This window comes from Achroia grisella, unplaced genomic scaffold (assembly GCF_030625045.1).
Source record: "Achroia grisella isolate CSIRO2021 unplaced genomic scaffold, CSIRO_AGI_Agris_v1 utg628, whole genome shotgun sequence".
NCBI lineage: Eukaryota > Metazoa > Arthropoda > Insecta > Lepidoptera > Pyralidae > Achroia > Achroia grisella.
The window spans coordinates 1017639-1161817 of record NW_026712968.1 but is presented as its reverse complement, the minus strand read 5'-3'; the positions used below and the strand labels follow the sequence as shown (position 1 = coordinate 1161817).

Below are 144179 nucleotides of genomic sequence, written 5' to 3'. Positions count from 1 at the left end.
TGTTTAAAATGCTTTATTTATATTATTAAACGTCGAGAGAGGTAAATACCTTTGTTTGCCATAAAATTATTCGTGTTAAGACCCAGTTAATAATATAAACTTACAAGGATTATTTAAAAGAGCAACACACAAGTTTCTTGCTCGTTCTTCTTGTGATGAGACAGCTTTCCGAATGTGCGGTAGATTACAAAAAATATATGACTATTCAAAAGTGCTTAAATTAGGTTTTTTTGAATAAAGGATTTTCTATTCTGTTCTATTCTATAAATTATTGTCCTAAGATATAATTATTAGTTAAATTATTTTAAATTACTCACCAGGGTTAACAACTCCCCACCCGGTGGCTATAGCTTTAGTTTGACCCCCGAATCCGCTCTGTCGCCACAAGCAGGCGGGCCGTATGGCTGACTCGAACTCCACGGCCGAGTTTAGCTCCAGCAACGCGATATCGTTGTATCTCGCTGGCGGACGGTAGTCGGGGTGTTTGTGGATTCTCTTTATAGAAACCTGATGTAATATAAACAATCGATATAATTATACATACTAATTATACATACTAATCTGTTATTCTGATGTATAAGCTATATTACTGTAAAGTTTCATCAAAATCTGTTTAGTAGTTTTTGCGTGAAAGAGTAACATTATACTATTATTGTTATCTTATTTTCACAGCTATTGGTTTTTTACACTTTGTGGCGTATACCATACATATGGGCAGAAACTTGTAAACTTACTGGCTACTCGCCCCGGCTTCGCTCGGGTGTACATATCTATTAAAAAAAATCATAGTGATGGACAGACAGCGACAGCGACTTTTTTTTATCAATTTAATTAACACAATATAAACTTACAGCTAATTGCCAACACGTTTATATTTTAAAACTATTTTTACTACTTAAAATTATACGATGATAAATATATTCTTATTTTATTTATTATGGAAGCCAAGGTTTCTGTATATACGTCAGCATCTTGGACCTTACCTAAAAATAAATTTAATAATTGCAATGCTCTCATAGTGAGAATTGCTAGCGTGGCTTGTGTACCGACGCGGTTGCAAACAGTCTGACACGACGACGGGTGACAATTCTCACGTAATTCGGTGGGATTGTAGTAGCTCGTATGGGATGAAGAGAAACCACTAATTTAGTAGTATCCGTGGATTCATTTATTTGTTTTTTTTTTTTTTCGGACTACTCAAATGCTGTTGCCCGTAGCTGGCCTTTACAGCTTCACCGGACGTTATGGGGCGAGTGCAGATGGCACTCCAAACCCGCGGAAGGACTTTTTGTGATGAGACAGCTTTCCGAACGAGTGGTAGATAAAAAACAAATTGTTATGACTATTCAAAAGTGCTTAAATTAAGTTTAATTTGATTTGAATAAATGATTTTCTATTCTTTCTATTCTATGGAGCGGCTGAAGGCCAACTCCTTCCTGACGGATACGACTTTAGTCTGAGGCCACCACTAGGGGTTCGAACCTCGGCTCAGGCCGTCGTAATTTCGATCCCCGTTTGAATTGGACGGGGGATCGATCGGAGGTCCTATCCGTTCTACAACTGTGGAATTATCTATTTGTTTGCGCAGCAGCAAACAGTAATGGACAGCGAGTACTAGTTTCCTCATAAGTAGTAATGAATCTATATCATCTTGTGATGATACAGCTTTTCTACGACCATTCAAAAGTACTTAAATTTAAGTTTATTTGAATAATGCATTTTCTTAATTTTTTAAGGTTAAGAAAAAGTTATGATGAGTTTGTTCCTCTTTGTAATACGTACATCCACTGGGTTGGCTCCATCACTGACACTAGGGTCTATGTTCTGGTCTCCAAGCCTAACGATGACAGGCTCAGGGTCCTTCGCTCCAGGGTCTCGGGTGCAGTGGCCGGCTGTCAGCACGAACCGAGGACTGATGAGGCTTCCACCACAGTTGAAGTTATAGCCGCCGTCGAAGTTTGTGAAACCTATTGCTGCCTAAACATTTAAATTAATGAAGACATTTTGATTTTGTCATTTCATTGCACTGGTAAATAATACGAATATATAAAATTCCATGTCGTTTAGTGTTCAATATTCTCTTATATAAATATATTATTATACTAGCGTGGGAATTAACTTTATTTTTCTAAAATAAAAGTAGCATAATTTACTCCTTATACATCAGCTACCTGCCAAGAAAAGTCCCGTCAAAATCGGTCCAGCCATTTCCGAGATTATCCGGAACAAACAGACCGACAGTCAGACAGACAAAAATTGTAAAAAATGTTATTTTGGTGTATGTACCGTATTTATATTGATATGCATGTAGTAAAAAACGGTTATATTACAAACAGACAGTCCAATTTTATTTATATGTATATCTATAGATAACTTACCATATGCGGAAACTCTCCTTGATCAGCGCTCTGACCACCAACAATGAGTTCCACTCCTGAATACTCACACTTTGGTGAAGATATAGACATCGTCTCTGGATTCGGCAGTAACGGTATAAAATCGACCTTCTCTGTCACACCTCGGCTGTACTGCTCACACTCTAGAAACATGAGTTTTTTTTATACCACGAAGGTAACGAAGCTACGTTAAATTAAGATAACAAGACTGGAATTTAATATTCGGGAATAGGTATTATTATTAATATAAAAGTCTTATACATATTTAAAGTGATTCGGGGTCAAATCACCAATTCTCTGCTTCTCAATACATTTATGAAAATATCATGTATGCCAGAAGGAATATAGACAGTTTTAAAAGAGTTAGTGATTGCACTAATAAAAGCTTACGTAACAATAACAAACTGATTTTACCTAAATGTCGTTTGGCTAAAGTTAGTAATTCGTTTTATGGCAATTGCGTAAGGTTTTACAATAAAATACCAGAGTCTGTTATAAATCTGCCAGAAAAAAGATTTAAATGTCAAATAAAACAGTTCCTTTGCAAAAAAGCTTACTATAAAATTGAAGAATTCGTTAACGATAATAATGCTTTTATAGAAAAACTTTAAATCCATAGCACTGACAATATTATCTGATTACATTAATAATGAGTGCGTAGCGACTTCTATGTTGATTATCGCATGCCTCTTACTTGTTATACTGTAATTATTTATATAAAAAAAAATCTATTAAAAAGAGCAACACACAAGTTTCTTGCTCATTCTTCTTGTGATGAATCTGCATTCCGAATGAGTGGTAGAATCAAAATATGACTATTCAAAAGTGCTTGTAATGAGTTTATTTGAATAAAGATTATTTCTATTTCTATTTCTATTTCTTGGTTTGATAAGTTTTAGGGTACCAGATAATTACCTGGGGCGGCGACGAAGGCCCCAGTTAGTAGCGGTACCTCGCGGCAGAACTAATTTATTAAACAAGGCGCCCACTACACTCGCACTGGCCACTCTCAATAAAATAGCAGAAACAACTGACTTGTTTGTGTGTAGTCTGTGTGAATTCACAAAAACAACATTGTATGTTATATGTCACCTGAACGAACATGTATAATATAGAATTAGATACACTATTGTATTGGGCTTAGGCCTGTAATAATAGTTATGTAAGTAAATAAATAAATATACATATATAAAAATAAATCGGTTACCGTAGCCTATACTAAGCGGTAGCTACCGTATTATCAGACAGTTACTCCTAAAAGTATTAAAATTCAAAATAAAATATTAGGTTGTTCGGAAAGTAATTTAGTTTTTTCCTAACTTAGGATTTAATTGTATTTTTTGCACTCAACTTCACACTTAAGCCGTATAATTTTTATATGCTTTGAGAGCTCATATAGCAAGGCTTGTGTGTGAAAAATTACAATTAATTCTACGCAGTAGTTTTTGGTTGGTGTCCTTTTAAATATGGAGAGGAATATGCAGTATTTTCGACATATCCTACTGTTTTACTACAGACAGGGCAAAAATGCTGTTCAAGTCAGAAAGAAATTGGCCGATATGTGTGGAGAAGGTGTGTTGTGTGGAAGGTGTGTCGTAATGTAATGACATAATTTTATATTAAATTGAATATGATTTAATTTGAATATTTGCATACCTCTAAGGGGTGCTGCATGTCATGTAGGTACTTTTATTAGTTACTAAGATCCGAAACTACCATGTAGCAAGCAAATAAATAAATTATGTATATATATATTATTATTTATTTATTTTTTCTCAGCTTTTGCTGGTTTTCTCCACACTTACGGGCCGAAACCAAGTAAGTGCAGAGTGTGTGTATGTGTGTGTGCGCGTGTATGTATGTGTGAGTGTGTGTGTACTTATTGTGTGCCTGGTGTGACTGGTGTTATATCATTTTCATCGATTTCTAGAAATTTTCGGACTGTACGACAAGTATTTAAGATGGCAGCTTTTTGAAAGGTGATGTAAAGTGTTTTTTGTACATCTAATTGTTTCAGGCTATGATGTAAGTGTTTGGGTATGATACCTGTAGATGAGAGGACTATGGGTATTATATAAACTTTTTCCTGTTTCCAAATTCTTGTTACTTCTTCCTTTAGCTCTGCATATTTGTTTATTTTTTCAGCAATTGTCTTCTGGAGATTGTGGGTATTAGGAACTGCAATATCTATGAGGTAGGTTTTTTTATTTACTTTATCTTGTAGTATTATGTCTGGTCTGTTGTAATGAATAGTCTTATCAGTAAGTATAGCACGATCGTAATATAGTTTATGAGATGTATTTTCTAACAGGGTTTCTGGTGTATATTTGTAGTACGGGGTTTTTGTATCTTGTATTAATTTGTATTTATGTGCTAAATTTTGATGAATCATAATAATAATAATTATTATTATTATTATTATTATTATTATTAGTAACAGTACGCTAGTGCCAAAACTGGTTCGCTAAATTTCGATCCGGCAATTTTGATGTCGAAGATGCACCACCCTCGGGAAGGCCGGCTAAAGCTGATAAAGGCACTGGTTGATGTGAACCGGCGAATAACAACACTTATAACATCCCAGGCCTTTCAAGTAGTCATAAATTATTCAATTTGATAAATGTAACCTCAATCCGATCTCACGTGTAATGTTATTTTTAATTGTTTAATCAACTGTCAAAAAAATTAGTTTCAAGCTTTGAAATACGAAGTAGTTAAGTAAGCTAGTAAGACGATGTTTCCATACAAGCTAAAAAGGGTTGTGAGGGGAGTTCATCTCCCTTTAAATCCAAACAACCCTTTACAACAAACAGACCGACAGAGTTACTTTCGCATTTATTAGTAAGGAAGTAAGGATTATACATGGTGTTAGCGATTTTATTACTCACTTCGTTCGCTCACTCTCCTTGTGTCTGTACCGGCGCCCCAAATTGGTGGACCGCTGAAAAAGATATATCATTAGAAGATTGAACTTACGCATTCCATTAACTTTTTTTTCGGACTACTCTAATGCTGTTGGTCGCAGCCTTTACAGCTTCACCGAACTATAGGGGGCGAGTATAGATGGCACTCCAAACCAAAGGAAGGACTTATGGAGCGGCTGAAGGCCAACTCCCGCCTGACGGATACGACTTTAGTCTGAGGGCACCACTAGGTTCAAACCTCGGCTCAGGCCGTCGTAACATCGATCCCCGTTGAATTGGACGGGGGATCGATCGGAGGGGCGACCGGGGGCGCCGGTGTGGAGCGCCCGGGCGCGAACAGGCGCCCGGTTGAATGCGCGATATGAGGTGTATGAGGTCGTCGTCTTCGCCGGCGAGGACGGTGTCGTGTGTGTGTTCCATTAGCATGCAGTCTTTCATTCAATGCCTTTGTGAATACAGTTCATTCATTCATAATTTAACCGCTCCTATTGTCAGTGGAGCTTGATGGAAAATCGTTTTTCCATCTAGCTCTTTAGTTGTTGATACGACACGACTCCAACGTCCAACGTTCCTTAACCTGCTTGATATAGCTGAGTCTTGGTTTTCCCCTTCTTCTCCATCCATCTATTTTTCCTTCGATAATATTATCAAGTGCCCCAACATTTCCCCGCTTATTCTCAACAATATTTATGATATGTTGTGCGGACTAGTCTATTCCGGTTATGAACATCATCATCTGCTTCTTCCTTATCCCATTTATTTGTGGTCGGCATAATATGGTTTTCGCTTCCATTCATCCCTGTTCGCAGTCATCGCGTTATTTACTCCCAGTCTTACCATATCATCTTTCACACAGTCCATCCATCTCTTTGTCGGCCTTCCTCTGCCCTTATAACCATCCACATTCATATGTAACACCTTTCTAAAAATATTATCCTCATTCCTACGCATTACATGTCCATACCATGATAGACGATTACTCTTCAACCTCTCTGACACCGGCGCCACTTTCATACTTCCTCTAATGTATTCATTCTTTATCTTATCCATTCTTGTCACACCACACACTCCGGTTATGAACAATGATTAGACTATTTGCTTTTGCAGTAGCATATACTGCTGGTTACTCTAATCTCTCAAATTGGAATTTAAAAATGAATCTGTATTATTGTAAACATGTACAACATTTGTTTAAAAAGAATACGAGCCGAGTTTCTTGTCAGTTCTTCTCATCTCGCAATCACTCCGAACTAGCGGTAGATTTGACATATCATAAGAGTCTGTAATAGACCTACATGAAAAAAAATATTTTGAATTTGAATTTGATCTGTTTTTTTCTTTAATCCTTTGCAGTACTTCTTCATTTGTTATTTTATCTTTCCAACTTCAAAGTCTAGTTACATAGGTAAAATTAACTTACTCGCTGTTTGGCGGTGTTGCCGCTTGCAAGATATTGGAGTTATCTTTACAACATATGACTGGACTCCCGAAGGCGCTGTACTTGCAAAATGTGGGGCTTATACCGTTCTTCCTGGAAACAAAACACATCTTGAATTATTTACGAGAAAACAATCCTGATAAACTTCATCTACAATCACTTAAAATCCGTTGCGTTGTTTAAAAGATCTAAGCGGCCGGCCCGGGGAAGAGATTTCATTTTATACTATGTAAATATACATTATTCATATTATTAACCGGGTCTTAACACGACAAATTTTATGGCAAATAAAGGTATTTACCTCTCTCGACCTCTCTCGACGTTTCTAGTCTTAAGATCCGGTTAACAATATAAATAATGTATATTAAACACGAAAGTTTAATAATCTTATATATAAAATTCTCGTGTCATAGTTTTCGTTCCCATACTCCTCCGAAACGGCTTGACCGATTCTCATGAAATTTTGTGAGCGTATTGAGTAGGTCTGAGAATCGGCCAACATCTATTTTTCATCCCCCTAAATGTTAGGGGTAGTCCACCCCTAAATTTTTTTTTATATTTTAAGGCAAAACAACGTTTGCCGGGACAGCTAGTAAATATATAAATATATTTGATTAATTAATTTGTCTAGAAAATTACTCTTATTTCAGCTATGTTCTTATTTAACTTGATTGGGGGCGTTTAAGATTTACGTAAGCACTATGGGGGGTGCGGGGGGGAGGGGTCTTTGATGTGCCTATTTTGGATGACATGGGGGTAGGGGAGTCTAGATGATGATTACGTCATCGATAGTATTTACTTTTTTACACAAATGGCAACCCTCACATTGTCTTTGGTAAAAAAACAATACATTAATTGAAAAATGTTTACGTAAGCATGGGGGAAAGGGGTAAGAGCTTTATTTACTTTTACTGACAAGGGGGATGGGGGGGGGGGGGCTTATTTTGGATGAGGGTAAGGTAGTGTAGATGATCATTACGTCATCGTTAGTTATTTACTTTTTTAAGCAAATGGCAACCCTCATTTTGTCTTTGCTAAAAAACAATACATTAATTGAAAAATGTTTACGTGCTTACAGGGGGAGGTGTAAGATAGCTTTGCTTACTTTTGCTGACAAGGGGGATGGGGGGTAAATGACTGTAATAAATCTGCTTACGTAATACTTGAACGGCCCCATTGTCCAGTAATTCTCGTTTCAATCTATATATATTTAAAACTAAATTGTGACATGGAACATTGAACAACTCACTGAAAGTCTTCTTTGGCTGATCTGCATCTGTCTGTGGGAGTGCATATTCCTTGAGTGTTGGTGTATCTGTCTACGCAGGAGTCGCCCTCTGTTGGTCAAATATAAATTAATTATTTACCAGAGGTACAGTTCGTACCAGGGTTAGCCGATATATATCAATTGATTTTTATCTTGGCAAATATCAATTGATTTTTTTCTATCTTCTGAACTAAAAATTTTGGACATTAATGGTTACACTAAATTCCTTTAACATTTTTAAGTAGGGGAAATTTTTATGAAGGTAAAAAAGTAGGGGATGAAAGTTTATCTGGAAATTTGAAAGCTATACCGATTTTACTTTAACTTTTCCGGATTGGATTGTTGAATATTGTTACTTTATTTATTCAAGGCCACTAGAAGACGTGTAACGATGATAGTACCTACGTACTAAGTAAGTAGTATATAGGGATTGATTATTATAATAAAAAAACAGTACACACTAAAATGTCGGCGTAGACAAACGACCACACGGACGTAGCTAGTGTAGCTATACGTCAGAATAACATATAGACCAAAATGCGGGTAAAACCGCGAGCGCAGGTAATCTATACATATAAATAAAATTGGAGTGTCTGTTTGTAATATGGAACTAACCGTTTTTTATATAGATACGGTACATATACCAAAATTATATTTTTTACAATTTTTGTCTGCCTGTCTGTCGGTCTGTTTGTTCCGGCTAATCTCTGAAATGGCTGGACCGATTATGACGGGACTTTTTTTGGCAGATAGCTGATGTAATAAGGAATAACTTAGGCTACTTTTATTTTAGAAATATTCTTTTATTTTAGAGAAATAAAGTTAAATTCCACGCGGACGAAGTCGCGGGAACACCTAGTCATTAATATAAATAAATTGATGAAGCAATAATTTATGATGCACACAATACTACTCAACCACAATATCAATTATATTATAATTATTGACAGGTTTTTCCTCGTTTTAACATTTTACGCAGTTTTGAGTTTTTGTTTAATATATATAAATATTTAATTATGCAGTCTCATCTATAAATACACCTGACTAAATTAGAATTTGTTACTTTATTTTTAATAAAAACAAAACTTTGGAAACTTACACTCTATCCTGAGGAGATAAAAACCATCGCTCCTAAGAATATCCTTCAATTCTTGTCCCTGACGCGTCTAGATGGCGAACTAGCGAGGTTAGATTATATTAAATATATTTTTAAATTATTTATATATTATTATATATATTTATATATATATTTATATTTGGTCATACAGTTATAAACAATATAATGAGATGTAATTAGGAAATAGTGGGTAACCCTTATCATTGAAGGGTAAGAAAAATAGATAATGCTGATTCTCAAACCTACCCGATATGCAGACAAAATTTCATAAAAATAGGTAAAGCAGTTTCGGAGGAATTTGGTAACAAACAAAGAGTTAGGTGATGGCCTCTGTGGTCTAGGAGTTTAGCACACCACTTTACGTCAGATGGTCGCGGGTTCGATTCCTCGCACGGTACAAACACTTGTACTCATGACTATGATTGTTTGTATCGGCCTGGGTGTTTTCTATATATATAATGTATATATTTACAAAAAAAATAAGTATTTATATCAGTTGTCTAGTACCCATAACACAAGCTCTGCTTACCGTGGGACTAGATGGCGCTGTGTTAATTGTCCAGGGTTATTTATTTATTTATATCAGTTGTCTAGTACCCATAACACAAGCTCTGCTTACCGTGGGACTAGATGGCGCTGTGTTAATTGTCCAGGGTTATTTATTTATTTATATCAGTTGTCTAGTACCCATAACACAAGCTCTGCTTACCGTGGAACTAGATGGCGCTGTGTTAATTGTCCAGGGTTATTTATTTATTTATATCAGTTGTCTAGTACCCATAACACAAGCTCTGCTTACCGTGGGACTAGATGGCGCTGTGTTAATTGTCCAGGGTTATTTATTTATTTATATCAGTTGTCTAGTACCCATAACACAAGCTCTGCTTACCGTGGGACTAGATGACGCTGTGTTAATTGTACAGGAAAAAAAGCAGCACATCTCTAGAATGATATATTAGATTTTTTTAGTTTAGAATCTAATTTGCTCAACTAAAGTTTTATGTGTTTGGACTACACTTCTTCTTAGTCGGTACTCTTGTCAGAGAGGTCGTGGTCAACGTTTTGAATCACGATGAGTGAGGTTTTTGTTAATACGGCGCCATTCGACTGTAGCTTTCCGAGTACATTCGTAAACTGAGCACTTAGTTGCCTTGATCTGGTCTGTCCATCTCATTGGTGATCTACCACGTGGCCTGGTGCCTTGGACTACACACTACATTATTATCTTCGAGTCAAAAGTTTATCGATGACGTCATAACAAATAGATAACATGTAATTTGCTTTCTTACGCTTCTTAGTTGAATACTATAATAATTTATTATTTCTTATCCAACGGCCTCGCTGGTCTAGTGATTTAGCTTTACTTCCGATAGTCAGGGTGCTGACTACGTATCTGTTTTAAAATTATTCATAATGCAATGGTGCACCCCTCTATGCACTGGCTTACGCTGGCGGGGCACCAGTGGATGATAAGATAAGGATGCCGTCAGGTCATCATGTGATAAATTCACCAGGTTTTTATCATGATGGTTTCTAGGGAGAACCGCGTGGAGGTTAACCTAACATGGTACATTGCTAGCAATGGCGGGGGTAATCGTTATTTAGGAATATAAGTCAATTATCAAATATACATCGTCAACTGAGTGTTCTTTTATGTGCAAAATTTTATATTGGTTATGCTTCTGTAAATAATTACACAATTCTGTATTTCAGATAGCATATTACATTATTATATTATACAATTTTAAGAAATTATTATATCTATATTATTATTTAGTCTTATATGTCAATATTATTACTGTCATTACTATTATATTAATATAATCCCTTAACTCATTTTACATTAAAATAAATTCTTTTACCGTATAAAAACATCTCTCATTAACCAGTTGTTATTTAGTATATAATAGTTTGATCAATATTTCTATGTACATATTGTCTCTTTGAGTAATTTTATTACATTCTTCAATTTTTTTAAATAATTCTGTTTCTTTAATATACATATATAAAGAAGAAACGTTAAGATCTTCAAAATACTGTCTACATGAGTCAATGGGACCCAGACCGCAAATGACATTTTTTTTGAACAGCGTATAAATACCCCATAGTACATCACCATCACCTGATACCATCTTGTCCTAAGCTAAGAGGTTTTTTATGTATGATAATGTAATGGTGCACCCGCCTGCGCTAACGGTTTACGCTGGCGGGGCACCAGTGGATGATAAGATGAGCATGACGTCAGGTCAATTAGCACATTGTGAGAAATTCACCAGGATTTTATCACGATGGTTTCCAGGGAGAACCGCGTGGTTAGGAGCGAGGGGTCGTGGCTGGCAGTGCTCACCTTCTGCGAAGAAGTTACTTCGCAGAAGGAGGCGGCGGAGAGGGACCGGGAGTACGATCCTTCCGCCCCAATGATCCGCCGCCGGAGGACCAGGCGCAGACGTCGGGACGAGCCCAACTCCGTCCCGAGTCTACCCCCCACGGGGGCCGGGGTGCATGCCTTGAGGGAGGCACCACCCCACAACCAGGCCCCTGGAGGCGCACGCGTGTACCCACGCACCTCGACGAGAAGGTAGGGTGCAAGCTATAGCACCCTAACCAGAGAGAGGGGGCCTGTCCTACAACATCTACAGGACAGGCCAAGCCGCCGAAGTCTGGGTTGAGTGCCAAGTGCGAACCCCGGACGGCACCTCGAGGTATACCGTGTGGTTTTTTTAGTGGGTATGACGGCGGGGGGGTGACGGTTTTGTTGAAGATTTTTCCACACGATAAAAAAAAAAGGGAGAACCGCGTGGAGGTCAACCTGACATGGTACATTTCTAGCAATAGGTCGTGAGTCCACATTACTAACTTTCCCCTTGCCCCTGTTACTAGCCATTATTAAATGCTAGTGATACCTTTATGTATCGAATAGTAGTAGTATCAATTTATTTATACTGTCCCGGTAAACGTTGTTTTGCTTAAAATAAAATAAAAAATTAGGGGTGGACTATCCCTAACATTTAGGGGGATGAAAAATAGATGTTGACCGATTCTCAGACCTACTCAATACGCTCACAAAATGTCATGAGAATCGGTCAAGCCGTTTCGGAGGAATATGGGAACGAAAACTGTGACACGAGAATTTTATATATAAGATAATTTTATGTACAAAATAAAGAATCTTCTTTTATCAATATCAATCATAATTATTTATATAAAAAAAATCTATTAAAAAGAGCAACACACAAGTTTCTTGCTCATTCATCTTGTGATGAATCTGCATTCCGAATGAGTGGTAGAATCAAAATATTACTATTCAAAAGTGCTTGTAATGGGTTTATTTTCATTTGACAGCCTCGGTGGTCTAGTGGTTTAGCACACCGCTTTACTATCCGATGGTCGTGGGTTCGATTCGTAACAACATTTGTATTCATGAGTATGTCGGTTTGTATCGGTCTGGGTGTTTTCTATGTATAATATGTATTTATTTACAAAAAAAAAATGTATCCATGTATTTGTATCAGTTGTCTAGTACCCATAACACAAGCTCTGCTTACCGCGGTGCTAGATGGCGCTGTGTTAATTGTCCTGAAATATTATTATTATTATTATTTAAAAAAAAAGAACACAGAATACTAATTTTAATTTGTCATTCTGAGCTATATCATTGGAGGGAAAATACAAAATCCTTTACATGAGTACAAAATATTTGTTTTATTTTCAAAAGAACAAAATGATAGTACAATCACACTACACTACGTTACACACGTTTTTTTTTGTATCTGTATAGTATTTTATCTGTATACCTATATCTATATATGTATTGTACTATGTTGACTGACGAATGTATTTGTGTATATACTTTTAATTTTTGTTATTAATATTACCGTGTTTGTGTGTGTGTGCTTTTATCTATACATATAAATAAAATTGGAGTGTCTGTTTGTAATATTGAAATAACCGTTTTTTACTGCATGGATATGAATATGAATACGGTACATACATCAAAAAAACACTTTTAAAAATTTTTGTCTGTCTGTCTGTCGGTCTGTTTGTTCCGGCTAATCTCTGAAATGGCTGAACCGATTTTGACGGGACTTTTTTTGGTAGGTAGCTGATGTAATAGGGAGTAACTTAGTCTACTTTTATTTTAGAAAAATAAAGTTAAATTCCACGTGGACGAAGTTGCGGGAACAGCTATCGTAAAGAATTTTTTTAACTATCTATCTTTGTATCTAGGTAACTGTGTTCCCATAAGGCGAATTGTCTATGCTTATTATTATTAAAATGATAACATGAAATCATAACTGCATTGTAGGCACATGACGCAGCTCAAAACCGCAAATATAATAAAAAAAAGGCATCAATGCAACATATGTATTCAGTTTTCCTCGTCTAAACAAACATAAAAAGGTATTTCTAAATTGTTATTTTGATTGTATAGGTTTTATTCAAATAATGAACGTGGATGGATGGAATCAGAGAGGATACGCAGGATACACTTAGATTGTGGAATGAACTACCTGCCGAGGTTTTCTCACGAGACTACAGCATGGGGTTTTTCAAGAAGGGTATATTAAGGTTTCTTAAGGGTCGGCAACGCGCACGTAACACTCCTGGTGTTTCAGGCGTCCATAGGCTACGGTAACCGTTTACCATCAGATGGGCCTGCTTGTTTGCCACCTAAGTGGTATAAAAAAAAGAGGATGACCAAAAAAAAGATTGACTGTGTGAAAGATATGTATAAAAGGAGAGTATGCTTAGATACAACGGCTGATAGAGATCAGTAGAAGAGAGTGATATACTGCGCCGATTACAAATAATGGGATAAAGGCAAGGCAATGATGATGATGATGGATTTATTTAATTTATAACTAATTTTAAAAGAATTGAATAGAAAATCCTTTAGTTAAATAAACTTAATTCAAGCGCTTTTAGTCACAGTAATTTTTCTTAATCTACCGATCATTCGGAAAGCTAGAAAGATAAGACATCACAAACGAACGAGCCAGAAATTTGAGCGTTGCTATTAAAAATCATACACATATAGAAAGCTACTATTTCATAGACAAACATGGGCAGTATTTATACATACAGTTAGGAAAAAAATGGGATATTACAATGTTTATTTTTTATTGAGTTCCCGATATTTCGGCAGTGTTTCAACCGCCATGATCACGGGTAAACTGAAGAGCAGCGGGTAGATGGAAAATAAAATGTTTTATGGTCAGACATATAGAAAATAGAAATAATCTTTATTCAAATAAACTCATTACAAGCACTTTTGAATAGTCATATTTTGATTCTACCACTCATTCGGAACGCAGACTCATCACAAGAAGAATGAGCATGAAACTTGTGTGTTGCTCTTTTTAATAGATGTTTTTTTATATAAATAATTATAGTATAACAAGTAAGAGGCATGCGATAATTAACATAGAAATCGCTACGCACTCATTATTAGTGTAATCAGATGTCATATGCTATGGATTTAAAGATTTTCTATAAAAACATTATTGTCGTTAACGAATTCTTCAATTTTATGGTTTTTTGCAAAGGAACTGTTTTATTTGACATTTAAATAATTTTTCAGGCAGATTTATAACAGACTCTGGTATTTTATTGTAAAACCTTACGCAATTGCCATAAAACGAATTACTGACTTTAGCCAAACGACATTTAGGTAAAATCAGTTTGTTATTGTTACGTAAGCCTTTATTAGTGCAATCACTAACTCTTTTGAAACTGTCTATATTCTTCCTGGCGTACATGATATTCATAAATGTATTGAGAAGCAACGGTGAGGATATTTGATTCCTTAAAGCACTCTCGTAAGGACTCCCTGGAACCCATACTATAAATGGAGCGAATGGCCTTATATTCGTCGAAATATTCGTCTACCTTCAACAGTGAACTCAATAAAAATAAATAAAACAATTTTATCTTCGGTTTCAGTCGCAAGAAATTTATAGTTTACTAGCCGTGCCCGCGACTTCGTCCGCGTGGAATTTAACTTTATATTTATAGATTATTCTGACGTATAAGCTATATTACTGTAGCTTCACCAAAATCCGTTCAGTAGTTTTTGCGTGAAAGAGTAACAAACATCCATCCATACTCACAATCTTTCGCGTTTATAATATTATTAAGATAAGTTACTACTATGGTGGCAAACAGGCATACGGCCCATCTGATGGTAAACGGTTACCGTAGCCTATGGACGCCTGAGACACCAGGGGTGTCACGTGCGCGTTGCACCATTCCATTATCATCCACAAAAAATCTATTACACGTCATTTCTAATCAAACCTTGGCAAAGAAGCAGAAAGAAGAACTCAACATGTTTTTTTTTTCTCATTTCAGGGTGATTCCGGATCTCCCTTACAAATAGCTTCGAAAGACAACCAATGCATCTTTCATATTATTGACATCACGTCGTTTGGTAAGCAGTGTGCTAAGAGCAGATTGCCAGCCGTCTAAACCAGAATATCAACCCTTACATATATACATATATGAATACCCTTTCAACGTGGTAAGATCCAGTGATTTTTTAGAATTAACATAGTATATAGTTATTTGGGAAATAATAACACACTGCCTGTGTTATACATAGGCTGCATGTTACAAATATCTTTATTTTGCCTGAAAAGTGGTTTACATGATTATAAAAATAATAATTTATGTATCACACTTTTCACCAGAAACTGGCATGCAAAAATTAACAGTGTCTATTTATTATTATAAGAGTATACATATTTCTAAGTTTCATTTTTATTTTCATCATTATTAAATTAATTTTAAATTTCTGGGCAAAGTACTATGATTACCTACTTCATGAATTAAAGTACTCATCAACAGAGTAAAAACACTTATTGATCAGCTATCTTTTTAACTCTCTCCTGAACATATTTATCGGTAGTATTTTTATATCATCACGCAACTTATTGTAATTTTTTATTGACATACAATAGCCATTTCTGCTATACAAGTTTGTAGTATTGTATGGGAGAATGAGATTATTTGGATTCCTTACGTTAAAATTACAGTATTCACCTTTTTTTCTTAATGGAGTGATTGGTTTTAGGGTACAATGGGACTGACATGTACTTAGATGGTACAAAAGTCCCTAAATTTAAAAAGAAATTAAAAAAAAAACCTTTTTTTCTAAATAATTTGATGTGCATTCTTACAAATATGCACACTTCGTAGATATATTGACATGGAACAGTTAATACATTTAAATCTTTGTACAGTGATCTGCAAGATATACGTAGGTATGTCAACATTACATATTGCTCTGATGCATTGTTTCTGAGCTATAAGGACCCGTTTAGCATGATATGAGCTGCCTCAAATCAAAATGCCATATCTCAAAATGCAACTTACGTAGCCGTGATATGCCTGTAAGCTTGTTTTTTTATTACTAATCCTTGTTCCTTGTTATTAAAGATATATCCAGATTTATTTATTTATATAGAGAAATAACCAAATCTCTACAGATTACGCAATTGTCTATTATCGGTTGACAGTCTCGGTGGTCTAGTGGTTTAGCACACCGCCTTACTTCCGATGGTCGCGGATTCGATTCCTCGCACGGCACAAACATTTTTATTCATGAGTATGATTGTTTGTATATGTCTGGGTGTTTTCTATATATAATATGTATGTATTTACGAAAAAAATTTATGTATTTGTATCAGTTATCTAATACCCATAACACGAGCTTAGCTAATGAGATGGAGCTGTGTAAGTCTGAGATGTTATTATACTAGCTGTGCCCGTGACTTCGTCCGCGTGGAATGGTCATTGCATATAGCATTATATTTGCCCCCGTAAGGGTATCATTTTTAAACTTTGAATGTCATATTTATTTATATTTAAGCAACAGCCCTTTTTTGCATTACAAAGTAGGCTATTCCTTTCTCAGGGTCTAGACTGTCTGTTCAGATTTCATTTAAATCGGTTCAGTATTTATGACGTGAAAGCGAAACAAACAGACAGACTTCTATCGCATTTTTAATATTAGTAAGGATTGTATGTAGTCTAGTAACTATTGCTTGCCTTGGTACTAGATGGCGCTGTGTGTTGTCCTGAGAGGTTATTATGTTATATTACTAGTTTTTTTTCAATACTAACCATTGCTCTGCGCGGCCACCCGGCTGACAAACAGGAAAATGATTACAGATGTAATCATTTCTTCATACAAACAGCGCTCGTCTCAGGCAACTGATCGGCTGCAACACAACATTATATCTTTTTATTTATTTGCATACAGATGCGACTTTGTCCGCGTGAGAGAGGCGTTAGGTAGCAAATATAATGTATATAATAACCTTGACCAAATCCATTGTTCCAGCTTATAGAATAACGAATTACCATATCAACTTTCATCCCCTATTTTATTTTACTCCCTAAGGGTAACGCTTTTACAAACTTTGAATATCATATTTATTTATATTTAATCAACAACTTAAACAATAAGTCACAAGCTTCTAGCTTTAAAAATGACAATTCTTCCATATCTCCTCTTTCAACCCTGTTTTCGTTTATTAAATTAAAAAGTAGCCTAAGTGTCTAAACTATCTGTGTACCAAATTTCATTCAAATCGGTTCAGTAGATTTGGCGTGAAAGCGAGCCAGACGGACAAACATTTATAATATTATTTATTATAGTATATTAGTGAGTATTTAAAATATAACGGCAAGAAAAAATATTAATACAATAAAATATTTTTGATTTTTTATACAATTCCTACAGCGCTATAATCCCTTGGTAAGCAAAGCTTGTGGTATGGCTGCGTACTACAACAGTTAATGTAAATATATACATAATATACATAGACACCCAGACCGATACAAACAATCATACTCATGAATACAAATGTTTGTGCCGTGCGAGGAATCGAACTCGCGATCATCCAGTCTAAGGTGGTGTGCTAATCCAGTAGACTACCGAGGCCGTCAATATAACGAATTATTTGCAAATATATATATAACGTTAATTTCAGTAATAAAATTAATTTGTTCAATAGGTCGACGTTCATAACAACTAAAACTCAACGAAAGAGAACTCTTACAGAGTTAAGTTCTCATTCCTTGTACATCTTTATTTAATACTACGCCTGTAATCGCGACTTCGTCCGCGTGGAATAACTATGATAGATTTATTTTTCTAAAATAAAAGTAGCCTAAGTCACTCCTTATTACATCAGCTACCTGCCAATAAAAGTCCCGTCAAAATCGTTAGCCATTTCAGAGATTAGCCGGAACATACAGACAGACAAAAATTGTAAAAAATGTTATTTTGGTGTATATGTACCGTATTTACATTCCTTTTGCATGTAGTAAAAAACGGTTATTTCAATATTACAAACACACACTCAATACTATTTATATGTATAGATAAAGTATATGTTTGTGATTTTGTGTACAATAAAGAATATTTATTTAATAAAAAAACATAAGTGAGTAACCACAGAAATAAACTTTCTACAGAGTAATTAACAAAACTGAATCTATTGATTAACCTGTAATGGTATAATCAAAAGAAATGATTGCACAGTTTCACATATAAATAGATTTGTTGTAAGTGAGGCAAGATTGCAGCTTCGAAGTGTATCTTAAAAAAAAATTACCACAGATTCCAACAAAAAATCTTTTGTTTTTCTGAGTCACACAACTCTAAAGTCTATCTACAAACTTACAACAGATACAAAAAAATTATGTGTCAAACAAAAATCCCATCATTGCGTAAATAAACAAAACAGAAAAAAAACAAACCCGTTTTATTTGCTGTCCATTAACACATTTCGTGGAATAAAAAAAAAGAACTGTCATAGATGATTTCTACGCGCCAAAATTAAGAATGCGAATTAATTATACATATACATTCCTGTGTAAATTAAGAAAATATTAATGATAGAAAACGGTAAATTTACCTGCTCGCGTCCGATCCGCGATGTATAATATCACTAACTAGCTCCACTGACAGGGGAACCTGTTGTTTGGCGCGCAAAGAATATTAAACGAGACTGTGCATATCAAATTAGTTACTGCCTACGGGCATTACACTCCGTTTTCAAATCAAATCATTTATTTACAGAGTACAGTATTTATAGAATAGAATAGAATAGAAAATTTATTCAAATAAACTTAATTTAAGCACTTTTGAATAGTCATAACAATTTGTTTTTTATCTACCACTCGTTCGACTACCAGCCTACACTCCATTTTCAATTCAAATGAAATAATTTATTTGCAGAATACAGTGTTTACATATATAATATCATCATTACATAGTATAAAACAAAGTCGCTGTCGCTGTCTGTCCGTCCCTATGTATGCTTAAATCTTTAAAATTATGCAACGGATTTTGAAGCGGTATTTTTAATAGATAGATGTACATGTACACCCGTGCGAAGTCGGGGCGAATAGCTAGTTAAATATAATGTCCAGTGTATTCAGCCTGCAAATTTTTATATTTTACTAGCTGACCCGCTAACGTTATTATACAATATAAATTAAAATCGCTAAAAAATATAGGTAGGTGATAGAAGGGTGGAAATTTAGGGTTGTATGTATTTTTTAATGCCACATTATAAAATAATAAAAATAAAAAAAAAATTAAAATAACGGGATGACTGGAAGAGAAAAACATTTTACGCCGACCTACCTAATATATGGGATAAGGAAGAACCAGATGATAATGAATTTAAAAAAATGTTAGGAGTGAAGAATCCCTATCACTTAGGGGTATGAAAAAGTGACCAATTCTTAGATCTACTCAGAATATGCGTTTAATATTTCATAAAAATCGCTCAAACCGTTTCGGAAAAGTATGGTAACTAACATTATGACACGAGAATTTTATATATAAGAAGATATTTCTTGACTATTGCACACACTTATTAATATTAAACATAAGAGTTTTTTTTTAATTTCCATTGTTACAGCGACTTTATTTTCCTAGGCATTATATGGTAAGATTTCGAAATGGCTGTTCTGCGTTGAATTCTATTGCAAATTATGGATCTTTGGAATGTATAAATGACTATTAAAATATACTCGTTCTTACATCTTGAGCGATACCAACATTTGCGATGCGATGTGGTCACTGATCATTTATAGAATTAGTAATGGATTCAATAATTAGTATATCTATCTGCATAATAATAGTAATTGTATTTATTTTTTCTTTTTTTTTTTAAAGTTTTAATAATAAAGTAATAAATTTATATATAAAATTCACATTTTTCGTACGTAGCAGTTAATCTACTACGTACAAATATTAGTAACAATACACTACTACCATTTATAATATTTTTTTATACATATAATATTGAAATTCCGCTCTTTTTTATTTATATGTATGCGTTACGCTCCTCTCCATAAAGGGGCCGGTCTTTGCTTTGCTTATTTTAGATGACATGGGGGTGGGGGTGTCTAGATGATGAGTACGTCATCGGTAGTTATTTACTTTTCTACACGAATGGCAACCCTCACATTGTCTGCTAAAAACAATATACTAATTGAAAAATGTTTACGTAATCGTTAGGGGGTAAGAACTTTGCTTATTTTTGCTGACAAGGGGTTGTGGTGATTTAAGAGGAAGGTTTATATGTATAATATATTTCACCCGTGCGAAGCCGGGGCGAGTAGCTAGTCAACTATAAAAAACACATTTCATTTCAACAGACGGACAGGCGAACAACACTTCCGGATATATAATGATACTATGTATTGTGTGGATTAGTTTTTGATATTCGCATATAAGGAAAATCTTTCCATCTAGATATTATGTAGGAAAACCCTATGAATGTTTATCTAAATAATTTTACTGAGAACGCTAAATATGGCTAAACTATAAAATAAACACTAAATGCAAAAAATGGATGTGTTCTATTTTAGAACTATTTCAATTAGATTACATATTATGTCGGAGAGCAGGGGGAAAGGGGGTTGTTTTTCAAGGGTATATTAAGCTTTATTAGGGTCGGCAACGCGCACGTCACACCCCTGGTGTTTCAGGCGTCCATCATCATCATCATCATCGCAGCCCGGAAGACGTCCACTGCTGGACATAGGCCTCCCCCAAAGATCTCCACGACGATCGGTGCTGTGCTGCTCACATCCAATGCCTTCCAGCGATCTTGACCAGATCGTCGGTCCACCTTGCTGCGTCAGGCGTCCATAGGCTGTGGTAATTATTTACCATCAGATAGGACGTATACTTGTTTGCCACTATCCTAGTATAAATGCCCTGGTTCACCTTCATGAAAGAGGACTGGCCGAAAGGTGTGGTATATCGGCGCTACCGTGGCAGATTACCGTCTTCAGTGCCGTGATCACACAGGCAATATCATTGTATTAGTTTTAAATATTATATTATATGTATGTTAGTCCATAAGGTATTTATAATATGGGCTTAGTTGCCTGAAATAAATGAATAAATATAATAAAAAAAATTACCCCATTCCTAGCAATGTACCATGTCAGTTTGACCTCTACGCGGTTCCTCTGGAAACCATAAATTCCTTGTGAATTTATCGCGATGTGCTACCTGACCTGACATCATGCTCATCTTATCATCCTCCACTGGTGCCCCGCCAGCGTACCGTTAGCGCAGGCGGGTGCACCATTACATGAATCTTATTACCTTTATTATTTATATTATAAACTGGTTCTTAACATGAAAAAATACGCTAAATAAAGATATTTATCTCTCTCAACATTTCGATTAGGTTGCACTAACCGTGGTCACGCGTGCACCTTTGCATTACCGTCCATAAAAAAGCAAGGTAGTTGTTTTTGTTTGTTCTTAGTAATGTGGAGTACTGTCCCCATTTCTAGCTTACTAAACAAGCTGCTTGGAGACTGAAATAGGTTAGACTGAGGTACCCACGCGGACAAGTTTTTACAAAATCATTTATTCATTTAGTACATTTTAGTCGCTTATGAACGTCAAGTTTATTACTATATTTTCCTACCGTCCAGTTCAGTATATAGATTCATTTGAAGAACTGGTAAGAAACTCAATTGATTACTTTTTTTTAAAAGCCAGTTTATTTACAATGTTTATTTATATAGGTGTCTATGTCTAACATTAAATGAAAATCCCGTGCATGAACAACTATTGCCATGCACGCTCGTCATTCAAGTAATCGCTACTAAGTAAATATGATATTTTTTATCCAACTGTCCAGTTCAGTGTACAGTGAACTGGCAAGAAACTCAACTGAATTTATTTTTATAATAATAAAGACATTTATTCAGCATTACAGTATTCTTAGATGCTATCTATCTTATATACTATACAACTTAAAAGCTAAAACATACTAGTAACGCTGAATGTGACTCCCAAGATTATAAGATTTTATATATAAGATTTCTAGTAAATTGCAATGACTAAAGTTGGCACGTGTAGAAAGTACGCTACATTTTTTTTTCGATCGCGGATCCCAAAGTAATGATGTGATGTGATTAAAGTTGTAGATTAATATATATTAGAAGAAGATTGTAAATATAAAATCCATTTTCCTTATGTTCTAAATATATGCTTCGAAGGTATAAAAAGTTATGAATAAAATGTAATTTTAGCTAACGTTTTCATACCGGTTTGTCTTTAGTAAAGTCCAGTTGAAAAATCACGTTTTACAGTCAATTAGCTAAGCATCTTTGAAATGATCACAACTGGAATGGCAATGGTTATTGCAATTATATTATGTTTTAATGTAACTCGAATGGCAAACAAGTTGGTGGACTAATGGCATATTGTAAACGTACGGTTTTTTTATGTATGACTAACTGTGCTCGGAACTTCACCGCGTGGAATTTAACAATAAAGTTAGAGAATTTTTCTATAATAAAGGTAGCCTAAGTTACTCCTTATTACATCAGCTACCCGACAATAATTCCTGTCAAAATCGGTCCAGCCATTTCAGAGATTACCCGGAGCAAAAACACAGACACAAAAATTTTAGAAAATGTTATTTTGGTGTATGTACCGTATTTATATTCATATGCATGTAGTAAAGATGGCCGTTGGGGCGGTAAAGTCCTCGAGTGGCGACCACGGACCGGAAGACGCAGCGTGGGAAGGCCTCCAGCAAGGTGGACCGACGATCTGGTCAAGATCGCTGGAAGGCATTGGCTGCGAGCAGCGCAGGACCGATCGTCGTGGAGATCCTTGGGGGAGGCCTATGTCCAGCAGTGGACGTCTTCCGGGCTGCGATGATGATGAGGATGATGCATGTAGTAAAAACGGTTATTTCAATATTACAAACGGACACTCCAATTTTATTTATATGTATAGATAATGGAATGGTGCACCCGCCTGCGCTAACGGTTTACGCTGGCGGGGCACCAGTGGAGGATGTTAAGATGACCACGAGGTCAGGTACTAATAGTCATATAAACTTTCGAATATAACTTTGATTTTTAATCTACCACTCATTCGGAATGCAGATTCATAACAATAAGAAAGAGAAAGGAAATAGCGTGTTGCTCTTTTAAATAAATAAAATAAAAATAAAAAATTCTTTATATTTATATATATTACAGTGGACCCGCGGTAATCCGGCCCCTGTCTAATCCGGCCCCCTTGTAATCCGACATTGTCTATTAAAATATTACTTTGACAATATACTTCAGACTGCATATACATACATACATACATATATAACATAGAATCTTATCATTGGATCTATAATTTATATTACAACTATATAAAATAATATTACGACACTGATTGTCGGACTACCGGGGGTCCACTGTATATATCTGAATATATATTATATTAATATTTCACTTTTATTTATTATAATAACTCTTATTTATTACAACTAAGAAGCGAACATATCAAATTACTGCGAGTATAATGTTGGGAACGGATAAGTGTCTAAATTCCATGTCAGGTTGACCTCCACGCGGTTCCCCCTGGAAACCATCGTGATAAATTCTTGGTGAATATGTCACGAAGTGCTAACTGACCTGAACTCATGCTCATCTTATCATCTTCCACTGGTGCCCCGCCAGTGTAAACCGTTAGTGCTGGCAGGTACACCAATCCATTATCACCCATAAAAAATATATATTTAATATATCTATGTTTTTGAAACACTGATAGCAATATCATTAACAAAAAGAAATTCTGGTAGTATTGTAAAAACAAAAAAATATGATTCCGGCCAGGATCGAACTGGCGGCCTTCTGCGTGTAAAGCAGATGTGATAACCACTACACCACGGAACCAGATAACAATAATTGCCAAATTATGTATTACTATATTAACAGTAACGTATTCTAATAAAAACAATTAATATTTTAGTTTCAGCCATTGTATAATAAATAATACAACTTAATCATGACTTTAATAAAATTAAAGTAGTTAATTTGTGATTATCGTCGAATAATGTGTTCCATTCTAAATAGATTCATACTTTATTTCGATAGATGGCAGCACCAGTATCGAAATAAAATGAAGTTTACGAATTTTATTATTATTTATTAATGTGTTATTATAATTTTATTAATGTGATAATAAATTTTAAACATAAAATGATATATTTATTATGTGGTATTGTAAAAAATATCTTAAATATGAATATTTTCTTGTGTGTATAACATATGAAAATATTCTCCAATGTAATTATTACAAACTTCTACAATTAATTGAATAATTACGTAACTATTAATATACATATAAAATTGTACACAAACAAAAGATATAGCTCTTATTTAAAAAAAATACCATAAGTGATAATGAACTACAATATTACAAATAGCGCCATCTTTTGTCTAGTAGTAATATATAAAGTTTTATTAGTTCTCATTAGTTTAATAGATGGCGCTGTCGGTAAAAATTTAAAATTATGTTACATTGATACATTATAAAATAAATTTATATATTGATTATTTTAATATGTTTATTTTTTTATGTGCTTTATTATTCTTACCGCTATCGAGTTATTTTGAAATAAGGCTTTTTTCAACCCCACTTTCATTTTTTTCATCAACATCCCGTTAACTTATATAAAAATTTATTTCTGAATAATATTCATAAATAAATTTTTATATATTTATTCATGTATTTGTGGAGTTATTTTTATATATTACGTTAAAACTGGTCACACGATGGTTTAATTTAATATTTTACTGAACTATGTTATATAAAGTAGTTTATAATCAATTATAATATATATGTATAGGTATTCTTAACACGTTATACGTAAATTAAAATGAAATAAATACATTCTAAACACGAATTGATACGTTGGGAGTAGGTAATTAATAACTATATTTGGGGTTGGAGATTTAAGTGTACGCGAAAGGTCGCGGTTAGGGTTGCTACCCTTAATGTTAACGGCAAAATCCATGATTAATAAATAATAATAATAACAAGCCTGGACAATGTCACAGTGCCGGTGGTAAGGAAATTGTCAATAATGTGGACTGATGATGTCATTGCTGCAAGACAAAACAATGTTATTGCTATTTCAAGGGTATATTAAGATTTCTTAAGGGTGCACGCACCACCAATGGGTGCCTGTAACACCTCTGGTGTTTCAGGCATCCATTGGCTACGGTAACCGTCAGATGGGCCGTATGCTTGCTTGCCACCATCCTAGTATAAAAAAAATTACCCCATTCCTATCAAAGTACCATGTCAGGTTGACATTCACGCGGTTCCCCCTGGAAACCATCGTGATAAATTCTTGGTGAATTTTTCTCGATTTGCTAACTGACTTGACCTCATGTTCATCTTATCATCCTCCACTGGTGCCCCGCCAGCGTATACCGTTATCGCAGGCGGGTGCACCACCCCATTATCATAAAAAAAAATGTCATAGTGCCATCTAGCGACAACTTAAGCAAAACTACAAATAAATAAATAAATATCAGCCTATGTGTTTATTCTTGCTAATTTCTAAAACGGCTGGACTGATTATGGACTTTCTCTCGCAGATAGCTAATGTTACAAGGAGTAACTTTTGACAGGACTTTTATTGACAAGCAGCTGATGTAAGAACGAGTAACTTAGGCTACTTTTAATTTAGAAATTTCAGTTAATAAATATAAAAAAAATACTCTTTTACTAATAGAATATATATTTATATTTATTCAAATAATAATATAATGACTTAGGAATGGTATTTTTATTATTCTCCTTCTCATTCGGAACGCTGACTTATCACAAGAAGCGTTTTTCTTCTAAAGTCCTACACGCAGTGCTCGTTAGCAAGAGACTCTTTCAAATAAATGTATTTTTTTAATGCATAAATAACTAATTACATAATTTATACATATAAATAAAATTGTAGTGTCTGTTTGTAATATTGAAATAACCGTTTTTTACTACATGCATATGAATATAAATACAAAACATACACCAAAAAATAACTTTTTAAAATTTTTGTCTGTCTGTCTGTCGTTCTGTTTGTTCCGGCTAATCTCTAAAATGGCTGGACGGATTTTGACGGGACTTTTATTGACAGGTAGCTGATGTAATAGGGAGTAACTTAGGCTATTTTTATTTTAGAAACATTATTTTATTTAAAAAAAATTAAATATAATTCCACGCGGACGAAGTCGCGGGTACAGCTAGTAACAAGTAAGAGGCATGCGATAATCAACATATGTAGAAGTCGCTACGCACTCATTATTAGTGCAATCAGATAATATTGTCAGTGCTATGGATTTTGTTTTTCTACTAAAACATTATTATCTATTACAAACTGGTTAAATTTATAATAAGCTTAAAATGTATTTTATTTGTAAAAATGTGGCAACCCCAACAATAGCACGCGATGGCATAATGGCAATGAACTAACAAACTGTACGATGTTATATTGGGAACAAAGAACGTGTTACTTGACATATGATTGATGAGTTGTATAGTCATAGATGTATTAATAGATAGAAATAATATTAATAGACAATCATAGCGGTCATACAAATTGACATACATATTTATATATATTAATATCACTAACTGCACACGCGACTTCGTCCGCGTGGAATTCAACTTCATTTCTCTAAAATAAAAGTAGCCTAAGTTACTCGTTATTACATCAGCTACCTGCCAATAAAAATCCCGTCAAAATCCGTCCAGCCATTTCAGAGATTAGCCGGAACAAACAGACGGACAGAGAAAAATTGCAGAAAATGTTATTTTGGTGTATGTACCGTATTTATATTCATATGCATGTAGTAAGAAACGGTTATTTCAATATTACAAACAGACATACCAATTTTATTTATACGTATAGATGTATAGATTGATAATTGTAATTTCATGTATGAATCATAGAAACAAAGTAGTTTGGTCTGTATATTGTGAGTGTTGATTTATTTATGTATATGTGTAGGTGCGGGCGGACCCTCTGTGACTAATGACAGCTTAATAAAGGGTCCCAAATATAGCACCACCAAGTGGATCAGTCAGCAACTAAGTATTTTTAATCTTCTTATATTTATATATATATATAAAATTCTCGTGTCACAGTTTTCGTTCCCATACTCCTCCGAAACGGCTTGATTTGATGATTCTCAAATTGAAAATTCATGATTCTCATGAAATTTTGTGAGCGTATTGAGTAGGTCTGAGAATCTGCCAACATCTATTTTTCATCCCCCTAAATGTTAGGGGTAGTCCACCCCTAAATTTTTATTTTTATTTTTTAGACAAAATTTTTAGTTTCTATGTTTTTATGATACAACATACAAAAATACATACAATCCTAAATTTTCACCCTTCCAGCTTCAACCTCTTTTTTTTAATAGCGATTTTAATTTATATGGCATAACAACGTTTGCCGGGACAGCTAGTATATATATATATATATATGTAGCTGGCCCGCAAAACATCGCCTGCATAATACTTACTTGACATTTATCACTATATTTCGCCCAATTTACATAATATCTTTTTAAATTATAGCCTATAAGTCATTCTGATGTGTAAGCTACTAACTACAACTACTAACAGACCCGGCCACGCGTTGCTGTGGCTAAGGTTCTTGAATAAAATAATATTGCGACTATAAATTGAGATGTAAGCTATCCTATCTTTCAAGTTGGATCAAATTGCACACAATGTGCAAATCAAATTTGCAATCGGTTCAGTAGATTAGGAGCCATCGCGGACAAACAACGTGACACATAATTTTTATATATAAAGATATCTCATTAATATTATAAACGCAAAAGTTTGTGAGTACGGATGTTTATTACTCTTTCATGCAAAAACTACTGAACAGATTTTTATGAAACTTTACAATAATATAGCTTATACATCAGAATAACATATAGGCTACACATTTCACGCGCGGGCATAGCTAATTATATATATTGAGTTTAGGTTACCCATATCTTTTCTTAATCATAATAAATATTAAATAATAATAATACTTTAGTACAATTCACACAACGCCATCTAGTCTCAAGCTAAGCAAAGCTTGTATTATACATATATTTAAAATTATATGTAAGTATAGAATCGATTGATACTTTAATAGAACCTTGCGTTCAGATCCTTGTGGGGTTGAAAGGGAGGGAACAAGCGTGGGTCGTTTTAACACAGAGTTGGCTCTAGGTCCACTGATGGGGTGCAAACTTAACTGGGGGCGAAGATTACTATGTTAGTAATAGGGTCTTATCCATGTGGGGTTGAAAGGGAGGGCAAGAGTGTGGGTCTCTTTTAACAGAGTTGGCTCTAGGTCCTGTGATGGGGTGCAAAATCACAATCTCGTTCTCATTCACATATAAAACAATTTTTTTGGATCGTGGACGATCACACATGTCTGATAAAGTCCAAATAGCGGTAGGCAGTTCACTCAATAAGAGAGAGAGAGAGAGAGAGAGAGAGAGACGGCGAGCTGTCGTACGGATGACAACATCGTCATAGCCCACTACATAATGAACTCCACAACCTCATTCCTACAGAACCGTTCCACCACCATACAACAAAACGTAGAGAGCGGCTCCACATATACACTGTTGACATTCCTGCTGCTCGAACCAACCGATTTGCAGCATCTTTCATCATGCGAGCAGCTAAGGAGTGGAACTTTCTCCCAGAGTCTATGTTTCCTGTCTCTTACAACATTGGGTCTTACAAATCAAGAGTGAAGCTTAGATCGCATCATCACTTAACATCAGGTGAGTTCTAAATGCGCTAAAATTTAGAAATAAAAAAGATTATGATCGTTCTGTCAAGAACATATCAAATGAGAAGTAGATGAATTAAGATATTTTGATTTGATTTGAATTCGCGTCCTTTGTAATACCCTTTCGACCCCACAACTGTGGCCCTGTTCTCGTCGAATTTGCCCCAAGTCCATAGGTCAATACGCATAAAGCCAATTTGAAAAAGATTTCTGAATTAAGATAATTTTATTTATTTTATTTGCCGCGCAAGTCTATAGGTCAATACGCATAAAGCCAATTTGATAAAGATTTCTGAATAAATTAAGTAAATTAAGATAATTTTATTTCATTTTAGTGGCGGTATATATTCGCGCCCCTTTTAATCCCCCTAGTCTAAGAAAATACAGCCCTGTTCTCATCGAATTTGCCCCAAATAACGCAATAGATCAATATGTCAAATGCGTGTAAAGCCAATTTGAAAAAGATTTCTGAATTAAGATAATTTTATTTATTTTATTTGCGGTTTACACTCGCGCCCCTTTTAATCCCCCTGGACTAAGAAAATACAGCTCTGTTCTCGTCGAGTTTGCCCCAAATAAGGCAATAGATTAATACGTCAATCATGCATAAAGCCAATATGTCAAATAATTTTATTTATTTTATTTGCGTGTAAAGTCAATTTAAAAAGAGTTTATTAATTAGGATATTTTTATTTCATTTTATTTACTGTATACATTCGCGCCCCTTTTAATCCCCCTGGACTAAGAAAATCCGGCCCTGTTCTCGTCGAGTTTGCCCCAAATAACGCAATAGGTCAATACGTCACGCACGAATCGTTTCGCTAATGTTCGGCCGTCCTTCGACTCGAATCCTGTACTTCCATCATTATAAAAACCATACACTCCCAAATATGGTAATTAGAAGTATTTTATTATTTTTATAAAAGAGCAACACACAAGTTTCTTGCTCGTTCTTCTTGTTATGCTGAGACAGCTTTCCGAACGAGTGGTAGATAAAAAACAAATTGTTAATTTCAAAAGCAAATTAAGTTTATTTGAATAAATGATTTTCTATTCTATTCTATTCTATTCTACTGTTCATTCGGAAAGCAGACTCTTCACCACAAGAATTTGCAAGAAACTTTTTTTTTTATAATAAGATTTTTAAAGGAAGTTTTTTATACGACACTAGCTACTCGCCCCTGCTTCTCACGGGTGTACAAGTATTATATATATAAACATTCCTCTTGAATCACTCTATCTATTAATAACAACCTCTTCAAAATCCGTTGCTACGCAAGAAGATTTTAATTTTTATATTAAGCTTTTTACAAAGGAAGTGTTTTATACGACACTAGCTACCCGCCCCTGCTTCGCACATGTATTATTATATATAAACATTCCTCTCAAATCACTCTATCTATTAAAAAAACATCTTCAAAATACGTTGCTACGCAAGATTTTAAAGATTTAAGTATACAGACAGACAGCGACAGCGACTTTGTTTTATACTATATAATGATTTGAGTTTCTTTTCAGGCAGATTTAGAAATATGCCTCTATCACATCACCACTCTGCAGGTGTTCAGTCTAAATGAAGTTATCTGCAATTTTAATCTACAATAAACAAAATTAAATTAACACTTTACACGTCTTTATCAGTTGCTAAGCTTGTGGAATGAACACCTGCCTGCCTACATGTTAAGAGACTACAGCATGGGGTTTTGCAAGAAGTATATTAAGGTTTCTTAAGGGTGAGCAACGCGCACGTGACACCCCTGGTGTTTCAGGCGTCCATAGGCTACGGTAACCGTTTACCATCAGATGGGCCGTATGCATGTAATTGCTACGTAGTATAAAAAAAATACATCTATATTTTTTAACTAGCTGTTCCCGCGACTTCGTCCGCGTGGAATTTATCTTTATTTTTTATAAAATGAGAGAAATTTTCTAAAATAAAAGTAAAAATTGTACTACATCGGCTACCTGCCAATACTAATGTGTCTGTTTGTAATATTGAAATAACCGTTTTTTACTACATGGATATGAATATAAATACGGTACATACACCAAAATAACATTTTTTACAATTTTTGTCTATCTGTCTGTTAGTTCCGGCTAATCTCTGAAATGGCTGGACCGATTTTGACGGGACTTTTATAGGTAGCCGATGTAGTAAGGAGTAACTTAGGCTACTGTTATTTTAGAAAAATAAAATAAAATTCCACGCGGACTAAATCGCGGGTACAGCTAGTGAATACATATAATTATAAATTCTGATGGAAGGCATATAAATGAGACAAATATTACCCTCTCCGATCGATCCCCCATCCAATTCAAACGGGGATCGAAATTACGACGGCCTGAGCCGAGGTTCGAACCCCTAGTGGTGCCCTCAGACTAAAGTCGTATCCGTCAGGCAGGAGTTGGCCTTCAGCCGCTCCATAAGTCCATCCTTTGGTTTGGAGTGTCATCTGCACTCGCTCCTAACGTCCGGTGAAGCTGTAAAGGCCAGCTGCGGCCAACAGCATTAGAGTAGTCCGAAAAAAAAACAAATATTATCTATGAAATTGAGTCATTGCCCGTCTATTACATCGTATATGGCTGTTTCATGTTGCTGTATTGATATGTTAATTACGTTATCAAAAGTTATCAATGTTTTTTTATACATAATACGAGCTAACATGCAGGTGTTTAGATTGCTTTGTCATCACGAGAATTATTACGGAATTAAATCTTTATTGTTTTCAAATATACGTATTTATGTAGGTATGTCTGAGAATGTGTGTATGTATGTACATTTTACTTGTTTATATTTTAAATACTAGCTACTCGCCACGGCTTCGCCCGGGTATACATGTATTATACATATAAACCTTCCTCTTGAATCACTCGTATCTTTAAAAATTAAAACGTTTCGAAATCTGTTGCATAGTTTTAAGCTACGTATATATATAGGGACGAACAGACATCGACAGCGACTATCATTTATACAGTCCACGCCTAAAATGGAGATAAGGTTGGCAACACTGTACGAGTACTCGTGTTGCCCCTTTTTTTGCGACATTATTGTGAGCGCTCTCTGTACAAACTCAATGAACAATAAACGATTTAAAAACTGGTAATTCTTTTATATCAAGTAATGATCGCAATGATCATTTGGCGACCGTGACAGGACCCACATATACTATGTAATGATTTATTTACTAGCTGTTCCCCGCGGCTCCGCGTGGAGGTAAACTTTCATTTTCTGAAATAAGTTAACCTAAGTTACTCCTTATTACATCAGCTACCTGCCATTAGAAGTTCTGTCAAAAACGGTTATTTCAATATTACAAATAGACACACCGACTTTATTCATATTCAAGTAAAATACATGTATATTATAATATACTAACGGTGCCTGTGACTTCGTCCGCGTGGAATAGTGGCTTTGGACAAATAAAGAAAGCATATATATTAATATATTTATTAATCCACCCCAAAATAGTCAAAGAATAATATTTCATAATTCTTGATACAAAAAATGACGAATTTCCATAAAAAAATTCATACATAGTACATTACATTCACACATAGGGGATGAAGTATATTATAGAATTAGCTTACTTTTTAGACTATTATTTTAAATTTAATAAATATAATAATAATAATAATAATAAAAATTAGAATATTATATTAAAAATTTGTAATGTCCAAATTTTTAATGATATATTTTATTATATTTTATAAATAGTCTAAAAAATAAGCTGTAAGCTTCTAGCTTTAAAAATTACTATACTTGCCTACAATCTTTCACCCCTTTTACAACCCCTTACAACCCTTGTTTCGCTTTAAGAAGTAGCCTATGTCCTTTCTCAGGATCTAGACCGATATAAATGAAAGTTTCGTAGTTTTGGCGCGAGACAGACAGACAGATAGAGTTACTTTCGCATTTATAGTATTAGTAAGGGTATAAGGGATTGAGTGACATTACATAGACAAGGATTGGAAAATGCCGGGCATAGATAATGAAATTATCCGAGGCCAATTAGGACTCTTTATGATTCAACGACGCAGGTCAGAATGCACCTTAAGTCGTACTACTAAGCTAAAATGTATCATCAAAATATGTTATCTTATCAAAAGAAACCACTAATTCAAGTTAATCATACAGATAACAAAGAATCGATATAATTCATTTAATCTATAAAAAAACCGTGCGATGACACTATGAAGAATATATTTGAATTTAAATAAATCATATTGTGATTCAAGTTTGTGTGTATGTGTTTTGTTTGCATTAAATATAATATAGTTTTTTTATTATCTATGAAATGGTTCAACAGACTGCTACCTTTGTAATATGTAAGTACCTATTTGATACTAACAATAATTTTTATTCGTGTCAAAAAAAAACTAATACAATTACAGCATATAATATACTAGCTACTCGCCCCGGTGTACATGGATTACAAAATAGAATAGAATAGAAAATAATTTATTCAAATAAACTTACTTTAAGCACTTTTGAATAGTCATAACAATTTGTTTTTTATCTACCACTCGTTCGGAAAGCTGTCTCATCACAAGAAGAACGAGCAAGAAACTTGTGTGTTGCTCTTTTAAATAATCCTTGTAAGTTTACATTTACAAGTCGAAACGTGTGAATACAAACTACCAACCAGCACTAATTTTTTTGGGTGAAATATAAATATACAATAAGATTAAATCAGTCGTAGTGATAAAAACAGACCAGTCCCTACAAGCGTCCCTACAAGAAGTTATATATATATATAAAACTTCCTCTAGAATCACTCTATCTATTAAAAAAAACCGCTTCAAAATCCGTTGCGTAGATTTAAAGATTTAAGCATACATATATAGGAGTCGATAGACAGCGACAGCGACTTTGTTTTATACTATGTGATGTAATGATTTTAAAAGTAATAAATAAACAAAACGGTCTATAACTCAGAGGGGGCACACTCTCTGCTATTCCATTATAGCCTTTATTAATAAATTAATACAGTAAAAGATGTCAATAACACTTAAGATCTAAACTGTCTTCTACTAACAAAGTAAACAGAAAAATTTGACAATAATTTAACAAATTACAAACTAATAAGATTGGATAATAACAAAGTTAAATAAAGACTAAAATTTGTTCATATTTGCAACCTCTCTGATCAATCCTCTATTCAATTCAAACGGGGATAAAACGACGGCCTGTGCCGAGGTTCGGACCTCTATCGGCGCCTTCAGACTGATACCGTATCCGTCAGGCGGGAGTTGTCCTTCAGCCGCTCTATAAGTCCTTCCTTTGGTTTGGAGTGCCATCTGCACTCACCCCCTATCGTCTGGTGAAGCTGTAAAGGCCAGCTGTAGTCCGCATTAGAGTAGTCCGAAAAAAACCTATTCACAGACACAAGTTAGTAGATTACAACGCTATCCATTTTATATTCATAAACATGAATATAAATACACCAAAAACACTTTTTAGAATTTCTGTCTGTCTGTCTGTTTGTTCCGGCTAATCTCTGAAATGGCTAGACCGATTTTGATGCGACTTTTACTGGCAGGTAGCTGATGTAATAAGTAGTAACTTAAGCTATTTTAGAATAATAAAGTATGATTAATTAACTTTTTTGTTAAATTCCACGCGGACGAAGTCGCGGGTACGGCTAGTAATATTAATGAGATTACTATTTTATACTTGTTTCAGTATCATTACTTTACTCGCATACAACTGAAGCGTTATGGTCGTGTTTGACTGACGTCGAGTGTGACGTCACAGGTAGCATATGCTTTGACGGGAGCTGCACCTGTCCAGCTGGTCAGGAGGTCGCCTTCGGAGGCACAGTCTGCGTCGACGGTATGTTTATGGTGTAAAAGAATAGAATAGAATAGAATAGAAAATCATTTATTCAAATAAACTTAATTTAAGCATTTTTGAATAGTCATAACATTTTTTTAATCTACCGCTCATTCGGAAAGCTGTCTCATCACAAGAAGAACGAGCAAGAAACTTGTGTGTTGCTCTTTTAAACAATCCTTGTAAGTTCACATTTTACAAGTCGAAACGTGTGAATACAAACTACCAACCAGCACTAATTTATTAGGGTCAAATATAAAAACATCCCAAATATCGAGTGGATAAAATCAGTACGTGGATCATCAACAACTACGACCACAAAAACATGTGTCACAACCACTCGTTCACGAAGCCAAGACAACGAAAAACACAGGAGAAAGGGTGAGAACAATCTCTTTGTTGGTTAACGGCCAATATGTGTTCCTAGTGGATGAAGCCCAATGAACCACGGCCCACCACGCAGAAATGGCCAAAGCAAAAGATGTCTGGACATTTTACGTAAATCATGATAAACATAACCTTTTTTACCTACGAGCGACCTAACAAATCAGCTGTATTACTAGGGAGTTTCTATGCACCACAGAAACCCCTTTGTACAGCGTATGCCATAGAGAGAGTATACAACGTGCAGATCCGGATTAGGTTTTATGTATATATATATGCAAAGTCATGTATTTACAAAGCAGGACTCTATACCTTGTTCATACCCATTTGTATATCCGAGGGATATGGAATGGACGAGGAGTCTAAAGTGCTGACGATTCATGAGGCTAGGTGACATCGGAGAGTATTATATATTAAGTAAACCCTGGCAGCTTCTCATGCCGTGGTAGCTTCGACACATGTGCGTATATTTAAGAAATCTTGTTTTTATAAAATAAAAGACATTCGTGAGTACTCACTGCAGATGGCGAAAAAATAGAGACGGGGCGATCGTTGATGCGCTGATTGCGCTAAAATAATCAGCACAAAGAAAACCAGAACAGCTGATGCATCGGCGGGGCGCTTTGGACTGGAAAGGCCGGAACATGCTCGCTAAAAGTATAAAAAAAAAAAAGAAAGGGAAAGGAAAAGAGAAGGAAGACAGAAAAAAAAAAAAAAAAAGAAAAAAGGGGAAAGGGAATAAAAGGGAAAAAAAAAAAAAAAAAATTGCCGAATTACGACGTGTGAAAAAGTGAACTGTGAAATTAAACAATCAATAATTAAACAAAACCTGGACTATAACAAACGTTGAAAATAATGTTAAAATAATATTTCATATAATTGTATATGCAGTGTAAGAATTCAGAATGTGTATTGTTACATTATGAACCATTGCACAATGTAATGAAAACTGTGAAATTAGTCGTAGTGTAAGATTTATATAATTGTATATGCATATTGATAAATCTAATCTTCCAAATAAAGATGGGTGACACTGCATGTTGTCAACTCACCCGGCCGGCCAGCGGTGGTTCTGGGCCAGACGGATAAGGTCTGCCTCGGTGTCACTGTTAGGCAAATTGTAACATCTCGGCTGGAGTTGTACAAAAATGGAAATTAAATAAACATAATAATATTAAAGTAAATTAAAAAAGGCACGGACGAATATGTCTGTGGAAAAATGTATTTAAATATAAAAAAAAAAAAAAAAAAAAAAAATATAAAAACACAATAAGATTAAATCAGTCGTAGTGATAAGAGCAGACCAGTCCCTACAAGCACTCGTTCACGAGTATGACGGATAGCCAGTCATCTCTGCGCTCGACCATATTTTAGGGAGCCCAATGATCCGGCCCACCACGCCGCCACATGTCTGGACATTTTAGTAAGCATGAAAACATTTTTTATTTTCGAACTATTCAAATGCTGTCGAATGCAGCTGGCCTTTACAGCTTCACCGTAGAGAGAGCGAGTGCAGATGGGTTTTTTATATATATATATGTTATGTATGTATTTACAAAGAAACTGTATCTTTGTATTTGTATCAGTTAACTGGTACCCATAACACAAGCTTCAGCTAGCGTGCTCATTGTATTATATATTAGCTGTTCCCGCGACTTGGACCGCGTGGAATTTAACTTTATTTTTATAAAGTAAAAGAATTTTTAAAAATAAAAGTAGCTAAAGTTACTTCTTATTACATCACCGGCCAATGAAAGTCCCGTCAAAATCGGTTCAGCCATATCAGAGATTAGCCGGAACAAACAGACAGACAGACAAAAATTAAAAAAAATGTTTTTGGTGTATATACCGTATTTATATTGATATGCATGTAGTAAAATACGATTATTTCAATATTACAAACAGACACTCCAATTTTATTTATATGTATAGATATATGTATTATTAGTCTAACTAGCTATTCAAAGGGTGAACGCTGCCAGTATCTTCGGAACCTTGCCTAAAGGGAATCCTTTTAATAATATATTTTAGTTATTATATTGATTAAAATGTATTTACATATAATAATAATAATAATAATAATCTCAGGACAATTCACACAGCGCCATCTAGTCCCAAGTTAAGCTAGCTAAAGCTTGTGTTACGTGTACTAGATTACTGATACAAGTACATAGATAATTTTTTTTTCGTAAATACATACATATTATACATAGAAAACAGCTAGACCGATACAAACAATCATACTCATGAATACAAATGTTTGTGCCGTGCGAGGAATTGAACCCGCGACCATCGGACGTAAAGCGGTGTGCTAGACCGCTAGACTAGCGAGGTCGTCAACATATATTATATCTCCCTTTGATGGGGTGATAGATTTGTCATTGAGGGTGACAATCACCAAACGGAAGCAATTATGATTATTATTTAAATGAATTTTTCTAAAATGAAGGTACCTTAATACTCCTTATTACATCAGCTACCTACCAAAAAAAGCCCCGTCAAAATAGGTCCAGCCATATCAGAGATTAGCCGGAACAAACAGACAGACAGACAAAAATTGGAAAAAATGTTTTTGGTGTATTTATATTCATATGCATGTAGTAAAAAACGGTTATTTCAATATTACAAACAGACACTCCAATTTTATTTATATGTAGGTATAGATTCTATTCTCATATTTGGGGTTGTTACAGCGGCCATCTACCACAGCTCCAGATGCGTTGAGAACAGTCAATGCTCAAGACTCTTCAGCGCTTTTGAATGTCGGCGTCAGGATGGTGAAGAAAGTGAGTCAATTTTTATAACATTTAAGAATAGAATAGAATAGAAAATCATTTATTCAAATAAACTTAATTTAAGCACTTTTGAATAGTCAACATTTTTTTAAATCTACCGCTTATTCGGAAAGCTGTCTCATCACAAGAAGAATAAGCAAGAAACTTGTGTGTTGCTCTTTTAAACAATCCTTGTAAGTTCACATTTTACAAGTCGAAACGTGTGAATACAAACTACCAACCAGCACTAATTTATTTAGGCTCAAATATAAAAACACAATAAGATTAAATCAGTCGTAGTGATAAGAGCAGACCTATCCCTACAAGCAGCACTCGTTCACGAGTATGACGGATGAGCCAGCCATCACTGCGCTCGACCATATTTTAGGGAGCCCAATGACCCGGCCCACCACGCCGCCACATGTCTGGACATTTTAGTGAGCATGACTACTCATTCCACTCGACCACGTCACAGCTACAAAAATGACTATATGGTAGTTACAGTATTCGCACTTTACATGAGGATGCATGCGGCAATCAATACAAAAGCCGCTACGCTATCATATATCAAGAAAGCAGTATGAACAATAAATTATAACGTTGTCCGCAAATAAACTTATACTTGCTATATATTGCTATCATCTATAAATTCATCTATCCTATAATAGGCTTTTTTACATAACATTTGTTTAATATAAAGTTTGAATTGCCTCTCTGTCAGATTTAGCGTAGACTCTGGCAGTTTATTATAGAATCTTACGCAATTACCATAAAATGAATTACTAACTTAATTATAATTATACAATATAAATATTATTATATAATAATATTGAATACCAGCTGTGCCTGCGACTTTGTCCGCCTATTATAGTGACCAAATAAAGAAACATTTTTCATCGTTCTAGCTTCAAAAATGATGAATTTCTATACAAACTTTCAACCCCTTTCAACCCCCCTTTCAACCCCTTACAACCCTTTTTTCGCATTTAAAAGTAGCCTATGGCTTTCTCAGGATCAAGACTATCTGTGTATACAAAAACCTGTGTTTCACACACTGAATGCGAGACAAACAGACAGAGTTACTTTCGCAACTGCAATATTAGTAAGGATGTTTATTAAGTGAGAGAAAATAATAAAAAAAAACAAATTTATTTTCCCATACCAACTGTTCGGACCTGTCCATCATGGTGCGTTTAGATATTTATTGCTTTAAACTTCAAAAAACGGTTGACATAGTATAACTCGGGTTATATATATAGACACTAGCTGACCCCGTGAACTCTGTTGCGCCTCAGAATTGAATACCTTTACTAACAGCCGGCAGATAACAAAGTTAAATAAATACAAAAAATTGTTCATGATTACTTATAAATTATCATGAATATCATCAGACGCGTGCGCAGATTAAATCAGTCGTAGTGATAAGAACAGACCAGTCCCTACAAGCGTCCCTACAAGAAGTTATATATATATATATATATAAAGCTTCCTCTAGAATCACTCTATCTATTTAAAAAAACCGCTTCAAAATCCGTTGCGTAGTTTTAAAGATTTAAGCATATATAGGAGTCGATAGACAGCGACAGCGACTTTATTTTATACTATGTGATGTAATGATTTTAAAAGTAATAAATAAACAAAACGGTATATAACTCAGAGGGGGCAGTGAGTCCACACTCTCTGCTATTCTATTATAGCCTTTATTAATAAATTAATAGAGTAAAAGATGTCAATAACACTTAAGATCTAAACTGTCTTCTATTAACAAAGTAAACAGAAATATTTGACAACAACCTAACAAATTACAAACTAATAAGATTGGATAATAACAAAGTTAAATAAAGACTAAAAATTGTTCATGATTACTTATAAATTATCATGAATATCATCAGACGCGCGCGTAAACACACATTCACAACCCCTCTGATCGATCCTCCATTCAATTCAAACGAGGATAAAACGACGGCCTGTGCCGAGGTTCGAACCTCTATCGGCGCCTTCAGACTGATACTCAGAATTGAATATCTTTTCTAACAGCCGGCAGATGTTTCTGTCAACCTGGAAATCACTACTTCCTGGGGCGGTGCTGGCCTTCTGTGGATTTCGGAGAGCCATGCACCAGAGACGAGCAGTGCATGGGCAGCGTCCTCAGGGACCCCTACAGCATGAGGTGTAATGAAACTTGTGTATGCGCGGATGGGTACCAGTTGAGGCAGCGGGGAGAGTGCAGAAAAGTTGCTTATGGTAAGATTTGTTTATAGTGGTAGAATAGAATAGAATAGAAAATCATTTATTCAAATAAATTTAATTTAAGCACTTTTGAATAGTCAAATTTTTTTTTTAAATCTACCGCTTATTCGGAAAGCTGTCTGATTACAAGAAGAATAAGCAAGAAACTTGTGTGTTGCTCTGTTAAACAATCTTTGTAAGTTCACATTTTACAAGTCGTAACTTGTGAATACATACTACCAACCAGCACTCATTTCTGAACTAAACATCGTACAAGCCTGACATAAATTATTTGTCATCTAACCTGCAGCAACAGAAGTCACACTAATTTTACAGTAATTTAATTTATGCGTGTAATGAAAACAATCCAAAATGTACCTCTTTTGTTTACTTTATTTCATAGAGAGTTTTGATAGTATTTATTAATATAATTTTCCAAATAATCAGAAAGTCAATAATTATTGGATGGCACGTCAATGACCCTATTGAACATTTTTTGGAAAAATGGCACGTTGATGCATAAAGGTCCGCCTACACTGTTATAGTATTATATATATTAATACATCCCGTATTAGCATAATTAACTGGTTTATACAATTAATTTTTACTTGAGAAAAATGCGCGCCCGTGTCGGGCCGTAAAGTAATGTTTTTTTAACTGTCATAGTAAGGAAACGGAGGGCACCTGCTCAAAAAACAACTACATACATTTTTTAATAACGGTTGTCACATGATATCTGTAGTGCTGTTCATGTATATAGGAGATAGTTATCACTTACCATCGGGACCGTCAGTTGCCATTCCAATTTTGATGGCATTAGTGGTCTACACCGCCTTACTTCCGATGGTCGCGGGTTCGAATCCTCGCACGGCACAAACATTTATATTCATGAGTATAATTGTTTGTATCGGTCTGAGTGTTTTCTATGTACAATAATAAAATATTTCTATGTATTTGTATCAGTTATCGAGTACCCATAACACAAGCTTTAGCTACCGTAACTTGGGACTAGATGGCGCTGTGTGAATTGTCCTGAGGATAAAAAAATCTATATGTAAAATATTTTTTCAGAGGTGGGAGACGGATGCGTTTTGGATGTGGACTGCCAATTTGCAGGTGGCGCCTGCAATCAATCATCTTTCACCTGCATCAACAGCAATGCAAAAGGTAAGTTTATTTAGTAATTACCCCCCCGAATTACCAGAGAGGAGAGGGGGGCCTCTCCTCTCAAACCACACTCCAGTCCAACGGGAGTTAAATTTACAACTGAGCCGAGATTCGAACCCCTAGCTGTGCTCAGACTGGCGTCGTATCTTTTGTTTTGGATGATAATGGAATGGTGCAACCGCCTGCGCTAATGGTATACGCTGGCAGGGCACCAGTGGAGGATGATAAGATGAGCATGAGGTCAGGGCAGTTAGCACATCGTGACAAGTTCACCAGGAATTTGTCACGATGGTTTCCAGGGGGAACCGCGTGTGTCAACTTGATATGGTACATTGTTAGCAATGGGGTTATCAATCCACATTACTAACAATCCTTTTTCCAAATCCAAATTAGTAAATGTAGTAAATTATTCCTTATTACATCAGCTATCTGCTAAAAAAAGTCCCATCAAAATCGGTCCAGCCAATTCAGAGATTAGCTGGAACAAACAGACAGACAGACAAAAAAGGTATAAAATGTTAATTTGGTGTATGTACCGTATTTATATTATGCATGTAGTAACAAACGTTTATTTCAATATTACAAACATACACTCCAATTTTATATATATGTATAGATTTCAAATCACATAATATTTATATATATATATATACAAAAAATATATATTTAAGTATTTCTATGTACTATTAAATGTATTATTATACAGCAAATATGTTACATCTAGAAATATCCTCAATAAATACCGTTTCGATCGATCCTATGTAAAATGTATTAAAATTAAAAAGTTAGCCGAGGTTACAGCGGTGCCCTCAAAAAATATTTATCCGTCAGGCTTCAGTTGTCCTAAGTCCTTCCTTCGGTTTGGAGTGCCATCTGCACTCGCCCCCTAACGTCCGGTGAAGCTGTAATGGCCAGCTGCGGCCAACAGTATTAGAGTAGTCCGAAAAAAACTTACCTCACAATAAAAAACGCGTTCTCTCTTTGTAATGTTAGTGTTAATTATTATACAATTTATGTCATTAAAAATATAACCTATGTGCTATCCTGATGTATAAGTTATATTACTCTTAAAAACTACTAAAAAACTTTACTTTATTCAAAATTCGTTGCATAGTTTTTGCGTGAAAGAGTAACAAACATCCATACTCACAAACTTTCGCGTTTATAATGTTACTAGCTGTTCCCGCGTGGAATTAAACTTTACTTTTCTAAAATAAAAGCAGCCTAAGTTACTCCTTATTACATCAGCTACCTTCCAAAAAAAGTCACGTCAAAATCGGTGCAGTCATTTCAGAGATTAGCCGGAACAAACAGACAGTCAAAAATTGTAAAAACATATAGTAAAAAACGGTAATTTCAATATTACAAACAGACACTCCAATTTTATTTATATGTATAAATGTGATTAAGATTGTTCAATGCTATAGTTAATGCAAAGTACTTATTTGTTAATATGTTTATACTTTTATCTCTGACAGTTTTACAACATAAGATACGACAAAACTGTGCCTATAATAATGTACTACAAATAAATAAAGTCTTTATTCAAATAAACTTAATACAAGCACTTTGGAAGAATCACAGTTTTTGGATTCTATAACTCATTCTAAACTCCCTATTAAATGAAAGAAATCGTAACGTATTTTTGTTATGGGTCCTAGACAACTGATACAAATACATAGATAATTTTTTTTTTTCGTAAATACATACATATTATACATACATAGAAAATACCCAGAGTTTATTTTATATTTACTTATAATATATAGCTTATGGCAACAGATAACATATTATAATCATGGGTATTATTGTCATGATAAAATCGATTTAAAGTATTACAGTAAGCTACTAAATTCATGTAATGACTCTGACTAAAAGAGGCCTTATAAGAATTTGCTGGTTAGGCAGCGCCCCAATCAAATGACCAAAATGTTATTTTGGTGTATGTACCGTATTTATATTCATATGAATACGGTGCGTCACTGTACAACCGCATTTTACACCGCTCCGCGTCCATATAACGCCCACACATACCATTTTCCCTTCAGTACACCAAATACTCACAAGCAGTCCACACTCAATCGTCGTGTACTGAATATATCAGGTTGGAAAGCAGCCCGGACTTATCATTTACACATCATAGCAACTAGATTGTGTGGGTCACAGCAGATCAAACATCTTTATAGTCCTTCGAGCCGGATAGTAGTAGTAAAAAAACGGTTATTTCAATATTACAAACAGACACTCCAATTTGATTTATATTATTTGTTTATTTATTTATTTATTTACGTCACATTAAGTGAGCTTTACAGTTTCCCAATATGCCCACTTAGGAAGATTGTATATATATACACACAATTATTAAAATCACTAGTATCCTGATGTCTTAGACGTAATGCCGATTGGTCAGGGAGAGAAACACCTCAATGCCTATAATATTCACAATTACCTATCTCTTATTTGTTTTTATAATAATAAAAACACTCCAACTTTTTCGCTCCAAAACTCCCGCTGCCTACGTTCAATTATCCGTCATCCACTTGTCAATGTCACATAGATTACTTTGGCTCTGGCCTCTGACGTTCCGTTTCAGGTTACATGATTATTGACTTTACCATTTTTAATTAATAGTGCGTCACACGAAAGTAACAATATGTGTCCTATCGGACTCGGTCCCGAAGTTGAAGCTTAATATTTTATTTCCTCGCGATGTTAATAAATTTGCCACAATAATACTGCGTGCTGCTACACTGACCACGGCGGGTATCTGTCTGCCTACACTACGCCACCAAGGAGCAGGATATTGTCGACTCCATACGGACCAGGAGTAACCTGACATTCCAAATCACAAATCAAATTTATTTGAGGTTTACATTGGTGACGTAATATAATGTCTGGCCTCATTAGTATATAAATTTTAAATATTATTTAATTATTAAATCAATTGAGTCACATTATTATTAATTTAAAAATTCGCGAGTTTCAAGGCGTTTGTGTCCCGGGTCCTTACCAACATGCTGCCAACCTTTATGAAGGAGGACTACTGGCCGATAGGGGTGGTGTATCAGCGCTACCGCAGCAGATTGCCGTCGACAGTACTATACTAGCTGACCCGCGCTACTTCGTCTGGATCATTCTCACATGACACTTGTCATTTTTCGCCTAATTTACATAATATCTTTAAAATTATAGCCTATATGTTATTCTGATGTATAAGCTATATTACTGTAGCTTCATCAAAATCCGTTCAGTAGTTTTTGCGTGAAAGAGTAACAAACATCCATCCATACTCACAAACTTTCGCGTTTATATATTATTAATATTATTATTAGAAGAAATACAGGAAGCCTGTGGAAATAGAAGAAATAGAAATAATCTTTATTCAAATAAACTTAATATACGCACTTTTGAATAGTCAAGTTTTTTTATTCTACCGCTCATTGGGAATGCAGACTCATCACAAGAAGAATGAGCAAGACACTTGTGTGTTGCTATTTTAAATAAATATTGATTTACTTATATTTAATTTACAACAAGGATTAGGCTGCGACAATCAACATAGAAACCGCTACGCACTTAATCTCTGTTCAATCAGATAACATTGTCATCATTTATACAACAACACTATTATCATTTATAAATTCTTCAATTTTATAATAAGCTTTTTTACAAAGATAATATTTTATAACACATTTGAATTTTTTTCTGGCAAATTGAGTATTTTCTGGCTTATTGAGACTCTGGGAGTTTGTTGTAAAACCCTACGCTAATTTCCATAAAACGAATTACTAAATTTCGACAAACGGCACCTAGGTAAAACTAGTTTGTTGACATTACGTAAGCTTTTATATTATTTACGTACGTACATTTCATTTTATTTATGTATCTACATAGACATATGTATTTTTTTTTAATATATTAATTTAAATTTATTACTAGTATTTACATAACCTAATTGTACAACTAAGATCCTAAAATTAAAAAGCTAAAAAAAAATTATATAATATGATGACTAAAATATATTATTAAAAGGGGTATAATATATTAGTGTAATCACCTACTTTTTTAATTTTTTCTGAAACTGTTAATGTTTTTCCTGGCATACATAATGTTTTCGTAGATGTATTGAGAAGCAACGGTGAGGATATTTGATTCTTAAAACCCTCACGCAAAGACTCCCTGGAACCCATACCGTAAATGGAGCGGATGGCCCTCTTTTGCAAAATAAATACTGTATTTATATGTGTAAAATATAAACACATACTTTCCGGTCATAAGAACTAGTTAGCTTTAAAACTATTAGATACAAATAACTGACCATCTAGACTAAAAAGGTCGCTCGCTTTGCCAACATCTGAGGGAATTAATAGAGATGGCCCTCACTGGATGTCCCTCATCTCCAAATGCCCATAACACCACGCAATCTGATTATAGCTGGAAGGGCTGATTGCAGATAGACAAGAAATTAATATGAAAAATGTATATATATATACATTTTTATATATTATCTTCATATTCTTTCTTCTTATATATAAAATTCTCGTGTCACAGTTTTCGTTCCCATACTCCTCCGAAACGGCTTGACCGATTCTCATGAAATTTTGTTAGCGTATTGAGTAGGTCTGAGAATCGGCCAACATCTATTTTTCATCCCCCTAAATGTTAGGGGTAGTCCACCCCTAATTTTTATTTTTATTTTATGCAAAACAACGTTTGCCGGGACAGCTAGTATATATATATATATTACGGCGCTACCGTGGCAGATTGCCGTCCTCAGTGCCGTGACTACACAGACAATTTTAATATACATATAATATTAATTCAAATGTATGTTAGTCTATAAGGTAATATGGGCCTAGTAGCCTGAAATAAATAAATAATATCTTAGTTTCAGATTCTATAATGAAGGAGAAAGTGGAGACTATCAGAGACGTGTCCGTGAGAGCAGTACCTCATTCTAACTTCTGTAATTCGAGCAATCCGTGCGCAGCGCCACTGGAATGTTCTGGAATTAATGGATTTTGTGTCTGTCCGGTTGGTTATTATACAGTTGGGAATGGAAACTGTTTGGCGGGTAAGTAGTTGATTTCTTATTTATTTACCAGAACGTGATTATGTATACGGTGCGTCACTGTACAACCGTCAGCATTTTACCCCGCTCCGCGTCCATATAACGCCCACACATACCATTTTCCCTTCAGTGACTGGTACCAGCTGACTGGCGTAACTTCATCTGCATCACACTTACTTGACATTTATTATAATAGAACAAATAGTGATCCCGAGACTTCGTGTGGAATTTAACTTTATTTTTCTAAAATAAAAGTAGCCTAAAGAACTAAAAATTATTTTGTTCGTATTAATTTATTCGATCAATTAGGTACTGATAGGTTCAAACTAATACATTTACATCCTGCATCATCCCTTATTTTATCCCCATGGGGGTTGAATTTATCAAAATCCTATTTAAGCGAACGTCTTCATCATAGTAGCTCCAATCTTTAATTTCAGTTCAATCTGTCGAAAATCTAAGAAGATTTATGCAAACTTTCATCCCCTATTTTATCTCCTTAGTGGTGGAATTTATCAAAATCCTTTCTTAGGGGATGCCTACGTCATAGTATCTTTATGCATGCAAAGTCTCAGCCCGATCAGTTTAAAATTGACAAAGTTTCATATAAACTTTCATCACCTATTTTATCCCCTTGGGGGTAGAATAGATCAAAATTCTTTCTTAGCGGATGCCTACGTCATAACATCTACCTGCATGCCAAATTTCATCCCGATCTGTCCGATAGATCACTATGTCAGTCACCTTTAAGTTATATATATACAGATTTATATATATATAACTAAAATATATGATAAATGTAATAAATAATTTGATTTGAGAAAAATAATGCTAAATTATTTGATATTTATCATTATATTTATATAATGATAAAAATCTTAACTTTATTTTTCAAAAATAAAATCATTTTTCTAAAATAAAAGTAGTAGTAGTAGTAGCCGATGTAATAATAAATGTTATTTTGAGTAACTTAGGCTAAGTTACATATAATATAATATTTAAAAACCAATAATATTACATCGGCAATCTGCCACGGTAGCGCCAAAAAAAGTAGTCCTCTTTCATGTCAAAATCGGTCCAGACATTTCAGAGATTAGCCGGACAAACAGACAGACAGACAGACAAAAATTGTAAAAAATGTTATTTTGGTGTATGTACCGTATTTATATTCATATGCATGTAGTAAAAAACTGTTATTTCAATATTACAAACAGACATTCCAATTTTATTTATATGTATAGATTTGATTTTGTTTTTTATAGAACTTGGTTCGCCGTCTACAGAGCAAGAATGCGATGGTCTGCTGGCCCAAGTACGAGATGGTATTTGTAGATGTCCAAATAACTTATTCTACGACGAGGACATGAGAAACTGTGTCAGAGGTACTAATTATCTTATATATAAAATTCTCGTGTCACAGTTTTCGTTCCCATACTCCTCCGAAACGGATTGACCGATTCTCATGAAATTTTGTGAGCGTATTGAGTAGGTCTGAGAATCGCCCAACATCTATTTTTCATCCCCCTAAATGTTAGGGGTAGTCCACCCACAATTTTTTTTTTTATTTTAAGGCAAAACAACGTTTGCCGGGACAGCTAGTATATATATAAAAATGAGGTGGAAAGGTATTGTTAGTAATGTGGACTGATGTTCTTATTGCTTCTCGTACTAATTCAGGTCGATCTCCACGCGGTTCCCCCTGGAAACCATCGTGATGAATTTGTCACGATGGGCTAACTGACCTGACCTCATGCTCATCTTGTCATCCTCCACTGGTGCCCCGCCAGCGTAAACCGTTAGCGCAGGCGGGTGCACCATTCCAATATAATAATAATAATCTCAGGACAATTCACACAGCGCCATCTAGACCCAGGTTAAGCTAGCTAAAGCTTGTGTTATGGGTACTAGACAACTGATACATATACATAGATATATATATATTTCGTAAATATATACATATTATACATAGAAAACACGCAGACCGATACGAACAATCATACTCATGAATATAAATCTTTGTGCCGTATGAGGAATCAAACCGGCGACCATCGGACGTAACGCAGTATGCTAAACCACTAGTATACCAAGGTTTATGTCTGATCTCACGAGATCAGACATAAAAAAATACATATAATACATAAAAATAATAATAACATATTATTTTGTTTAATTCAAAACATCTGTTAAATCATATTTGCTGAGCAAAGCCTATTACTCACTAAACGATTACTTGAATGACGAGCGTGCATGGCAATAGTTGTTCATGCACGGGATTTTCATTTAATGTTATACATCATATTGCGACACGTGTAACACGTAACAACGAATAGACTTCAGATATAGCTTGGAAGCCTAATGTTGATTGTTTGGCAACCAAAGAACGTCAATCGATATGGGTTGACTCACGTTCAGAATTTGATCACCAATAGAGATGGCCGGTGATCTGGTTTCCGCGTTGAATATTTGTGGTCTAACACAAGCAAATTGTAGCGGAATTAAACAAAGTACTAGTATATATATTAGACTTCCGGAAAATTCTGTACCACCAGAAACTAAAATACCTTCCTGATCATCTGGATGAATCCGGTCCTCCACAGTGCGGTTATCTAGAAAGTTTTTGCCACGCACAACCACATTGTGGAATCACCTTCCAGCAATGGTATATCCGAACCGATACGATATTGAAACCTTTAAGAAAAGAGCTTATTTCTTTTTAAAAGGCCGACAACGTACTTGCTATTCCCCTGGTGTTGTGGGTGCTCATGGGCGGCGGTAATCACTTACCATCAGGTGAGCCGCATGCTCGTTTGTTCCCTGCGTTATAAAAAGATCTAATTTGATAAATAAATTGTTTCAGCTGCAAGATCGATCAGTGATTCCTGTGTATCGGATGCTAACTGTCATACCTTCGGCGCGTCAGCGATATGTGGACCGCCCCAAGAAGACAATTTCGGTGTTAGAACTTGTGAATGTATACCAGAGCAGGCTGTGTGGGATGCAAATAGACAGATGTGCAGACTTTTTGCTTGTAAGCTTGTAGACTAAAAATAACCTTCATAGAAACTCATTGTTCATACTCGTAAACAAGTGCTGCTTGTAGAGACTGGTCTGCTCTAATCACTAGGATTGATTCACTCTTATATAGCTCTCAACAATTTGGTTGTATGTATATTTAATATTTTCTCCATTTATGTATTTAAATGAATTTGTGCTAATTGGTAGTTTGTATGCACACACTTTAACTTAAAAATGTAGAGTAACAATAAAATTATTTAAAAGAGCAACACGCAAGTTTCTTGCTCATACTTCTTGTGATAAGAAAGCTTTCTGAATGAGCGGTCGAATGAAAAAAAATGTGATGACAACTCAAAAGTCGCCAAGAGGTAGAAGAGGGAAAGGGGAGGCTGCGAGCTCGCAGCGGAGAGGAGGCAGATTAGGTCTGCAGCAAAGAGAAGTGTAGGGGGGAGGAAGAGACGGGGGGAAGGATTGAGGGGGGAAAGACACAGTAGGAAAGGATAAGGAGGGGGAAACAAAAGGGGCAGGGGGGAAGAAAAGTTATGAGATGGAAATGGAATCCATCCTAATGCTTATTTCCAATTACGTAAAGATGCGTTAAGTAATAAATTTTCCGCAGCCATTGGTGAAGTCTGTGAAGTGAACAGCGACTGCCTTGCTGGTGAATTGGAGATCCAGTGTCTTATTGATGATGATGGGATTGGCCACTGCGCATGCCCGGATGACCTGCAGGAAGTTGACGGCTTGTGTTTGACTTCCGGACTTGGTAAATTGTTTACTTAATACATTATATATATAACAGGTTGCGAAGCGAGGACCATGTCTTCAAGAAAGTATGTAACATGAATGTGATCGGATAGTAAGGGTGAGGATGCCAGAATATGAGAGGGATTGTGTGAAAGATGATACGTATAAAAGTAGAGTCAAGATCAATCCCAAATTTTATTTGGGATTTGGATAAGGACAAGGCAATGATGATGAAGATGATGATCTTCTGGAAGAATGGCGCTAAACCACCACATGTTTTTCTGGAAACAAATTTCCACGCAATCATCTTCTAGCAATGTTATTTCCGAACCTATACGATATTCAGATTATCAAGAAAAGAGCTTATTCCTTTTTAAAAGGCCGATAAGGTCCTAGCAATTTTACTGGTGTGGTGGGTGCTCATGGGCGGCGGTAATTACTTACCATCAGGTGTCCTGCAAGCTCGTTTGTATGCTATAAAAATAACCATCTTATAAGTTACAATACTGTAATGAACACAACGTGGACCTTTGTACGTAGTACATTATTTTATATGATTTGTACAGTAGGCAAGACTACTATTTTGTCGATTCTGTGTTTAGATCTCGGCGATCCATGCCAAGCAGACCAGGAGTGCACGGAGACAGCTAACACTGCCTGTGTTAGTGGTATATGCTCCTGTGGTAATGGATTCCAGGAAACCAACGGTTTTTGTGCACCAAGTAAGTTTGTACAGTTACCTTCATCCAACCAGTATTTTTATCAATAGCCAGTATTTTCAATGGATAAATTTTAGATTATTGGAAAAACTTACAATCCATAGCACTGACAATGTTATCTGATTACACTAATATGTTGATTATTGCATGCTTACTTGTTATACTGTAATTATTTATATAAAAAAAAATATCTGTTCAAAAGAGCAACACACAAGTTTCATGCTCATTCTTCTTGTGATGAAACTGCATTCCGAATGAGTGGTAGAATCAAAATATGACTATTCAAAAGTGCTTGTAATGAGTTTATTTGAATAAAGATTATTTCTATTTCTATTAAATACGATCGTATTTAGTGTAACAAAAAGACTGAATTTATTTTCGATTGAAGAATGTTATTTTATAAATATCGGACCAGGTCTCTCTCACCTCCAGAAAACTTTCTACAAAATCATCTGTAGGAACTTCTGTCATGTCTATAACTAGCTACTCACCCCGGCTTCGCACGGGTATTACGGTGATATATATTATATATATATAAACCTTTCCCTTGAATCACTCGACGTACAAAAAAATGCTACAAAATCCGTTGCGTAGTTTTAAAGATTTAAGCATACATAGGGACGGACAGACAACGACAGCGACTTTGTTTTATACTATGTAATGAAGTATGCATATTAATAGTATATTTTTAGTGATATTATGATTTAAAGGTATGGCAACAAAATTACAGAGTACGTCACTACATATTATGTAATGTCTCTGACATTTACACCGAATGAAGATCATTAATTCTCCGATTTATCTTTTATGCTCTAGTAACGAAAATCAAACATTAGAACATATATTTTTTGATTGCCCGGCCTTCAATTTAAACAGAATTTTGCTCATTGCCAAGCTTCAAGAACTATATAAGATTATTCCGCCATCGCTTCAAGAACTATTCAAATACACTGCAACTTTTAAACCAATTTACGACTTCATCATAGCAACTATCGGAGAATTATAAACATTTCAATTATGGACACATACATGGACTTAACACAAACTTATAATTAATGAAAAGATTTGGCAATAACGCCTTGAAGAATTTTTTAATTTCATGGAAATACTATAGCCCAAGAGCCCACGACTTGGGTAACAACGGTGTATACAATTTATAGTTTAGGGGGGTCCGGCGGGGGGTTGGCACCACACTAAGTGTCTGGCAATGAGCAGCGCAAGTTATAATAATGCTACGAAAAATATATGAAAATATGGAGTTTCTTAAAATAACGAATTTGATATGATTTTTTTTACACCTTTGTTACCTGGTACCTGCCAAAGGAACCACGATCCAGGTTTCATGTTTGGGGATCGTTCTTACCTGTGTTGGGGACACACATACAAGAACTTTCACGTTTACTAAAATGACGTATGTCTGGCCGTCGTGGGCTCTTGAAGGCCTATCGACTTGTGGATAAAATATACCACTACTACTACTGTAATGTCTCTGATACATTATACAGAGGCAATTACTATTTCCATCACGTGGAATTAAGCATTACAATTACGTTTCTATACATATTTTTTTACATTCCAGTCATTGGCGGTGTATGCATTCAAGACGACGACTGTGTGATAGAGAACACGATATGTTCGAACGAGACGGATACCTGTCAATGTGACACTCAATATGTCCCGTACGAGGAAGAATGCTGGCTCAGTAAGTGGTTTGAAATAGAATCTTTTATTTATTTATTTAAATTTTGCATTCCATAATTTTACAGTAGATAGACAGGTACATTTCAAAGTAGGTTAATTATGGACCCTGTTAGGCAGCAAGCGAAAGAGAAGAGAAGAGGACGAGTTATTTTTTATATAATATATAATACTAATAATAAAAATACAAATAATAATAATTAATAAATTGAAACTGTATATATTTAATTATTAAAATTGTATAATATTTAATTTAATATGTCATTTATATTCTAAAATTGTATAATAACATTTTTTAATCAACAATGTCCTGAGATTTCTTATAAATATTTTATCATTTTTTTCCTCTTTTAAAGAAAGTGGTAAGTGTTTATATATATTTATTTTTCGAGAGCCGTTTATGTGTCCACGTCGTGCCGTCTTTACCCCGTGTTAGATATCATCGCTTATCCAGTCCACGTCGTCCGTATGAGATACCACTTTCGAAGGTGTCTTGAGTAAAACATCCTAAAATCCACTAACCACTGAGAAGAACGGAGACAATTTTAGCCGAGAAGAAGACGAGACAGACGAGACCTCTGAACCTCAGAGTATTGGTGGATGTCGCCCAAACCAAGCCCTCAGTTTCCAGTGCAGAAAATCCAGTAAATCCTCGTTCCCTTTATTTCCAACCATTATCGACTCCAGTCAATTTCACTGTACATTGCATTAGGGACTTATTATTGTTTTACTTTCCGCACGATGTCTTTTTGTGTTTAAAATGAAAATAAAGCAGTTTTTAAATGAAACAAGAAAGAGAGCACTAGGTTACGGCGCTTGGCGGCGCTGCAATGGAAAATGTAGGAAAACGAGGCAAATGTGACGCAGATAAGGAGCGCAGGTTTGCTAGTTATTAATAAAAACGTACGATACGAAATTAATAATACTATAATATACTAATAGGAATCTAATACCCAAATGACGTTAATATAAAAATACGACAATGTATGTATTATTAGTTATAAACCTACAATTTTATTTATAAAGGAAATATTCATTTTTTATTAATACAGTTAGAGCTTCTTTCTTTTTGGTTAAAAATAGGTCAAATAGTTTCGTATCTCTACCGATAGGGGCCGTTCAAGTATTACGTAAGCACTATAGGGGGGCGGGGGGTCTTTTCTTTGCTTATTTTGGATGACATGGGGGTGGGGGAGTCTGTATGATGATTACGTCATCGGTCGTAATTTAATTTTTTACACGAATGGCAACCCTCACATTGTCTTTGCTAAAAAAACAATACATTAATTGAGAAATGTTTACGTAAGCATGGGGGGAGGGGGTAAGAGCTTTGCTTACTTTTGCTGACAAGGGGGATGAGGGGTAAATAATTGTGATAAATCTGCTTACGTAATACTTGAACAGCCCCATACGGTAGTGACTAAATGAACCGTAGAGCGCACTCTACGGTTATATTATTATTAATCATCATCATGATCTTCATTTCAGCCCGGAAGGTAGCCATTACTGAACAAAAGCCTCCCCCAAAAATATCCACGACGATCGGTCTTGCGCTGCTCGCATCCAACCCCTTCCAGCGATCTTAACCAGATCGTCGTTCGACCTTCCTGAAGGCCTCCCCATGCTGCGTCGTCCGGTCTTATTCTTGATGTTTCTTTATTTCTTATAGTTGCATCGGGTTTTGAAGCGGAATGTAACAATACAGCCCAATGCGTGAGAGCTCTTGGCGAGAACAGCTTATGTTATGAGAACCACTGCGTCTGCAACAGTGGATATCACCATAGAGATGGTTCCTGTTGGATCATGACAGGTATGAGACAAATAGAAAGAATCTCTATTAATTTGTTTATACTATGATGTAGAAAGTATTCTATGGACGCCTGAAAAACCAGGAGTGTCACGTGCGTGTTGCCGACCCTTAAGAAACCTTAATATACCGTCCTTGAAAAACCCCATGCTGTAGTCACAAGAGAAAACCTCGGCAGGTAGTTCATTCCACAATGTAAGTGTACGCGGGAGGAAGATCCTCTGAAACCACACTGTCCGAGACCACTTAGGTTCCAGCGTGTGGGGATGAATTCCCTGTTGATGCCGTGCAGTGCGATGGTAAAAGGTAGCCGTAGGCATCATGTCGAACAATTCATCAGAACACAGTCCGTTGTATATTCGGTAGAACACACACAGTCTCGCCTCAAGCTAAGTGGTTCGATACCGTTTGAGAGATTGGCATCATCGACAATTCTCATAGCACGTCTCTGAACCGAGTCAAAAAAACAATTATTCTGAATATAATCTTTGTATATTCGGTAGAACACAGAAAGCGATTATTCTGAATAAACTAATCTTTGAATATATTCGGCAGACTAGAAGAAGGAGCAGAACTAAATAGATGTTGTTCAGAATTACATTTTTAAGAATATTGTGTGAACATAAACTGCCAATTAGCAAAGTTGACATAAATAAGTGAATTACTAAAGTTCTTCTCCCTAAAAGCTCGAAATCATAGTATGACGTATGACGATGGTAGTAGTTATAGTCAAGACAATTATAAATATCAGAATTATTATCACTTATTTCTCCCTAATTGAAACTGTATTATAGTAATCATGTACAAGCTCATTTGAAAACTATAAGAGTAGAGTTTCTTGACAGTTCTTCTCAGCTAGAAATCACTGCTAACTGATGGTAGATAGTCTGTAATAAACGTACATGAATAAAGATATTTTGATTTGATATCATTAGGTTATGGGCCCAGTACGCTACCGGTAGCTCAGCCGAGACACAGTTTATAAAACAAGCTGAAACCCCACGAATACGACATTTAACAATCTACCTAAAGTCATTGTTTATAGGGTTTAAATTACAATATAATCTGTATCCCTACCGCACTCTTTAGCCGAAACACAGCTTACAAAACAATCTGAAACCCCACGAATACGACATTTAAAATTCTACCTAAGGTTTCGATCATAAGGTTTAGATTACAATGTAATCTGTGTCCCTACAGGTTTGTTCCAGACATGCGCCAGGACAAGCGAATGCTTCTTACATGATTTATCCGAGAAGGTCATCTGCAGGAACAGCCTGTGTCAGTGTTCCTTTGACTACGAGTATTCAGAGAGATTACACACTTGTGGTAAGGTTTTTTTATTTTTTATGTCATAATTTGAGCACGTTTGACCGCAATCTCACCTGATGTTAAGTGATGATGTGGTCTAAGCTATTACACGTAAGTTCAAATAATGCCTACTCACTCTTGACTTGAAAGACCCAATGTTGTAAGAGGCAGGAAAAATAGACGCTGGTAGAGAGTTCCACTCCTTAGCTGCTCGCATAAGGAAAGATGATGCAAAACGGTTAGTTCTAGCAGCTGGGATGTCTATAGTGTAGGGGTGGAGCCGCTCTCTAGGTCTTGTTGTACGTTGATGGAACGGTGCTGGAGGAATGAGGTTGTGCAGTTCTTGAGCACATTCGCCAAAATGGAGCCTATAAAACACCGATAAACAAGCTACATCGGTGATTAAGACTTTGAAGCCTCTTAGCTGCAAGTGATTCGTCCAAAACGTTTTTTATACTCTTTTTTGACGACCTCGGTGGTCTAGTGGTTTAACACACCGCTTTACTTCCGATGGTCGCGGGTTCGCTTCCTCGCACGGTGCAAACATTTATATTCATGAGTATGATTGTTTGTATCGGTTTGGGTGTTTTCTATGTAATATGTATATATTTACGAAAAAAAAAATTATATCTATGTATTTGTATCAGTTGTCTACTATCCATAACACAAGCTTTAGCTAGCTTAACTTGGGGCTAGATGGCGCTGTGTGAATTGTTCTGAGATTATTGTTATTGTTATTATATATAGATAGATATGTTGTCTATTTATACAAAAATCACCCTTACTGATATTTAGTTTCTTTTTTCCAGTATCCCTGGCACCAACTGCGAGGGCTGCAAGTTCTTTATTAATAATAGTAATAAGTTTATTATATATGTATTAAATCAATATGCTTTTAATAATTATTTATTGTAAATAATAATATACAAATATATTATTTATATATATGGTATGTTTTAATCACGGAAGTCCCTTTACATTTATAAACAATTGTGTCTTATATGGCATACTAGCTGTGCCCGCGGTTTCAAGGTATATTACTGGAAAGTCTCATCAAAATACGTTCAGTAGTTTTTGCGTGAAAGAGTAACAAACATCCATCCATCCACTCACAAATTTTCACGTTTATAATATTATTAGAAATAGAAATAATCTCTATTCAAATAAACTCATTGCAAGCACTCTTGAATAGTCATATTTTTATTATATATACTCATTCGGAATGCAGATTCATCACAAGAAGAATGAGAGAGAAACTTGTGTGTTGCTCTTTTTAATAGATGTTTTTTTATATAAATAATTACAGTATAACAAGTAAGAGGCATGCGATAATCAACATAGAAACCGCTACGCACTCATCATATTAAGATTAAAATGTGTTTGAAGTTTTACACGTAGAAAATACCTTACCAATCGATCCCCTGTCCAATTCAAACGGGGATCTCAATTACCACGGCCTGAACCGAGGTTCGAACCCCTACCGGTGCCCTCAGACTAAAGTCGTATCCGTCAGGCAAGAGTGGGCCTTCAGCCGCTCCATAAGTCCTTCCGCGGGTTTGGAGTACCATCTGCACTCGCCCCCTATCGTCCGGTGAAGCTGTAAAGGCCAGCTGCGGACAACAGCAGTAGAGTAGTCCGAAAAAAAAACGTAGCAAATGTATGACATACTTTATTCGTATAAAAAGTTTACAAAATTCAAGATATTTACGAGGAATTTATGAAATAAATAACGCTCAACGTTTTATATATGCAGTAGAACAAATTACTTATAATTTATGACACATAGCTAGGTTATACACCTATGTAGTAGTTTCCTTTGCCTCGACACACGGTCAGCCGACTACACAATAATAAATTCTAACTGAAGGAACACCGGCTACTTGACCTTTGGCATTACACGAACCTCCTACTTTAAAAAATATACATTATATTTATGTGCCATTAAAATTTAACCTTATTGTGAATGCAGTAAGGCTTTGTTTTAATATGTATAATCTTGAAAAACTTTATTTTTTAATCGGCCTTGTTTCGTGGTATGTGCGTGCTCGCCCTTCTTTGTTAATTTGAATTTGGAATTTCGGAACCAACCTGCCAACTACCATAGTACCAACATTCAGAAGAAAATGTGAGGTATGGATACACTTTCGTAGTAAATAATATACATTAGAGGTCAGTGTATATGTATTGAAACATGCAAAGGTTAGTTCTAATTTTATTTTCTAATGAAATACATGATTATTTTTCTATTTTGGCCATTTCTTAAAGGCATTAGCACGCTGGGGTCGGAGCCCTACCACGTCAATTAATTATTAACACCTTAAGGTAGATATAAGATATTTGTGACATATTACACTATATATTGTAAGCGTAGTGATTACTTGCTCAATGTTTATATTAATTAATAAATATACTAAATTGTGAAACGGAAATAAATACATATATACAGTATAATAATATACAAACTTTTCTCTTTAGGAATAACTAGCTATGCCCGCGGTTTCATCCGCATAAAGTAATTTCGACTTTTCTGTACTATGATTAGGTATCCATTATACATATAAACCTTCCTCTTAAATCACTTTATCTATTGCTAAAAACTGCATTAAATTCAGAACAGCGGAAACGACTTCATTTCAAATTATCTAAAGTTATGTAGCTACTATTACGAATGAAAACCTCTTACAAAACCGTTTTAATTATTTATTTATTTATTTCATCAAAAGCAACATTATTATAAGTACAATCAGAAAAAAATCTAATTACGAGATCAACTCGAAAGAAAAGGACAAAAAACATTGAACATAAAAATATTAAACACTTAACATTTTTTCAATAACATAAATATAGATATTGTTAGTTTTTTTATATGATTTCTTAAATGTTACACAGAACTATAAATATACATTATCTATCAGACATCAACAGAACATATCATTATCTATACAAAAAAAGCAATTTCCAAAATGGTGGCTATGAAAGCAAAAAGGGCGGGAAACTTGACAGCTATCGTACGTCAATTTGTTTGCTTAAACAACATGGCTGCCTAGTAATAATTATACTGCAGAATAATTTATTCTGTAACCTTTTAACTCATGGTATAACCTTGCGTAGCGAGCTATCTCTGTTTTTATCGTTGACAATTCAAGATTTACTTCGTTACGTTATTTTTTATCACTATAAATTAGACGGTATATTTTCAACTACGGAAGGGACTATGGATTATTCTAGTTGACTATGGAAAGAAAGAAATTTGCCTTTTCATTACTTGGTTGAATTTCCTCATTTTAATCCTAGGAAACATCAGGCAGAGGCTTTCTGGAATGGCAACGCATAAGAGGTATCATAGATGTGACATGATAACCTTTGGCTGAAAGGAAATTTCCAGAGTCCTAAAAATACTTAGTAAAAAAACATGATGACCTAATTATCTGTGGTATTAGAAAACGTAGACTAGGCTGTACGGTCTAAGGATCTTTGCCTGTTCCATCATTGAAAAGGAGATGGACGAATATGGAAAAAAAGATATCTGTGGTATTATTCATATACCCACAATCAAGTGGGTAGTTAACTTTGGTATTCCAATTATATTAAAAACTAATATGCCTTTAGAAGATGAGACACGAAAAAAAGGTTAGATATACTCTTGTGTGTGTGAAACGCTAAGAAACTGAATCTCTTGTCCAGAAATTATATAAGATATTCAAATAAACTCAAACTTTAATAACATTTTTTGCATTTTATTTTGTTTTTATAGTTATTTTTTTTAATCTAGGTACCGCTCATTCCAAAACCTGCCTCATCACAAGAAGAACGAGCAAGAAAATGTGAAAGAGTGTGTTGCTTTTTTAAACGGCCAATGATCAGACTACTTTTCCTTTTGACAAAATTGCAATAGCATGTGATAATACACCTACAAGAATATATATATTTTGATTTGACTTGAAACAATTATTTTATTGCTTATATGTATTCTCCCAAATTTGTATTTAAAAATGAATCAAAAAAAATAAAAATATCACTACGACTGATTTAATCTTATTGTGTTTTTATATTTGACCCTAATAAATTAGTGCTGGTTGGTAGTTTGTATTCACATATTTCGACTTGTAAAATGTGAACTTACAAGGATTATTTAAAAGAGCAACACACAAGTTTCTTGCTCGTTCTTCTTGTGATGCTTTCCTACAGATGACAGCTTTCCGAATGAGCGGTAGATTAAAAAAATGTTATGACTATTCAAAAGTGCTTAAATTAAGTTTATTTGAATAAATGATATTCTATTCTATTCTATTCTTTTACACCATAAACATACCGTCGACGCAGACTGTGCCTCCGAAGGCGACCTCCTGACCAGCTGGACAGGTGCAGCTCCCGTCAAAGCATATGCTACCTGTGACGTCACACTCGACGTCAAACACGACCAATACAAGTTTCTTGTTCTTTCTTCTTGTGATGAGACAGCTTTCCGAATGAGCGGTAGATTCAAAGAAAGATAACTGTGACTATTCAAAAGTGGTTAAATTAAGTTTTTTAAACAAATGATTTTCTATTCTATTCTATTCTCATTAACCTAAAACTAAAAACTTTAAGAAATATGATATAATAACTAAAATATATTATTAAAAGGAGTCCTTTTGGTAAGGTTCCGTTGATACTGGCAGCGTTCCCTCTTTGAATGGCTAGACTAATTCTTTGTCCAAGGTAGCTGCCAGCTCTTCGGTCTTCTGTGATGTCGACTAACCTTTTCGTTATTTCTTTGAAGTCTTATAGCGCTAGGACCTCACAGACCAAGGGTCTCGACACCGAATGGGACAAAATCATACTCGGAACCTAGAGTCCTATCTTCGTATGCTTTAGCACTGAAAAACAGTCGCTTCACAAGCCGCACCAGATCTAATTGATACGGCGTACATTTTGAAAGTTCAGGAATTAATTTTTGGTGAAAATATCGGATTATTATTGACCGGAAAATCAGGTACAGACATATAAATAGATGAATTTTAATTTTGTCGGCCTGATTGAACTGATGATCTCAGGGTTGTCAATTAGGGTAGTAAACCACTAGGCCATCATACTCAGAGAAAAAAACATAAACATATACTAAACATTAATGATTACGTTTTGTCTAATTATCAACACATCTAAGCACTAAAGACATTTTATGACCTGTGATTGTAACTTTACATTTTTAAGTTGAAATGTATGCATGTGCTGGAGAGCGATGTAATGCGATGACTATTAAAATACGAGTAGATGGCAGGTGGAACCGCGTGGCACAGCTGGTGTTGTATATACATATATGTTAATATTGATATTGCATTTTGTATAATGACTTGGTAATGTTGGCAGTCATGGGTAGACCCCGGAAGTGTGGCGCCACTGTCGGCGGATGAAATCATAATCTTAATATAATAATATTATAAACGCGAAAGTTTGTGAGTATGGATGTTTGTTACTCTTTCACGTAAAAATACTGAACCGATTTTGATGAAACTTTACAGTAATATAGCTTATGCATCAGAATAACACATAGGCTTTATTTTTTATTGACACTTAACGCGAAACCGCAGGCACAGCTAGTCATAAATAATATCCCTGGACAATGAACACAACGCCATCTAGTGCCAAGCTAAGCTGAACTTGTGTTATGGGTACTAGACAACTGATATAGTTACTAGTACATAGTTACTTTTTTTGTAAATACATACATAAAATACGTAGAGGCACTCAGACCGATATGAACACATAATACTCATATAGAACATATATCATACTCATGAATACACTTGTTTGCACCGTGCGAGGAATCGAACCTGCGACCATCGGAAGTGAAGTAGTGCGTATATATTTAATCGAAACCCTTGGTCCGTGGGGTCCTAGCGCTATAAGACCGCAGCTACCTTAGACAAAGAATTAGTCTAGCTATTTAAAGAGGGAACGCTGCCAGTATCTTCGGAACGTTGCCTAAAGGGACCCCTTTTAATAATATATTTTAGTCATTGTATTATATTTTTTAAGCTTAATTTTGTTGTTGTACAATTAAGTTATGTAAATTATATAATTAGTTAATAATTAAAGATGAAATATTTAGGTAATATTATATTATCTGTGATTTAGAGTATTTAACAAAAATCTACTTTTCTTATCAATTCCAATATACTGATAAATTTCTCAGATTACTATGTATATATATGTTGCAGTCATTGTTCTTACAATACACAAATCAAATACATGTACAAAAGCCAGAACGATACAATCAATCATTTTTATTAAGGAGTAATAAAATTTTTTGAATCGAACCTGCGACCGATGGTAGTAAGACAGTGTGCTAAACTACAAAACCATCGAGGCCGTAAAAAATAGCATAAAGAATACCTTTCCGCTGTTACTGAATACCCAATCAAAAAGGTCAATTATATACCTATAAAGGCGTTGAGTTAGAAATTTTCTATGTAACTAAAGTAACCATAGAGTTGTAGACTATGTAATTAGTGCCAGTTGTAGGTAATGTTCATGGTCACAGATTCGATTCCTTGCACGATACAAATATTTGTATTCACAAGTTTAATTGTGTAAGATTGTTCTGGTTAGTTTTTTCTATGAATTTTACTTTTTACTATACGTGCCCGCGACTTCGTCTCGAATTTAACGTTATTTTCTAAAATAAAAGTAGCCTAAGTTATTCCTTATTACATTACCTACCTACCAAAAAAAGTCCCGTCAAAATCGGTCCAGCCAATACAGAGATTAGCCGGAACAGACAGACAGACAAAATTTGTAAAAAATGCATTTATATTCAGATGCATGTAGTAAAAAACTTTTATTTCAATATTACAAACAGACACTCCAATTTTATATATATGTATAGATTTCAAATCACATAATATTTATATATATATATTTACAAAAAATATATATTTAAGTATTTCTATGTACTATTAAATGTATTATTATACAGCAAATATGTTACATCTAGAAATATCCTCAATAAATACCGTTTCGATCGACCCCCATCCGAGTCAAACGGGGATCGAAATTACGACGGCCTGAGCCGAGGTTCGAATCCCTAGCGGTGCCCTCAGACTAAAGTCGTATCCGTCAGGCGGGAGTTGTCCTAAGTCCTTCCTTCGGTTTGGAGTGCCATCTGCCCTCGCCCCCTAACGTCCAGTGAAGCTGTAAACGCCAGCTGAGGTCAACAGTAGTCCGTAGGGGGGAAGGAGATTGTTAGTAATGTGGACTAATGATCCCATTGCTAGCAAAGTACCATGTCAGGTTGACCTCCACGCGGTTCCCCCTGGAAACCATCGTGTTAAATTCCTGGTGAATTTGTCACGATGGGCTAACTGACCTGACCTCATGTTCATCTTATCATTCTTCACTGGTGCCCCGCCAGCGTAAACCGTTAGCGCAGACGGGTGCACCAACTCATTATCATCCGTAAAAAAAAAAAAAACAGTAGTCCGTATAAATTTCAGTTTAGGGGTAAACTGAAACATCGCCATCGACAGGGAATTCATTCCCACACGCTGGAACCTAAGTGGTCTCGGACAGTGCGGTTTCAGAGGAGCTTCCTCCAGCGTACACTTAGATTGTGGAATGAACTTCCTGCCGAGGTTTTCTCACGAGACTACAGCTTGAGGTTTTTCAAGAAGGGTATATTAAGGTTTCTTAAGGGTCGGCAACGCGCACGTGACACCCCTGGTGCTTCAGGCGTCCATAGGCTACGGTAACCATTTACCATCAGATGGGCCGTATGCTTGTTTGCCACCATAGTAGTATAAAAAAAAAAAAAACATACCTTACAGTAGAGAGTAGATATGACATATAATAGTCTATAATAAACTCACACGAAGGAATCTTATTAATATTATAAACGCTAAAAAAAGTTTATGTATAACTTACATATACATCGGAATAACACATCCAATATATTTTTTATTGAAATGTAACGTGGGTTTGACCCGATGCATAAGCTATACATAAACTTCATTGTACACACACATACACACACAACATATTATATATGCGAAAGTTTCTGAGTATGGATGTTTTTTTACTATTTCACGCAAAAACTACAGGACGGATTTTGATGAAACTTTACAGTAATATAGCTTATACATCAGAATAACATATAGGTTGTAAATTTCATGCGTGTCAAACCGCGTGGATAGCTATAATGTTGTGTGTTATAATTTTGAATTAATAAAAAACAGTTCAATTCTATATTATATAGCTGTTCCCGCGACTTCGTCCGCATGGAATTTTATTTTACTTTTCTTAAATAACGGATACATCATCTACCTGCCAAAAAAGTCCTGTCAACATCGGTCCACACATTTTAGAGATTAGCCGGAACAAACAGACAGACAAAAATTGTAAATAAATATATTTTGGTGTATGTACCGTATTTACATTCATATGCATTTTGTTTGTAAATACATACTTATTATATATAGAAAACACCCAGACCGATACAATCATATTCATGAATACAAATGTTTGTGCCGTGCGAGGAATCGAACCCGCGACTATCGGAAGTAAGGTGATGTGCTTAACCGCTAGACCACCGAGGCTGTCATAAGGTATTTATATTGTGTACTAGCGGTTCCTGCGACTTCGCGTAGAATTTAACTTTATTTTTTTTAAATAAAAGTAGCCTAAGTTACTCCTTATTACATCAGCTGTCAAAAAAGTCCCGTCAAAATCGGTCCAGCCATTTCAGAGATTAGCCGGAACAAACAAACAGACAGACAGACAGAAAAAAATTGTATAAAATGTTATTTTGGTGTATGTACCGTATTTATATTCATATGCATGTAGTAAAAAACGGTTATTTCAATATTACAAACAGACACTCCAATTTTATTTATATGTATAGATAATATAGTGACAATGGGTAAAGCACATAGCTCGTGGGACACATAGCCGTTGGGGCCATAAAGTCCTCGAGTGGTGACGGCAGACCGGAAGACGCAGCGTAGGAAGGACTCCAGCAAGGTGGAATGACGATCTGGTCAAGATCGCTGGAAGGCATTGGATGCGAGCTGACATTTAGTTCGACCTACCGTCATTTCGTATTAATTCGTGGTTTTACACTATCAAATAAACTTACCATCTGTATACTCACAACTTAGATACCACAGGAAACAAATAATGTAGCGGCATATCATCACATCATATATAACGCCAGTGAGGAGGTGATAGTGATCACGCTACACAAGAATTGGCTATCACTGATATAAGGTGCTGTAATTTATCAGAATCATTTAGTATTCCCACTATAAATCTAAACATATTAGAATGAATACAAGCAGTATCAAATAACTGCTTATTATAACTTATGTAACCATTATTATGGGAAGGAATACATTGGATGCGGCACAGGACCGATCGTCGTGGAGATCTTTGGGGGAGGCCTATGTCCAGCAGTGGACGTCTTCCGGGCTGCGATGATGATATATAATATACAATTAGGTTATATAAATACTAGTAATAAATTTAAAATGTAGAGTAGATTATTTTAATTATTCACGTAGATCGTTTTATTCATTATTAAATGCATATGGGTATATATGGTACATATATTATTTATAATATAGGTCATGTAACCAGAATTAAATAAATAAATAAATAAATCGTTTGGTAGACTTAGTTCTAAAGCCAGGAATCATTATAAGAAGTGTATATATTTATAAGCAATTATATATTATTGCATGTTCCTCCACTATGCTTGTTCTATTGTGATTATATAATTCGTTGGAGGGTGGGGGTGGCAACCCCAATTTTATTGTATACCATATACAGTACGTTATATTTTCTTTATAAAGCACGGTAAGGAAAAAAAAAATTTTTTTATATTTTTTGTTTATTGGATTGTTTGGGCTATTGTCAGATGTGTAGCACCTGTAGCACTGCGACCTACATAGATCTATTGTGCTCGCCCTTTTCAGAGTTCGCTACTAGACCCGTCAGGGACAAGAATTGAAGGATATTCTTAGGAGCGATCATTTTTATCTCCTCGGGAAAGAGTGTAAACTTTCCAAAGGAGATATTTCGTTTATGCATGAGTGGGCTACAACCACATAGAATGTGTAGTGGCGTTTCCTCTTCAGTTTGGCAGAATCTGCAGATACTTGTCGTGCATAGACCTAGTTTAGCCATATGCTTGTTTAATTTGCAGTGTTCTGTGAGGGCCCTAGTCATCATGCGTATATTGTTTTTACTCAATAGCAGTAGTCTATTGGAGTATTTGTTCGAGAAGCCTGATATTAGGTATTTTGAATGTAAAAATGTAAATGTAAAGTCAACCTTGGCTTTACAAAGGTCCTGTTCCAGGTCAAGGGGATCTCCACGCCTGCACAGCAGCCTACTTCGGACGGTAATGGAAGATCTGCTACATTAAAAAAAAAATAGGGGCTGATAATAATAATAATCTCAGAACAATTCACACAGCGCCATCTAGACCCAAGTTAAGCTAGCTAAAGCTTGTATTATGTGTGATAATTGATACAAATACATATATATATTTTTGGTTAATAAATACATATTATACATAGAAAACACCCAGACTGATACAAACAATCATACTCATAAATACAAATTTAGTGCGATGTCGAACCCGAGACCATCGGAAGTAAAGTGGTGTGTTAAACAAGTTAGACCACCGAGACCGTCAAATGTAATGGTGCACCCGCCTGCGCTAACGGTATAGTGGAGGATGATAAGATGAGCATGAGGTCAGGTCAGTTAGCACACCGTGACAAATTCAACAAGGATTTATCATGATGGTTTCCAGGGGGAACCGCGTGGAGGTCAACCTGACATGGTACACTGCTAGCAATGGGTATAGTGGGGTTATCCGTCCACATTACTTTCAATTACCTTTCCCCCCGGAAAAAAATATACACAACAAACAAATATATAATATATATAAAACAAATATATATAAATATAAAATGCCGCATGGAGTTAAGTCCGCCAAATGTACTATACTATATATTATATTGTGTGCATTAAAGTTAAATAAAATAAAAAGAAATAAATAAATATATACAAACAATTAGGAAATCACGGGATCTTACCACGTTTAACATATTTTTATTGAGTTTGATTATTTCAGTGATCTTTGCAAAACTCAACAAAAATTTACCACGATGGTTTCCAGGGGGAGCCGGTGGAGTTGCTATCACAAGAGTATAAAAGGAGTCCATATATGCTGAAGCGGAGGTATCAAATGTGACTGATGAGTGAGAGGTGCTGAGGGTTTTAATGAGGAAAATACGGAGATTAAATGAAATGCGACTAGTATGACAGGGATATTTTTTTTTCCCATATTCGTCCATCTCCGTCAGTTCAGTGATGGAACAGGCAAAGATCCTTAGACCGTACAGCCTAGTCTACTTTTAAACTTCTTCATATTTGAACAAGTGATGAGGCCAATCAGCGATATATAAAAGAAAGTGAACAATAAAGAATATGTCAAAGAATATTATTATAAAATTAAAAAATAGTATAAAAACCTATTAAGGAGCTCGCTACATATGCAAACAATTGCTTACAAATATGCCGGGTCGTAAAACTTAGTTGCACAGATCATTCAAACAATATTTTATTACTAACTAGCTGTTCCGGTGACTTCGTCCGCGTGAAATTTAACTTTATTTTTCTAAAATAATAGTAGACCAAGTTGCTCCTTATTACATCAGCTACCATAGGAAGTTTACATCAGCTACCTGCCATTAAAAGTCCCGTCAAAATCGGTCCAGCCATTTCAGAGATTACCCGGAACAATCAGACAGACGACAGACAAAAATATTTATATTCATATGCATGTTGTAAAAAACAGTTATTTCAATATTACAAACAGACACTCCAATTTTATTTATATGTATACATGACACAGATTAGTTCGTTAAATACCTATTTTTTATTCGTAAAGCGCAGGCGCTCTCTTTTTTTTTTAAGTAATAATTTTTACTGCTTTGGAATCAGTTGCAAGTATAACAGCCTGTATATGAAGAAAGCGTGCAGCCTTGGTGAACCCAATCCTTAGATTCAGTACCGCGTCGTACGTGCTATCAACACCACGGACCAACACTCTAACTGTAACTAAACCATACATCCCAACACAGTGCTAAAGAACTCTTAACATAAAGCCGAATTAACGAGTTAAATAAAACTGTTTGTCTATGGTCTAAAAGGATTCTAAATGCGAAATTTAAAAAATTACAATAACGCCAGCACACGCTTCCCGCACAAATGTAGATGTGTTTATATTTTAATTTTAGAACAAAGGAATGTGTTATTCGAATTACAAAATTCTCTTTTTATTACAGACAGTTCACACAGTCATGATACGAGGTAAAATTTAACTGAAATAAAATTCAAAATATTCTAATTTTTTATTTGTAAATATTAAAAGGTAACTTTTTTTACTGTTTTCTTCATAATAAAAAAGATAATTTGAATTACTCATTCCATCCTGTACATAACTATGTTTAATTTTATTACGATTTTTTAAGTAATTTTAATAGACTCGTCCATTTGGAAATAAATAACAAAAATGAGATAACGTAACATTCTGTATTGTAATATAGCGCGAAAATACTATATATATAAAACCAAAGGTATATTTAAATTAATAATCAGTTTGTAAACAAAGACTGACATTTTTTTTTTCGTATGACATTTTATTCTTAACACATTTAAGATGAAATTTTGAAATTCGATTTAAAACTATCATATCACTCAATGAATACGTGATACACTCATTCGTTGCTATTATAAACTCTATTCTAAGTTTAATTGTATACATTTCTTTTTTGTTTGTATTTTTTCTATTGCAAAATGACTTTTCTTTCTTTATATTTTTATTAATAAATATTAAGAATTAGAATTTCGTTCCAATGGGAAAAAACATAATAGAATTATTACAACTTAATATAAATATAAATAAGTTACATTTTTATTTTATATTATATATATTATAACTAACATAGGATAAGTTTTGTTAATAAGCTGTTACTAACAAAATGGATCAACATGATCCATAAATCTGATAATAAATTATTATTATTATTATTATACAATAAAATATCATACGAAATTATTAATTTAAATACAATGTAAATAAATATATGCATGTTATTTACCACGCTGCTTAAAAAGTGCACTATTTTTTAAATTAAGTTATTAATACAGTGCTCACAGATACTATTAACGTCTTTGTTTTCATATTTACAAACATACAGACTTTCATATTTCCAAAAGCTCTCAGTAAACTATTAAAATATATATATAATTTATATTTCAAGTTTAAAGTCATTAAAATGGAACTTAAAATGATTTCACAACAACGACGGCCTTAGTTGTCTAACGGTTAATAGACCGCTTTACTTCGTAGTCGCGGGTTCGATTCCTCGTACGATGCAAACGTTTGTATTCATGAGTATGACTGTTTGTATCGATCTGGGTGTTTTCTATGCATAAAATGTATGTGTTTACGAAAAAATGTATTTATGTATTCATATAATTTATACAATACCTATAAAAAAGGCTCGAGATTAATTTTAGTAGATGGCGCTGTGTAGATTAATATTATTATTCTTTCAATATGTTAATACCAAAATAAAGTCATATTTAAAAACAATATTCTGTAATCATATAAAAAAGAAATAAAATAACTGTATAAGGCGCTACTTGAGCCCGTTCCAATAGTCACATATTTAAAATATATATATTGTTTTAAACGTCAAATTTAGAATAAGAACTAAAGCACAGAATGGCTGTATGGGCGGAGTTCCCTTTGCCTTTCCGATAAAGGATAAACAGAACCAAAAAAAAAAAACTAAGCACAGAACGATTTCCCGCCCTGTCAAAATTTTATCGCCATATTTCAATTAATTCATTATTGCTAGTGTTCGAAATTTGAAAAATTGAGACGTTGGTAGTATTAAACCTTATACACACGAGCGTTGTTACATCGCAAAATTATGCAGAAAAAATATATAAGTTAACTATGGAAAACAAAATAAAATCAATATTGGGGATATTTCTAATGGATGATAATGTAGGCTCACCCGTCTACGCTAACAACATACGCTGGCGGGGCACCAGTAGAGAACGATAGGATCAGGTTGAAGTCAGATCATCTTGGCAAAATTCAACAACAATTTATCATGATGATTTCTAGGGGAAACCGTGTGGGGGTTGGCCTGATCGGTTTTTGTTCTTGGCAGTAATGGGGCCAATATTTCCCTTTCGAAAGGGAAAGGATTAGTGACTTGTGAGTCTATTCCTAGTAATGTCACATGTCGGAAAAACCAATCAAAGACTATATAGTCTCTGGAAACCATAAAGGTTAATCAGTCATTAATTATTAACGCAGGCGGGTACCCTCACATTATCATTCATAAAAAGTCTATTTCTATGTATAATTGAATATTCTTGCTGTAAAATAAATCTTGTGTAATAAGGTAATCACTTTGAGCCTTTTTATATATTAGAAATAAGAATTTTGATGGATTTTTATTCTAAGAAACATGTAATAAATATAATATAACTCTATATTTCACACTGAACAGCATTCAAATATCTTTAATGGCCTACAAGTTAATGGTAAGCAATAATAGTCGCCTAGGTACATGAATGAAACACTCGTATGAATAAAAACACTCGTCTATTGTGTTTATGTATGTAGGCGACGGTTACCACTTACCATCAAGCGGACCGTCAGCTTGATTGCTATTCAATTACGTAAAAAAAATAATAATAAAAAACAAATACATCAGAATTCTTATAAAATTTTAATATCAGACCACAATGTGTCCCAGGTCTTTTCGTGTTCCATATTTAAAAACATTGGTCAGCCATTTTGTGACCAATGTTTTGAATACACAGATATAATAAAAAATGGTAATCTATAAACAATAAATGCATTTTCAATTCTACAGGAATAAAGCGCGCGAATCAGAGCAAATTACGCGGGAAAAATAATGCAGTCTCGTATTTGTAAATAATAAAATTTGCCATGACATAAAATAACTTTATATTTATTTGTTTCGTCGAATAATAAATGAAAGAGCAACGGAATACATCTGGGACATTTAAATAATTATATAAAATTACATTATGTAAATACTAAATTTGTTACATTTACTTTCTTTAGATGTATATATGTGTGATACAGTCGAAATTTCTTGATAATTTTAACCATAATTTATATTGTCAAAAATTAGGCAGCAATCTTAGTAATTCAGCCATTAATGTTAGCTTAACTTCTTTATATATTGTCTCTATATATTACAGCATATTCGAAAGAGATGGCAATATTTATTATTAATACGTACGGTATACATAAATCTTCCTCTTGAATCACTCCATCTACTGCTAAAAACTGCATTAAAATTTATACAAAATTAGAGACAAGTTTTTTTTTCTCTTCTTTTGATTCCGGCGTAAAAACAAGTTTAAAACGAAAAAGTTTTTCGTGAAAATGCCGTATTCGATTTTCAAATTTTGGCGCGTTGTTCGTTTAGACAAATATGGCTGAAAGTCTAGTGAGGTACCTACTATAATATCGATTGTTTATTTAGAATTACAGAATTTCGATTGGATCAATGTAGATTTTTTATAATCGTCAATTTTATTCTACTACATTATATATTTCGTTGAGATGTTTTATTCTTATACCATAAAATTATATAAATAATAGTTAATTATTTAATTTAGTTATTTAAATAAGAAATTTAATGATTTATTACGGTATTAAGAGAACCATCTCAACGCATGTTTTCAGCACTTTTCTGGTAAATACATAATAATACAATAATACCATACTTCTTTCATATGTTATAAAATTCACTTCCGTTACAAAATAGGTAGGTACAATTTTTAAATCAATATTATAGTTGTGTAAGTATTGTTATATAGGCGACAAGAAATTAATCAACAACAGCTATATCATTCTGCAGCATCACTTACGAATTTAAAAGCGGATTCCGCGTTGAGATTATACATTAGTTTTCTGTAAAACTCGATAGCGACTGCAGTGACTTGATTTGATAGCGGGATAGAGGTATAACAGGCACTAGTGATTTTTCTAGAAATATAAGCAAACTCGATTGCCGAGTAGTAATTTAGTATTTGTCAGGTGATACGAGTGCCTCGAATGAAGCGACGAGTGAAATAAGGTTATAAAACGCTTACAGAATACCAATACAGATTCTCAATTTCATATAGGTATAAATATTTAGAAATTAACTTCTGTTTATATACCTCATATTAGTAGAGTACTAAATTAACAATAAATAATACTAAATTACTTCACTTCTTCTACTTGGATTCACTTCCAGCGCCGTAGTTTTTAATTTTACTAGCTGATTTGCAAACGTTCTTTTGACAGATAAATTAATATCGCTATTAAAAAAATAAGGGCTACACTCCTTATTTTTTAATGCCACGTTATAAAATAAACAGATTGTCCAAAAAATAAATTTGCGGTGGGCCACCCTTGTACATATGTACCACTATTCCCTGGTTTCTTTTTTTCAACATAACTTATATATATGTGTACGTGTACACACATATTTTTATGAAAAAGTAATATCAATGAATTTTAATAATATTTAATCAATTTAAAATATACAAAATAAAACAAATTTTAAAGATTTTATATTCTCATATAAACCTACGTGGCTTGTGTCCGGGTCATGTAAAATCATATACATACACACATGTATGTATATACATGCCGTACTTAGTTTAGCTTACGACTTACTAGTAATTAAAAACCTAACATGCTTGCAATTTCACAATAAAATAGCCATAAAATAATATATAAGCGAATAAGTAACAAATCGGAAATGATTTCCTTTGTTAATGAATGTTTAGCATTTATTGTTTCTCATAAACGTAGTGTAGAAAATACTGGCCTAAATCATTACATATAAGTTCACTTTGATGTTTATTTAAACTGTACCTCTATTTTTAATAATAACCCCTTTCTTTAATAATAATAAAGACATCGCGTTTACAATAATGTTTACTATATAACAAAAGTTAAAATATGTATTTATTTCATCGATATCTAAATCCATATGAATTCACAACTCTAAAATAAGTAGCTACTTTATGCTTATATCTGTCAATAAACATTTTATTTACCGCCATTTTAGCTTAAAAGTTTTAAACAAATATTTAACTTATTAATTGAAATAAATTTCTAGTCGCCTATATTCGATTTGTCAACAATTACAAGCCTTTATTCCTAGTTTATAAAACGTCAATATTTCGCGCCAACATCGAAACGCCATTTTGAAACCAAAGACAAGGACATAGAACGTAACTGTAAGGTAACATAAATGTACGTATTTGGGATTTTCAAGATGTGCCGAAAGCAAGCAGCCGCTGTCATTCTGCCAATGCTACTGGCGTGGCTAATTGGCGAATCTTCCGAGGCCCTCAGCACATTTGGTGTCTCGAATACGCGTCCGCCATCTGCCGCTCCAACCACACCGCCCGGTAACTTTTTTTATATAATGGGACTTGCTACACTACGCACAATTCACAAACACAATTGGAAATCACGTTTTGATAGAACACATGGACAGTCACTGCAAGTTTTTTACACTGAATGTTTTAAATATCTTATGATATTTAAGATATTTAGCTCCAAAATTAGATTACACGAATTGGTCATGTTTCTATAGCGTTTAAATTATACTAACAAATTGTTATTGTCCCATTATTTAAAAAAATGCCAAGGCGTAGAGGCACTGAAATAATTTCTCTGTCGTACAACCAACCTAATTTGTACTTAATCTGTATTATTGTTTAGGTTGTAAATATATTAACAAATAAAACTGTACATAATGAGCACAAAGAATGTAAATATTATTTACATTTATAATAATTTTCTCATCAAATTTTCACGAAATAAAAAATAATTGATAAATTACAATATAATAATTATATCCTAATGTTTTAGAAATAGAATTCGGCCATTAAAAAACGAATTGAAGGAAAATGTTGGGAAAACAAATGTTAATGCGTTTGATGCTATGTTTTTACATAATTGGTCAATGTTACGGAGGTTTCAGTCCAGCTTTCGGCGGGGCTAGAACTGAACCGCCTACATTGAGGCCCACGCCAACACCGCCGACGGGTAAGAATTCAGATTTAGGAACTTTTTAACTATTTGCACATATATATGATCAAAAGCAGGCTGACCTATAATGTAAAATGACGAATTTGTCACTATAATGTTTAAAAGACATTCGATTTAAAATCCATTAACTCGCTCCAGACAGCGTGGTGGAAATTCCAAATACAAATTTTATTATAAATTCATAACTGGAACCAATTTTATTAGTAATAGACAATAATTTCAATTGTTTTTATTTTTATTATTATCTTGCTGTAAATACGCCTAGGTAATAATAATATTAAAATTATCTTATAGGCATCAATATGTATTATAAATAGTTTTATTTGATATCGTTATTATGCAAGTTTTTTAACATATACTATTTACAAAAAAATTATAGTGTAATGGCTATTTAAATTTATAGAAAATATAAATAGTTTAAATTATTAGGAAACTTTAAAAAGTTATAAGACACAGAAATTGAATTTTATTTCAGTGTCTAATTTAGTGTTTAATTACTAGAATACTGAAATTTAGAATTACAGCGGCTGCAAACGCAAACGAAACCAATTGCGAATTGGCGTTGGTCAATTACAAAACGACTTATGCAACAAACTAACAAAATGACAAGAGAATTAAATCATAACCATATGTAGATTTACACTGTAGGTACATGGCAAATAGTTGTATTATAAGAAATAACAAATTTTTACGTTCGATCACACTAACAAGTAGCTGAAGTAGGTATTCGCTAATCTATTCACCGAGCACATAATAGGAAATCAAATTACTTCGCAAAATCCTATCCAATACAAACTACAAACTTATAGAAGACAGCAATTTAAAAATCGAATTCCAAAATAATCCGTTACAATCTCTCATAGACAAAACAATAGAACGTAAACATTTACGTTTCGAATTATAAAGAAACAGTGCAATTATTACACTATACAAAAATGTGGTGGTACTGTAAAAAGATGAGCATGATCTCATTATTGATAACTGGATGGATGAGTGTACAGTCCGTCGAAGCGTTTGGCATCTCGTCCTTTGGAAAGGCGAACACAGATCCGCCAAAACCTGCGACGACAACCCCACCACCGGGTAAGATTTTTCTAATTAATGGGACAAATTTACTCATTCATCACTTACTAACACGATCATTTCATTCATAGCGATATCATGCCGCATGTAGGAATAGACCGCATAAAAATATTCAGTCATAGAGCTATTATTTTTTTTTATATTTAAGGCCACGTGTAGCAGGTAAAATTTTATACATCTATAGCTTTAATTGCAATCATATACTAATAGATGAAAATTAATTGAATTGTTTTTTTTTAGAAAACCGCATACGCAAAAGTATTAATTTATAATGTTTTAAGCTTATGTTATTATGTTCATATATATTAATCCATTTGTAAAATATGAAATGACATGAAATTTATTTGCATGAAATATGATATAATTATTAAAAGAATGTTAGTATTAATAAAATAGTCCAGATATTTCGCCATTGTTTTGGCATGCAAAATTTAGTAATATATAATAGAATTAATTATTTATATGCAATAATAACATTATATGTCAAATTTAGATAGCACTTATTTTCATAGGTGTAAATATTATATGTATAATGTGTATATTTACGATATTGTTTTCAGCTATGACCATTTAGATATCGATCTTTTCCCTGCTAATACACTATATGTGTTAAATATAAATTCATGACATTTATCCAACCCGATCTTCACAATATTTATTTATCACTAGCTGAACCCGCAAATATAATTTTACCATAAAATAAAATCGCTATTAAAAATAGGGGTTGGTGATAGAGTGGTGAAAATGTAGGTGTCTTTATGAATGCCACATGCCTTAGGGGTATGAAAAATAGATAGTAGCCGATTCTCAGACCTACTGAAAATGCATATAAAATTTCATAAAAATCGTGTCCGAAAAGCTGTTTCTGAGCAGTATGGTAACTAACATAGTGACACGAGACTTTTATATATAAGATGATAAACAATATATTAGAAAATAGAAACAATTTGATATTCTGCTTTCTTTATTGTGGACTTTCCTTGATATATATATAAAATGATAATTGATCAGTTCAGGTTTTCAATCATAATTATAAATATGTACATATTGTAATTATTTTAATTTATATATCATAGTTTTTCCAAAATTCACGGTCATTATTTATCAATGTACATTCACTCAAACTTCTATTACTGGCTAACGCGCGCTCTTCGTCTGCGTTTCATTTCCCTACTTTTCGCAATATTTTCATTGCAGCTCCACACCTATTGGTTGTAGCGTAAAGTTATGTAGCTTAAAGCCTTCCTCGACAAATGGACTATCCAACACGAAATAATTTTTCAATTCGTTCCTGAGATTAGCGCGTTCAAACAAACAAACTCTTCAGCTTTATAATATTATGTAGTATAGATTACATTCATCAATTCCATCGTCATTTGACTATGGTAACGTAAGTATATATATACTAAAAACTGTATAAAAATTCCACTAGTATAAAGTCTCGATTCAATTCTCCAACTTCAAAAATTGTACAAACTAGAAATCACACTACCATAGATAATTTTAAAAATAATTCCACTTTTTTTTCTAATTAGATTAATAAGGAAAATATCTACACCACATCTGGATCCGATGTTAAAATATATATATTTATATAATAAACTAAAATGCAAATAGGTTATATTATTTATGAATTTCAGTTTACAAAAAATAAATTATTTAGTCTATTGCCTACCGAAGTATCGTATAGGAATATAGGTATGAGTTTTATATTATTGTGATCTCTAATTATTGTAATTTACTAAAAAATAACTATAATAAAATCATTTAAAATCCCTGAATATTATTTTCTTTTGTTAACATCACAGTTGACAAGTATCTGTTAATTGCGAAGTATTTTTTTAAAACGATAATAAAGTGGAGTACTGTAGAATCATAGTTATTGATTATACAATTTCTCTATGGCTTTACGAATCTGTGTGTGAATCCATTTAAAATAAATACAAGATTTTTAAATACGTACATTTATGTCAAAGTGTGGTTATTACAACTGTATTTATAATTCACTGAAATATGAAATAAACGACTAATAAAAAAATATTTCTTTGAAACGGACCAATAAAATGAAGTATTTACGAATCAGATTGGCGATTCGATGTTGATTTATAACTTACAGAGCTATATTCATAAATGTTTCGTGTTTACTTACCATAAACTAAACCATACTTTTTTTAGTAGAACTATAACAAATCCATTCATATTCATTGTATTAGCCTAAACCTCTACAACCAATAAAAAAATATTTAGAACTGCGAAAAAATAAAAACAATGAAAACAGATATTGACATTTCAAAATTCGAACATATGATAGAATGTAAATTGTTACGAGTCGAAAATAAAGCTGGTAATACACTATGCGTGTTTTGCGGGTCGAGATGTGGTGCAGAAGGCAGGCTGCCGCGGCAATTTTGCCGTTTTTACTCGCCGGTTGGCTGACTGGAGAGAGTCACCAAGCACTGACCACATTCGGCAAGAGCTACTCACAATCACCTAAAGAAGTCGAGCCCACCACTCCACCAGGTAAGTTTTGCACTACACTATATTCATTTGATAATGTGCACACAAATTAATAATTTACTATAATACTTAAAATTATTATTTTAACATTGATGACAATTTAAATAAACAATACAATTTAAACTTATCTACTATGTTCAAATATAGATAAAACGAGATACGTATTGCTTTAATCATATTTCTAAACGGTTTTAATTTAATATTAAAAAACAAAAACCCACGCTATTTTTTGGTGTTACGCAGTTTCCAATCAGTCTCGTTAAATACAATAATAAAAAAAAAACATTATACCACCATAGAGAATGGAAAAATTGACAGGTATTGAAAAAAAAAACAACTATTAATTCAGTACTGAACTATTGTGTTGACCACGAATAAAGCGTGACATCTTAATTATTATTTCTATAACCCATTGATTGATTATACGTCAAGAAACTATAGTTATGTTAAAGTCTATAAGGGCATTAGTAACAGTATTATTACAGACTAGAATAGTAATACATCCGGTTACTTTCTTTAGTTAATTGACTAGGTATATTGATTGTAAGTCGATTTTTAATGTATCTGGCCAGTTAAAAATCATCGATTACAAATGACATAGCTGGTAAAATGGCGGGAAAACATGTTGTTATTCTTTTTGTTTTAAAACATTAATTTATATAATGTAATATTTTTTTACTATACTTACATATATATATATATATATATATTTATAGGGTATATTTTTTCTATATTTTTCCTCAGTATAATATTGACTAAGAAATGATATAAAAGAAATGGATAGAATTACTTTTTTTAAGGTTTTTATAACAAACTTATATACTCCCGTAATATTTTTGTACTTATGTACGATTTGTATTCGTCTCTCTCTCTCTCTCTTCGTTGCACTATCCCACTAAATGTGGGGGGTCGACTCTCCTAATTTTGTAGCACAGTGAAAATCTGTCCAGGGTTATTCCAAATAGGGGTAAGGGGGGTAACATTTAGAATTTTTATGTTATTTCAAACCACGATACTATTAGGTACCTGGAGGGCGAAAACTGCCTATTTTTTTATTAAATATTTGTAGAGCTTAAAAAAGCAGTTATTTATCGTCATTTTGCATTAAATGTTTTTAATATTATTTAAGTTTTTAATAGTATTGGAAATTAAAATCAGTTTTAAAAATTCTAACCCTTAAACAATATTTAGATTACCCGTAATATTTCCGTAATGTATGCATTATTACCTATATTTATGGGGTTTCCACTTACTTTGAATTATTTCAATTTAAATAGGATTTTGAATTCAGATTCATGTTACATTCAGAATCATTCTAATTACATTAGACGAAACTAGCTACCCGTTCTTGCTTAGCACGAGTCTACAATGATATGATGGAAGTCGAATAATTATCTAACCACTCAGAATATATTTCAAATTAAACTAAATGGGGGTAACACTGAGAATTATTCCAATTACATCGGAGGGAACTATCTACTCTCTCATGTTTCTCACGAATCTACATATATGTGTGCATACAAACGTTCCGAAAAAGTTTTCGAATTGATTGCGAAAGCCTAGTATAAAAGAAATAAGTGGAATAATAGATAAAAACAGCAACTTTGTTTTATGCAATTTATATATTTCAAATAAACGTAAATGGGGGTAACACTCAGAATCCGGTAAGTATCATACTGTTATTTATAATTAGTTAGTGAATACTCACATTTAATCAGTATCTATCGCAGAGAATAGAACCATAGACTATGAAAAATAGATTCAAGAATTAGGGGCTTTCACGCAATTATCATAGAGAACATTTTAAATTTACTTTTTTAATATCAAGGCGACAGCATAGGCATTTGCAGTGCAGCCACAAGCAGCGTGCTTTTTAAAAAAGCAAGCTCCCATTATTAAGCAAAAACACCTGTGCATGGTTACACTTATTAATAAATTAATATTAAATAAACTATTATATACAAAACCGACTTCAATTGTTACAAAATTTATATAGATCCGTTAATATATAATATTTCCTAATTTTGTCATACCTTTTTAATAAAAAAAAACTTAAAAACTTATATGGATCCATTATGATATTTCATAATTTTCTCTCAATAAAAAAGAAAGTACAAGTGGATTGTGAATTTAATCTTTCTTGAAGTCGGTTAAAATACTTGTATCACTATAAAACTAATGCACAGTTAATAATCGTTCTAAAAATAATAAGTAATGACGTCTAAAATAAAACAAATGATACTGATCGTAGTGTAATCACTGATAATTATCTGAATAACAGTATAGTCTGTGTTATTTATACTCGGCATATTTAATAAATAACTTTGGCATGTCTTTTTATTGAAATAAATATAACTTTACGACTATAATCTCAAATAAGGTAATCACAGATACTGAACAATATTTGAACTTTGCAACATTTTGCAATATTTCAACTGATGGTAGAGAAGAAACCAACGTTTTTTATTTATTAATTAAGTAGTATATTATAATGGAAAAAATCTAAATTTCAATAGTAAAAAAAGCGAGTTATATTTTTTTGTTACATATTGAAATAACTGCTTATCTTATTAACATTATGAGGGTGGAAGTTAGTGAGTGTGGATACATAGTTGCAATGTTTAAATCTTTCCGATAATATAACTTATACATCAGAATAACTCGCTATTAAATTAATGATGTTGAAACTGACTAGTTTTCAATAAAACAACATGCCAATATTATGTAAGAGATATGCCACGTATAAAAAAATTCCAGATTATTATATTTTGTAGATTCTGACGGTTACCCCACATCCACTCCGACTCTATATTTAATGGAGCCGCAATACATACGGGTCCCTGTGCTAAAAGTAAGCTATCTCGAGAAGGAGCTGCATCTATCCCAGCGGGGGACTAGTGACCCCCAATCACAAGGTAACCTGTATAATATTAATCAAATGATTAAATACTTTTTTTAATTTGTAGTATCAACCAATTTTAATATTATATACGCGATTTATTTGGTTAGAATGGAAATATAGACGTAAGTTTATTGCTTATCCATGTAACAACTATTCAATGGATTTTCATTAAAGTTTATAATAATATAGCTTATATAAAGGGAGTCGTGTCGTATCAAGAATTAAAGAGCATGATGGAAGATCAAAGTGGCAAAGTTTATAAAATATGAATATATATTAGAATAATACGTAGGCTATAATTTAAAAAAACTATGTAAATTGGGCAACAAAAGACTCTAAATGTAACTTGAGAACGATTTACCGATTTCATTCATCTTCATTATTTCTATTACTTTACAGAAGTTTCTTACAGAACTGAACAGAAACTATGAAATTTATTTAAAAAATTTGCAAAGTTTTCTCAACGACTTTTATAACCTTCCGTGTTCGTGTCGTTTCGTAAGCCCCCTACGATCGATCCCCGTCCACTAAATATAGTGAAAGAAAGAAAGAAAATTATTTTATTCAGTGCAATGTAAAAAATACAAAATAGTGATTGAAATTACGGCCAGAGTCATGGTTCTAACCACTACTGTCTAGTCTAAAGTCACATCGGCCAGGCAGGAGTCCTTCAAGTCCTTCCTTTGGTTTGGAGTGCCATCTGCACTCGCCCCCTATTATCCGGTGAAGCTGTAAAGGCCAGCTACAGCCAATAGCATTAGAATAGGTCGAAACTAAAACAAGATTGTCTATATTAACTGCTAGTAATAAATAGCTAAACGCAAGCGATACTATTCAACCTACTAAAAGAATAGACAAGTTGTCACCTTTGAATTAATGTTTCTTTGTTACATAGTTTAGTTAAGAAGTGAGATATGGTACTGAAATTACAGATTTTCTACCTGCAATCGTCAGGATTCACATGCTTTCAAATGTAAAACAAAAACAGTTCGAGAAACAAGACAAAAGAATATACCTAAAATAGGTTTGCAAAAAGTTTTGTTTTTTTTACGAAAGGGTTGGTAACCCTAAATTATATTCACATGGTATTGAACAATATACGAAAAGTATTGTTATATGAGAAAATGTTTTATTCAACGCAAAATACTCAAATTATTTAGTCTGCTTTGTTCCCCGCGATGCCCGTCCTTGACTTCGACGGCGAAATAAATTTATGGCCACAGTTCACATAGTAAATCTAATCTTTTCACTACGTTTCTGACATTGTATAAGTAATGATATTACATGGCGAGGCCAAACTTTAATGATGTTTCTGAAACGCGGAACACATGTAAACTATTGTTAGTCGTGAGTTGGCTGCGAAAAATTACTTTTAAAAAGAAAGAAATAGATACAATCTTATACAAATATACTTTATGTAAGCACTTTTGAATAGTCATGTTTTTTAATGTACGTTTTCTTATTCGCAGTTATTTAATATATAATAGGACTAAAATGATAAACAAGCCGTCGGTAAACCTAATAATTATTTGACATATCGATTTCGGAATAAAAAATATAATCCATCACATTTAAAATTAGTGTTCTCGTTGCTAAGTAACAGTTTTTTTTTAAGGATGATAATGGAATGATGCACCCGCCTGCGCTAACGGTTTACGCTGGCGGGGCACCAGTGGAGGATGATAAATGAGCATGAAGTCAGGTCAGTTAGCACGTGACAAATTCACCAGGAATTTATCACGATGGTTTCCAGGGGGAACCGCGTGGAGGTCAACCTGGCATGATACATTGCTAGCAAGGATGGATGATAATGGAATGATGCACCCGCCTGCGCTAATGGTTTACGCTGGCGGGCCACCAGTGGAGGATGATAACATGAGCATGAGGTCAGGTCTGTTAGCACATCGTTACAAATTCACCAGGAATTTATTACGATGGTTTCTTAGTCAACAGTATGATACATTGACCACATGTGTGTTTCCCATAGCCAGTGATTTACGACCAATGTGTGTTGCCAGTGATGACTTACGGAACAGAGACGTGGTCGCTAACTATGGGCTCCATCTGTGTAATTTTTTTAATTAAATAATTATTATTCTACAAACATTATAAGAATAATGATTATAAAACAAAAAGATGTAGATGTTTATTATTTTAGATGTATATGAAATTGAAAAACAAAGTTTATATCAGTAAATTAATTTATACATAAAGAACTAGCTACTCGCCCGGCTTCGCACGGGTGTACATGTATTATATATATAAACCTTCCTCTTGAATCACTCTATCTATTAAAAAAAACTGTTTCAAATCCGTTGCGTAGTTTTAAACATTTAAGCATACATAGGGACGGACAGACAGCGACAGCGACTTTGTTTTATACTATGTAATGATTAAATAAAATCTGATAACCTACAACGAAGCATATTTCTCCAGTCCACTCTTTCTATATTATAAAAATACTATTGTATAGATTAAATATATGTATATATATTTTAAATTATAATGTATTTATTTTTATTATTTTAAATTTACATATACATAGGTACTTTCAAACGCGTCTAATGAAAGGCTGTTAATTTGTAATTACGTAAATTTCATTTCATTATATAGATATATAAGACTATAGTAACACTAATTTCACCATTCGGGTACTCGTCGACTTCGGTGGTCTAGCGGTTTAGCACACCGCTTTACGACCGATGGTCGCGGGTTCGATTTCTCGCACGGCACAAACGTTTGTATTCATTAGTATGATTGTTTGTATCGGCCTGGGTGTTTTCTATGTATGATAAGTATGTATTTACAAAAAAAAATATCTATGTATTTGTATCAGTTGTCTAGTACCCATAACACAAGCTTTAGCTAGCTTAACTTGGGTCTAGATGGCGCTGTGTGAATTGTCCTGAGATTATTATTATTTTATGACAAATGATGTAAAGCTAACGCAATATTTTTAATTAAAACATTAGCCTAACAAAAGAAACTTCGTATGGCGTCTTATTGATCGTAAAAATAATTTATTCTAAAGCATATTTTAAATGAATACACATGAGCTAGGTCAGAGCACCAGATATGTATAAAGCTATATATATATGAAACTAGTTGTCCCGGCGAACGTTTTGCCATATAAATTTCAGTACTAATACTGCTATTAAAAAATAGGGGTTGCTGGTAGAAGGGTGCAAATTTAGGGTTGTATGTATTTTTAATGCTACATTATCTATACATATAAATAAAATTAGTATGTCTGTTTGTAATATTGAAATAACCGTTGTTTTACTACATGCATATGAATATAAATACGGTACATACACCTAAATAACATTTTTTACAATTTTTGTCTGTCTGTCTGTTTGTTCCGGGTAATCTCTGAAATGGGTGGACCGATTTTGATGGGACTTTTTTTGGCAGGTAGCTGATGTAATAAGGATTAACTTAGGCGTCTTTTATTTTAGAAAAATAAAGTTAAATTCAACGCGGATGAAGTCGCGGGAACAGCTAGTAAAGTAATAAAAGTAAAATGTCCATAAATAAACACATCCCACATTACAAAAAAATATTCATAAAATAAATGTTAGGGGTGGACAACTCTTATCACTTAGGGGTATGAAAAATAGATAGTAGCCGATTCTCAGACCTACTGAATATGCATATAAAATTTCATAAAAATCGTGGACAGCACCTCACTGTATTCGCAATTTAAATATAAATTAGTTAAATCCTTAAAAACAATTTTCGCGCGCGTTTCGTGACTGCAAGCATATCTTGACGCCATTTTGCAACTTTGCAAATACTTATAATTGTTATCAAACATGCACATGATACAGCTATGCTTAAACGTAGTGATTGTTTGCTTAGTGGTAAAAAGCAGCACCTCTGTACATTCGAAATTTAAACATGACAGTCTAAATATAATTTAGATTTTTTTTTCTTTCGGCTATAATTTTGTTAATAATTTTCGCGCGCATTTTAGTGACGCCATTTTGCAATTTTTTAAATTCTTATCTTACTAATATATATATATTAGTAAGATAAGTAAAGTTTGTGAGTATGGAATATAACACCGCTTTACGTCGCAGGTTCAATTCCTCGCACGGCACAAACATTTCTATTCATGAACATGATTGTTTGTATCGGTCTGGGTGTTTTCTATGTAAATATGTATATAATTACAAAAAAAAATATCTATGTATATGTATAATTCATAACACAAGCGCGCGAATTATCCTGAGATTATTATTATTATGGATTGATAAATGTTTGTTACTAGTTCATGCATTTTTTGCAAACTTTTATTGAAACTTTACAGTATATATTTGCATATATATATTTATATAATATTTTAAACGCTAAAGTTTATGAGTTTAGCTGGATATGTATATTTGTTATTATTTCACGCAAAACCTATGAACTGATTTTTTTAAACTTTACAGTAATATAGCGTGTACATCAGAATAATATTTATTTATTTATTGCAGTATCACAAAAATATAAAGCACATGCATACAGAGTGTGGTTGAGATTTTATAATTTTCTGCGACGCCCTGAAATATAGGGCATGGCAATATGACACAACATATCTATATTATATATATAAAATTCTCGTTTCACAGTTTTCGTTCCCATACAAACGGCTTGATATGAAATTTTGTATATTAAGTAGGGCTGCGAATCGGCCAACATCTATTTCTCATCCCCCTAAATGTTTAGTCCACCCCTAATTTTTTAAATTTATTTTTTAGACAAAATTTTAGTTTCTATTTTTCTATGATACAACATAAAAAAATACATACAATCCTAAATTTTCACCCTTCTATCACCAACCCCTATTTTTTTATAGCGTTATTAATTTATATGGCAAAACAACGATTGCCGGGACAGCTAGTTATATATATATATATTCATATACAACAGAACCTCATAATATTATAATTTAAATGTCAAAAATATCTCCTACACAATATATAATAAATGTAAATTACAAAATCTTATTAAAAACTAAAACCTTCCTATTCAAAGCCAATCATTATAATGCCTTCTACCTAATAATAGTTTTTTCTATTTTATTATTTCATTGAATTAGTGCTAATCGGTGGTTTGTATTCACACACTTAAACTTAAATTGTAAGTAAGAATAAATTATTTAAAAGAGCAACACACAAGTTTCTTGCTTATTCTTCTTGTGATGAGACAGCTTTCCGAATAAGCGGTAGATTTAAAAAAATGTTGACTATTCAAAAGTGCTTCAATGTAAGTTTATTTGAATAAATGATTTTCTATTCTATTATTCCAATATCTGGATAATAGGTGATAAATTATATAAATTGTTCGAAATATAAATGATAAATGTCAAATAAGTTCATGCAAAATTTTTATACCTTTTTTATTATCTATGTTTTTTTATAATATTATATTGTTTTTATATGACATAAGTCAATTTAATACAAAAATATTCTTCAACTACAACGGTGCCGTTTTACTTTTGCTCGTCATCTTGGTCTCCATCCTTCACATTTGGTCCTTCGAGCCGGATTGTCATATAAAAACAATATAATATTATAAAAAAACATAAATAATAAAAAAGGTCTAAAAATAGTTTGCAACACCGACCAAATAACGCTGCTCAACTAGTAATTAATATGAAACATGCACAGGACAGAGGTATCATGAAAAATGCATAGCTTACTGCGCCATTTTCACGTTTCTTTCATGTGTTAAAGATATAATTATGGTAATTCGGTTCGTGTTTTCCCGCGCATTACGTCAGTACCGCCGCCATGATTGTTCTTTAACGATTTTAAATGTCAAGTTTATGTGTAATATAACTTTTAAATAGCCGTAGTTTTAAGTACCTACTTTTTAATGTGAAAATATTAGTTTTTCCTGCAGTTTTGTCTAAGCAAACATTAATCTCTTATTTCAGCCCATATAGTCATTAAAACTTAACAAACAGACTGATTAACATAGATTTTAGGTTTTAGTTCTTTTGGGATTATAGAAATATGTACTAAGCTTGAAGTGGTATAATTTTTTATGCTTCCAAAGTCCCAATCCAGGCAATATGCTATGTGCCAAGCTATATCCAAATCAGTTCAGGTGCTATTGCAGGCTTCAGTAACAATCTATACATCTATACATATAAATAAAATAGCGAGTGTCTGTTTGTAATATTGAAAATAACCATTTTTTACTACATTCATATCAATATAAATACCAAAATAACATTTTTTACAATTTTTGTCTGTCCGTCTGATTGTTCCGGCTAAACTCTAAAATGGCTGGACCGTTTTTGACGAGACGTTTTTTGGAAGGTACCTAATGTAATAAAGAGTAACTTAGGCTACTTTAATTTAAAAAAAAGAAAGTTAAATTCCACTCGGACGTAGTCGCGGGTACAGCTAGTCTATTATAAAAGTTTATATTGAATGTCCATAGGATACTGTAACCGTTTACCATTAGATTACCATTAGATATTGCTACCATCGTGGTAGAAAAAAGAGGTACCGCTTCGCTAGAGTGTTAACTGACCTGGCTTCATCGTTATGATCTTAGCGTTTATCATTAACATCAAGCGTATGCATCATTCTTTTATTATCTTTTTTTTTATACTATGGTGACCATCTGATGTGAAATGGTTACCTATGGACGTCTGAAACAACAAGGGTGTAATATACCCTTCTTGAAAAAACCCATTCTGTAGTCTCGTGAGAAAACCCTAGCAGGTAGATCATTCCACAATCTAAGTATATGCAGGAGGAAGGTCCTCTGAAACCGCACTGTCCGATACCATGTAGGTTCTAACGTGTGGAGATACATAAAAAAAAATTTGGTACTTATATTATTTATGGAAAGTTCTATAGTCTATGGCTTTCCAGTTCGTATCGATCGCTATTCCAATTAACCTTAATAAAGTTATTTGCACCATAGCTAAGATTTCTTAAGGCGTTTTATCTTAAACGGACGTATAAAATGGCTGCTCGCTTGCCGCCGTTTTAACCTACTTCTAATAGATGCAGCTGTCAGATAACAGTAGGAAGCAAGTTTAGATTTACACCCATAGAGTACCAATTTAACTTGACCTCCGGTACAGTTTTACGCCACACAATGGCCTTATATAAAGCTTTACGTAAGGCGATAAAACAGCTCTACGGTAAGTGGTCACTCGATTTCCCGCCACCGCCACGCCGGATGTGAGCACTCTATCTTTGTTCCAATTTTGAATTTGAAACTAGGTAAGTAGGTCTGTTCCATAGATATTTGAAATTCTCCACAGATATACAATCTACTTTTTTCATTTTGTACCCCACAGATATACAATCTATTTTTTTCAAATTCAAAACGGTACTGTTCTCAAAACCACAGACTTTGACAGCTTTTTTAATTTGTACTGTATGTTAGATTATACTTATGAATAATCTATAAAATTAAAATAGATTTAACTTAGTTAAACCTGAAATATTTTAATAATAATAATAATCTCAGGACAATTCACACAGCGCCATCTAGACCCAAGTTAAGCTAGCTAAAGCTTGTGTTATGGGTACTAGATAACTGATACAAATACATAAATATTTTTTTTTCGTAAATACATACATATTATACATATAAAACACCCAGACCGACAACCAATCATACTCATAAATACAAATGTTTGTGCGTGCGAGGAATCGAACCCGCGACCATCGGACGTAAAGCGGTGTGCTAGACCGCTAGACCACCGAGGTCGTCCAAATTTTAATGGATAATTGCAATAGAGATTGTTGATACTATTGGCTGGAAAAGTTTTAGACTTTTTATATATATTTGGACATTGATTCAAAATATTCTTAATTCATTGCTTTCCATCTTTCTAACAGAGATGTGTCGACTCGAGTTGCGCATAATTCGAGTTAACTCGAGTTGTATTCTGCCAACTCGAGTTGGAAGAATTCAACTGGTAAATGAATGAATCAAGTGAAAGAACGAGAGCATGATTCTGTCATCGAACTGACAATGACATGAAATTTTCCGATCATTTCATATCATACAATTTTCACTCGTCACAAATATTTCAATATTGATTTGAGGTTGTTATATTTTTTTTGGCATATTCGTCCGATTATGTTATCAATAAAATGACTATGCGTTCCATATGTCCTTCCGCGGCTTTAAAGTGCCATTTCCACTCGCCTCCTATAGTTCGGTGAAGCTTTCAAGGCTAGCTGAGCCCAAAAACATTAGAATTGTTCGAAATAATAAAAAAAAACTTTTTATTCCAGGTAACTCGAATTACCTTAAACCTAAATTTCAACTCGAGTCATGTTTATTACAAATTAGCACATCTCTATATTAGATTATACTTATGAATAATCTATAAAATTGAAATAAATTTAATTTAGTTATATCTGAAATAATTTCACGGATTATTGGACGGGGAATCGATCGGAGATTTAAAAGAAACATATTATAAATTCTAACAAAAACATCTTAACAGCGCGTAGTAGAAAAATACATAAATTCATACAGCGCCATCTAGTTATCTAAATATATATAACTCAAAGGTGACTGAGAGATTTATCAACGCACAGCCCAAACCACTGGACGGCTCGGATTGAAATTTGGCATGCAGGTAGATGTTATAACGTAGACATCCGCTAAGAAAGGATTTTGGTTAATTCTACCCCCGAGGGGTTAAAATAAGGGATGAAATTTTGTATGAAACTTTGTCAATTTTAAACCGATCGGGCTGAGACTTTGCATGCATAAAGCTACTATGACGTAGGCATCCCCTAAGAAAGGATTTTGATAAATTCCACCCCTAAGGGGATAAATTAACGCGAGCGAAGCCGCGGGCAAAAGGTCGTACTGATATAAAACAACTTGACTCCAACAACGTGATACAACCAAAAATAGGCAAGTAGCTGTAACATGTGAAATTTATGTATACGCGAAACTAAACCTTGTACTCCATGGTATTTTTACAAGACCTTCCAGCCAGTCTTTACTTCGCAAGTATCATTTATTTTGATCACGTGATATTGCATTTGCATACTACAGCACGCGATGCTGGCAAACATTGGCCGCGTAATTACTTGAGCCAACGTTGTTGGTTCAAATATTGACAAAAATGCGAAGAATGGAGAAATGTATTTTGTTTAATTTTAATAAATTAGAATTGAAATTACAATAATAATACCAAAAAGTCTTATCAAACACCTAGACACGTAGGAATTATACCTTTTTGGTATAATTCCTTTATTTTTTTTTTTTCCAAAAATTCTCATCTCCCCTCTTAAGGAGAGGAGACTGCAACATACCCCCGGCAGAATCACAGTCGGGGTTCAGGGCCCCAGGGAGAGAAACCGGCGAACAGTGCGGGCAAAATCTAAACACACCATTATTATTATTATTATTTACTTTTTTGGTATTTACCGTAATTTACCTTTTTGGTATAATTCCTTTATTATTATTATTATATATCTTATCAAACACGTAGACACGTTGCAGATCCCCTCCTCTACAATAGACCTATTACAAAAAGTCGTCATTCTCAACACATGCCGTATTGTACGGAAGTTTCTGTCGTCTTCACTTTCATCATCCACATACAGTGGACCCCCGGTAGTCTGACAATCATTTTGCAGGGCAGTGTCGGACTATCGAATTTGTCGGATTATAGAGTACTGCCTAAGACCCCTTATAGTCCGAATTTTTTTACAAAAGAGTACCTTGTAATCCGACAAATTATAGATCCAATGATGATTCTTTATATTATATATGTACATATACAGTGGACCCCCGGTTATCCGACAAACGTTTTGCAGGGCAGTGTCGGACCATCGTATTTGTCGGATTATAGAGTGCTGCTTAAGGGTCCTCTGCTTATAGTCCGGAATTTTTTACAAAAGAGTATATTGTAATCCGACAAATTACAGATCCAGTGATAAGATTCTATGTTATATATGTATGTATGTATATGCACTCTGAAGTATATTGTCAAAGTAATATTCAATAACAAATAATAGACAATGTCGGATTACAAGGGGGGCCGGATTACCGCGGGTCCATTGTATAACTTTTAAACTCATCCACGCTTGGCTAAGGCCCGCGTGTTTGAATGTATCACCCCTGTAAAATGGGAGATATATAAAATAATAATAATGATAATATCTCCGGACAATTTACACAGCGCCATCTAGTCCCAAGCTGAGCAGAGCTTGTGTTATGGGTACTAGACAACTGATATAAATACATCGATACATTTATGTAAATAAATACATATTATACATAGAAAACACCCAGACCGATACAAACAATCATACTCGTGAATACAAATGTTTGTACCGTGCGAGGAATCGAACCCGCGACCATCGGATAGTAAAGCGGTGTGCTAAACCACTAGACCACAGAGGCTGCCGCAATTATACAAATGGCTATGAAGTATGAAATATTTATTTATATTATTAATTCATTTACTTAATGCTATATAACCCATATTACAAATACTTTATAGACATATATATGAAATAAGAATAAAATATAAATAACAAGATGTTTTATATATATACACAGTTTTTACTTATATATTACTAGTTACACGTCCCGGCTTCGCACGGGTGTATTATTTATTTATTTATTAACATCAAACTTATATAGTCGTATAATTAGTAAAAATTACGAGATCTTACCACGTGGTATATTTATATGCTGAGTTCCCGATATTTCGGCAGTGTTTCAACCACCATGATCACGGGTAAACTCAGTTTAAATAAATAATGAGTGCGTCAAATTTAAAACAGTATATATTAAACTTATATATATAAACCTTCCTCTTGAACCACTCTATCTATTAAAAAAAATCGCATCGAAATCCGTTGCGTAGTTTAAAAGAATTAAGCATACATAGGGACGGACAGACAGCGACAACGACTTTGTTTTATACTATGTAATGCATATCTTAATCTTAATATTACTGATATTACAAACGGGAAAGTTTGTGAGTATGGATGTTTGTTACTATTGCACGCAAGAACAACGGATTTTGATGAAACTTTACAATAATATATAGCTTATACATCAGAATAACACATAGGCATTTATATATTGAAATTTAACACGAGTGAAACCGCGGGCAAAGCTGGTTATTTTATATTTGTGCAATACCTGTTTTATTTACCGACTAGCTTTTGCCCGCGGCTTCGCTCGCGTTAATTTATCCCCTGAGGGGTGGAATTTATCAAAATACTTTATATAGGGATGCCTATGTTATAGTAGCTTTATGCATGCAAAATCTCAGCTAGATCGGTTTAAAATTGACAAAGTTTCATACAAAATTTCATCCCCTATTTTATCCCATTGGGTGGTGAATTAATCAAAATCCTTTCTTAGCGGATGCCTACGTCATAACATCTACCTGCATGCCAAATTTCAGCCCGATCCGTCCAGTGGTTTGGGCACTATGTCAGTCACCGTTGATATATAGATCACTATGTCAGTCACCCGATAAATATAATTAAACATTTTGTTTATTCATAGTTATATATATATTTATCGGAGGAACAAATTTGACTTTTTAAGAAGTATATAGGTATATATAGATAATTTTGCGTCCCAGAGTCCGTTTCGGGGACACCGGGACTCGTAATTATAAAAAGGGACTGTCCTATAGCGCACGTGTAATACCTTATATATAGGTATATATAGCTCCTCATTTTGTATTGCGCAACTTTCTGCCATTTGATTAGCTAACTAACCTCAACTATTATGTACTGCTTCTTTTTAATTTTGTAATCTTATGGTTGTATAAATAAAGCATTTTTTTCTTTAAACTGTAATTTGTGTGCGTCAGTAGGTACTGCGGGCTTAATTGAAAATCAGCGCTGGAAACTATGTTTGCAGCAATATACTGAGTTGTGGTCCACACTCCGTTTTGTAATGTGTGTAAATTGTTGTTGGTACTTTGTATGTTTTTATTGTTATGTCAAGACGAGTAAATAAAATTTCATTCTCTTCTATTCTATAAAGTCTTTGTGGCAGACTCAACTCATTGGCTCTGCGGCGAGATATATCTCTGTGCATTTTCTACCGCATATATCACGGAGAGTGTTCTAAGAAGTTGTTCGGATTATACCAGCTGCTGAGTTTCACCACTGTACCACCCGCCAGAAACTAAAATACCATCCTGATCATCTGGACGAATGGCGGTCCTGCACAGTGCGGTTTTCTAGAAACTTTTTGCCTCGCACAACCACATTGTGGAATCACGTTCCAGCAATGGTATTTCCGAACCGATACGATATTGAAACCTTCAAGAAAAGAGCTTATTTCTTTTTAAAAGGCCGACAACGTACTTGCAATTCACCTGGTGTTGCAGGTGAGGTGTGCGGGTAATCACTTACCATCAGGTGAGCCGCATGCTCGTTTGTTATACAACTGACGTTAGGTACCTATAGCATGAATTTATCAACAACTAGCTGTCCCGCCAAACGTTGTTTTGCTTTAAAATAAAATAAAAAATTTAAGGGTGGACTACCCCTAACATTTAGGGGGATGAAAAATAGATGATGGCCGATTCTCAGACCTACTCAATACGCTCACAAAATTTCATGAGAATTGGTCAATCCCTTTCGGAGGAGTATGGGAACGAAAACTGTGACACGAGAATTTTATATATAAGATATTGGCCCATATTATATTGTATACACATTAAGGACTAACATATATATGCAGCAAACTTACTATGGCTATCTGCCACGGTAGCGCCAGCACATCATACCCTTCGGCCAGTAGTGCTTCTTCATAAAGGTTTCAAACTCGCGTTGTGACTCGACTCCAGCTGCGTTACCCTCAATGTCAGGTTACTCCTGGTACGGATATTTATCCTGGCATGGCATAATAAGTACTTAAATGTAAGAAATAGTTTTGAATTTAAACATCAAAACATTAAATTATATAAATAACACTGGACAATTAACACAGCGCCATCTAGTCCCACGATAAGCAGAGCTTGTGTTATGGGTACTAGACAACTGATATAAATAAAGAAATAACCCTGGACAATTAACACAGCGCCATCTAGCCCCACGGTAAGCAGAGCTTGTGTTATGGGTACTAGACAACTGATATAAATAAATAAATAATTCTGGACAATTAACACAGCGCCATCTAGTTCCACGGTAAGCAGAGCTTGTGTTATGAGTACTAGACAAGTGATATAAATAAATAAATAATTCTGGACAATTAACACAGCGCCATCTAGTTCCACGGTAAGCAGAGCTTGTGTTATGGGTACTAGATAGGGTTGTCATCTTATTTTGACAAAAAAAAACGTATAAACTGGTTTGGGTAGGAAATAAAGTATTAAAAAACATATATTTTCCAATTTAGCTTTTATTGTTTTAAAAAAGTATTTTTGTGTGCGTTTAACACTAGAGCTGTGACAAATGTCACACAATTGACATCTAACATTTCATTCAGTAATTATAAATCGTTAAGTACCCATAATGAGTATTTTGTTTTACGCATCACAGTAGAGGTTGAAAATAAAGTATTTTTGCATACTCTATGTAAAAGTATAAAGTGTAATTACCAAAAAATAAAGTAGGATACGTATTATAAAGTATTGTTGGCAAAACTTGTACTTGACAACTGATACAAATACTTAACCCCGTCCGATCGATCCCCCGTCCAATTCAAACGGGGATCGATATTACGACGGCCTGAGCCGAGGTTCGAGCCCTAGTGGTACCCTCAGATTAAAGTCGTATCCGTCAGGCGGGAGTTGGCCTTCAGCCGCTCCATAAGTCCTTCCTTTGGTTTGGAGTGCCATCTGCACTCGCCCCTAACGTCCGGTGAAGCTGTAAAGGCCAGCTACGGCCAACAGCATTAGAGTAGACCGAAAAAAAAACAAATACTTAGATATATTTTTTTTGTAAATACATACATAATATACATAGCAAACAACCAGACAAACAATAATACTCATGAATACAAATGTTTGAATACATGAATAGAGATATTTTGATTTTAATATTTAATTTGTGTGCTCATTCTTTCATTATATACACATTTTTACCACAGATAAGATATATACTACTACTTTTAGTAGCTTGCTAACCACAGATTGTTTATTTCTACTAAACTACTATTAACTACTATTCTACTTACAGGGTAAGGTGCAAGATTTGGATCAGCAGTTTTTATTAGATCCTTTGCACATGCTTCATTCAATATCACTTTATCATTCACTTGTTTTTTAAATATATGCATTGGAAATTATGCACACAGCTATAGTGATGGTAAGAAATAATTGTCTAAAGATTGGCAGCCCTGAAAACATCATTGTTAATTTCTAAGTGATTTGTTTTTTTTTTAATTTAATAACCACGATGTGCTAACTGACCTGACCTCATGCTCATCCTAACATCCTCCACTAGTGCCCCCTTACTGACCTGACTATGTTATCTTCTACCGGTGCCCCCTTACTGACCTGACTTAAATCTCATCGTATCATCCTCCACTTGTGTTTCTTACTAACATGTGCCCCTTACTGACCTGACTTCAAGTTATCATCCTCCACTAGTGCCCCCTTACCCTTACTGACTTGACTTTATGTTATGTTTGACCGGTGCCCCCTTACTGACCTGACTTCAATCTCATCTTATCATCCTCCACTAGTGCTCCTTTACTGACCTGACTTCAAGATTATATTATCATTCTCCACTAGTGCTCCTTTACTGACCTGACTTCAAGATTATGTTATCATTGTCCACTAGTGCTCCTTTACTGACCTGACTTCAAGATTATGTTATCATTGTCCACTAGTGCTCCTTTACTGACCTGACTTCAAGATTATATTATCATTGTCCACTAGTGCTCCTTTACTGACCTGACTTCAAGATTATGTTATCATTGTCCACTAGTGCTCCTTTACTGACCTGACTTCAAGATTATATTATCATTCTCCACTAGTGCTCCTTTACTGACCTGACTTCAAGATTATGTTATCATTGTCCACTAGTGCTCCTTTACTGACCTGACTTCAAGCTCATGTTATCATCCTCCACTAGTGCTCCTTTACTGACCTGACTTCAAGATTATGTTATCATTGTCCACTAGTGCTCCTTTACTGACCTGACTTCAAGTTTATGTTATCATCCTCCACTAGTGCTCCTTTACTGACCTGACTTCAAGTTTATGTTATCATTCTCCACTAGTGCTCCTTTACTGACCTGACTTTTCAAGATTATATTATCATTGTCCACTAGTGCTCCTTTACTGACCTGACTTCAAGATTATATTATCATTGTCCACTAGTGCTCCTTTACTGACCTGACTTCAAGATTATATTATCATTGTCCACTAGTGCTCCTTTACTGACCTGACTTCAAGATTATATTATCATTGTCCACTAGTGCTCCTTTACTGACCTGACTTCAAGATTATATTATCATTGTCCACTAGTGCTCCTTTACTGACCTGACTTCAAGCTCATGTTATCATTCTCCACTAGTGCTCCTTTACTGACCTGAATACAAGCTCATGTTATCATCCTCCACTAGTGCCCCTTACTGACCTGACTTCAAGCCCATGTTATCATCCTCCACTAGTGCTCCTTTACTGACCTGACTTCAAGATTATGTTATCATTGTCCACTAGTGCTCCTTTACTGACCTGACTTCAAGATTATATTATCATTCTCCACTAGTGCTCCTTTACTGACCTGACTTCAAGCTCATGTTAACATCCTCCACTAGTGCCCCTTACTGACCTGACTATATGTTATCATCTTCCACTGGTGCCCTCTTACTGACCTGAGTTCAATCTCATCTTATCATCCTCCACTGGTACCCCGCCAGCGTATACCGTTAACACAAGCGGGTGCACCATTAACATCCATTAAAAAATTTAGAGTATGGTTGATTAGGTAACCAATTTTAGTCGTATCGTATGATGCCTTGTATATCATATACTTCCATTCTTAAGGATTAAGGTATCATGCCTAAACCTTGTAATTTCTCTGCTTAATCTGCAACCGAACCATCTTACAAAGCAAGCTGCTTGGTGGCTGACATATGTGAGACTGGGGTACACACGCGGACCAGTTGCTACAAAGTACCTCGATAAAATAATTGATTATAAGGATTTAGCACAGCTCTTGCTTCCGATGGTAGCGGTTTCGATTCCGAGAAGGATGCAAATATTTGTATTCATGAATTCATATGTTGCGTCGTGTCAGAAATTAAACCTGCGACTATTGAAAGCAAAGCTGTTTACTAAACCACTAGACCAGTTTCTCCCACATTAGCCTTTCTAAAATTCAAGTTCTTTTTGTAAATCATACATAATATATATATAGAAAACACCCAGACCGATACAAACAAACATACTCATGAATACAAACATTCACGTCGTACTGAGAATTTAACCTGCGACCATCAAGTAAACCGGTGCTACACCTCTAAACCACCGAGGTAGTCAAATTACATGAGTATTCTATTCTTCCAGCCAGGATCTGTTCTCGGCAGCCCGACTGCGCTGGTATCAGCAGCAGCTCCTGTGTGAGGACCCATTACGACTCTGTGACGAGATGTCTCTGCGGTGACAACTCCTCGCCAGTCAACGGCCAGTGCGAAGCGCAGTCTAAAAGTAAGAATAGAATAGAACAGAAAAACATTTATTCAAATAAACTTAATTTAAGCACTATTGAATAGTCACAGTTATCCTTTTAATCTACGGCTCATTCGGGAAGCTGTCTCGTCTTATTATAGTAATATTATAAACACGAAAGTTTGTGAGTATGGATGAATGTTTGTAACTCTTTCATGCAAAAACTACTGAACGGATTTTGATGAAACTTTACAACAATATAGCTTATACATCAGAATAACATATAGGCTATAAATTTCAATCGCGTGAAACCGTAGAAACGGCTAGTAATAATAATAATAATCTCAGTACCATTCACACATTGTCATCAAGTCCCAAGTTAAACTAGCTGAAACTTGTGTTATGGGTACTAGATAACTGATAAAAATACATTGACTTTTTTCTTCGTAAGTACATACATATTGTACATAGAAAACACCCAGACCGATACAAACAAACATACTCATGAATACAAATGATTGTACCGTGCGAGGAATAGAACCCGCGACTATTGGAGGTAAAGCGGTGTGTTAAACCACTAGACCACCGAGGTCGTCATTATTATATAAACAATTTCTCAAATTATCTTTTATTAAAGAAATGTTAATTTTATTGAAATAACTAGCTACACACCCCGGCTTTTCACGGCACGTTCCTCTTGAATCACTCTTTTTATTAAAAATAACGCTTCAAAATCCGTTGCGTAGTTTTATATATAGATAGATAGATATATCGTTTATTTGTTTGTTACTAATCACACACAACATGTTCTTAAGAATAGACAATACATAATACAACATAAGATTTATAAAATTGTGTTATTATGTGTGATCTGTAGCAGTACAAAAAGGTAGAAGCTCAGCGTGGAACATTGTACAAGGAACAAAACACTGATTTTCAGCTTTAACCCATTTGAGGGAACGTGAAAATAATAATTAAAATTAAATTTTAAAGATTTAAGCATACATAGGGACGGACAGACAGCGACTTTGTTTTATACTATATAATGATGATGATGATGATAAAAATTTGATAGGTAAAAACTAAAATAAGAAAAAATAAACTTCAGACCTTTATGACCTCACGTCAGAGTGGCTAACCACTAATCCACAATCGAAATCTGGCCGTATTTTTCTTCCTCTACAAGTATTTAAGTTATAAATATCAAGATATAAATCTAATCAGATATATAAACGTTCACCCCTAGTTTCTCTACCGAGCGCTATCGAATTTCCGCTCGTAGACAGAGACGGATGTCTAATTAACGCGTGTTAGAGCGAGACAGCCGTTGACCTTAAAGCTAGGGTTGTACATGTTTCGGGTTTTGCGTGCGGGAATAGTTTAACACGAAATAATAATCGGTTCCGTGGCCTTTTCTATGAAATATTTATGTTTTATCAAGATGTATACGATAATTAAAAGTGGCCACTCAAATGCTGGTATTGCGGCGGTTAATTGGATATATAATTTTACTTGCTTATTAATAATAACCCTGAACAATCCACACAGCGCCATCTAGGCACAAGTTAAACAGACCTTGTCTTCGCCTCTCTTCCCCACTGGGCACACTGAGCACGTGCCCAGAGCCCTTGATGGATTGGGACCCCCTGGTCTAAGTCTAGTCCCTACTCCATTACCAAACGACAGCCGGTAGCTACTCTACTCTTGCCTGAAAATCACTCTTAACAATTGCTAACTGACTATTGTCAATTCGTTTTTGTTAATTTTTTTATAAATGTCTATCAAGTACTTGAACCCTGATCACATAACGACTTTTTAGAATTATTTTTGCCTGATTTGTTTTGAAGGTAGGGCATCCCCATATAGCTCTAAAGAGCCATGTTCAAAAATGACTTTGTTTATTCTAACAAAATGGTGCTTTATTACTATGGTCATAAGGGCTCCATTATCCTAATGTGCCCAGGGCCTATAATAGATAAAAGACAGCCCTGGTTGTCTTATGGGTAACAGCTGATACAAATACTTTGCAACTTGCAACTTTGCTGATGCAAATACGTAGAAAATATTTGTGGAAGATGATATAGCAAGAAAGGGAGTGAATAACGAGATGACTGCGAACAGGGATGAATGGAAGAGAAAAACATTACGCCGACCACAAATAAATGGGATAAGGAAGTAGCAGATGATGTTTGACATTAAGGTTTATTCACCTTATATAATTTTGGCAAAATGAAACTATAGCGCGTTTTACGTTTACAACAACATCTAGTTTCATTTTCAAATATTACATTTACCTAATGTTTATGACATCTCCCCGGCAGCTCTGTACCATGTCTGCACCACCAGCGATGAGTGTAACGACGGCCTCATCTGCGCCAGCCCGAACATCACCAGCTCGTCCCCACCTCACTTCCGGGTCTACACGCCACAAGACAAAATCTGCCTCTGCGACAAGGAGAACGGATTCCTGGAGAGGGAACACACTTGTAGCGGTATGTATTTACATTTATGACGGCAAATCTGTGGGGGAAGTTACCTGCGAACTTCTGGGCTTCACAGGGTAACTACTGGTAGCCACTTTTTTTTATTCGGACTACTCTAATGCTGTTGGCCGCAGCTGGCCTTTTCAGCTTCACCGGACGTTAGGTGGCGAGTGCAGATGGCACTCCAAACCAAAGGATGGACTTATGGAGCGGCTGAAGGTCAACTCCTGCCTGACGGATACAACTTTAGTCTGAGGGCACCACTAGGGGTTCGAATTTCGGCTCAGGCCGTCGTAATTTCGATCCACGTTTGAATTGGACTGGGGATCGACCGGAGGGGCGCCTGGGGGCGCCGGTGTGGAGCGCCCGTGTCCACACCAAAACCCACTGAAGAACTTATATTCAGTATGGTCGGCAATGCACTGAGGAGATATACCCTTAAGTGACAACGCCGCTCGAGGCACGTTCTTATTGATCCCGACGACCCCATAACGGCAGATAAGCTCCCTATGGACTCACCCTACTTGCCTCCCTACCACGCTATCACACACAGACGCGACACCGTCCTCCCCGGCGAAGGCGACGACCTCAAACACACCATACCGCGCAATCATTGGGGCGCTTCACACCGGCAGCCCCGATCGCCCCTCCTATCGATCAAACGGAGATCGAAATTACAACTATCTGAGCCGAGGTTCGAATCTAGCGGTGCCCTCAGACTGACGTCGTACCCGTGAGGCGGGAGTTGGCCTTCAGCCGCTCCAAAAGTCCTTCCTTTGGTTTGGAGTGTCATCTGCACTCGCTTCCTATCGTCCGGTGAAGCTGTAGCCAGCTACGGCCAATAGCATTAGAGTAATCCAAAAATAAAGATGCACGCGGGAACTTAACCGGAACAACAGGGCGTCCTTCCAGAAACTTTAGAGTCCCTGACTGCGCGACAACAAATACCCATAAAATAACAGTACTCGCTTACCTGCAATCCAATCCAGAGCACTGTTAATGAACAATCACATCGGGTCCAGGCAGAACACGTCCGGATGGCAGGAAAACGAAGACATGTCTCTTGTGGAATATAACGAACGACGCTCGCGAAATAGTTTATATTAACAGTAAACACAAGCGGTATCGTCGTCTAGGAATATTCTTCCAGACTGTTCTATAACGCGTGTAGATATTAATAATTATTTAATGTAGAATAAATGGAGCACAATGTCTAAATATTATGACATTTTTATTAAAATCCAATTTCATACGGCCTCTTATGCTTTTTTATTCAAAAGAATGTTCTCTTTATTAGTGGCCAGTTGTATATTTAAGAAACTCCAGTGCTTATCTTGAACCGGAAATTTTAGTACAATAAATTATTAAATTAAAACATTGTGACCAGATTTAGCGCAATATATACATAAAAATAAGTCGGCAATACGTGAATATAATATTTAAAAATATATATATTTAAGTTGACGGAAAATAAAAAAAAATGGTTGAAAACAGCTTGTTGCTGAGGTACTGGCCACATACTTTTATAGTTCATATATTGTATTTTTCTAAAGAATTTTATTATATATTTTTGTATACAGAACATTTTAATATCGAATAAACATTGTGACGGACAACACCGCTATTTTTCAAAATAACTCGATGACGGTAAGAAATCTGAAAAAATGTTTTAAATGAAAGTTGTAGAGAAAAAAATTCTGTACAAAACAGGTCCTCTTCATTTTTTCTTTATCTGCTGTTGTTTTGCTCAAAAAATAAAAAACTACCCAGGTTTGTTCTCTCCGGAGCTGATGCCGGGACAGAGGGGTTCGCCCCGAGGCCAACCTTCATGACCTTAGGGTGCAGATGACCAGTATCACTCAACTTACAAATTTTCTGATCTTGAAAATTGTATTACGTAATTTTTTTATTATTATTTCTTAAGTAACCTACTTAAAAATATAACTTAAGCTAGCGACATAACTTATACAATTAAACTAAACTTAACCTAAATTAAGTAGTAGTGTCATACATGGTGACAATTTTTTTTTAATTGGTTATGTTTAACATAACTTTTTTTCAATAACCTTTTTTTTAATATTAAGCGAATGATTGACATTTTTAATTACTTCCTCTTCATCAATGTGTTGTATACAGGGGCTCTGGTCCCCATTACCACAGATAACAAAGTTGGTACCCATTACTAACAATCCCCTCTACCTCTCACTTTCTCGTCAGTCTACAGATTAAATAACCTTCTAATAGTTTCTAATTAATTTATTATCTATTACAGATGCTGTTATACTGAAGACTTCTCTGTTCGCTATTGTTATCGTGACAAGCTTAAGATTCTTAGCGTATTAAAATCATTTAATTATGTAAATTTACATCATTCATATTAGAACTAGATAACAAACCAGTTATGAACACCTCTTACCAAAGTACCGGGTAACGTTGCTACCGTTCGGAGAAAATTACGACATTATTTAGGCATATTATTATTATCAATTCTAAAAGAAAATCATATTTAATACAATATCCTATAATAGTAAAAAAAACTACCACTTAAAATAACTGTATAACGTGTTACCTGGGTCTAAACATTTTTAAAAGTTATGTTCGATATTTAGTCCAGATTAAATATTTCGCCAGAGCCAGAAAGAGAAAAAAAAGAAATATTTTTTAAAGCTCATATTCGAATTAAGCATAACTAAAAGATAAAAGATAACTAAAGCAAAAGTAAATAACTAATAAGTGTTGTTTCAATTTAGGCGCCAAATTATTTATGTTTTTAATTTTAATTCCAATATAATCGCTGTCAGAGAAGCTTACCTATTATATCATATTTTTCTCCGAACGGCAATCGAATTATCCGGAACATTATTTTATTGGGTAATTTTAAATTAATACACGAATATTGTTAACGTAGGTAATAAAAACGAAAATGTCTACAAATTCTATTTAACTGTTCCAATATGTTCTTCCTTTTTTACTCCCTGTTAAATGCATAATATAAAAAAAACAAACTTTAGTGTACGCCATATTGGATTAATATAGATTAGACCCACACTTTTTATAGAAATAGAAATAATGTTCATTCAATAAACTTAATATAAGCACTTTTGAATAGTCATGTTTTTTTTATTCTACCACTCATTCGGAATGCAGACTTATCACAAGAAGAACGAAACTTGCGTGTTGCTCTTTTAAATAAATGTTGTTTTAAGTAAATATTAACAAGGTTCAGGCATGCAAAAATAAACATGGAAACAATAAGTTAGGTTTTCTATAAAAACATTATTACTTATAAACTCTTCAGTTTTATATTAAGCTTTTTTTTTTTAAAGAAAGCGCGTTATTAGTTTTAGGACAAAGTGGCAGTTAGTCGTTATTAAAATATGTTTATTGGCTTTATAAGAATTGAATCTAAATAACAATATGTATTGTTTTTAAAAAAGAACTCGCAGTTTCCCATTCAAATTGTTTTGTTCTAAAGAGAGTTCATATACGGACCAATCTTTCAAAATTAATCTACATTTACAGTCATCACGGTTCGATACAAAAAATATATAGTTTCCATTAACAGAAGCCCACTCTGTGATTTAAAATTACCCAAAAAAAAAACATTAATTATTCTAGAAAATAGCACAGAATACATTATGCATTTATTTTTCTATCCATAGAGTATTTCGTATTAAAGATATATTCTTCAAAATGAATATATTCCGATGAATAATAATTATAAATTGAACTAATCAGTGTTCAATTTATAATTATGTATTAGGTAGTAGTTAGGTATTTGTTAAGTCATGAAAACATCCTATTAGCGCCATCTATTGCTGACCCTCCGTCATATGTAATGCGAAAATAATTACAACAGGTTGACATTAGCTACTCCACACAATTTTAATAATGCGACGCCATATTTCTAATCCTGTAATTGAAATTAAAAATAAAAAATCGAATCCATAGGAAAGGATGTCATGATCAAGTCGTGTTAATCACATTATAATTTTAAAATAAAATTAATAATGCATAATATTGCAGTTATTTAGTGATTTAGTCTGCATTTAATTCTAAACTATGAATACAAATATAATAAAGAGGAAAACTGTTTGTTTGTTTATAATATGAAGAGAATATGCTATCGTCGTCGTCGATCTCATATTGTATTATTTTACTGATAAAGGCTATAACAGAATAGCAGAGAGGGTGGACTCACTGCCCACACTGAGTTATAGACCGTTTTGTCTCATTCTTTAGTTTTAAATTATATTATTGTATGGGCAACAGTTGTATTGTGTGAAAAGTTTTTGTTTGAGACAAATAAAAATTATTATTATTATTACTTGATAGGGGTTGTTCAAGTATTACGTAAGCAGATTTATCACAATTATTTACCCCCCATCCCCCGTTGTCAGCAAAAGTAAGCAAAGCTCTTACCCCCTCCACCCATGCTTACGTAAACATCTCTCAATTAATGTATTGTTTTTTTAGCAAAGACAATGTGAGGGTTGCCATTCGTGTAAAAAAGTAAATTACGACCGATGACGTAATCATCATACAGACTCCCCCACCCCCATGTCATCCAAAATAAGCAAAGAAAGGACCCCCCGCTCCCCTATAGTGCTTCCGTAATACTTGAACGGCCCCATAGAAACAGTACTGTACTTTCAAACAATGAAAGAATTTCTCAATTCGGTGCAACGATTCGGAGTTTACTTTCAAAACTCCGTACTTCAAACTTTTAATATTCATTTTTAAACTTCAAAATCTGCTCTCTCTCTCTCTCTCTCTCTCTCTCTCTCTCTCTCTCTCTCTCTTTATAATATAAGTATTAATAGTAGCATTCGATAGAAATACATTGAAACCCATCTAGATAACGCTTCAAGTACTTTGAATATCACTTATTACTTCTAGAATTTCACTATCTATATCTTCTAGAAAGTTATCTGACGGAATAGATAGTTGAAATAAAATATTAGTTGTCTTTACACGTACGCTCTTTCACAGAGGAAAGACAGTGCGCAAATGTAGACTAGACAAAGCGAACGAGAGTGCCCGCGCGCGCAAACAGCGAGCGCATTCCCGCGTACAATATTCGCGCGCGCTTTAGCGCCATTTTGTTTTAATTAATTATCATTGCAAAATGGCGGACATCTGATTATAGAGAAAAGACTTAATTGTAGAGTTATTGATATTTTATACATCTTTAACGTGTCTCTGGATAATAATCTGTGGAATAAAATTTAAAACAAAGTCATATGCGCAAAAACGCGCGAAAGAGTGAACGAAATAAATAAAAAAGAAACTAAATTCAAAATATCTTTATTCATGTAGGTCTATTACAGACTCTTATGATATGTCAAATCTAACGTCAGTTCAGAATGATTTCGATGATAGACGCTCACGATTGCGTCCGCTGTTTTTCCCGCGGTAATTCGTGCTCTCCTGAATGGGCGTGAATGAATTTGTCGTATAAAGGCAGCTATTAACTATTTTACATAAATAAACAGTGCTGGATTAAGTTAGTAGCAGGAATAGGAAATGCTATTGTGGTCTACCGCCCGTCTGTCTGAAGACTATACAATAAAGAAGTAATTACAATAGATATTTTTTAATTTGTTTATATACAACAATGCAAGACACATTGTTCATACGAATGACCAAAAGATAGGTGATTTGGTGAAATTCGTGTTTTCAGTTACCGATAATTCTAAAAGAAACTTGTTTAAAGAAATTCTGACTAGTGCGAAACATTGATATTATTATCTTAGTCTATGGATAAAATTTCATCTACTTTAATTAGAGTTTATAGTAAATTTATAGAATAGCACGTTTTATATGGAGAAAGGTTGTGCAGTCGCAAAACTAAACTTACGAACCGAAAACAACAGCATCGTAAAAGAATTAACTAGAATTAATCCAGCACTGGAAATAAAAAAACTCTGTTAACTATAGTTAGTAGTCACATTCTGTCCATAATTTGTAATAACAAGTACACTACAACTATGTAATAATTGTAAATATTTTTTTTAAATCAATTGTACTAAGTGCACAGTTTACAGAATAAATATTAAAACGCTTAACATTGTTTCTTTTAACCCCCGATCTTAAACATTAGCACAAAAAAAATATTCTGGGGTAGAAAGAATAATAATAATATATATCTGAGGACAATTCAATGAATTCAAACAGCGACTTCTTAGGCTAAACAGTGGGCGAATTATGTAACACTATATGAAATAGTTTTTGTTGAATAGCTTGTATTATGAGTATTAGATTAGACAACTTGTATAAATGCATAGATATTTTTTTTTGTAAATACATACAAAATACTCACACCTATACAAGCAATCGTGCTTATGAATACTAATGTTTGTACCGTTCAAGGAATCGAACCCGCGACCAATGAAAGTTCAATATTTTTGTGATGAAAACTCCAAGACTAAGAATGCGTGTCTCGTGAAGACAAGTAGCGACATCTGTTGTCAAATTGCTAGAAATAGTGATGTATTGCAAATAGATACAAGATGGCGTTACCGTATTAAATATACATTAGACTTAAATTATTTTCTTTGTATAAACACACTTAAGATATATTTATAATTATCATATTGACATTTCAACAACAACAGTAACTGAAATAATAACAATAAAAAAAGGCAAAAAATTAGGCTGACTATATTAAACATTTGTAGTGAGCAAAATTGTTCATATAGTAAATATTTTATGGTTTTATCAAACTCAACGGGTAATCATTCATGACGATTAAGTCTCATAATTGACATTAATTATTGTTTTTATATTACTTTATTGCTATCGAAGAAAATGGCTGTAATGACGGAGTTCTTTTGCCTTTACCTGAGATGGGAAAAACCGAATAAAAAACATCATTCTACTGTCAATGTCAGTATTGTGACTGTCAAAATGGACGTCACAACATTAAAAATCTCATGTTTTCCATCCCATTAATAGAAGTTTTGCCCGTGTACTGTTTATATTGATAAATTTACAAAATGTCCAATGACCCCCTCAACGAAATATTACAATTCTTAAAGCCAGAATCTAGGATAGACTTAAAACATATATCTCTCGACCATTTGGTAGGATTATCTGGCAGTGAAGATGGTATAAATACATTATTACAGAATGAACAAATTATTCAAAACGTAATTGAACTGTGCGACGATAGAATCGAAGAAATCGCTAAGAATGCTCTACTACTTCTCGTTAACGTCACGGCAAACGCTAAGGGGGCTACAGAACTGTTAAAATACAAGCCTAGCACTCATAGAAACATACTAAACTTGCTTATAGGTTATGTTCTGAATCCTCAGAAAAGATATGCAGACGCCGCATGTATGATCCTTTCCAACGTCACCAGACTCGAGGATCAACTGGAAATATGCATAGACACATTCCTACCTCAACTAAATGATATATTAAATGCATTTGTGAACATAGATTTTAATAAAACCGGATCTAATCTGAATTATTTAGCGCCAATGTTTAGTAACCTAAGTTGCAGTAATAGAATAAGGAAGTGGCTGACAGAGGAACATCCACATGTGCCGTTAATTAAACTATTACCGTTTTGTAACTTTGAGAAGTCCGTAATAAGGAGAGGAGGTGCTTTGGGTACCGTACGGAATCTATCGTTTGATACCGAGTATCACACATTCTTATTAAGCAACGAACTGGATTTATTGACATACTTATTAAGCCCTTTAATGGGTAATGAAGACTATCCTGATGAGGAAATGGATAAATTACCAATAGCGTTGCAATACCTACCGAAAGAGAAGACTCGGGATCCAGATGTGGATATACGCAAAATAGTTTTGGAGACATTAAACAAATTATGCACTAAACAGAACGGTAGGGAGGTGTTACGGGAGAATGGAGTTTATTACGTCTTAAGAGAGTACCATAAGTGGGAGAAAGACCCTAAAGCTCTATTAACGTGTGAAAATGTAGTAGATATATTGATACAGAAGGAGGAAGAAGTAGGCGCAGAAGATTTGTCTACAGTGGACGTACCTGATGATATGATAGACAAATTCCAAAAGATGGATGAAGATTATTTGAAAAATGTTGAATAAATCTTGTTACATTCATTCATTGTTTTATTAAATTAATGAAATTAAATAAAGTAAATTATTGTCAACTAAAGTAAATGAAATAAAGTAAATTATTGTCAACTAGCTACCCACCCGGCTTCGCGCGGGTGTACATGTATTATACATATAAACCTTCCTTTTGAATCACTCTATCTATTAAAAGAAACCGCTTCAAAATCTATTGCATAATTTTAAAGATACATATTAAGCATACATAGTAATGGACCGACAGCGACAACGACTTTGTTTTATACTATGTAATGACTATATATTTATAAAATTACAATAGAATTACACTTCTATATTTCTAGTTCGCCATATGGCCCCTATTCAGCATATACTGTGATAGCTTACTGGCACAGACCTGATATTCTGTGAAGGTCAGATAAAAAAAATAACAATAGTAAAATATACATATAGGTTGTTCCTAATCACACTCTAAAATAAAGTACTGTACTCATTGGGTTTTTTTTTGCAGAGGGCAAATAAAGAAACACCATTTTATTCACAGTGGTCTTTTTAATTAATGTTTTTTCTTTTTTATATGCAACTAGCTGTCCCGGCAAACGTTTTGCCTTAAAAGGGGTAGTTAGTACTACCCCTAACATTTATGAAAAATAGATGTTGACCGATTTTCAGACCTACTCAATACGATCACAAAATTTCATGAGAATCAGTCAAGCCGTTTCGAAGGAGTATGGGAACGAAAACTGACACGAGAATTTTATATATAAGATAATATATGTATATAACAAAGGAGTTTTATGTCCAACACTCATAACAATACTAGAGTATGCCAAAATTCTCTTTTTAACACTCTTTAGTTTTGTTTATCCTTATAGAACAGAGTCTAAGTCCATGCAGCCATTAAATATACTACTATATTGTAAATAAAGTGCCTTTAAAAAAATCAGTCGAGTTTATTGTTAGTTCTTAATTGAATCTGTATATCAAACTGAATGGTAAACTAAAAATTAAAACATAAATTTACGTTCATAGGCCACTACAATATCCTTCGATCTTCCGTCCAATTCGAACGGGGATCGAAATAACGACAGCCTAAGCCGAGGTTCGAACCCATAGCGGTGCACTCAAACTAAAGTCGTATCCGTCAGGCGGGAGTTGGCCTTCAGCCGCTCTATAAGTCCTGCAAGCTGTAAGTCAGCTGCGGACAACAACATTGAAGTAGTCCGAAAAAAAGTCTTACATGAACAAATATTCTTTTAATTTGATTTGTCTAGGCATATTAATATTATAAAATGGTTTTGTTATCTATACATATAAATAAAATTGGAGTGTCTGTTTGTAATATTGAAATAACCGTTTTTTACTACATGCATATGAATATAAATACGGTACATACACTAAAAAATATTTTTTTACAATTTTTGTCTGTCTGTCTGTCGGTTTGTTTGTTCCGGCTAATCTCTGAAATGGCTGGACCGATATTAACGGGACTTTTTTTGGCAGGTAGCTGAAATGATGAAATGATATTTATTCAGTAGAAAACTAAAACACACATTAAACTAACAAAAAATAGATTAACAAATAGTGCGAACAATTACAAACAAATAACAGTACACAGATTACGTATGTGCGCGTGTGTGTGCATGTGTATGTCTGTCGAAGCATCCACTGAATAGGTCTGTAGCTGATGTAATAAGAAGTAAATTAGGCTACTTTTGGTTTAGAAATAATCTTTTATTTTAGAAAAATAAAATTAACTACCACGCGGACGGAGTCACGGGAACAGCTAGTTGAATTAGTATATTTGGCGATGTAAATAAAACACAATATGATTATTTTAAACATTTACTACGGTAACAAAATTATCACATCAATATTAGGGAAATCTACCATTTTGGCGCCAAACGTTTAAATACATACCGAGTTATACTCAATTATCCATTAACGATAAATTCGTTTGAAAAATTACCATAAATTACAAGTGTACATTTATAACTTTACGATTTCTGTGGTTTACCGGTTTAAAACACCGCTTTATTTCCGCTGGTCGGGGGTTCGATTCAAACATTATTCATTGATCATACTCATATCACCAAATCAATACAGATACGATAATTTGCAGGGATGTTAGGGAGGTCCGTAACCGTAACCGAAACTATCGGATATCCGATATAAAAAAATATTCGTAACCGTAACCGAATCCGAAATAATAGTTTCGGATGATATCGGATCACTATCCGATACGGTATATAATATACGTGACGGAGCCTAATGAGATATGTTATGTAACCATTTTTATTAGCTATTTGTATTTTACTTTAATATCCGCAAATGAAATTGTCCGAAACTAACGGTTAAACCGAAATAATTTCATATCCGTATCCGGTATGATAATCATTCCTATATCCGAAATCTATCCATATCCGATATTTCACATCCATAACATCCCTGATTATTTGTATCGGTCTGGGTGTTTGTTTGTTTGTTTGCATGTTATGTTAGTATTTACAAAGAAAAATATATTTAAATCAGTTATCTCTCATAACACAAGCTCTGTTTATCTTAGGAGTAGATGGCGCTGTGTTAATTGTACAGGGTTATTTATTATTTATTTATTTATAATGTACCGTAATTATGTAAAATACATAAGTTAAATTACAACACTAGTTACGACCTTATAACTATAAGACTTATTTAAGTTATATATTATAATGGCCATTAGCAGCCGGTCAATAAATAAATACACATCATAAATACAACATCAGTATGAATTTTACAATAATATTTAAGCTCGGTTTGTGTGGTAATTTAGAATATAGATAAAAAATATATTTATTTTGTGAAAATTTGTATTTTTTATTATTTAATATAGAATTATGAGAAGGGACATAGGCCATTTGAGAAGTCCAAGGGAGTTATAATAGTTACTGTCATAATGAATTACATTAATCTCAAGCGGCTTATAAATAATCTAGAAGGAGATTCATGAAGGGATGAAATAGGAGATTTCATCCCTTCTTGTTTGTGAGTCACAGGTTGTTCGTTGACTATTAGAGCTATCATTAATTATATTATTTCTCCAGTGATCTATTGGGGCAATGCAACCTTTGATCTTAATAATCTAGAAGATATTCATCCCTATTTCATCCTTTTTTTTTTATGCAGATAAATTCATGGGTACTTTAATAATAGTCAGTAGTAGTCTACAGGGATATAAGCTACCTTTGATCTTAATAAATAATCTAGAAGAGTTTCATCCCCTATTTCACCCCTTCGTGTTTGTGCAGATGAAATCACTGGTAGTAAAATAAGAATTAGTGGTGGTCTATAGACATATATGCCATTTTTGATCTTAACAGAGATTCATCCCCCATTTCACCCCTTCTTGTTTGTGCAGATGAAATTGCTGATACTTTAGCAACAATTAGTGGTAGTCAATAGGGATATATGCCACCTGTAATCTTAATAACTAATTTAGAAGGGGATTCACCCCTTCAATCCTTCTTATTTTTGGCAGATGAAGTCACGAGTTTTGTAGTAACATTTAGAGGTACACTGAATTAGTTCTCCAATGGTCTATAATTCTTGATGCCGTCCATGCGAGCCTTTCGTCTCTCGGAGGGCGTAGCACCCTTAATCTTAGTAATTATATGAGCACCCTTCTTGGACATATCGGGCTTGTACGACGTTGTTACTTCCTGGAATAAGGAAATGTTAATTTTAAGTAATGAAAGAAATGGTACACCTTTTTTTTATACTACGTTCGTGGCAAACAAGTATACGGCCCATCTGATGGTAAACGGTTAGCGTAGCCTATGGACGCAGGGGTGTTACATGGGTGTTGCCAACGCTTAAGAAACCTTAATATACCCTTCTTGAACAACCCCATGTTGTAGTGTCGTGAGAAAACCTCGGCAGGTAGTGCATTCCACAATGTAAGTGGGAGGAAGGAAGCTTCCGAAACCACTTAGGTACCACACCTGATTGTCAGCAGTTCTTTTTTGTGGATGATAATGAAATCTTAATATATGACGGCGTCGATGGTCTAGCGGTTTAGCAAACCGCTTTACTTCCGATGGTCGCGGGTTCGGTTCCTCGCACGGTCCAAATATTTGTATTCACAAGTATGATTGTTTGTATTGGTCTGGGTGTTTTCTATATATATTATGTATGTTAAATATTTCTACCTTCTATCAACAACCATTATTTCATAATAATGATATAAATTTATATTACAAAACAACGTTTCCCGAACATCGGATCAGCGGTAGATAAAAAAATGTAATGACTATTCAAAAGTGCTGTAAGTTTATTTGAATAAATTTTCTATCTATTCATCATTGAGTATGTATATAAAAAATTAAAAAAATTACATCATCCCAGTTCTCGTCGCAGGGTATCACGGCCGGCGGCGGCTGCACCTCCACGACAGGTCGGTAGTCATCATCCATCACGTATATCTGAGAGTCAAGCATGACGCGCTTGCGACAGTAGGTCACGTGGTACTGAAAAGAAAATGGAAGTGAATCTTCAACGAACTGCCGTCATGCCTCTTTCCCTCCTTGGTTCCTAATATTTATTTGTTTTTATTGCATGGTCTTTATATTATACTAGCTACGCGCTCCGGCTTCGCACGGGTATTATACATATAAACCTTCCTCTTGAATCTCTCGTATCTACTAAAAAAAACCGCTTCAAAATCCATAGCGTAGTTTTAAAGATTAAAGTATACATAGGGACGGACAGACAGCGACAGCGACTTTGTTTTATACTATATAATGATAATGATGTGAAAGTAGGAATGTTTGTTACGCTTTCACGCAAAAACTACTGAACTGATCATCATGAAATTTTGTACACATGTTCTTAGAGGTATTAGAATGAACATAAGATACTTTTTACTTAAATTAAACCAAGTATTGTTTATAAAAGGCAAAAAATCAACAATTTGCTACTTCAGCGCCATCTAGCAGTGCATAATGAATTTATAAATCAGCGCCATCTAGCAGCCAGTAATGAAGTTATGCGAGCGAAGCCGCGGGTAAACGCTAGTAAATAAATAAGAGGAGACAAAAAAAACATACTTACATCCAGTTCTACATCATTGACAATGTGAGTAGCATCAAATGGGCAGGTTACTTTCTTACAATTGGGGTACTGTTTCCTGCATTTCTGGAGGTGGATGTGCATACGATAATGTTCGACCTGGTGTGCCATGTTGTACGGGCACGACATTAATTGATTGGGCTCGGGTTCTGCCATAGTTCTGAAAGAATAATAATATGTAAGAACAAATCGCACAGCGCCATCTAGCTCGAAGCTAAGTAGATCTTGTGTTATAGAAACTAAACAAGGCATGGTACATACAAGTATTTTTGTAAAGGGACCGTTCAAGTATTACGTAAGCACTGTGCGGGTGCGGGGGCCGGGGGGATTCTTTACTTTGCGTATTTTGGATGACATGGGGGTAGGGGAGTCTAGATGACGATTACGTCATCGCTAGTTATTTACTTTTTTACACAATGGCAACCCTCACAATGTCTTTGCTAAAAAAAACAATTAATTAATTGAAAAATGTTTACGTAAGCATGAGGGGAGGTGGTAAGAGCTTTGTTACTTTTGCTGACAAGGGGGATGGGGGGTAAATAATTGTAATAAATCTGCTTACGTAATACTTGAACGGTTAGACCTTAGGCTACAGTATATTATCCTAAGTTTAAGAAGAAATGATATTTTATATTGTTATAAATACATTTCAGGACAGACCATTGAACTTGGCACCCATTCAGATCTCACCTCTTTTGTCGTAAAAGTCAACAATCAAGGCATATATCATAATATTAAACACGGCTATCATTTCACATTTATGTTTTTGATGGGATAATAGTATCTTAGGACAATTCACACAGCGCCACCTAGTCCCAAGGTAAGCAAAGCTTGTGTTGTGGTTTTTTATTGAATAACTGTTACTATTGCTTGGAATAATAATTCTGGACAATTCACACAGCGCCACCTAGTTCAAAGCTAAGCAGAGCATGTGTTATAGATACTGTAACTGGAGCGGGAACATAACAACTACAAAAAATCTTTAATGATTGTAATCAATGTTTATATTTCCCAAAAAGCATGTGCGCCGACTAAAACGCTATCATATCCTGGAGCTAGAAGATCGGCAGTAGCTCTGGGATGCAGATGAGTAAGGTTTCCAATGGGAAGCCGCTCTACATGACAGTATCACAGAAGATCGGCAGTAGCTCTGGGATGCAGATGAGTAAGGTTTCCAATGGGAAGCCGCTCTACATGACAGCATCACAGAACATATTCACTTATAATCCTGGGACTGATCGCAAATGTATTAAGAAAAAAAAAATTGCCAAAAGAGTTCACAGCTAAGAAGTAACAAGTCAAAAGTGACATAGAAAAAAAAAAATCAAAAATACAACGTTTATAAAAGGATGGTAGACAAGCTGCCAGCAATAGGTTGTTATGAGTACAAACCCCCACGGAACAATTTTATATGACAAGTAACATGTAAAATTACACCGTTAATCTTCCTAAATAAAATTTAAAAAAAATAACTATCTACCTGTAATTACACAATTGGCAATAACACATTCCAGTTGCTGACTCAAATGAGCGGCATCCAAGAGGTACGAGAACAAAGGAAGGCAGGTGGACAAGCACTCTAGTTTTAGTCGTGAACGCGAATAGGTTAATTTAATATAAGACGAATCAATCGCAATAAAATTCTTTCCTAAATTGTAAGTTAGAATTAAATTAATTTTCTTTGCTTTTAAAAAACCTATCACAGACCATTAGAAGGTAATTAGGTGTAAAACAACTAATAAAAATACAAATATTATTGTAAATTTAATAATAATAACGCAGGGCAATTCACACAGCACCATTCATTTGCAAGCCAAGTCCAATTTGTGTTATGAGTACTTGACAATAAGTGTTTCAAATAAAAACAAACAAACAAATATCAAGTAGCAGTCATAATTTTTTTTTCTTGTTTTAAAATAGAATGGTGCACCTAACGGTTTACGCTGGCGGGGCACCAGTGGATGACGATAAGATGAGCATGAGGTCAGGTCAGTTAGCACATGATGACATATTCACCAAGAATTTATCACGATGGTTTCCCTGACCTGACTTGGTACATTGCTAGCGACAAGATCTAGTCCACATTCCTAACAATCCCTTTCCCCCCCCCCCCCCACCGCTTTAATCAATATTATAAAGGCGAAACATATCACTATTTTTATTAAAAGAAATAAACGAGGGGGTGTGAAATATAGGACGAAAGTTTGTATAGGGACTTCATATCATGAATTTGTGGACCTCAGACAGATATATAGATAAGTGATAATTTTAAGGGTCTTTCTGTTACCCATGACTTTATCAAACTTTCACCCCTATTTCAACTCCCTGCAGTTTATTTTCCAAGAAAAAAGAGGACATACACGTGTCAATAGTCTTCACTTCAAATTCACTTATTAGTTGTTTCTTAAGTATTTTGTTTTATGATAACGTAATAAGTGGGTAATTTAAACTGATATGCGAACTACAAACTGATGTAGCAGCGACATCTGCAATTAGTATTGATTTTTCACTTTATTGGTACTATTGATGCACTTCTGCAGTGCATATGCGCAAATGCAACAGTTTTAAGAACTTTTTTTTTTCAAAACAAGACTGTGCAGCGACAAAGGAATATGCTAACAGTTAATATTGATTTAAAAAATATATGTTTCCAACTTACTATTTTAAAAATAATAAAATATTTAAAATAACTTACATTTGAAGTATTTTTTTACAGTGGAAGTATTGTATTAAGGTCACTATATAGAGTCACAACTTGTATTAAGTAAGACTTTGGTAAGACTGTTTCCAAAAAATAAATAATACGTTTTTATGTTCAAATATTATAGTGCAATGATTATTGAACTGAATAAACAATACGACTACAAAACAACACGAGTACTTACTGTCAAAAATGACAGCTGACAAATCAAATGAGAGACCTTTCCTATAATATGATAACCAAAAAAAGTGAAGGCGGAGTTGGCGAAATAAGGCATAGCTACGAAATTCTTCGACTCTCAAAATTCTTAAACCCCCAAAACTACCGATCACAATTGGTGGCTGCCAGTTAAAATAAAGAAAAAGCAGAGAGAAATTTTACTTAAGCAGTATAATTTAAATTACGTGGTCAATCTCATTCAAGTCAATAATATATAATATAGATGAATAATTAGTTTGTATTTATTAACAATTCTGATTTTAAACAAATTAAATCCTAAAAATTTTGCAATTATAAAAAAATAATCGACCCTAATATCTATAAAAAAAAACCTTTTATAAAGGCTTACAATTATTTTTTATTCTATGGTTGTTACATATTATTTTTAAAATTTTGATTGACAAGGAGTTGATTGATAGAATTGCCCGGCACAGCTCAATTCCACTTTAATGGAAAATTGAAATTTACATTTAACAGTTTGTATTTAAAAAATATATATTTATATCATTATATTTTAATTGTAAAAAATAATTACTAATGTTTTCTTCAATATAAGTGGAGGTATAAAATAATTTTATTTGTAAATATCAATAAAAAAAAGGTCTTTATTTTAATGTAAAAATTTTATTTGTTAAATAGTCAATAAATAAACTAAAATGGACAAAGTATTTCAAGACCCTGTTCAGCTTTCCAAAGGTATAAATCTTAGGTGAGTAATTTATATACATATAATTAACTAACAGGTAGTAAACAATTAAGACAGAATGTTTTTTTATTGTCTATAAAAGATTATTGAATGGTGCACCCGGCTATGCTGGCAGGGCACCAGTGGATGATAAGATGAGCATGAGATCAGCTCAGTTAGCACATCGTGATAAATTCAGTAAGAATTTATGTAACTTATTTATAATATTTATTATTTATCACAATGGTTTACAGTGGGAACCGCGTGGAGTTCAACCTGACATGGTACATTGCTAGCAATAAAAACATCAGTTCACAGGGAAGAGGATTGTTAGTAATGTGGACTTATCCCAATTGCTCGCATTGCCATGCCATCATAACAAATTCTTGATAAATTTATCAAGATGAATAAACTGTAAAAACACCATTCTATTATTAATTAAAATAAAATATTTGTCTATCTATTGGTGTAGCGGTACACATAGCACAACCACTTTACGTCCGATGGTTGCGGGTTCAATTCCTTGCATCATACAACATTTGTATTCTCAAGAATGATTCTTTGTATCAGTCTGGGTGATTTCTGTGTATATTATGTATTTACAAAAAAAAGTATCTGTATATTTATATCAGTCGTCTAGTACCCATAACACAAGCTCTACTTACCTTGGGAGTAGATGGTAGATTATCCAGGGGATGGTAGATATTATTATTCTCAATAAAAAAAAAGAGAAGGGCCACTTACCATTTTATTGATCCTCAACTTGTTTGTCATTTTAATTACTTATGTTATGGTGTTATAATATGGAAATAAATATGAAAAAAAATATTTTTTGGTATTCCTTCAGAGAGCTGATGACTTCAGCCACAGAGTTTCACATAGACATGGACTTCAAGAAGAAACAGAGTGGGATGTGCCTGAACATGGACGAAGACCTGTACCCGGACTTAGATGATGGAGAGGATAGGTTAGTTCACTGCCAAAATACATATTTTATTATTTGTTTATCTGATCAGTTAATTAGATAGATTTGATTGCTTTTGTTATGTATTTGTGTGTTTACACTCTAGTTAGTGAAGTCGCTGGCGGAAAACTAAAAGAAAAATCAATTAAAATTTTTATAAGTAAAACTAAATTTAATTATTACATATATAACATATTATTATAGTTATACTAGGTGGTCTGATCTGATCGCCGTTGAGGATGTGTCGTAATACTTGCTAGGTGTCTACTATGAAATACATCCAATGATGTGATCCTCCTTATATATATAATCAAAATATCTTTATTCATGTAGGTCTATATATCAACTCTACAGTTTATATATGTTAGAGTTCACATCAATATTGTAGAAATATCCGATATTTTAAAATGATATTAAAAGAAGGTAGTTTGTATTTAGTATTAATGAAGTACCCAATGTAAAGATTATTACAAATATTGTAAATAGCGCCATCTAGTATTTATAGACCGAATTAAGTTATTTGTCATATGATATCCATTACCCCCGCTTCTCTTCCTACTACACCGACTTCGATCTATAAATACTGAGGTCGGTAGTCGAACAATATCGCGCATTCAACCGGGCGCCTGCGCGCGCCCGTGTCTACTATGAAATACCCAATGATGTGCCCCCCTTATATATATAATCCAATTCAAACGGGGATCGAAATTCCGACGGCCTGAGCCGAGGTTCGAACCCCTAGTGGTGCCCTCAGACTACAGTCGTATCCGTCGGGCAGGAGTTGGCCTTCAGCCGCTCCATAAGTCCTTCCGCGGGTTTGGAGTGCCATCTGCACTCGCCCCATAACGTCCGGTGAAGCTGTACAGGCCAGCTACGGCCAACAGCATTAGAGTAGTCGGAAAAAAAAATTGAATAATCCTCTTTCGTTGGGTGAGCCGCGGCATTCAGTCGACGAGCGTAGGACGTGCCGGTTGTGTTTTGGATACTAAAATGAATTGTATTAGAAATGGGTTTATCCCGGTCTTACTTGGGGTTTCCCTTGCGGTAGCCGGCTTCAAAGTCTAAGTCGTCATCATTATTTGTGGATTTTACAATCGTCACTTATAAACCCGATCTTACATATATAACTAATAATTCTTTTATTTCTTAAACTTTTAATTATATATTTTTGATTGAATATTTGCTCTGGATGATGAAACACTTCAATCATGGGATCTTCTGCAATTTTATGTGTAATGGTCCATCTTTAAGATAGACGAATTCATAGATGACAACATATCAAGTAAATAATTAGTTTAATAGCATACAACGTTATAATTTACTTTTCTCATTGCTTTCTTGATTTAATTATTTTAGAAATATGAAAGCGTAGCGGTTTTTGTATTGATTGCCGCATGCATTCTTATGTAAAATGTGAATACTATAACTATCAGATGGCAATTGTAAGTAGCTTTGACGTAGTCTAGTGTTTTGAGTAGTCATGCTCACTAAAATGTCCAGACTTGTGGCGGCGTGGTGGGCCGGGTTATTGGGCTCCCTAAAATATGGTCGAGCGCTGTGATGGCTGGGTCATCCGTCATACTCGTGAACGGGTGCTGCTTGTAGGGACTGGTCTGCTCTAATCACTATGACTGATTTCCTCTTATTAATTGTTTAACCAGTTGGTTATATATTCAATATTTTTTTCTATTTGAGTATTTAATTGAATTAGTGCTAATTCGTGGTTTGTATTCACACACTTAAACTTAAAAATGTAAAGTAATAATAAAATTATTTAAACGAGCAACACGGAAGTTTCTTGCTCGTTCTTCTTGCGATGAGACAGCTTTCCGAATGAACGCTAGATTAAAAAAATGTAATGACTATTCAAAAGTGCTTCAATGTAAGTTTATTTGAATAAATGATTTTCTATTCTATTCTTTCACAGTGACATAGAAGATGCACTAAAAAATGTAGAAGAATCAACTGATAAGCTAATGCTTGCCTCCCCGGAATACATGTCGTTCAGCGAACTGTCCGCAAAGATGGTGGACTGCATACCCAGTGGGGATGTCAAGATACTAATTATTGAAGAGGGTAATGAGTTTGTTTTTTTTTGCCGCATACATATATACATTTTATTTTCATCCGCTATGCGTCTTGCTCTCAAGCTGTTTCATTTATGTTTTTTTTAACTACTCCAATGCTGTTGGCCGCAGCTAGCCTTTACAGCTTCACCGGACGATAGGGGGTGAGTGCAGATGGCACTCCAAACACGAGTGTAGGCGACACTGAATGTTCTATAATGTTTAAAATGTGATACACTCAATGTTAAAAAAACGCGCGATGAATGTAGATGCGAGCGAGCGCAACTGCAGCGCCTCTCGCGGTTTTTTTTTTATTGTACTACTATTGTCTGGTAATAAATGAAAAATAACCTTAAAATCTATATTTTCTTCTACATCCTCAACAACGAGAAAGGACTTACGGAGCGGCTGAAGGCCAACTCCTACCTGAATCCAAACATGTAATAATAATAATAATTATCTCAAGACAATTCACACAGCGCCATCTAGTCCCAAGTTAAGCTAGCTAAAGCTTGTGTTATGGGTACTAGATAACTGATACAACTACATAGATAATTTTTTTTTTCGTAAATACATACATATTATACATAGAAAATACCCAGACCGATACAAACAATCATACACATGAATACAAATGTTTGTGCCGTGCGAGGAATCGAACCCGCGACCATCGGACGTAAATCGGTGTGCTAGACCGCTAGACCACGAGGCCGTCATGGGTTTATACAAATTCTTTAATTATAGTCTTTTACCAGGTGACGGTCCTCTGGTGCCGGTTGATGCTGAAGTGACCCTACACTACGCTGCATATTGGGAGAAAACAAAGATACCCTTCGATTCTACACTCACCATGAACTCTGGCGCACCCCTGGTATAGTGACTTCAATACCTGCCTTACCTTACTCTTACAGCTTGCCTTACCTTACACATAGAGCGTATGTGGAAGGTGCGGGCGTATTTTGTTATGGATTATAATGAAATGGAGTATCCGTCTCCACTAACGGTTTACGCTGGCGAGCCACCAGTGGAGGATAAGATGAGCCTGAGGTCAGGCCAGTTAGCCCATCGAGGAAGTTCACCAGGAACTTATATATTATCACGATGGTTTCCAGGGGACACCGCATGGAGTCAACCTGATATGGTACATTGCTAGCAATAAGTCCACATTACTGATAATCCCCTGGTGATGATTAATGCGTGAAATGTTGGGGACATTTCACGCATTAATCATCACCAGATTGAAATAATTATAAAATATTGATTACCAAAATAGAATTAAAATTTCAATTTCATTTTGAAGGCCTCGGAGGTCTTGTGGTTGCGTACACCGCTTTATTTCCAATAGTCGCGGGTTCGATTCCATCGCACGGTGTAAGCATTTGAATTCATGAGTATCATTGTTTGTATCGGACTGATTGTTTTCTGTGTATATTATGTATTTACAAAACGAAGTATCTATGTAAATATATCAGTCGCTAAGTTCTGCTTATCGTGGGACTAGATGGCGCTGTGTTTATTGTCTAGAGTTGTTTATTTATTTATTTATATACTAGCTGTTGATTGCGACTTCGTCTGTGTTTCCGTCGTTTTTCGTAAAATAAGTATCCTATGTCCTTCCTCACGGTTCAGTGGTTTTGATGTGTTTTCTTAACATTTTCCTTTATTGCTCTGCTCCTATTAATCGTGGCGTGATGAAAAGTATACTATAGTATGAAGTACTATACCTGCCCGAGAGTATGAAGAATAATTGTACCAAGTTTCGTTAGAATTCGTCGAGTAGTTTTTGTTTCTATAACGAACATACAGACAAAAATTTTACTGATGTATATTTTTGGCATCAGTATCGATCACTAATCATAGTGATCGATACTGATGCCAAAAATATACAAAAATATGATAGTGATAGTTATTTTGGAAAAATATTTCATGTACAGAATTGACCTCTCTACAGATTTATTATAAGTATAAATATGCCATTTCCAGAAGATCCGTCTAGGCGCGGGCCGCATCCTCCCGGGGCTGGAGGTGGGGCTGACGTCGGTGCGGGGCCCGGCTGCGCGCGTGTTGCTGCTGCTGCGCCCCGCCGCCGCCTGGGGCCCGCGCGGGGCGCCGCCCCGGGTGCGCCCCGAGACCGCCCTGTTCGTCATATCGCTGTATGCGGTCAGGGACATGTACGCCACGGCCAGGTTAGTGGGAAAACGTATCCACGTCTTTATATCCAGTTGTCTGTTTTTTAATCCTGGAGACGAATTTAATATTATAGATGTTGCCAGGTTTTTATATTTTTTAAATAGGGTTGTAGCACCATCGGAAATTAATATTAATTACCCACTTTTATAGGTTATTTAGAAATAATGTATTGGTGTTTAAAACGCATTATCAATATTAATAAAGTATAGGTATTCATGAATATATGGTTATTGTATCAAAATAGTTTTTTTTATTTCACTAAAATAATGATAGTGCTGACATTTGACAATGCCTCTGAGTGTCTCATCTGCAATAACAGTCGTGAAGTTTTATATATTTATAACTTTATTTCAGATTCAATGATTTACCCATGGAGGAACAAAGAAAATTCGAGGTCACCGTTAAAACTGTCGACGCTCTACATTCCCAAGCTAAAGAAATCTACGCGAAGAAAAAATACATAAAAGCCATAAAGAATTATCAACAGTCTATGTCTGTGCTCGGTCTGTCCCAACCCAAAAACGAGGTGGAGGCGGAAGAAATTAAAAAGTTAAAAATGATTGTCTATGTCAACTTAGCTATTTGTTATTATAAAATAAAAAAACCAAAGTATACATTAATTATGTGCGAGAATTTAGATAGAATTAGCGATTTAGATAAACATTGCAAAGCGTTGTATTATTGTGGTAAAGCCCACCAAATGTTAGGTAATAATGAAGAAGCATTAATATATTATAAAAAAGCATTAAGACTAGAGCCAAAAAACAAAGAAATAGGCAAGCCATTAGCAGAACTAGACAGTTATATAAAAAGGTCAGCTAAAAATGAAAAAGTAATGTGGCAGAATGCACTAAAGTCTGTGCCTGTAGATAAAAAAGAAGTAACCTACAACGTGGATGAGGATTTCCAAAATGGCGTCCGCGACATGTGTCAAGATTTGGCGGGAAGGAACGAGTTTAGTAAGTTCGATTTGCCAACCGGCATGACGAAAGACGAGGTCGAATGTCTAAAGTCATTAGTTAATAGTTTTCAGGGACTGACTGTTTTAGAAGATGGAGAAGGCAAAAGGAAAAAAGTTAGCATAGTGAAGAAAATGATTTCTTAATTGACATTTATTAGAATAGAAATAATCTTTATTCAAATATTAATGTGATTGCTTAATAGTACTTAAACTTTTAAATTGATGTAATTTTTTAATATACACACTACCAAATGGTAATTATGTTTTAATCAATCTTGATAAACCAGTAAGCAAGATTGATTAAAAAAATTTTTTTCGAATTGTTTTTTTTTGTTATTCTGACTTGGCACAAAGTGCTTTCGCCAAAGACGGAGTATGAACGTTCATTACGTGAGATAAATTAAGATGGAACTGATAATTCGAATTATAGGATATATTGTTATAAGTTAATGTAACATGTCAGTAAGTGTACAGCAAATGATTTAATATGTTTGGTTTTTAGGTAAGTGGAATTACGTGTTATATATCTTTGCCTAAGACCACATAAAAATTAAACTTTACAATACTTTAAAAAATAAAGTGTCAATATATTTTTTTTGATGGATTTCTATATATACATCTATACATATAAATAAAATTGGAGTGTATGTTTGTAATATTGAAATAACCGTTTTTAAAATAACATTTTTTATAATTTTTGTCTGTCTGTCTGTCGGTCTGTTTGTTCCGGCTGATCTCTGTAATGGCTAGACCGATTTTGACGGGACTTTTTTGGCAAGTAGCTGATGTAATAAGGAGTAACTTAGGCTACTTTTATTTTGGATATTATTTTATTTTAAAACAAGAAAACGTATATAATTAAATTCCACGCCGACGAAGTCGCGGGAACATCTAGTACTAAATATATATATTCCTATATGTATTTTTTTCGGACTACTCTAACGCTGCTGGCCTTTTCAACTTCACCGAACGATAGGGGGCAGGTGCAGATGGCACTCCATACCAAAGAAAGGACTTATGGAGCGGCTGAAGACCAACTCCTGCCTGACGCATACGACTTAATCTGAGGGCACCGGTAGGGGTTCTTATATGTAAAATATTGACATTACTATTATTTTTGCCAATGGGTCTCTGTTGCCCCAGTAGACGATTGTTAGTTCATGTTGTGATGATTGATTCTAAGAAATGTACCTTTTAATAAATGTATTTATAATAATATACTTTTTAATTTTTTCCATACCAATGCTAGGCTTAGATCTCTCACATACAGCTTATTGTGTTAGTGAACTTTGAATGACGTCAGATTATGACATCCACAGATTATATAGCAGATAGAAAATAAAAACGCAAAACAAGAAAGTCAAGAGCCCTCGCAACTGGTTGTCGCGATGTATACATGTGTAGATAATGAAATAAATAAATTGATCTGATTTATTATAATAAAAAAATCTAATTGAGTATCAAGTTATAACTTGCAATTAATTTAATATTTTAAAAGAAAAGTTTATTACTTTTTATATTTATTTAATATTTATAGCACTTGTTAAAAAGAGTTTTCGCTGCCATCTAGCGGACAGTAGTATTACTAAATGATGAAACTTCAGACGCCAGTAATAGAAGAATCAAATATAAATTATAATTATTTAATACTAAGGACAATAATCGTGGTACTAATAATAATAACAAATAAAGTTTAAAAACAATTCAGTAACAATTATCTGATAGATGAAGACAGCGATTCCAACATTTGTAAATATTTTTTGGGGTATGTTAGTAAACTTAGGCTAGAATTAATATAATAAATATTAAATATATCTTTTTTAATATTCAGTAATTTTAGGAAGTGGATAAATATAAATCATTAGTAAAAATACAGGTTCATGAACGTTTCCAATTGCGTTTTGTTTACGAAAATTATGTTTCTCTGTTTTAAGAAGTCAACGATAGAAGAAAAACGGAATTAATCTATATATTAATAAATTAGTAACTGAATTCATTAGTAGTTGATATAAAATAATAATATATTACTTTTTTCTAACTGTTTTTTTTTATTTCCTGCTTTCCGTACGTGGCACGTCATGTCATTTGTGTCATTCCTGTAATGTAACGAAACGCAATCCGTCAAAGTCAAAAATCGTCTGACGTGTTTAATTTTCTAATTTCCCAATACTTTTGAAAACGTTTGCAAAACAATTATTGCTGCGTTTGTTTTATCAATACATCGATTCGATAAGCCATTATCGCATATGTCCACGTAGCGTGTCTACATAAACAGGTGAAATTAAAGTTTAAACAGTTCTTTCACGCTTCTAAAACTTAGCAATAAATCGTACTTCATAGAACAAGTATTCAACATTCTCTAATTACTTTTTAACGCTGTTTTAGCTTAAAAAGTTACTAATTAAAAAATATAGATTTATTATTTTTTTACAGATTAAAAATGCTACGCGTATTATTTTTCGCTGCTATACTGCAGTGCACGATATCACAGCAGTACCAGCAGAAAGTAGCGCCAGGTGTACCACCGCAGAATTATCAGGTAAGTTAAATAATATTAATATGAAAGGGAAATACGAATCAGTAGACTTGAAAGTGTTATAATATAAATAAATAAGAAAATTCAAGTATGAACTGGCTTTATAATGTAGATACTTTTGCCTGCCTACATGGCAAATTGAAAAAGCAATATGTAAAAGAAAAAAAATTATAATGAATGAAAAATTATAATTCACCCTAATTTTAGTTTATCTAAGAGTATATTTATTAAGAAATTAAAGTTATTTGTATATAATTAATTTACCTTAACTTAAATTTGTCTAAAAGTATATTTACTAAGAATAATTTCTCTTATAAAATAATAAAACGATTGCAGTTGAATCCAAGTTTAATTTAATTTATATTATCCACTGGCAATGCTCTGCCCAATATAGGCATTCATGGTAACTATTTACCATCAGATGGTCTATAGTATTGTTTGCCACTATCATGTTTTAAAAAATGGTTGTGAGTATAGATTCAAACTCACTCACAAACTAGACAAGACAGTATATTAGACCACTATTTCTACTTCTAATAATTTGTAACTTATAAACATTTCATGTTTACACATTATTAATGTACTAAAATGGGTTTTAACACCATGTACTAGTAGTTGAAAGACACAGAATCAGTGCAGGATGGATAAAATGGCGACAGTTCTCGGGAACAATATGCAACCCCCGAATGCTCTTGAAACTAAAGGATAAAGTTTATAAATCTATCATAAGACCTGCCATTTTGTATGGATCTGAATGGCTGTAAAGGGGATGGATGAAAGGTGTGTCCATGTGGCAGAAATGCGAATGTTGAGATGGATGTGTGGGGTTACCAGGAATGATAGAATAAGGAATGTGTATATACGAGGAAGTTTGAAAGTTGCGCCGGTTATAGACAAGTTGCGAGGTAACAGATTGAGCTGGTGTTATGTGGAGGAATGAGGATCATGTCTTATGGAAAGTGTATAATATGAATATGGATGGATGTAAAGGGAGGGGACGCCCTAAGAAAAGATGGATGGATTGTGTGAAAGATGATATGAATAAAAGAAGAGTATGTTCAGATATGACGACCGGTAGAGAGCAGTGGAAGAGAATGACATACTGCACCGACTACAAATAAAGTGATAAAGGGAAGGCAATGAGATGAGCACTAGTAGTTGAAATGAGAGAGATAAATATGTTTTATTTAAAACTCAGCTGTGTCTATATTCTTTTATTCATTTATATAACTGGAATGGTAATGTGTTTTATTCTTTTGTTACAGAATTATCAACAGCCACCTCCTCCGCCACCACCGCAGCACCAACCAGTAAGTATTTATACTGTTTCTATCATCAGGCCTGTAGGGATATGCCTCATGTGTTCCCATTAATAATAATAATATCTCAGGACAATTTACGCAGTGCCATCTAGACCCAAGCTAAGTTATGGGTACTAGACAACTTATATAAATACTTAGACACATTTATAACATACATAGAAAACACCCAGACAGATACAAATAATCATATTCATAAATACCAATGATGACATCTTGCAAGGAATCAAACCCACGATCATGGAAGTATTGGGAAGTAAAGTGGTTGATCACCAGGGCCACAACTAAATAACTTATAAATATATTTATTTTTGTTTGATAATGAAATGGTGCATCAGCCACGACCACATGCAGCAAGCTCCTGCGTTACGGTTTACGCTGGCGGGCCATTAGTAGAGGATGATAAGATGAACATGAGCTCAGGACATTGTGAAAAATTCACTAGGAATTTATTACGGTGGTTTCCAGGTACATTGCTAGCAATGGGGATTACTAGTTCCCATTACTAACAACATCCCTCCCCCCACTAAATAATTAATTAATTAATAATTCTGAGTTCCAACAGTACAATCTGTTCCAATAACAACAACAGTACTAGCCCCGCCAATATTATTTAGTTTATATATTTGCACAACTATCATTATATAACTGTAATTAATAATTCTGAATTACAACAGCCACCACAACAACAACAACAATACCAACAACAACAGTACCAGCCCCCACCACAACAGTACCAGCCGCCGCCACAACAACAGGTGCCCGTACAACAAGTGCCTGTACAACAAGTACCTGTACAACAGCATGGACATGCTCATCATGGAGGTAACTCTATGTATATATTTTCTGTGCCTTAAGATCTCTTGTCAGTATTGTACTGTTTGACTTCTTAATTATCGACTATGAGACACAACTGTCCCAACATGCTGTTCCTAATTCAAATTCAAAATATCTTTATTCATGCAGGTCTATTACACTCTTATGATATTTGATATATACATCGATCGTCAGTTCGGAATGATTTCGAGATGACAACAACTGACAAGAAACTCCGCTCGTATTCTGTTTACAGCTTAACGCCCGCATGACGCCAGTAGTGTGCGATAGAGACGACATAATCCTTCTCTTTCCCACATATACTAAAAGTGTAATTCTTGTATTAGATGTTTGGTGCAATAAAGAATTTATATAAAAAACTAACAAATAAATAAAGTAATATATTTTTTTGTCATACTGATTGTTATTCATGTGCTTATTTATTTTAATAAATAAATGTTTCATTCTGTACGAAAGTCTTGGGTGATAGGTAGTCAGTTATAATAATGTCAATCAGTTATAATAATAACTGAGGGTGATGCAGTTGGAATCGAGCCACAACGCGAGCTTCAAAGCGTTCGTGGCCCTGGTCCCCACCAACATGCTGCCCACCTTCATGAAGGAGGACTACTAGCCGAGGGGGGTGGTCTATCGGCGCTACCGTGGCAGATTGCCGTCGACAGTGCCGTGACCATAGAGACAATTTTATTTACATATTTTATTATTATTTCTCATGTATGTTAGTCTATAAGGTATTTATAAAATGGGCCATGTAGCCTGAATTAAATTAATAAATAAATAAAATAATACGAGAAACTGTGTGGAAGTCAATCTGTCGTGGTACATTGCTAGCAATGTGTCTATTGGTTTAATAGAATAGAATAGAATTTCTATCATATTTATTTATCTTTCTATCTCTTTCGCAGATCCTCAACTGTTGAATACGGCGAACATTGCTCAAGAACGAGAGTAAGTTTGTTTTATTCTTATATCACTAAATAAAAACAAGCATACGGCCCATCTGATGGTAAGTGGTAACCGTTACGCATATACGACTGCATGATCTACTGTGAAGAGTGTTCTGAAGAGTAGTTCGGATTAATACAAGCTGCTAAATTTGACCACCATACCAACCCGCCAGAAACTAAAATACCATCCTGATCATCTGGATGAATGGCGGTCCTCCACAGTGCGGTTTTATAGAAACTTTTTGCCTCGCACAACCACATTGTGGAATCACCTTCCAGCAATAGTATTTCCGAACTGATACGATATTGAAACCTTCAAGAAAAGAGCTTATTCGTTTTTAAAAGGCCGACAACGTACTTGCAATTCTACTGGTGTTGCGTGCTCATGGGCGGCGGTAATCACTTACCATCAGGTGAGCCGCATGCTCGTTTGTCCCCTGTGTCAATAAGCGCTTATCTGTTAGACCTACAATGAGAAACACTGGCAGTTTTTATATATTATTTTATCCATATTCAAAATATGACGTTCTGTATATACTTTTTGTTTTATACACTTCTGTCACTGCGCTCTGCTATAATAAACGTCTCTACAAGCATAATCTATTATTTTCAATAATGATTACTGTATCGTTCAGAAATACTAATTCTGTAAAAAATCTAATGGTGATTGAAGGGTTAGTGATAATAGTGCCTATGGGCTTGTACTTATACATATTATAGGCTTGAACTCATACATATTATGGGCTTGAACTCATACATATTATGGCCTTGAACTGATACATATTATGGGCTTGTACTCACACATATTATGGCCTTGAACTCATACATATTATGGGCTTGAACTCATACATATTATGGCCTTGAACTGATACATATTATGGGCTTGTACTCACACATATTATGGCCTTGAACTCATACATATTATGGGCTTGAACTCATACATATTATGGCCTTGAACTGATACATATTATGGGCTTGTACTCACACATATTATGGCCTTGAACTCATACATATTATGGGCTTGTACTCATACATATTATGGGCTTGAACTCATACATATGACTATAATTATGAGCGGTTACACGGACTGTCATTTCTTTCTCTTGGGTATTTACTCTTTTTGATACTGTTACTGTAACTAATTTTGGTTTTTTATGAGCGTTGAATATTGTAATACATTTTATATATCTTATTAATATTAGAAAAGCGAAATTTTGTGAGTATGGATGGATGTTTGTTACTCTTTCACGCAAAAACTACTGAATGGATATCGATGAAACTTTACAGTAATATAGCTTATACTTCAGAATAACATATAGGTTATAAATTTCATGCGGATTGAACTGTGGGTATTGCTAGTCCTCTATAAAAAAATTATATCTCATCTAATAATTCCACAGACATATTCAGGAGCACATGGACGTGCCTATAGACACATCTAAGATGTCAGAACAGGAGCTCCAGTTCCACTACTTCAAGATGCACGACGCCGACAACAACAACAAACTGGACGGGTGCGAGCTGATCAAATCACTCATACATTGGCACGGTGAGTTTAATTTCTTCTATAATTATATATAAACTAGCTGTCTCGGCAAACTTTGTTTTGCTATATACATTAAAATCGCTATTAAATAATAGGGGTTACATATATTTATATATTTTTCAATCCTAAATAATAATAAAATTAAAATAAAATATTATGTCGATACGAATACCACTTAGGGGTATGAAAAATAGATAGTAGCCGATTCTCAGACCTACTGAATATGCATAAATAATATATATGAATATGCATAAAATTTCATAAAAATCGATCAAGCCGTTTGGGAGGAGTATGGTAACTAACATTGTGACGCGAGAATTTTATATGTTATAATTTTGTATGTTTCATTTTAGAATTTATGACTGGGCAGTTTTTTTTTCGGATTACTCTAATGTTCTACGCTAGTGTTTACAATTGTTATACATTTATGCAGGGTTTGTGTTATGCTTCGTAAATATTGTTTTGTTTTTTTTATTATGTACATGTGTCTATGAACAAAAGTATTGACAACTTTTGGCGGGAAATGCTTTTGTTTGATGTCTTCTGTCATTATACTTTTTTTTTTTATATAAGCAGGCTAAGGTATTTTTTTAAACAGTATGTAAGCAATATAAGAAGACAATTTCCTTGAAATGATAAGTGTATAATTAATATATTTTTCGTTATTTAAAGATTTCCGTGTGTTATTTTCTATAAATCATATTGTAATGACAGATTGCATTATTATAAATTATTAATTAATTATTGACATATTTTGAATATGATTTATTTTAATACTTTGTATTAAATATTAAATTTTTTTCTTTAAACTAACTTCATAAAGTGTAAAGATTTGGTAATTTGTTTGTAATGCATAAACTTACAAAATACTGTACTGATTTTGATTAATTCTTCACTTACATTATTAACGAGTACATTTGACTATATTTGACATGACTAAAGTTTTAAATATATTTTTGTTTTTCTAAATATGAAATATGTCAATAATTAATTTAAGCTGGTATATCATTCATATGTGTGTTTGTCTTTCCCTATATGTGCGGTTACCATGGGAACGGTATACAGAGCAAGGCCACAAGCAAGCCCCCCAAGCCCCCAACCCCCCAGTCGGAGAGAAGATATTCGGCGACGACGAACTAATAAACCTAATAGATCCCATATTGAATATGGATGATCACAACAAAGATGGTTACATAGACTATCCAGAATTTATTAGGGCACAACAAAAGAGTCAGAACAAAGATGGCAGAACGTAGGACATTCCGTAGCCTTAGTTTTTGATATGAACTTTTTTATTGACGATTTGAAAATAGAACAGTGTTGTTGGAATAAAGTGCGGTTCACGAAAGAAATAATTTTATGAAAACAAAATAAGTATTCTTAATTCAAAATTTCACTAATAGTAATATTTTAAAAAAGGATTATTTACGTTCTTTTTCTTTTTTTCTTTGGCAAATTTTCGTTGTTATTATAAGAAGTTTATTTTTTTATGGTCTTATACTTTTTAAATGTCATTGGTTTTAGACATATGCAGTATGATTAAACTATTGTTTAATAACACTGTTCTAATTTTAAACTATGACAATTATACGCAACGTTATAAAGCTCGGTCGCATTGCGAATTTTGGACGTTAAACTTTTTCGCGCCATCAATATTTTCTGTTTGAAAAATGGCGCGAAAATTTTTTATATTCTTGAAGTGTAATATTTCGCAATGCGTTACCTCAACTGGAATAGTATTTCAATACTGATGTACTATATCTGAACTAAATGTTTTCTTATATAAAGATATGTATATATTTGGTAGCATATAATATATATATATTTAAACTGTATATATGTATATATAGTAACATGTAACACGCATATAAAAAATAATATTCTCATCTTAAATAATATTTCTTTATATGATGTAGTTATACCAAGTTACATTCAAATCCGTCCAGTTTTCGTGTTATACAGACACAAACAGACAAAAATAAATTTCAATAAAGTGAACCTACCTATGCGGTTTTTGAGAAAAACAATGGACAATTTTCAACAGAATAAACACATCAAATTCAAATTAAAAAATCATTTATACTTGCAGGACATATATTAATTACAAAAAACTTGACGTTCATAAGCCGCTATATTATTATTTTCCTATTGTTCAATTGAATATCTGTATTCATATAGATCTATAACTTACATATAATAAACGTATATATGTTATACAAATCTACCGTCAATTGTTAATGTATTTCAAAGTAATTGTATGTCAACTGACAAGAAAATGAGCATTTACTCTTTTCAAATCAGTCTAGATTACCTAATTAAAAAATACGGTTTATATTAGGGAGAATATAGTGACCAGTATACGAGAAAATAACAAAATAAATTCACTTTATATTGGGTTCTTTGTCTTTTAAATTCGTTAACAGGCCTTGTAACAAAAGAATAAAATCATTTACAACGACATTTCATGCATTCATGGGAAAGAACGGGACGGCCGACATGCTATCTCGTTCTGTCTTATGCGGTACAGTATGTTTGATATAGATTTTATAAATACAGATAATATATGAGATAGTTCGGTCTATTACATCTATGTAGTATTTTAAATACCATAAATGAAATATATTTTCGAAAATTTATAAAAAATAAGTGCCAATTTTACTGTTACAAGCATGATAAGAGTTGATTTCACGTTAAGAAATAGTTAAAAATGTTTACATTAAAAAATAAATCTTTTATTCATAGATATAGAGTAAGTATTTAAATTCCATAAAATAGGGCTCAAAAATCTTGTAATATAATTTTCATATGTTCCTTTATTGGATTCAAAATTAAAATCAAAATATCTTCATTCATGTAGGTCTGTTACAGACTTTTATGATATGTTAAATCTACGTCAGTCAGTTCAGAGTGATTTCTGACAAGAAACTTAAGGAACTTAAGTATCATCCTTGTTGGAAACATTTTATTGTGTAATCAGCTGTACTCAATATAATAATAGCTTCAATTTTATTCAAAGAAACGTCAAAGTGTAATAAATCTATTTTGGATATTGAAATACTTTGTCTCTTGTTTCCACGGCCTTGGTGGTCTAGCGGGTAAGCACACCGCTTTACTTCTAATGGTCGCGGGTTCGATTCCTCGAACGGTGCAAACATTTGTATTCATGAGTATCATTATTTTTCAGTCTGGTTGTATTCTATATATATTATGTGTGTATTTAAAAACAAAAACTATTTAAATATTTGTATCAGTTGTCTAGTACCTATAACACAAGCTCTGCTTACCGTGGGACTAGATGGCGCTGTCTTAATTGCCCAGAGTATTTATTATTTATTCGAGCTATTGTCACAATTTGAGAAAATGTGACAATACACACATAAATTATTTTAATTTACGCTACTCTCAATTTATTTACTACTTGTTGTGTTCTATTTGTCCCACTTTCACCATCATCACTTTCATCATCACCAGAAACTGAAATACCATCCTGATCTGGATGAATGGCGGTCCTCCACAGTGCGTTTTTCTATAATCTTTTTACCACGCACAACCACATTGTGGAATCACTTCCAGCAATGGTATTACCGAACCGATACGATATTGAAACCTTCAAGAGCTTATTCCTTCTTAAAGACCAGCAACGCACTTGCCATTCCGCTGTTGTTGCGGGTGTTAATCGGCTGCGGTAATCACTTACCATCAGGTGAGCCGCAAGCGAGTTTGTATCCTATTCTATTAAAAAAAATTAAAGTGCTAAGCACATCATTATGTATATTTTTAATATGTTTAATATTATCTATGTATTATGTATTATTATTTATTGTCATGTGCTCAAAATCGTGCTTCCATATACATAGTATTTTTTTTTTTTTATTAATTTATCGAATAATAATTATATTTTGTTAAGTATATTTTACAATTTCGCAGGTTTATTAAAATAAATTACAAGTTTTGGAAAATCTACTTTAATGCTAACATTTTAGAGATGAATTTCCACTCAAACTTAATAAAATACATTACATGTTTTTGGAAAATAGACTTTATTGCTGTATATTTCAGGGTCGAATTTCCAAAATTTATATTTGTTGACTAAAAGCCATCTGATATTAGGCGTATAATTTATCTCCACTATTTTCTTGTATTTTTTTGCATTTTTATTTGTCTATTGTAGTTCACTGAGTAAGTAATCATTACGTTATAGGCCATCAATAGACTATGTCACACATTGAGAGAGGAGTTGGCGAAGTGTGACATTGTTCTGTCACAAATTGAGAGATGGGGTTGGCAAAGTGTGACATTGTGCTATGTCACAAATTGAGAGATATAGGGGTTGGCAAATTGTGACATTTTGCTGTCACAAATTGAGAGAGATAGGGGTTAGCAAGATGTGACATTGTGCTATGTCACAAATTGAGAGAGATAGGGGTTGGTAAAGCGTGACATTGTGTCACAAATTGATAGAAATAGGGGTTGGCGAAGTGTGACATGGTGTAACCAACGGGGTAAGGGGTGCTAACACAAGTCGATTTTTAAATTTGATAGCAAAGAAGTAGCCGCTAATCTGTGGATTGACGAATCATTACTAAACCTACTTTATTGCTAACTGTTTAACGTGCATTTTAAATTTTTAAGAAAGAGTTAACAATGTTCTGTTCCAAACATAATGTTGTTATTGTTATATTCGACGGCCTCGGTGGTCTAGTGGCTTAGCTCATCGCCTTACGTTCTATGATCGCGGGTTCGATTCCTCGCACAATGCAAGCATTTCTATTTATAAGTATAATTGTAATGTTGGTGTTTATTGTGTATATTATGTATGTACTTACAAAAAATGTATAATAAATATTTATATCAGTTGTCTAGTACCCACAACACATGTTCTACTCAGCTTGGGACTAGATGGCGCTGTGTGAATTGTTCTTATTAATATTAATATTCATTCCATTATTTTCCGTACTTTTATTCTATTATAATTATTATTTATTTATTCATCTAAAATATTTAATAATTGTCATTATTATTTCATTCATAATCTATTTATATTTTGGTCACAATTTCACATTTTTTTAAACACATATGTGAGATTGTTTCTTTTGGCTATAAAAAAAAATATCTTACACTACTTTGATTTATATTATTTTCTTACATTCTGCTACAATTTTTAAAGCTCTTGTAGCGAAATTAAACATAATGTACTTGTACATGATTACAAAATATTTTTTTTTAAATCACCGTGTACATTATCAGAGAAATACAGATTAATTTTTGAATTTAATTAGGGAGAATAACTTGTATAAGAATTGTTTTAGTGATCGTGTTTATCAATATATATTTGGGACAAAAATCACTAACATTTCTTTATACTGGCACATAACTTTCATGAGTATGCCTGGACAATCCTTAAAGTACATCCCTTTTAATTACTAATTTAAAAGAATATGATATTTAAGACCCCTATTTAGAAATATATATTATTTATTTCCTAATAAGTTTCTAACATTTTTTTTTATAATACTTAATAAATACTTTTTTTTATGATTTAATGGCATACATGTGTATGCCATTATATAAATAATAAAAAAAAAGTATTTTGTACATATTTCTTTTAGGAGAAATATTATTCTGAAGATTGTATCTGTATATTTTGTATATTAGTTTTATGAGTGTTGGGTCAATTATTTATCTATTGGGAGTTATTTAGACAATAACAGCGGACTATACGAATTTGTTAAAAAAAATAGCTGAATGAGAATAGAGTCGGTACTAATTTGGAAGTCTTCAACAGATTTCTAACGCAATATGGCTGTATATGATTAGGTCCTATGCTTTTAAAAAAATATTTACCCGCCAAAAACTGACATGTTTGCTGTTATTGTTCTGCAATTCGAATTAATACCACATAACACATTTACTATCTACTTAATGTCAAAGATGACACTGAATTGCATATATTCCTATAATTTCATATTGTTTTATTTTAATTTAGTCTTTCCCATTGGTGGTTTAATGAGATAAATAGAAATAGGTGAATACTCGAATAAAACACGAATTTTAGTTGAATAAATATATTGTTGTACAATTTTAGTGCAATAATTATAAGTCATTATATATGCCATATCTTTTTTACCGCCAATGGCCAACTATTGTCTATGTTCAACTTTTATTTTTTAAGACACGAAGCGTCTACTTGTCTTTGAATTATGTTTGTTCTACGGTTGTGTAAGTTGTAAAGTTACAATATAAGATTGACTTTTGGAGGTTAATAAATTTCTACAAAGAGAAATTTCTTTTATTGTACTTAAATATTTAACTGTAAATCTTCTTAGATTGGCATACAAGATGTTGACCACCTGATGGTAAGTGGTAACTGTCGCTTGTATACATGAACAGTAATACGGATATCACTTTATCATGTGATACGCGTGATATCACACATGAGATACTATTATGGAGAAACTCGTCTGCGTATGTACCAAGTTTTATTTATTTTTTTATTTATTTACCGATATTGCAGTAGTTTCAACCGCCATGATCATGAAAAGATGAGATGATCACGTAAGATGCCGTGGTAAATTTTTAATTTTACATAGTACTAGCTGTCCCGGCAAACGTTGTTTTGCCATATAAATTAATAACGCTATAAAAAAATAGGGGTTGATGATAGAAGGGTGAAAATTTAGGATTGTATGTATTTTTGTATGTTACATCATAAAAAAATAGAAAATTTTGTCTAAAAAATAAAAATAAAAAATTATTGATTGATTCAATCAATTCTATTATTTGATTTAATATACCCAATTTATAATTTATAAACATTTTCTTTTTCAAAGAATAAATAACGTACAACACCTATATTAAAGTAAAAATGGAGCGGATAAATATAATAAATATAACCTAAAATAATTTCATACAAAACCATAAACTAACCTATTTCTAGAGAGCTATAGATAAGTGTTTTGTTTCGTTTGCTTTTCGTGGTTTGTTACGTCATTAGTATAGTCGACCGATTCATATAAATTTGTATTTATTATGCACTATGGTTGTGGAATAAAAGGTATAATCCAGGGCATACAAAATTAGTGTGTTGGTAAGTAAATACTGCATTCTGCAATGCAGTAAATACTGCAAAAAGTATTTACTGCATTCTCTAAACATCTCCATCAGTATTTTGTTTGTATAAAAAATTAAATAATGTCTATGGTTATGATTATGGAATTAAAATAAAAAATAATTAAACATACCTACTAAATAACATCAGTTTTTTCTAATGTATATGTATATAAAAATGTAACTTACTGGAAGTTGATGCTATTTAGTAAAACCAATTAATAAATATATCTTGACTAGAGCCTTCACTGGACACAAATTATATAAACACACGACAAACTTAGGCTTATGCCTAACAAAGATTTGCAGATTTTGTAGATAACAATCTGTAGATTTTGCCAAGCTGAAGTGGAAACGCCACTACACATTCAATGTTGTTGTAGCCCACTCAGCTATAAACGAAATATCTCCTTTGGAATGTATACACCCTATCCTGAGGTGATAAAAACCATCGCTCCTAAGAATATCCTTCAATTCTTGTCTCTGACGGATCTAGGTAGCGAACTATAAAAAAGGGCGAGCACAATAGATCTACATATGTAGGTCGCAGTGCTACAGGTCTAAACACTTTAGTAAGGGGGGGAAATGGGATTGTTAGTAATGTGGACTAATGAACCCATTACTAGCAATGTACCATGTCAGGTTGACCTCCACGCGGTTCCCCCTGGAAACCATCGTGTTAAATTCCTGGTGAATTTGTCACGATGGGCTAACTGACCTGACCTCATGCTCATATTATCACCCTCCACTGGTGCCCCGCCAGCGTAAACCGTTAGCGCAGGCGGATGCACCATTCCATTATCACATACAAAAAAAAAACACTTTAGTAATAGCTCCATTTTTTTATAATCGTCGTTCGTTTCATCTACTTATCTACTTTATTTGAGACGAACTGGTAAGGGTGTATCTGCTTTCTTTCATCCTTTCCACATACAATAATACACGAATAAAGTAATATTTGTTGTTTTAAGACGGCGATTCTTACTACTTAGTTATTGAAGTGAATTTCACGTCTTTTTAATACAATACTGTTCATATAAACCGGCCATTTTGACGAGGCCGCGCCATTTTGTTTTGTTTGTGCCAACATGAACTCCCTAATTATGTCGGGGTAAGTAGTGTTTTTTATTATGTTTATTTATATTTGTTTTTAGTGAATAAATATTATATTATAGGTATATATAGTAATAGTATTGTCAGAAAAACAATGTGAAAAATTTTCGTAATAAGAGATCGACACATTTCCCGCCTTTTACCGATTGCGAATTAAGAAAATAAAATGGAGTACCTATTTCAGAAATTTAACTAAAAATGCTAACAATGAAAGACGCCTATATATGTTTATATACAATAACATCTGTATTTCACAGTTGGACTAAAAATTGGTTCAATAAAACACAATATTGGTACACACACAAGTGATTTGTGTATTCTTCAGAAGTGCACAGAATAAAACGACAATACTACAACAACGTTCCGTTTGACCATATAAAATTCAGTTTATTTAACGAAGATTTCTCGCAAATCTATACATATAAATAAAATTGTATATGTCTGTTTGTAATATTGAAATAACCGTCTTTTAATTTTTATGCATATGAATATAAATACGGTACATACACCAAAATAACATTTTTTACAATTTTTGTCTGTCTGTATATCTACTCTATTCATTCCGGCTAATCTCTGAAATGGCTGGACCGATATTGACGGGACTTTTTTTGGTAGGTAGCTAATGTAATAAGGAGTAACTTAGACTTTTATTTTAGAAAACTAAAGTTAAATTCCACGCGGAAGAAGTCGCGGGAACAGCTAGTAAATATATACCTATATACAAACATTTGGGAGAAATCTGTAGGTATACCTACCTATATATTATTTTTCTTAAGGAGTTGAATCCCAGCTGATGAATGTGGTCCAACAAATCAGCTCGTAGACACTATCTACCGCTACTGGATGGCACATCTTTCAAGCCAAGTCAAGATTTCACCAATCGAAATATAAACAAGTTAAAGGAAACTGAGTTCAGCTTAAACTCGAAAGATATACATTTATCTCGTTCTACTTTAAATGGAATTCACCAGCTTTACTTGGTTCAGATTGTAGCGGTGAAATGCAAAATGAAGCTTTAAACTCGTTTAAACGATTTAACTGTGTTTAGTTCGAACTAAACGCGATCAGTTTCCTTGGTGAAATCGGACCTAGGACTCCCCTCTGTCAGGGCATTTCTGTGTCTATTTAATCTAGACTAGTAGTTACTACTGTAGGATAATATTTCCTGTTTTACTGTTTAATTTTAACCCATTCCTATTCGCTGTCCTATATTTAGGACACTACATTTTTTTTTTCAACAAACTATGTATTTTTACTATAGCTACTAATGAAATTTGTATTTTAAAATATTTTTTCTATAATACATATTTACGTCATTTTAATAGATATTATAACTTTTTTTTTTATGTATTAAGACCTTAATCCTATTACATCGATGCTTGAGAAGTAATGTGTTAATAAGCTTGTTAGTTGTTTATTGTTACGACGACCTCGGTGGTCTAGCGGTCTAGCACACCGCTTTACGTCCGATGGTCGCGGGTTCGATTCCTCGCACGGCACAAACATTTGTATTCATAAGTATGATTGTTTCTATCGGTCTGGGTTTTCTATGCATAATATATATGTATTTACGAAAAAAAATATCTACGTATTTGTATCAGTTGTCTAGTACCCATAACACAAGCTTTAGCTAGCTTAACTTGGGTCTAGATGGCGCTGTGTGAATTGTCCTGAGATTATTATTATTATGTTCAATAGTCCATGAACATACTAAATATATTAAATTAATATTTTCAGGACAAGTGGATAAGAACCACCAGGCCTACACGGATTTGGAGTTGGAACAACTTCTGGAGCACGTGTTCAACCATACAGACATAAATAAGGACGGATATGTTGACTACATGGAGTATAGGGTTAGCGACTATAAGGCCAAGAAGGGAAAGGATAAGGGCAGTAAATAATAATCATCATCATCATCATCATCATCGCAGCCCGGAAGACGTCCACTGCTGGACATAGGCCTCCCCCAAAGATCTCCACGACGATCGCTCCTGCGCTGCTCGCATCCAATGCCTTCCAGCGATCTTGAACCAGGTCGTCGGTCCACCTTGCTGGAGGCCTTTCCACGCTGCGTCTTCCGGTCCGTGGTCGCCACTCGAGGACTTTACTGCCCCAACGGCCATCTGTCCTACGAGCTATGTGCCCTGCCCATTGCCACTTCAAAGTCGCAATTCTTCGGTAAATAATAGAATATACATACTTCATATATAACTTTTGGAAATACAGATTAAATATTAAATTATATTAAAATGATAAAATTTATATGTTTACATTACAAACATTCCTGAGATATTCTAAGTGACATATTCTATAAAAATGTACAAACAACTAATTCTACGATGGCCAGCAGTATACTTCCAACAATAACATACAATAAAGAAAATCAATAAAGATATTGTTTAATATTAAAGAACACATGTATAAATGCAATAAGGCGGGCTTATACATAAACAGATAAATGTTGTTCATCGATTACCAACACACAGCACCAGGGGCGGATCGTGAATTTGTGGGGCCCTGGACTAAACTACCTAGGGCCCTACCTGATTATATTACTCAATTACAAGAAATTCCCCGTTCCTTTCGATTGACGCGCACTTGCATGAGTTGATTTTTTTTTTGATAATGTAATGGTGCACCCGCCTGCGCTAACGGTTTACGCTGGCGGGGCACCAGTGGAGGATGATAAGATGAGCATGAGGTCAGGTCAGTTAGCCCATCGTGACAAATTCATCAAGAATTTATCACGATGGTTTCCAGGGGTTACCGTGTGGAGGTCGATCTGACATGGTACATTGCTAGCAATGAGATCATCAGTCCACATTACTAACAGTCCTCTTTCCCCTCTGCATGAGTTGATTGATCTCAGGGTTGCCAACCTTATGATAAGTTTTTTAATATTCTACATATTTTTTTATATTCTAAACATCGTTTCGGTGGGGACTGGAGGCCCTTTGTATCCTCGGGGCCCAAGGCTGCAGCCCAAAAAGCCGTTAGGTAGATAGCTAAACAATACTACAAGTACTTGAAAAGATTGCTTTCATTGTTAATATAGTTAATCGGATTTTAACACGAATATAAAATTATTCAAGACAATAGAGCTGGCGTCCACAGCTAGTGCAATCTAGTCGAAACTTCGAGAGTGGTAAATACCTTTATTTACCACTAGCTGCACCCGCGACTTCATCCGCGTGGAATATAACTTTATTTTTCTAAAATAAAAGTAGCTTATTACATCAGCTACCTGTCAAACTCCCGTCTAAATTGGTCCACCAATTTCAGAGATTAACTGGAACAAACAGACAGACAGACGAAATTTGTAAAAAAATATTATTTTGGTATATGTGCTGTATTTATATTGATACGAATGTAGTAAAAAACGGTTATTTCAATATTGCAAACAGACACTCCAATTTTATTTATATGTTTAGATAAAATTATTCGGTTAACTATATTAATAGTGTGTACTGAACGCGAAAGTTTAAAAATAGGATTACTTTCAGCAATATTCTCACGGAGCTTTTCCGAGCGAGCTTATCAATATATGTAACAACAACAACTTCCATTTTTTTTTGTACAATTTATAATATATATAGTTTAGGTAGTAGCTGTTTTGCTTTCCTTTTCTTTCAAGCCATTTTCATCATTCATATGAAAGGGACAGGTAGATCTCTTTAATATAAAATGTGTTTATAGTAGATATCTATGTAGGTACTACATGTATATCTATTTATCTATTTTGTAAATTTCAGTATGTAATTAAATCAAATTAAAAACAAATTATTCAATTAGGAAATTTTAACTTATAACGTCAACTTTTTTTTATTAATATTTTTTCCCTACCATCCAGTTCAGTTTATAGATTCTATTGAGAAGATATGCCAAGATACTCAACTGAATATCTTTTTTTTTTAGCCATTATAGAGTAAGTAAATAAATTTTAATTTTACTTGAATCATTATTAACATAAATTCGCAATACAAACTTTTATATATTCGAATTTATTGTAGGTACAAACATTTTAGTATAATATTAAATATCTATTTTAAAATAAAATAATAAAAACATTTCTGTTCGTTTTATTAATCAGTTTCAGGAAAATTGTAGTGATTGGTAAGTAACATATATTTAAAAACTATTTTATATTAGACATGTGTCAACTCGAGTTGCGCATAATTCGAGTTAACTCGAGTTGTATTCTGCCAACTCGAGTTGGAATTCAACTGGTAAATGAATGAATCAAGTGAAAGAGCGAGACCATGATTCTGTTATCGAACTGACAATGACATGAAATTTTCCGATCATTTCATATCATACAATTTTCACTCGTCACAAATATTTCAATATTGATTTGAGGTTGTTACCATTTTTTTTGCAGATTCTTCCGATTATCTTATCAATAAAATGACTATGCGTTCCATAAGTCCTTCCGCGGCTTTAAACTGCCATTTCTACTCGCCCCCTATAGTTCGGTGACGCTTTCAAGGCTAGCTGCGCCCAAAAACATTAGAATTGTTCGAAAAAATAAAATAAAACTTTTTATTCCAGGTAACTCGAGTTAACTCGAGTCATGTTTATTACGAGTTAGTACATCTCTATTTTATATATAAATATAGACATTTAAATTAGAGATTAAGTGTAGTTCTAAAGGGAATTTTGTCAAAGTATTTGTCAATATCTCCTTCCTTCTCCTTCTCTTTCCTGTCAGATGTATTCCTAAGTATAGTAGAGAGATGTGCGAGAAAGAGAGAAAAAGCAAGCGCTAAAACAATGAATAAAGTCGAATCTAAGCTAGGCACTAGGGTCAAAACATATTTTTTCTTGAATTTGTGAAATAATTTTTTTATCAGAATGGAATTGCATTACTTAGATTCTATCCGTAATATTATTTTATCTGTGGCAATATGAAGCCCGTCTTACAAACCACAAACCAAAATTTATTGTGAATCTGTGCGCACTTTTCCTTTTTGAATTATTATTATAGATTGTTACATAGATAAAATTTTAGTTCAATTCCCACAACGATTCTAAACGTAACATTCCCAATTTTTATAAAACGTTAATTACTCTGTGCAAAAAAATATAATTAAGTACAGACTAGATTTGCTCTGAATTTTTATATTTGTTTTTTTTTAAATACGAATGAAATATATATATATATATTATTTTATCTAGTTTTTTAAATAAGAATGATAAATTTAATATAAAATATATTTTTAAATAAGAAGGATCATTTTAATCTTTATTTTTAATATTATCTAGATTCTGATGGCAAAGAATTGGATTCTGCTGTGTTGTACAGAGAGGCGGATCTAGAAGAAATCATCGAGGGTGCGATGAAACAGGCCGACAGAAACAACGATGGGTTTATTGATTATTATGAATTCAAATCTGCTGGAATTTAAATTACATATTTTATTTATTAGTTATTTTATTTCGGATATCCATTCATATTATGTTAGTAAACATCTTATAAACTATGTTGTACATTGTATGTACTAGTTTTGAAGAATATCAACCGATATCGTAAAGCAGAAGCCTCTCAATTCTGTTTTTTCTTTATTTATTTGTATAGTAATTATCAACTCATCCCAGCTTGACACGGATGCGTTACAAATCTTTGAATTTCACGGCTTGTTCTATACTATAACACGCATGTATTATACATATAAACCTTCCTCTTGAATCACTCTATCTATTGCTGAATACTGCATTAAAATCCGTTCAGTAATTTAAAAGATATAAGCGAACAGACAGCAGCGGCGACTGCGCTTGAAAATTAAATTTGGCGGGAATTATTTGTGACAGGTGATACAGATGTAATATGAAAGTCAGTCAAACTATCAATAATTTAAACTTCTACGATATATAATTAAGAATAATAGAGATATAGTTAATAATTTGTATTGATCATTATAAACAAAATTTCAATAAATATTAATATGCCTATCGATTCATAGATGGCGCTGTTCAGTAATAAAATATTTGTTTGATTCAGGCAATTTATTATTTTTTTTAT

The 144179-nt window shown here is 34.0% G+C and overlaps 6 protein-coding genes, 1 non-coding gene and 1 pseudogene across 12 annotated transcripts; 5 read left to right on the top strand and 3 right to left on the bottom strand.

Moving 5' to 3' along the window:
- The window catches only part of LOC131849027 (serine protease snake-like), a 31330-nt pseudogene extending 12183 nt beyond the window's left edge, over nt 1-19147 (bottom strand).
- A 5159-nt stretch (nt 19148-24306) lies between these two features.
- Trnav-uac (transfer RNA valine (anticodon UAC)) lies at nt 24307-24379 on the bottom strand. Its single transcript has one exon. It is a non-coding gene; the product is annotated as a tRNA-Val (tRNA).
- Nucleotides 24380-29172: 4793 nt separating this feature from the next.
- LOC131849055 (prion-like-(Q/N-rich) domain-bearing protein 25) lies at nt 29173-56940 on the top strand. The gene is made up of 14 exons (XM_059199042.1): nt 29173-29287; nt 34979-35128; nt 38206-38298; nt 40324-40530; nt 41587-41682; nt 46577-46756; nt 48016-48135; nt 49611-49781; nt 50388-50534; nt 51118-51237; nt 52814-52936; nt 54602-54742; nt 55940-56068; nt 56860-56940. The coding sequence occupies exons 1-14, from the start codon at nt 29173-29175 to the stop codon at nt 56931-56933; spliced, it is 1866 nt and encodes a 621-aa protein (XP_059055025.1). The 3' UTR covers nt 56934-56940.
- A 20713-nt stretch (nt 56941-77653) lies between these two features.
- LOC131849035 (uncharacterized) lies at nt 77654-102359 on the top strand. The gene is made up of 4 exons (XM_059199020.1): nt 77654-77819; nt 97207-97347; nt 99630-99800; nt 102064-102359. Exons 1-4 carry the CDS (start codon nt 77654-77656, stop codon nt 102132-102134), a joined length of 549 nt encoding a protein of 182 aa, XP_059055003.1. The 3' UTR covers nt 102135-102359.
- A 4341-nt stretch (nt 102360-106700) lies between these two features.
- On the top strand, nt 106701-107881 carry LOC131849057 (protein HGH1 homolog). The gene has a single exon (XM_059199044.1). It carries the CDS (start codon nt 106790-106792, stop codon nt 107873-107875), a length of 1086 nt encoding a protein of 361 aa, XP_059055027.1. The 5' UTR covers nt 106701-106789; the 3' UTR covers nt 107876-107881.
- Nucleotides 107882-110092: 2211 nt separating this feature from the next.
- LOC131849034 (gametocyte-specific factor 1-like) lies at nt 110093-115807 on the bottom strand. Of its 2 annotated transcripts, none has more exons than XM_059199017.1 (4): nt 115662-115807; nt 112949-113126; nt 112234-112365; nt 110093-111558 (listed from the first exon to the last, which is right to left on the bottom strand). In XM_059199017.1, the coding sequence occupies exons 2-4, from the start codon at nt 113120-113122 to the stop codon at nt 111421-111423; spliced, it is 444 nt and encodes a 147-aa protein (XP_059055000.1). In that variant the 5' UTR covers nt 113123-113126; nt 115662-115807; the 3' UTR covers nt 110093-111420. The 2 variants fall into 2 exon arrangements, with proteins under 2 accessions (XP_059055000.1, XP_059055001.1); XM_059199018.1 differs by lacking the exon at nt 115662-115807 and adding an exon at nt 115327-115465.
- Nucleotides 115808-116293: 486 nt separating this feature from the next.
- On the top strand, nt 116294-123018 carry LOC131849032 (inactive peptidyl-prolyl cis-trans isomerase shutdown-like). Of its 3 annotated transcripts, none has more exons than XM_059199015.1 (7): nt 116294-116362; nt 116526-116595; nt 117419-117538; nt 119463-119611; nt 120357-120472; nt 121585-121787; nt 122146-123018. In XM_059199015.1, exons 2-7 carry the CDS (start codon nt 116543-116545, stop codon nt 122894-122896), a joined length of 1392 nt encoding a protein of 463 aa, XP_059054998.1. In that variant the 5' UTR covers nt 116294-116362; nt 116526-116542; the 3' UTR covers nt 122897-123018. The 3 variants fall into 3 exon arrangements, with proteins under 3 accessions (XP_059054998.1, XP_059054997.1, XP_059054999.1); XM_059199014.1 differs by having other exon boundaries at nt 116321-116447; XM_059199016.1 differs by lacking the exon at nt 116294-116362 and adding an exon at nt 116421-116447 and having other exon boundaries at nt 116526-116582.
- A 1847-nt stretch (nt 123019-124865) lies between these two features.
- Nucleotides 124866-143757, top strand: LOC131849028 (multiple coagulation factor deficiency protein 2 homolog). 3 transcript variants are annotated; one of them, XM_059199010.1, is made up of 7 exons: nt 124866-125027; nt 125186-125291; nt 126554-126598; nt 127285-127432; nt 128350-128392; nt 129792-129940; nt 143423-143757. In XM_059199010.1, the coding sequence occupies exons 2-7, from the start codon at nt 125193-125195 to the stop codon at nt 143563-143565; spliced, it is 627 nt and encodes a 208-aa protein (XP_059054993.1). In that variant the 5' UTR covers nt 124866-125027; nt 125186-125192; the 3' UTR covers nt 143566-143757. The 3 variants fall into 3 exon arrangements, with proteins under 3 accessions (XP_059054993.1, XP_059054992.1, XP_059054991.1); XM_059199009.1 differs by lacking the exon at nt 143423-143757 and adding an exon at nt 139895-140081; XM_059199008.1 differs by lacking the exon at nt 143423-143757 and adding an exon at nt 131003-131543.
- The last annotated feature ends 422 nt before the right edge of the window (nt 143758-144179 follow it).

Coding starts and splice junctions, on each gene's coding strand:
- LOC131849055 (XM_059199042.1), top strand. CDS start 29,173: ATGCGAGCAGCTAAGGAGTGGAACTTTCTCCCAGAGTCTATGTTTCCT. Junction 38,299..40,323: donor GCGTCAGGATGGTGAAGAAA/GTGAGTCAATTT, acceptor CTTTTCTAACAG/CCGGCAGATGTTTCTGTCAA. Junction 49,782..50,387: donor GATGTGCAGACTTTTTGCTT/GTAAGCTTGTAG, acceptor AATTTTCCGCAG/CCATTGGTGAAGTCTGTGAA.
- LOC131849028 (XM_059199008.1), top strand. CDS start 125,193: ATGCTACGCGTATTATTTTTCGCTGCTATACTGCAGTGCACGATATCA. Junction 125,292..126,553: donor TACCACCGCAGAATTATCAG/GTAAGTTAAATA, acceptor CTTTTGTTACAG/AATTATCAACAGCCACCTCC. Junction 128,393..129,791: donor AACATTGCTCAAGAACGAGA/GTAAGTTTGTTT, acceptor ATAATTCCACAG/ACATATTCAGGAGCACATGG.
- LOC131849035 (XM_059199020.1), top strand. CDS start 77,654: ATGCGTGTTTTGCGGGTCGAGATGTGGTGCAGAAGGCAGGCTGCCGCG. Junction 77,820..97,206: donor CGAGCCCACCACTCCACCAG/GTAAGTTTTGCA, acceptor CTATTCTTCCAG/CCAGGATCTGTTCTCGGCAG. Junction 97,348..99,629: donor GTGCGAAGCGCAGTCTAAAA/GTAAGAATAGAA, acceptor TCTCCCCGGCAG/CTCTGTACCATGTCTGCACC.
- LOC131849034 (XM_059199017.1), bottom strand. CDS start 113,122: ATGGCAGAACCCGAGCCCAATCAATTAATGTCGTGCCCGTACAACATG. Junction 112,366..112,948: donor TCAATGATGTAGAACTGGAT/GTAAGTATGTTT, acceptor TTTTCTTTTCAG/TACCACGTGACCTACTGTCG. Junction 111,559..112,233: donor GCGACGAGAACTGGGATGAT/GTAATTTTTTTA, acceptor TCCTTATTCCAG/GAAGTAACAACGTCGTACAA.
- LOC131849057 (XM_059199044.1), top strand. CDS start 106,790: ATGTCCAATGACCCCCTCAACGAAATATTACAATTCTTAAAGCCAGAA.
- LOC131849032 (XM_059199015.1), top strand. CDS start 116,543: ATGGACAAAGTATTTCAAGACCCTGTTCAGCTTTCCAAAGGTATAAAT. Junction 119,612..120,356: donor GATACTAATTATTGAAGAGG/GTAATGAGTTTG, acceptor GTCTTTTACCAG/GTGACGGTCCTCTGGTGCCG. Junction 121,788..122,145: donor GACATGTACGCCACGGCCAG/GTTAGTGGGAAA, acceptor ACTTTATTTCAG/ATTCAATGATTTACCCATGG.